Consider the following 143,632-nt stretch of genomic DNA (forward strand, 5'->3'; position numbering starts at 1 on the left):
TTGGACTATTTATAATACACTTAAGAGAGCCCGGTGTTATTGTACAAAGACAAATATTATGGAGACACAGCCCTGATGTTATGCTGGGTACTGCTCAGTGTTTCAGGTTAACTGCTGAGCCTGGCCGCCTTGCTGATGTTTTGAGAGCTGATGTCAATCCACTGTTTATGTCCATTCCGTGGCAGGGGATACATTTTTACCTAAGACTGAAGTCTGGTTCTTTGAGCAAGCGCAGAGAGGCAACTGTCTAGTAGCCTCAGGGTGAATCAACAGCTGCAAGGCCACCCACGCACAAGGACGCGGCTCTCAGCTGTCTCCCCATTCAGAGCCCCAGTTGATCTTGACCCCATACAAATTTGGTGTTCTTGCTTTGATGTTTATGAACCGATTGCATTAAAAATGCAAGCTAATGATTCAGGGGTTAGAGAAACTGTTATTTATACAAATGTGGTTAACACCTCATCATTTTAAACTGGCTGTGCTAATAATGCTCATCGTGCTTCTTTGTTTTCTGGGGTTTTTTGAGTTTTTTTTTTCCCCCAAATCTGCAACCTCCATTTGCTCTGGCAGGATGTCAACTGTGTGCTGGAATAGATCGGAGCTGCTGGACAAGTTGGGAGCTCTGCAACTGAAGACACTTCCTCAGGAAACCTCCCAAATGAGGAGGCTCCAACGGAAGCCCACAGCGCTGGAATTCACTGGCTGAGGCGGCATCAGCTATTTGCTCTGACAGCTCACAGTATGTCTTTTCTCCTGCATCACAAACTTCTTTCAGAGGACAGTAATGAGACTTAGAGTTCAGTATGCTCATTCTGAAAGCTGAAGATAACCATACTACAAAATTAAATGCTGCATGTTATGAACAGTGGCCTAAAATGGAAGGACAATTTGCCACTGGAAATAACTATAAAGCAACTTATTATATCTTTTTAAAAACACAAATTGTGAAAAGGAAATCGGCAAAAATTTAATCAATAAAGTCACACCAGTATATTTGTATATAATTGTACCCATAGAAGTTTATGGGAGAAATTCAAGCTAGACTTATGATTACTGATGTTGCAATAGACTAAAAATATGCTCTGTAACTTTTATTTTCCTCATTGGTAGACAGACCACCACCAGCCATATGCAGCTTTTAAAACTTAGTAACTACGTAGAATCAAAACTTCCGTTTCTCTGTATCCCTAGCCACATCTGAAACGCTTTCAACAGCCACATGTGCAACCATATGGAACCGCGGAGGTAGCGAGTATCTCCACTATCACAGAAAGTCCTGTCGGACAGTGCTGATGTAGAGACCAAAATTCTAAGGAATTAGGCCCACTGCGCCAACATACATCCTTATGCAACTACTCGGATGAAAACCAAAGGGCATTTAACAGAAAGCTAAATATGTAACTCCTGCTACGGGGCGGGGTGGGGTGGGCGTCGGACCAGATATCCTTAGAGTAAAACATATTCTGTAACGGTCTCTGAAGACAGCTTTTCTGGGCACCGAAGTTTCCTTACACGCTTAGATAAAAAGCACTGTATCATAACCCCGTGCAATTATGCTTAGAAAACCAGACGAACAGTATTAATGTGGTTCGAAGCTAGAAAACACCCGTTAGAGAATCTAAAATTATTTAAGAATTGTTGGAAGGTGGCTTCAATCTATAAAATTCTGGATTCACTGCAACTCTTAGTATGTTGTTAACCACCAGTCTCTATCCTGAATGTCGTCGCCTATCCCAAACAGTATTTTACTTCCAAATCTGTTCATAGGCCCTCCTGATTGATACATTTAATCAAGTTTCAGAAAAGCTCACGCAGAGGAAAAATTCGCCAGGCCTACCTTTGCTGCAAGAGTAAGATTCATCTGTCCAGCTGGCCAAAATTCAGACTCCTGCTTTCTTGGGGAAGGAATGAGAGAGCTTTTTGTAGGCACGGAGTAGTTCTCTCTCCCCTTTCCAAAATTTGTTCTAACTGCCAATTTACCTCAAATAGTCTTCGTACTCATAATATCTGCAGGGCTTAACAGACTCACTACCTATCACTAATATTCTGAGCAGAGACAGGGATCAGTGACTTTGATTCTAACAGATGAATTTAAGGGAAGAGCAGAATGAACTCTGCTTCTCTCAACTGAAAATGGTTTCCAAAGAAAAATGAAGTCACCATCGACACAGTACAGACGAACCGACCTCTTCACAGCCTGGGACAAGCGTGGTTACTCTAGGACCCCTATTACCGTACAGCTTAGAGTTTATTATGATAGTTTTTTCAAAGGTTATCTTTTAACAAATATTTTTAAAGTCATGGTAGAGAACTGATTTATTTCAAGTCACCACTGGTAATCCAAACTGTTACACAATTCAGATCACACAGTGGGCACTTACTGCAGGAAGTCAACTTTAAAAAGGAAGAGAAAATTCAATTTTTTTACTTTTACAGGAGTAAGATGACCCCTTATTTTGCCATAAACAATATCATCACTCAGATAATTCCAGCACGATTCCTGGTACAGGTGCTCAATTAACGCTAAATGTTTCACTTAACTTTTTTTAATTCTATTAGGAAGTATTCGTGAAGAAACAATAGTAGCTGAAGTTATTTCACATCTACGTTAAAAATGCACCATTTGCTATTTTATACATTGCTATGGACTGACTTTCTGTCCCCTCGCCAATTCACATGTAGAAGTCCTATTCCCCAAGAAGACAGTATCGGAGGTGGAGCCCTTTAGGAGGTAATTAGGTCATGAGGGTGGAGCCTTCACAAACGGGATTAGTGCCCGTAGAAGAGAGACACTGAGAAAGATGACCCCTCTCTGCCCCAGGTAAAGACAGCAAGAAGTCAGCTATCTACAAACCAGGAAGAGGGTGCTTATCAGACATCAAATCTGCTAGCACCTCGGACTCCCCAGCCTCCAGAACCATGAGAAATAAATGTTTGCTGTTTTAGCCACACAGTCTAAGGTACCTGGATTGCAGCCTGGACCAAGACACACACACACACACGCACACACTTCCTTAAGAAACTACAAATGTTAAAAAATATATCTACTGATATTTCAAACGTTTGTTTTAAAGTGAAGTTCGTGTGGCACGAATATATCAATCTACTAAGCACAGTAAGGGTACTCTGTGGTCATTAAACAGACTGAAAAAAATAAAACGTCTATCCCATTTCACTTACAACTCTTTCAACACATATATTAATAAAAATCTATAATAAAATAACAAAAAAGTAAACACACAGGGAGGAAAAAAGTTATCCAAAAGACACAAAACTATCAACTTACTTATTGGACCTCCTCCTCTCTCTTCTAAAGAAGATTTTCATGCTCTATAAAGAGTCCTCTACAGCCATTTTTTAGGCTTTACCATTCCTTTAACTCCTTAACAACACACTGCACGCCTTCAGTTTATCCATGTTTCTGTGCACACTTCCACCTTACAACTTCTCTGCTGTTACATGTTGAACTAGGACACCTTGAGGCATTTATAAACTGTAATTAGATGGCTTTATAGTTACAATACTGTATGCACATTTCCTGAAGACCATCTTGGGTGGCAGGATTAGTTTGGTTGGTGGCCACTGAATATTAAGTATGTTCATATGTGCAACAGCACATTGCTTAAAAAGCCCTAAGAGGTTTTCCAAAATTTACTTGATTTACATACAAGTCCAGGTAACCTGAAAATAAATTCAGTCCTCTAAGTTAAAGTGCAAAGACTACTGTGGTGGTTCTAAGTTACTGTCAGTCTACAACAGGTATTATCTTTGTGACATTTTGATGCCTAAAAACAAGAAACAAGCAACACTCAACTATGCTAATACTAAGAACCTTCACCCCAGCCACCTGGATACCCAGCTAAGGGAGTAAGATCACACCTAGTTACTAGTTACCTGGTTACTATTTTCCACAGTTCTTTTTAAACAAATAAAAATAAATCATTTCTATTACTCTGTTACCCTAAATAGTTACCAAAAGTGCAATCCAAATATTGTTATGTTTACATCACTCGAGGAGGGGCAGATACAGCAGTGCTGGTCTTTCTCTTTTCCCTCGTTAAAGAACTCGAGACAGTATCGAAAGATAAGACAGATGCAGAATTATTTACCTGACTGATGTCAGAAGAATTTACATGTTGTAGGTAAAATACTGTAGGGTAGTGATGACAGAGCCAGACTATTTCAAATATTCATCTAAAGAGACACATTTAATTTCTAAAATAATATGCTCATCCTTAGATTCATATGTGGTGGTATTTTGCTTAAATATTTGATAGCCAATATGCAGAAATACTAATACATATAAAAATCCATCTTTATGATTAAAAATTATCTCATGTAATTTACGTATGCTTTAAAAGCCTCCTAACATAAGTGATACGGTTTTTTTTTTTCCTACTGGGGCAACTCAATTTTATTTTGGAATAAACTAATTCCTAAAAGAAGAAAATCTAACAATATTCTCTTATTTTCAGTTTGAAAAATCTTGCTCAATTTTTCTAAATTAAACCAAGGGCTACACAATGAGTATATGTTTCAAAAATAACTTTTTTACTAAGCATTATTTACCCATTTCTATCACCTGACTGTCCTATTCAGAAGAATTTTTGCAAAGCTTCATTATGATTCAGAAACAGATTAATAGCAAAAAAATTAAGTAAAATCTTTAATTCTGAGAAGAAAAAAGTTTTTAGGTCCTGCAAGTATTTTTCTTCAAAATGATCTTCGTGTTAGGTTATACTGAAATAGTTATGTGTGTTAAGGTACACTGAGATGTTTAGCACGCTTGTGTTACTAATGAGGTATATCTGATTACATTTACTTATTACACTGACAAAACCAGTTCTCTAATTTAAGAAGACACTAAATTTCAAAAGTTTGGATAAATACAAAAATGTATTTTGAGCTTTGCTGGTTGAACTACTTGATACCTTAGATGTTTACCTTCCTTTAGGATAACAAATACCAGGCCATGGACTAACTTAATTTTAGTTACATAACACGTGTAACACTCAAATGGGTTTGCAGGCTCTTCTCTAGCAGTTTGGAGGGGAGGGTTACCCTTCGATACGTAACAGATGCAAACATGTGCAAATGGGTAGGGGGAGGGGAATTATTTTTATCATGGAAAGACGGAGAAAAGGATGGATCCTTTTAAAAAAGAACAGATCACTTTTATTAAGTAACTCCCTGACAAGCTCTGGATCTTACACCAAGTTTCACAGAAATTCTGTAATGATACTAACAGTCTTGCTTTCTTTTTTCTTTTTGTTTAACAGCTAGATACTAACAGTCACCCAACTAGAAGACGTCAAATATGCTTCCCAAGAAATGATGCGTCATTGCATAAGTTAAACTCGAGAATTTCCACCTCGGTCAGTCAGTCCATAAAAGAGTTTTAGCTAACTCAAATATTTAGGTGGGAAAAAAAAGGAGGGAGAGAGAGAGAAACTAGAAGATGTCAAATATGCTTCCTAAGAAATGATGCCTCATTGCATAAGTTAAACATGAGACCTTCCACCTTGGTAAATCTTATATGAAAATAACCTAACACTTAAAATAAGTCTGTCATTATTATATACATATTAATTAGCATATAAAAGTAGAGATTTGATGTTTCCTAAATCATATTTGCCAGAGTATCTAAAAACAAAATCACCATAAATCAGAAATACTATAAAGTTTTTGCTACATAGGTTTTCTCAAAAGCTCACCAAAACAAGTAACAACCTTTCTCCTCCAAAACTCTACATATATAGGTCTGAAGTTGGAAGGCTGAAAAATATTAACTTCAAGGAGTTCATTTTAATTATGAATTGGTATTGCACTGCCATAAACATCGGTGATAGTGAAATAAAACACCAGTATCCATGGCCAATATGTAAACCAAAACGAACCTGAAAAAATGTATATCTCAAGTAGAAACACTTCTTTTTACAAATGTTCTGAGGAACAATGCTTAAAATTATACAAGGTTTGAAATATATGCTTAACAAAGTTTACAAGAAAAAGGAAAACACCAAAGTTGGCAATAGTGAAAGTCTTTCGGCTTTCCTACAAATGGTATCTTTGTAATCCCCCAACTTTTGGAGCATGAAGTGTTTTTCTAAGAAAAATAAAATGACTGCAAACTGTGCTTCTTATACAGCTTTATGTGTCAGAATCACTTTCAGATCCTGGCCTGCTGTCATCTGGTCCATCGCTTTCTTTGTCCCAGTCTTTCATGGACGCTCCCATCATGAAATCGTCACGTAGGATAGTCCATCCTGGGCTCTCTTCTGATTTTGCTTCAGTCTGAGGAAAATCACACAATCAAGATAGTCGAAAGTCAATTTAATCATAAGGAAATGAAAAAAAAATCCAAGCTACAAAATAAACTTGTCAATACTTAGTTTTACAACAGGAGTGAAACCAAGACAAATTATAGATTAACTTGTAGTGTGGTAACAAAATATTTTAACCTCATACAAGAAGCAAAATTAAAAATTTATTTTTTGCAGTAGGGGGAAAATATAGTAAAATCTAGATTTGGTATCAGTTTTTAAAATCTTCTGACAATCAAAACAGACTTACAAAATATTGCTTAACATTCAGTGATAACTTATTAGAAAATGTTTGGCAAAATATTTTAACACCAATAGAAATTTAACAAAGGCTTTTAACCCAAAATAAATTAAAGGAGAGAAAAATGAAACTCACCTGACACTCTGCTAGGTTTTTATAGATGCTCTCATTTAACATTTGATAAAAATTTGAACCAAATGTTCTTTGTTTAGGTTATGACCTCATTGCCTGCCCAAATCATGTAATCAAAAGACTAATCACATGCTAAAGCTATAAATAACTGAAACAAGCAATAAACATAAAAGTAGTCAACTCATTTTGTTTATTCATAGGGTTTATATAAATCTATGTATGAGAGTCTAAGAATTACACACTGCTTATTTCATGGTACAACAGTACCACCTTGTGGTATTAATAAGGTAATGCAGGATGCTGAATTTTTTATTCCCCCTTCATTCCATATATATTTACTGTGAGCTGCAAATCAAATACTGTTCTCAGTGTTGGAAATAAGCTGATGAGCAAAACAAAGCCCCTGTCTTCATGGACGTAACAGTCTGTGCTCTTCTTATTCCATTCACAGAAATGTGGGAAAAATCTCTCTAAATATGTAAGAACCTATGACATTTGGTTAGAAAATACTATCTTACGCGAGCCATTAATCATTAAAAGCAATTACTAAGAGAAAAGATATTAAAGACATTTGCTGGGTTAAAAGACTGTCTAATTCTGCTGAAGCTACCTTTTATTAAAAAAAAAGTATATATATATATATATACATATATATATATATATGGCCCTGAAACAGTCATACCATTAAAAAAACTAAACAAAACAAAAGGACACTATTACGAACAAGAAAAAATGTCTCATTGGCTGCAGTACTCCTGTCTTCCTGGGATCAAAGAAGCAAGCAGGGCTCGTTCCTAAACAGAACATGAAGACCGGACAGCACATAAATGTGAGCAAAGAGTTCAGCACTGACTTAGTAAATCAAATAGTACACTTTGTACTATAATTTAACCAACATAAAGAAACAAAAAACATCTGTGCTAGTTAAAAACCAACGGTTCCAGGGCTTTTCATGCCACACTGATAGAAACTGCCTTTCTCCTTCACTGCTCCCGAAGGCTGCTGGTGGAGCACGCGAACACCTCTCCACCCCATTTCTGCAGTATCAAGCCTACATTCCCACAACGATTTCTGCTTCTATTAGATTAGGTTACCTAACCGGATAAAAGGTCATTTGCCCTAATTCCACCCACGTTTTCTTTGCCAATCTCCTCACCCTACTTAAGAGAGCTGTTCCCAATGAACAGAGATCCACTTACAACCAGTAACACCTCTCTGGCCTGCCAAATTAACTATTCAAAGGTTTCAATTCAGTTCTAACAAGTGTATGCTTCCTGATGGAGGCAGACACAAATTACTGTCTAGTAAAGACTCAGCCTGATGGTGGTGTTTGTGTTTACACGCGAGCGTGCACAACCTCACTGAGAAGCCTCCGTGTTTAAGTAACTACACCGACATGCTCTCAACATGTTCCCCAGCGACAGCCGGCAGACCTGCCTCCACGTGAGCTCGCCCAGAGAGCCGACTTCTGCTGCACCGCAACACTGCAGGCACCACAGAAAAGGAGGGAAGGAAGGGGGGAGGACGAGGACAAAACTTCCATAGGCAGTTCAGAAAGAAAGGGCAACAGTGGACCATAGGAAGGGATTCAGTAATTAAAGTGTTAGACCTCTGCCTCCCACACTTGCCTTGAAAGATAATTAAGTAAAGGGACAGCTGAGGCAGAGAGTGACAGCAGGATAAATTCCAAGCCTCGCTCAACTGTCCAGTTTTAAGGTAACAATGAAGTAAAGCTTTATTGGGGGGTTTGGATGGTGGTGTTTTTGGTTTTCAAGTAATCAACACAGCCTATATCAGGGAGGTCCCAAAGTGAGGCCCCCAGACCAGCGTCAGAATCACTTGTTAGGAATTCAAAATCTCAGGCCCTGCTCCGGACCAACTGAATCAGAAACTCGGGTTTAATCTGTTTTTATTAAGACAATCAGTGCTCCTGATGCTTGCTAAAGCCTGAGAATCACCAAATAAAAGGACAAATACTTCTTAGTGACCGTTTTTGTTCACTGCTGTAAGATCAAGTACACTTTGTGGCTGAGAGAGAAAAGATTTCAGATTTTGGAATCCAATCTCACACAGCCTTGGATGTCTTACAGACTGCCATCATTCAAGCTACGTTATGGTCGCATTTCTACATGACGGAGCAACAAGATGGAGAAGAGACAACAGAAAATTTAGTATTAAGACGTATGGACTGATCGGTTTTAAAAACAGATATTTTTCTATAGTATCTCGCAAGATGGCAGCTCAAGAAAGAAAACTGTTTTAAAGGCAACAGAATGACCCTTTAACTGTAGTGCCTCCACGTGGCGAAGGAACAGACAGCAAGGAAAAAGGCAGTCTGCATTAAGGTGACTGTTCGAACGTAAACAACCCGTCCTGCTCAACTGCAAACTTGAGCACAACAAAACGGACCTGTTGTTTTAAAAGATACAATTCACAAGGACAAGATCCAAGGAGGAAAACAGCAATACAAGTTTAGGCGGTGGAAGCAGATGGACTAGAGCAAACTGCTTTGGCAAACCCAAGGGAGCTGAATCCTGCAACTGCAACTGTCAGGCCGACAACTAACCCACTTTACACTGCAGAACCTTCGGGGAGGAAGAAACGAAAAACAAAAACCCTAGGAACTGGCAGTTCTGGGTACTTCTGAAGGCGAGGGTAGGAATGGAAGGACCAAACTAAAGAGCACTAGGTAAAAGTTATGTTGAGAACAGACTTCAAGATTCCAACCTCACCGACCCCTAAACACACACACACACACACACACACACTCTCTCTCTCTCACTCTCTGTCTCCCCTCATCCCCAGTAACGAGTCCCAGCCCTCTCCTCACATTGGGTTCCCAAAATGCTGGTAGGCAGATTTTCTCCAGGCAGGAGATCAGGAATACGCTATAGAAAATCTAACCAGTGGTTAATCAATAACTCACCGAGAGAAGGCTACATTTAAGCTCGCATGTCATGTGGACAACTTCCACAAGCTTCCAATCACCTGTTTAGGATTAATTGTTCTAATCATGAACAGACAACTAAAGTTCATCAAAAGGAAGACTGAGAATAACATAAACACAAAATTTTTTAAAGCAACGTGTAGGAAAAAGAAACTATTCAAATAAAGAAAACTGAGGCTAAAATACCATTAATATCCCTGAAGAGTTAGCGGAGATTACATCACACTCACAAAATGAGAACAGTTGCTATTTTCAAAAAGAGACTAACAGAATAACAAAGAGCTTGTAATTAAAACCATGATAGCAGAAACAAAAAAAGGGTGAGGAGATAAAGCTGAGGAAATCATGCAAAAAAAAAAAAAAAGAGTAAAAAGAAAAAAGTGATGGGAAACAGAAGAAAAAGTAAGATAGCTGGAGGACCAGTCAGGAGGTTTAATATACAAATAACAGGTCTACAGACAGCTGTGCAAAAATGAAGGAGAAAAATTCATGAAATACCTCAAGAAAATTTCCCAAAAGTTAAGGACACACACTTCTAGGATGAAAAGAGCCCTCTTGAATGTCTAAAACACCAAAGAAAAACAGAGCCACATCAAAGACATCATGTAAAATTTCAGAATAGGTCTAAAAGATCCAATAAGCTTCCAGAAAGAAAACAACACATCACATACATACAGAAGATCAGGAATTAGAATAGATTCAGATTCTCCTACAGCAACACTGGAAGCAAAAAAGCAATAGATGCAAGCTTTCAAAAATTTAAAGGAAAAGAATTTCCAATTTAACATTTAATACCCAGACACACTGTTATTCAAGTGTAAGGACAAGTAGAGTATCCAAAACTTTACTTTCAATTAAACTGAGAATGTCCTCCACAAAAAGATGGAGTAAACCAAAAGATACAGGAAGGAAAAAAAAAGGAAATCCAACACAGGAAAGAGGGCGTGTTCAGGATGAGAGGGAATGGAGACTCTGGCACGGGGACGACAGGTCAGACAGGGAGGGAAGCCTGGAGCAGTGATTTCAGGGAAGGATGCTGAGCGCTGTCGTCAGCACCAGGCCATCTGCCACAGTCCCATCATTTCAACTTGACAAAACCCTCCAAGGGTATGTTTTACCTAATCAGTGGGAGTACATCAAGAAAGGAGATATAAGATCTAGGAAATAGGGAATCCAATCCAGGAACATCCCAAGGATCACAGGAAATTTAAGTCCCAGGGTGACAACTGTGAAGCGGCCCAAGAGAGCAATCAGCCCGGAAAAAGGAAAACGCAGGATTCTAGGAGAGGGTGTCTCAAAGCAAGCTATTACAATAGATATATTACCTGAGGTAATCTGATTTGGAAAAACTAAACAAACTAAGAAAGTTAAATATAAAATCAAGGCAATTACTAATTTCAGGAAAAACAGGAAGGAAACCTAAGTAAAAAATATTATAGCTTTCAGCTGTAAATAATACTTACAAAGGCATAACAATAAATGTTGAATACTGAATTAACAAAAAGTAACTATGTGGAGAGGAAAGAGACTGTGTAAGAGAATGAAATCTTCGCCTACAATAATAGAAAGCTAACAGATAGCACTGCACATTGACGAATCAGAAGACATCATTGTGACAGCTGGAAATACAGCGACATACAAACGCCGGCAGAACTAACTAAAGGAGCCTGGCTGCCCAGGTCGCCCTGGGGTCAGAGCCGCGCAGAGCAGACAGAATGGGGCAGAAAATTGCTTTATGTAATGAACTTTTTGGCAAAATGTGGTCTTTTAAACTACATGCATAAGTAAAAATTAATTTTAAAAGGAAAAAACAGGACAAGAAATGAGAAAACAAACTATTCCTCAACCATTTCCACAGAACCTAAGTTTTATAAGCCTCCTCCAACATCTTCCTAGAAAACTTCCCTCAAGAAACCTTTCTGGTTTTATTAACCATAATGATTCTGCTTTCCTTTCCAACTTACTCAATGAAAAAAAAATTATACTATAAATTAGACCATGAAGATATTATGTGCCAGACACTTTACATAATATTGCCTTACTTCTAATTCTCTTAAGATTCTTAGCCAGATAGCTATCATCTTTCTCATCTTTTACGAAGAAACTAAGGCTCACAGAAGTGAAGCAAATTACTTAAGTTCACAGTTAATAAATGACTGAGTCAATACTTCAACCCCAATCCATTTGATTCCAAAGTCCAAGTTCTTTCCACAATATTACACTGCTCCAAAACTTATTAAATATATATTACTAAATTGTCTGTTATAACCTAAAAATTACACAGGAGAATGAGCACTAAAATGCACTGAAAACAACTGAATATGCTTTAGGTTAATTTCTATGGAAGTCAGATCTTGGGCAAATTATCTCATACAATAGATTTATATAATTTCAACTTACGGGATCTTTTCTATAAAGATGATTTACCGTTAAGTATAAAAACTTCCTAAATATTTGGAGCACCTACAAAGAAAAGGATCAGAGGTAAATTCCAAACGTGTCATTCACTGGAAAAATTTGCCTAGAGGGATCCCTAAATAGATTTCATTAAATGCTAAGACATCATGAGAATTAAAGGTTTCTGTTTGTAAAATAGAAGTAGTGGCAACTTGATGTATTATGTTGACAATAGGAATAAAAACCAAGAGAGTTCTGGATTTGAATCACTGTTAACCACTGACTACAACACTACACGTGAGAAAGTTTAGGACTTCAAAGAAATTAAAGGTACTTCCCATTCTTAACCTTGGTATAAATATAATGTTAAGAGACAGCCATACTGTACATGTGAGGCACAGATCACCACCACTAGCTGGAAGTTGTGCCGACATCGAAGTATAGACTAGAATGATCAAAATTTAGCAGCTTATGAAATCTGTCAGGGTTATTCCAAGGCAGCAATGATTCAATGACCTAAAGCAACCTACAAGACAACTTTCTGTGCCTACATCAACTGAAAAATAAAACTGACTTAAACACAAAACTGTAATGAAAACCATATGATGCAAGGAAACAAAGTAGTCCCCTCCTTCATTGGCCTGGTTTTATACAAATATTTAATCAAGATCATACAGAAGCAGTTCTGTGTTGATTTTGAAGATGAAGACAACCCTTAAAAATGTTAATCAGCTTCCATTTCAAGGTTCAAACATACATGGGCAGCTACTGAAAAGAGAACTGAAAACAGAGGTTTGGAATTACTCATCAGTCTAATACCAAATAATTAAGAGCTTAACCTCATTTCAAGCATTTGAAGGGGGAAAATTAAAGACAAATCCTAAAAAAATAAACATCATAATCATATCTATATTTAGCAATCAGCAACAGTTGATTTCATTGTTTTGCCTAAGAAGGATGTTCTGTTTTACATTTTAATTTAGTTTCACCTAAATTAAAAAAGGTTCGTATCACTGGCTAAATTTATCTTAATACCTTTGCTGCTGCAAATTTTTGTAAGCTACTTACAACTGTAGTTAGTAATCTCCCCTACATTTGTGGAAGGAAAATCAAAATGGAGTCAGCAGCGATAAGAGTTCTCTCTAAAACGCAGCTGAGAGGCCATTCACATCTAAACAAACTCAATTTTTCTGATTCTCAAAGAACGCTTAATAAGCAATTCCTAACTGTCTTTATCAATTTTGCCTTCTCCATTCCTTCACAAACTTGTTTTAGTTCGTTTAACTATTCCGCTAGGATGGTATTCCAGGTAACAAGCCCACTTGGGCTTCATTTTTGTTAACTATTTGTTTAGTTTCTAGATTCTTGTATAGTTTATAAATTCAGATGGGTAATTTCTAAGATCCAAGCAAACTAGAAAAGTATTTAGTAGGATATCCTAGGAAGAAAGACCAAGATGTTGAAATTATGTCACCTTTAATTATAGCCCAAGAACATATTAAATGTATAGAGCTCTCTGAAAAAATAAATAAATAAATAAATAAATAAATAACGAATTCTGCCTGGCTTTCCAAGAATTCCGGCCTAATACTCCATAAAACACACTTCTCTGATGCGTTTTTTTCATCCACTACACTGTTGTTTTGTTATTTCATCTGCTGCCATGAAGCAGCTGTACAACGCGAGTAAGTTATACCTAGCAGAGAATATGCACACTATCGATCAATCTACCGAAGTCAACAAAAGACTTTCAAAATAAATGAATTGTCTCACTGGAGCTCCTTGGACAAATGGATGATTCCAAGTCTGGGGCACAGGAAGTTCAAGGTTCGGTCTGGGACAGCTTGTTGTCCCAGGAAGCAAGGAGGTACTCAAAGAAAAATGGGGTCATGGCAAAAGGGCACAAGAGCCAGTTTGCACTGGTTCCCATTGCCTCATTTGTGAATTTAAGCACCAAAAAGCAAAAGCATAATGATTGTAAGATATTGAACACATAAAAATTCCTACGTCCATGATATTTAAAACAAAACAAAACAAAACAAAACAAAACAAAACAAAACAACCACAAAGACAAAAGGAAGAGGGAAAGCAGGCTCAGCCAGCCAGCACTGGAGATGACTGTTAAACCAACTCCTCACTCCAGAAAGCAGTAATTAAAGGGAAAGGGACATTAGCCCACATCTTTAGGAACTTAAATTCATCCCTAGAAAAATAAATAAATAAGTAAATAGAAAATAAATGAAAAAAAATCACCATTCTGTAAATTCCAAACGACATAACTGTTTTAGGCAAGGCTTACTGATGGATGCTGAAAGGCGAGAGACAGATGGGGAAAGGTGTATTTGCTCCTTTCCTAGTCAGCCCCACTTCTTTGTAGTTCATCTGGGTGAGAAAACAGAGAGAGCTCTGCTTCTAACAAAAGCATCTCAGTATTGTAAGCAGGAGACATTGATGGCTGAAACAGGATTTTGGAGCAATACAGACTGGGTTTTAATCCAGATTCTGTCAATTATTATCAGTGTTACCAGAGAAATGTCATTTAACTTGACCTTGGGTTTTTCACCTCTAAAATGGGAGTTTTAGTATTTCTTAAAGTGATAATTATGTGAAAACACCTTCCATAGTACCTGGGGCAAAGGAAACAATAAGGCCCCTCCCAGATCCTCCACTGCTGTCACCATATTATCCACAGAATCCCCAACTCGGGACATCTGTAATCATCTACTGGTGTTTTGCACACTATTCACAAAGATCAGGACATTCAAATAATATGAAAGCATCCATTTAGAAACCACACTTCTCTTGGTAAGGAAAATCTTTTAAGTAACATAGTTCAACCACAGCTTGAGAAGACAAAGCAAGAGAAAGTGGACACATTTCTAGGCCCCCCCATTTATTATTTTGTAAGAACTATACATTACTAGACCAGACAAACCTAAAACGAGAGAGAACTTTCCAAATCTAAACACAATTTTCATTCAATTATTGGACAATTTTTGGATTATCCAGTAAGTCAGTAGTAGTAACAGTTTCCTTTCAAACTAGTTTCATCTTTGACTACTACCTGTTAGGAAAAATAAGAACTGAATGTAAGAAACTCACTCTACTAATGACATGCAACACAAAATTTTTAAAATTGCAAACATTTATATAGTGCTATGTGCTGAGCATTGTTGTAATTCTAAGCACTTAATACATACACTAACTCATTTGACTCTCAGAGTATCTCTATTACTACTAGAATGGTTATCTTAAATGGAGAAGAAACCTGAGGTTTGGTGTGGGTAAGCAATCCACCTGCAGTAAATGGCAGGCCACGTGTCCTGAAGCCAGGCCGTCCGCTTTCTAGTCTGTGGTCCCTGACACTATGTATAATACATCATACATCCCCAAACACATTCTCAACTACCTACAACAAGAAAATGATGATTTTCAGCAAGAAACGGTAAGATATTCTTTTGATTTTTAAAAAACGTACGTAAGTGCAAACACATGGTATAAGACACAATTTGTGCAGGACACTTAAAAAAAAAAAAGGCCTCTACCTCACTGATGAAAATCCTGCAGAGCAGCCACTTCAGCAAGTTCAAACAGAACGTTTCAAAGACAGCCAGAAGATGTATGGCACCATTATTAATTTTTATTTTAACAGTAACTAAAGATTTCCACAGCAGCTCGGTAATTATATTCTTCACTCATACCCGTATTTCCCCCAAGTCAAATGCTCCCCGTTACCACACTGACAAACATAAGTTCACTCTGATTACAATGGCTCTTCAAATCAGAAACCACCCTACGTTAAAATTAAACAGCGTATTCTAAAAGAAGTTGAGTGCAAAGAGAAGCTGGCTTTAAACTGTTCCCATCAAAAGCAATGTGTACAATCACCCTCATTCTCATTTCAAACTCTCTTTTGTCTAAACTCTAATCTATTTAGGCATTTTCAGTAAACAAACATTAAGCCGAATTATTTACAAAGTTAGCATTCCACACATTCCTGTTAGAGCCGCTTTTGTGTGAGAGTAAAACACAGTGGCCCCGTGATGCAGGGGCAACTTGAGGACAGCATCTTTCTCCACCCCACTGCCTGCCTTCCATAGCCCCAATTTTTAAAATTGAGCCCTGAGAGTTGCTGCAACACCACGTAGGGACCTGCGTGAGGAGTCCCTCCATTCCTAGCTTCCTCCTTTGAGAGCAGGCGTTCAGTAGGTCTATGAACCAGGAGGAACATACAGCTTTAAAAGCATACAGCCATTCAGAGTCTAGGTCTAAGTTACCAAGAGACCAAATAAGCCAGGTATTTCCAAGGTATTCCCACCACTGAAGACCGAGCTGTGAAGACATTACATGGCTGCCAACTATGAGAAATACAGGAGAAATAGAGCCCCCTAACTTAACTCTACGTTTGACACTTAAAGTGCTCACATTACAAACTCAGAAAAAAAATTAATTGAAAAAAATTTTTTTCTCTAGTCTCTTTCAGTTACTTTTCCCCTTGATTTTGATTGAAATTTGCCCTGCAATCACTAAAGAAATGACTTTCTAACGGAAACTAGCTAGCACTTTGCCTTACTAGAAAATTATTATGTGGTTTCATTATAACAGAACAAAAGCTGAAACTGATACACTGGCAAATTCAAATAAATGAAAATCTTGTAGAAAGTCTGTGATTCAAGAGTTACGTAACATACAGTCTCAAAGGTCTCCTAACAGCAGCCAATATACCCTCCTTAGAGACGTACAGACTCAAAATGCATCGCCTTTGCTTCAGTACCACCTTTAAGAAAATAGGCACTTAAATTTCCAAGAAATCTGAACTTTTCAAGAAAAGAGCAAAAGGAATAATCACAACTTTGAAAGGTACGGGAAAAAAAATTAACAGCTCTACATTATTAAAATCTTGATTATTCAACAGATTGGGCAAACAGGTCACTCCAGACAGGTATGTGTTCTAAATGGGGGAAGGAAGCTACTATTCCCTTAGAAATTAAAACAAATTTCTAATGAAAACTTTTCTTATACAAAATGTAAGTGTTTGCTGCTTCCTTAAAAACAGTATCCTAAATACCATTTAACCTTCAAAACCAAATCCCCATCACTCAGGGTCCGCCCCAGGGAGTCAGTCCGGGTGCCCTGCCCCGTGCTGGTCCGTGATTGGTACAGAGCTTCACTCATCTGGTGCAAGGCAGGGATTTACAGGTTCTGGATTGGAGATCTTCCTCCAAATAGCTGACAATTAATTCTTTAAACCTAAAAATGTTTCTATTTCTAAAATACATCAAGCACCTTCCCTGATGGGATAAACAGGCAAACACGTCCCTAGGGTGTCGGGACCGAGACTGCAGGGCTCATCGGCCCCTGCACCAGGTGGCCTCCGTCCACACACACAGCTTCTCTGCTGCCTGCTCCCTTGCGCCTTGTTTCCCGCATTAACCCGCTGCCTCTCCCCACACCTATATCTAACCTGATCTTTACTGTCATCCATCTCATTTCTGATTACAACCTGGAGCAGACACTGCCTCCAAAAATTTTTACCTCTCAAACATGTTCCATGTTTTCCAGTGTCGATTTCGTGAAAGCCATCACCATTTCTGAGTCTCCCAAGACTTCAAGCTCACCGTCACCCACCACTCCTCCCTCTCTTTTATGCCTCGGAGTCATGTCAGTCCCAGACCAAGTAAACCTCAAAACTGCCTCTCAAATCTGGTTCTTCTTTTCTCTTCACCCTCCACCCACTGACCCCACACAGCCTTAGTTTGATTTCTCCCTCTTGCTTTGACTATGCCCACAGCCTCCCATCAGCTGGTCCTCTGACACTGGCTTTCCAGCATTCAGCCTGCTTCTTCTTAAAAATAATCAAATCTGATCAGATCACTAACCTAATAGAAAATTACAACTGGCTTCCAAATGCCTAAGGAATAAAGTCCAAATTCCTTCAGAGGGTATAAGACTTAAAAACATCTGATTCCAAATTCCTCAGAATCCCTTTTTCCACCTTCCCACCCATCGGTAAACACCCTTTATTCTAACCTCTATTGAAGAAGAAAAAAGAAAGAAAATTATAAAGAATGTGAAAAATTGGAAAAGTGCTAGGCGTTTTTCCCCCTGTAGTAGTACAATGATTGGCAGTTCTTTTTTTCCTTTTCAACTGCTTAGGTAGGCTTTGAAAAGAAGTAAAAACGAGGGGCACCGCCTCCATTTCCCTAAATTATTACTAGTGAAAATGTCTACTGATTATGGCTTTATTCTCTGATGCTTATTTCATTTCTTTTAAGTATTTTCAAAGACTGTGTTTCAACAGAGGCTGGTTTCAGTAACACTGAACACTTGCTCCAATTTGTGACCTTCGTGAAATTCTTTAGCTTGACAGCAAACACTTCAAAAGAAGTATCGCTCACTGGTGCCTCTTCCCCCGTTATCATCTGAATTCACTGTTAATGAAAAATGTTCCTTCTGATACTCAGAGCACCTTTACCCGTGGACTAGGCTGGTCCAGTGGATGAACTAGTGCCTTCACTACGTTTGCTTCATGGCATTTAAAAATCAAAGCTAAGGTTCTTCTAGTCTTCCAAAGCACATTCCTCTCAAGAGTCACATTTTCCATGAACATTCTCACAGCATAATTTCTCCAACTTTAAGCATGAGCTATCATCTATACTACCTAGAACACAAACTAAAACAATTTTTCAAATGGTTTTTCTCTCCTTGTTTCTGTATGAAATATTTGGTGGACTGATTCATTCAAAGAACCAAACTTCTACTGAATTTGACATTCAATATTCTATGCCAAATTTCTATCTTTTTGGCTAAGAATCCTTCTCTTCTTAGGCTTTCTCATTTCCACTGACAGTGTTCCTTTTCACAGCCCTACCTCACAAGAATACAAAAAACAAAACAAAACAAAACAAAACAAAAACTAAGTCCCCTATGTTGATTTCATAAGATTTACTGTGACATGATATGACGGTGGACAGAGGAAACAATGGGCATTATTGAGACGTGAATACTGGGTAATGAACACACCAATAAGTGACATACTTCTGCACAAAAGCTTTGCAATACGAGGAATTTTAAAAAAGAAAAAAAAGAGTGTTAAATTTGTGAATGCCAAGGTGTAATGTGTTTACATTTATTACAGTGATGTACATCCTCTGCACAAATGACCTGGCTTAACATGATTATACACAATTATTAAAAAAAAAATTAAACCTTACTTACATAACTGAAAGAATAGGTCATCTTTCAGAGATGAAAAATACTTAGAATAATAACTGCCCTAAGCACTAGTGAAACCTTTTCTGACTGACAAATATTAGCTATTATCTCTTCTGAAATGAGCCCACCAAGTACCTCTCTGTTTCACTTTGCAGTACCCAGGCTCAGCTCCAAGGAATAAAGTGCAGTAATTAATGACTCAGATAAAATTTAATATATCAGTGTGACATCTTTTAAAATACTTGTAAGTCATTTCAAAATCTCTTTCCCTAAAAATAATCTTTAAAAAACAATCACATCTTTTTTTTTTGGCCCTAAGGAAGGCTTCCTAACATATGAGTTCCCAAGTACTTTACTCCAGAAATAATGACTACATATAACAAAATTAGGAAAGAAAAAGGTAAAAAAAAGTTCTGAAGGCAACAATATTATCCAAGTCAGCAGGATGAAAGGATTAAAAATGTCTTGATAAACAGCTAACGATAAAAGGGCAGCCTTTGGAATATATCAAAAATTACTCCCATCTAGGCACCAAAAGCCTTGAAGGTGACAGTTTTAAACGAAATAAGCAGCCTTTAAACAGCTGAAGCTGCAGCTCACAAAAACAGTAAATACAAAAGCATGAAATAAGCCAAATGCAGACACATAGCACACAGATACACACCACCCTTCAAATACTTACAAAGCATAGCTATGTGACTTGAAACGAATCAGTCGTTCTATTTATCTGATTAAAAAACAAAATCAACACACTAATCAAATATTTTAAAAAGCATATACTCTCTTTCCTCCTTTATTTTCTAAGAAACAATGCTAAACACACATGTGCCAGAGCATGAATCCAAATACCTAAAGACCCTCAAAGGAACAGAGATAATCATAAGGATTATTTTCAAAGAAGATGCAAACCCAGAGAAACAGAGGTGCTTGTATCTGCTTAATGTAGACATTTTCCTCTTTATAAAGCTACATTTTAGGAATTATGCTTATACATTATTTAATAATTCACTTCAAACCATTAAAAATGTCTACTACCAAAGATTTAAAGGTTTATTGTTTGTGAAATACTTTATAATCAACTTAAGACTACCAGTAATTCTATCTAAGTAATAGGAAGCTATAAGATTAATTTCCTTTTAAAATAAAAGGGAAGTCTTCCAACTGAACATCAGACATGCATTTATCTCCAAGTCTTAAAAGCCTAATAAAATTAAAATAAAGGTTAAAAAGCTATAAACATATGAGAAAACAAAACACAAGAGAAAACAATAGTAGACACAATATGCCAACAAATTTGGGGGGAATGAAAACTAGACAGAATAGCAGTAACCAATTACAGAGCAAAGAAAGCTGATGTTTAAGTGAAAAACAGTGGATCCATGCTCAGGAACCGGGGGCAGTGGGTGGAGGTGAGGGTAAAGGGTGGGATAAAAACAGAAGATTGGCTGAGAGTCTGTACAAGAAGCAGTTAGACCTCCCGGTCCCCTCCCCAGCTTATGGAGACAGGTGACTGACCCTAACAGGGACAGGTAGTGCACTCCCTGAGGATATTAAACCAAAGAGGACTTGGACTCGGAAACACTGGTTGACACAAAGAGCTTGTATTGAATACGTCTACATACTGAATGCTGAAGCCCCAAAGACAATCCCTGTATTCTGCTCCAAGAATACTGGCAGCAAGTTCTCACCCCAGACACAGGCAGCAGATTGTTAGGAGTCTTCTTCAGAAAAGACACAAGGTCCCAAAAGAAAGACCTATAGAAACTGACATCCGGACACCCCAATGGAAGAACCAACTCTACTTGGTTCTTCTATAGCTGAGCTCACGAACCAGCAGACTCTGGGCACTCACACTGGAATGTTCAAACAACTCTCTAGTACTTTCTTCTTAAATATGAACGGACAGTGAAGATCACCATGTACTTAAGAAAGTCATCCAACTGAAAAAACAGGCCAAAACGGCAAAAAATTAATTCAGAAGAGATTAAAACAACTCCTAGTAAAAGAAAAATTTAAGATGCCTACAATCAATTCCCCAAAGAGAACAGACAGTGCTTTCATGAAATAGCAATAGGATCCCAAGAACAAAACAAAGCTCTTCAAAATTTAAAAATACAAAGTCACACATTTTTACAATTCCAGTTAAGGAGCAGAAATCAAAGAACTTCCCCAGAAAGGCAACAGAGAAAGAGAGAAGTTTAGAGGGGAAAAAATAATGCAAATAAGAGGATCGATCCAGATCTAACAACCAATTAGCTGGAATTCCAGAAAGAGAAAACAGAAAAAAAGGGATAAAAAGAATCAAAGACATTAAATCAAACAAAACGAGCCGTCTAGACGTGCTGGAGCACGAGCTTCTCCCTGGACTGACAGCGCCTCCCATGGTCTAGCACAGGAGGGAACAAGCAGCCCGGGGCATTTCACTGCAAAGTTTGAGAACAGCAGAGATAAGGAGACGGCCCCCAGGGTTCCAGGGTAAAGAATCAGAAATCAGAACAGCACTGGACCTCGCACTGGCAAAAAAGAAATAGGAAAATGAAACAGTAACTTCGAATTTCTGAGGGAAAATCATTTCTAACATGGACATCTAGATTGTATTTGCTTCCCACGGCTGCTGTAGTATTATTACCACCAACTGGGTGGCTTAAAACAACAGCTGTTTATCCTCCCACAGCTCCTACCTGGCAAGACCTCACCTCCTGAGGGCTGGAGGGGGGAACTGGCTCTCCGCCTCCTCCAGCTTCTAGTTGTGGTCGGCATTCTTCCACCTGCATCTACCACCCCAACCTCTGCCTCTGTGGTCACCTGCCTCTTCTGCTTCTGTCTGTCAAATCTCTCATGTGCCTCTTATCAGGATATCTGTCACTGGATTTAGGGCTCATGTAGATAATTCAGCACAGTCTCTTCATCTCAAGATCTGTAAGTCAATTACACCTGCAAAGACTCTTTCCAAACAAGGTACATTCACAGCTTCTGAGAATTAGGACATGGACTTAGCATTTTGGGGGCCACCACTCAACCCACTACATATATCCAGCCAACACATCAGTTAAAGTATGAGTTAAAATAAAGCATGCCCTTTCCCAGAAAGCTACTGGTAAATGTAACCTCATCAAAGTGAGGGAGAGAGCCGAGAGAAAGTAAGACATTTAGTCCAAGAAACAGAGGTTACTGCACAGGAAAGAGGCAAAGGGAATTCCCAGGAGAGTAATAAAGCCAAGCTGAAAACAGTGTATACCAGGTAAAAAACAATCAGTCTAGCTTGCACCAGGATGACCAAAGCAGGCAGTACTGAGCAGGGTTTACAGTTCCTCTGAAGAGTACTGGAAGACTCTGATGCATAAAACTGAGCAAACGAAAAAAAGAGGCAACTGTTAATTCCAGGAAAACAAAAACTGTAAGAAATTATGTTAAAGAAAGAAAATATCATTGTCCATTACTTTGCTCAGCAGTGAACAATGCTGACACTGAATACTGATTTAGCCAAAAACATGACCATACTATACTGGAAGGACTACGTATGAGATGGATGGGAGGGAAGGGATGCTAAGAATGTCAACTCCCTATCTGCCACAAAAGATGATATCTAATACTGATAATGAAATAGTATAAACATTATTTGATACATGGAGGTAAATACTAGGAGAAAGATCTTTTACCTTAAGGTGAGGGGACAAGACAAGGGGTGGGGGGTGGGGAAGGGTACTGGCTATTTTATTTAGTCATAGTTCACTTCTGAGACTGTGCTCCTATTGCTTTGAAAATAAAATTTTAAAAAATTTAATTCAGAAAAAAAGAAAAAAGGCTTGGAGAAAAGTAACTTGTTTAGGGCCATAAGGAAACATTTGTCAAAATGTCAAAGTTCCTGTATCTTGCAGGAGTATGCAAATTCTTGAAAAGGGGTTCTTAAGAATAAATTCCCAAGTCATAAGTGTTCCTAAGGAGTCAAAAACAAATGAACAAACAAGCAAACAAACAAAAAAGCAAACCACACACAGCACCAATAGCACTCCTAAGGCATGTTGACTATAACGGATCCAACCTCTATGTTACAACTCTTCTCAGCTTTGCTTATTATAAAACTGCTGACTCTTTTCCTGTTTTTGAACTTTAACGTCACAGCCATGAATAACAGGTATAATCAGGTAAATGGGCTGAAGAAATAGTGAAGGCATTTCCAGACTGGTATCCTCAGACAGCTGCCAGTGAATCCAGCTGGACTCTAATTTTAAAGATTTCACAGTATTAGGAATACAAGATTAAAAGCCTGTGTTCTGAATACAATTTGCCCAGAAAAGAGAAAATGAGCAACGTCCATAAAAGCTCTTCTGTCAGATTGTAGGAGAAGAGAAAGAGCATCTTTTAGGAAAATGCAGGGAAGTAATGGTGCCAGGACAAGGTAAAATAAGAGAAAAAAGGGAAACCTTATTCTCTACTTAATTAATATCATCCTTTATCCAGTTCATTGATGTCTGACTAGTGTTTTGGCACACCAAATCTATTCCCACCTTGGCCTTCCCTCCCTCTCTTCAATTCAAGTAACCTACATAGACCTACTCATCTATGTCTTAAATGAATAATTCAGTTACTTCGAAATTCTCTGCACAAACAGGGACAGACACTTAACTTATAGTCTGTTGTACCAAGTGTCACTGATGATAACCAACAGTCTGGACATACTAATCTGGACTTTGTATGTTGCCATGGTAATCTCGTTTACTTATCTACTTGAAGTCATGTGTCTATCCAAATTTTAACACTTTAAATGATACAAAGGTAGCACCTGGTACAAACAGGTACTTAATATTTCTCCATAGATATAAAATCAAAATGAAAACAAACATCTTTAAAAGGAAGAAATGTGCCAGGGTATGGCTGGCATGGGGTAGATAGTTCTACAAACAAATTACTTTCAAAGCAAAGCCACTTCGGTTTAAATCTCAAGCAATTTTTGACCTTGTTGCAGATTAATACTATGCCTGTGATGACAGAAGTAGAAGAAAAGAAAGTAAAGGGCAAAAGAGCAAATGGTAAGAAAGAAAACGCAATGATGCCATTGAAAAGAGCCTTTCATGCATTTTCATAAGTCATGGAAAAAAAAAATCCCAAAGCAAAATCAAAAGCTTCTATTAAAAGTTACTTTGAAACCAACAAGAGGAAAAAAAAAAGTCTTTCTTTTCCCATTTTCCCATTAGCTCTTTCTAATCCAATGCTGCTGGATCTTTCTCCAATTCTTACAGTCAAGTATCCTTAGTGAGAACACAGCCTGTTAGACTTCTAACCAAAAAGTGTAAATCCCCAAACATGGCGTTCATGTGTTTATAATTACTTCTTTTTTTTTAAGACTATAATTACTTCTGACAACACTTTAAAATGGCAGCATCAGTGAGCACCGCTATTACATAAACATACAAAATTTAAGTCCTTTGATTTTCAAGAGAGAGACAAAGCATAAACAGCTTAGAAAACTTTTGTCAAAATCAGGTAAAATGGCAACTTAATCAAGGAACTTGAAAAATACTTCAATCCTAGGCTAGCAAGAAATTCCTAGCTGCTCTTCTTGCCAGAGTTTCTACTGTTTTCCTAAAGCACAAACAAAAAACTTATGACAGAAACTCTTACTTCCTGACTGAAGTACTCTTTGTTGGCAACAGAAACCAAGCCATCAAATACAACTATGTACTTTGCTTTAATTTAAAAAAAACCGCAGCCCTTTTGAGAGTAAAGCACATTTCAGAACCGTCAGCTGGTACATTAAAAAGAAAGCTATTGGGGTTCACAGGTCAAAGGGCTGGAGGAGTAAAGTTTCATGCCGAAGATGGTGAAAAGTATTTACGTTCTTCACATCCCAGCCAGCCAAGTAACACCAAAGCTGCCTCAGCACGAGGATGGATTCTCACAGTATTTCCCAAAGCTGCAATTCTTCATTTTAGAAGTTACACACCATTACAGTTCCCGCTGTGGGTTAAAGTCTCAACTGAAGCTGCATCCCTCCCTCAGGCTGCTAGTTCACAAGATGCACAAAAGGCAAGATATCAGACGGGAGGCAAGCGGCTCTACCTCTAAGAACGTTATCTGAATCCACTGGTCCCTGAGTTCTAACAGCAAGGCCATGACATCTGTAATTGGCAACTTTCATACTAAATAAACTATCATGAAAGGGAAGAAAACAAACTTTTAAATTAGGCGTGAGCATGTAGAAATTTTAAGAAAATCTGAAAAAAAAAATCCTGTAACTCCATGGTATGCTTTTTCACCTCAAAACCCTAAAAGCTAAAGTCTGATAAATCCTATATAAAAGTCTTACCTGTTTGGCTTTTGAGTTCTTTCCAGTTGAACTTTTCTCATTTGTACTTCCATCCATCCCTCTCAGGACACTGATGAAATCTTTCTTGGAAACAGTTGATATTAACTTAGCACGCTTTCTAATAGAGCCTCCAGCTTCTTTAACCTTTTCATCAACGTTCTTCTGATGCTTCTGAACAGCGTTGAATAACTGCACCACACCCCTACGCAGCATAAAATGACCAGAACGACGTAGTTAAACAACATTACACTAGGACACAAACTCTGAGGATAGGAGTGATGTATTTTTACCGCTCAGAAAAGAGGCAGTCATTTACCAGGCACTCCAGTGAAAGGCACTGAATAAATCTGAAAAGCGTACACTTCAATGCGTGAATATAAATTTCTGAATAGAGAATAAATATACATGGATTGACTTGTGATTTTTCCCCCCAGCTTTGGTCTTTCTAAATCAACTTCAGTACAATTAGAACTAAGATGTTTTAACACAAATAAAATATACAGTGGTTGAAGGCTGCACGGTATAAATGGAACGAGCAGTTAGCTGTCTAATCATCTGATTCTCTTAAAGATTTTCTGATCTCGGTTTTATCTGGAAATGGGAAAAACAATACGAAAGAAGCCTAAAAAGTATCCAGCTATATTATCTGCAACTCTTATGATATAAAACTAATTAATAAAATAATTTATTTGAAGTACTTTGTCCTATAGTTAAGTTGTTCAGAGAGGGATAAATTCTGAAGACTAGGACCCGTGATGTCCATTACAGTAGCTACGAGCCACACATAACCAGCGAACACAAGAAAGAGGGCCACGAAGAACGGCGGTGTGCTCCACGTTGAAAATACACACTGGATTTTGAAAACTTAGTATGAAAAAGGGAATTTTAAAATCCCATTAGTAATTATTTTATAGTGATTACATGCTGAAATAATAATTTGAACATACTGCGTTAAATAAGATTTATTACTGAAATTAATCTCACCTCTTTAACTTTTTTCAATGTGGCTACAAGAAAATTTTAAATTACATGGATGGCTCACATTATATTTCTACTGGACAGCACTGTTTAGACCATTGACATCCCTTCCAGCTCTAAAATTCTACAACCTATTAATTTTCCTGCTATAGTAATCATTGTCAGAGGCAATCTGCCACAGAGCATCCCTGCATACCCTTGGGGGGGTTTTCAAAAATGCGAGGCCCCAACTGCTCCTTACCCAGGCCATGTCTCAGGCTTGTGTTTGCAGCATGCAACCTTGAGGGATGAGGTAATGTCTCCCCCAAGACAAAGAGCAGGCTTGTTACCTTTCACCAGAAAAGCAATAGATTCCCGGGTACAGTGTCTCTCCTGTAACACAAACCACTGCACGCAAGGCATCCACTGAGGGCACCTGTGCGTCCCCAGGGGACAAAGGGAACCAGTGGGAACGTGAAGCCCTGGCTACCGCTGCCGCCCTGAGTAACAAAGTCCTTTGTCTCTGACCCAGAAGTCTCTTGTCTTGTGCCAGCATCCGAGAAACTTTAACAAGCTAGCTTATTAGTTTATGAGGGTAAAATTCCATCCCCTTCACAGAGGGCTGGGACCAAGGTGAGGAAAGTGAGATGCCCAGAGTATAATATTTAAGGAGGCACTTACTCTCTGGCACCACTCCTGCACTCTTCTAAGTTCTGCATGGGTATTAATTTATTTACTTCTGAGAGAAATCCTACAGGGTGGGTATAATATTCCCCGGGTTTTATGGATAAATATACGGAGACAGAGAGAAATTAAGTAAGCGCCCAGGGACACAGCTAATACCTCAGTGCCGGGATAGGTCAGCAACCTGGCTCTGCTGCTCACTCTGACCCAACCAACCTGTCTCACCGAACAACACCCAGATAGATTAGAAGATGATCAAAATAACGCAGGGAACTAGGAAGTTAACGGTAATGCACTAACTGTAACTGCTATATTCTTTACAGAGCAAGCCAAACGTCATCTCCTCTGGGGAGCCTTCCTCGACTCCCCTACACAATCTCCCATTGTATGTTCCCAACACACAGGACTTACCTTTATTCTCAGAGTGACTGCTGCAGGTCAGTGGGCAAGGCCCATGCAGCAGCCACCAGATCCTCTTTATCTCTGGACACAGAGGGCATCAAACATTTGGTGCCAACGATAAAAAAAATGCAGAGTGACAGGACAGTGTGAAGCTGCTATACCAGGAATATAATGCAAGGCAACAACAATAATCACCTAGTGCCATAAATACGACAACCATCGTAAGAGAAAGGCAGTAAGAGGTCTGACTGTACTGTTCTCCTGATGATAAAACACAAGATGATCTGAAAAAGGTTCATACCAAATATACACTTAGCACATTATACTCTGGCCTCAGGAGACCCCCGCAATCTGTGGCTGAATCCAGTATTAAATAGGCAGGCTTAGAAAGAAATCACTTGGCTCTGAGAAGGCAAAGCTTAAGAAGCAAATCTAGCCAGGAACGGATGGACCGCTATCAAAGCTTTAGTGTACTTAAAGGGCAAACACACTGTCTTACCTCGTTGCAATCCTCTGGAGATTTCTCTCTGTTTCTTTGTCTTTGACAACATCTGGCTTTACTCTGCACATCATTTCCCATTCCCGCTTCTTATCAAGCTGTGTTATAAATATTGTTATGCGAAAGAATATTAGGCATTTTTGAAAGTGCAGCATACTTTGACACGATCCTCTGTGAGAGGACAAAGGTAATAAATCATTCCAGCTTAGTCTGTCACGGGGACTTTCAAACACCCACACTTTTAGGGGCTCGGCTCAGGGAGCCTGTGGTTAGCACTCCGCGTGTCATGTGAGAGGCGCCAAGTGAGTTTCTGTCAGGCTCTCTGACAGCAGGGGCCTGGAGCGCCGCCAGCACAGAGCAGGCGGGTCAGGGCGGGGAGTGAGACAGCCACGTTCCTGACCTCCCATCACCAGATCCGCAGAGGAAGCGGCAGCAAGACTCCACACTACCCTCTTTCACAACCGCAAGTTTAGACAGTGTTTCTCTTTACTTTTAGAAACCGACTTCCTCAGCAGTCAGAATTATTAAGAATTTATATCAGCTTTTAAAAGAATGGCATCATTTCCAGATATATGCTATTTCTACAGCGACTACCTTTCTTTTCTCTCTGGCACACCTGACCAATGTCCTCACCACACATGGCCTATCAGTCACAACTACCGCAAGCTGACTCTGCTCTACTGCAGAAACAGAAGGGGGTCAGGAAATAAGAAAGTCCCACAGACAATATAATCTAATTCAAAATTGTTTTCAGGGAGTTTCATGGTCTCAGGTATTTGATCTGATGCATTGCTTCTCCAGGTCCCCTTTCTCAGGATACACTGAATATGGTGAGCTAATCAACAGGAAGCTGGTGGGCATCAGAGCCCGTAATAAGAACCAGGGGGAAAAAGCCTCCTTTTATCTCCTCTTTTTCCCCATCCATCTAATCTCTTATTTCGTATTAATGAAAATGTCTAATCATGGTAAAACCAAATCTTTGCTCTTCCTATAAAGATTACTCCGATTCCTTTTTAAAGGAATAGATTCTTCTCCAAATCAGATCATTTAACTATCATGAAATTCACTATCAGATTATGCCAGAAATAAAAAGTCTCACTTTTAAAACAGTCGATTCTTAATGATCTATTATACCCAGGGGATAATAGGCATGCACGATTCCAAAATATTTTTTAACTGTGAAATGTATTTTTATACTTAGGATTAGAAATGAGTAGTCATTATGCTGGAAACCAATAATATTTAACATTAAGAAACAAGGAGATTTGACACAGACCCTCCCCAGAAATGTATACTAAGAGGAGCTGCAGCTGCTGCGTCGGATGTCTGGTGTCTACACACGGGTTTCGTGCACAGTGTGGATGGCACCACCTCCAGCGCTCAAAGCTCTGGCCTAGAGCGGAGTCAGAGACTCACTTCTGTTGGCTTCAAGATGCTGTTCTCCCAGTGGAACACTGGGACTAGGGGTCATTAAGGATTATGGTATTTTTACAGCCTCTTCTAGCTTTTGCCAGGTGGAAAATAAAGATTCAAATTTTCAGTTGAAAGGCTACCAGTAAGATTTAGAGACAACATTTATCTTAAATAAGGTACAATGAGAATACTGAATTAATGATAGAATACGTTCTGTTTCTAGAACATTCTGTTCAAGAGCAAGATTTGAGAAGTTTCGTCTTTGTATAACCTTTTGCACAGAGCAACCAGTATTAGCAACAACGAAAACATTCATCTTGAAACAAGATAAAGGGATGATGAAGTTAAAAGGAAATAAATGCCAACTCAAACCTATTTTTTTTCATTTTTACCTATAAAGTACCTTTTGGAAATTAGCACTTTTATATTGTCAGTATGATTGTGGAAAGTTATTTGTCTTTCATTAAAAAATAATACTTATTTCAGTAACCAAATATTTTAGATGTAGAAATACTTCATCAAGGGATATAAAATCTTATTATCTCTGTAATTATTTATATATTTATACAACAGCAAACCTAAGGCCAACTTTTGGCCTTTAATTAGCAGATTGCATGAGTCTAACTTATTCTAATTTGATGGTTTAACAAAAGGTATAACGAATTCAAGTTTATCCAGCAGTGAACTACAACCACCCCCGACAATGACATCTCTGTAAATTTATATTATAAAATAGGTTTTAAGCAAAAAAGTGACTAATATGATTCTACTAGTTTAGAACTAATAAACAAAGTTAGTGTCTGAACAGTTAGACTGAATAAAATATTCAGACCCAGGAGTCACTGCCATATGTTAACTACTTATTCTAAAAGGATACATTACCTTAGAGTTTACACTTCTATCACTTTGCCTGGATGAACAGAAAGTGAACATGTGCAATGGAATGATTCAGACTCGGTTTCTTACCAGAACCTTGATTACCTACCCCCATATAAAAAGCAAGCTACAAACTGGAACATTAGCTGGACAAACACCATAAGGAGCAATTTGGTACAGATAAGAATGAGACCAGACAATCGAATCAACAGAAAGACTGGTAGGACGCACCTGTTTTCTCTTCTCCAGTCTCTCTTGCTTTAACTTTTCTTTTTCCTTTTCCAGCTCTTTGTTTTTGACCAGAATGGTGGGTTTACTTTGAGGAGTTTTCTTGTTCAGGATTTTAGCCATGGCATCTGCCCAGCCCACATTAGTTCCAACACCAGCTTCTGCAGCATTTTCACTGTTATTGTCACAGGGGTCAACTTCATCTTCATTGTCAGCTTCTACTGCTTCATCACCAGAAGAAAAGTGATCCTTTTCCGATCCACAGCTTTCTACAGAACCTAACGGTAGAAACAAATTAAACTTTAATACCAGAGGCGGAGCTTGGCAAGGCCACGGCAAGACCCCAGGACCGTTCCTAAGGCTAACGATTCTCCATCTGTCTCCATTCTAGCAAAAGGAGACTTTTCCAAGTCGCACAGCTGCAGTAACAGTGGAGAATGGCAGGACCCTCCGTCTTACTGCCATCCGCCCCCAAAGACCTGGCCAAGCCATGTGGACAGGAGAGGCTGCAGGAGCTTCAGCACCCAGGACCCAGGGAGCAGAAATAACCCAACAACCCCCTCTCATCCTGTTGTCAAGGTGGTGACAGATGCTGATGTGGGGCCAATGCAGGGTGTGTTCCCAACCACAGGCTTTAATTGTGTCATTAAACTACTTTAAGGGACTAATGATTATTTTGAAAACAAATAACAAAAACTTCATCAAGAGAACAGTACAATGTTTCTATGGGATAGAGCAGGCAGAGGAAGTTCTCTGAGGGCTTTGGTCCAGATGTTTAAAATTCTGAATCTGAGTGCAGAAAAATCTAAAAGCCAGCTTCCTTTCATAGAATTTGCATAGAACATGATCAAATTGGGTGTTTCAACATTTTTGAAAAATAATCTAACAAAGGGATGTGTGCCCAAAATTTGACTGCACTTCTAGATGACTGAATGAAAATACCAAGTTCTGAGTTGAGGATAAGTTGTAAACTGGTGAATTTTATCATGTAGAACCACCAAAAAAAAAAACAAAAAGCATATACAGGTTATCAGCAAACTACCTCATCATGCAAGATTCAAATGCCTGGGGTCAGAGGATTGACTGAAACAACAATCCGGTTGGTGGTCCTGCTTGAAAATTAACTTGTCAAGAAGCTCTGGGCACTTGTAAGTTTTGCAGCCTTTCTTAACTTCTGAAGTTCACTGAACTCTAGCAACAAGAGCTCAAGTGCCAGCAGTCTGTGTGCATCGGTAAGATCCAGAGCTTTCTGAAGAGCTTCTGCTTTGCACTTTAGAAACCAATGGAACTTACTAGGAATAGTTCAAACAAGAAAATCGTCCAACAGCTTAGTAACTTGGAATATTTCTTAATACACAGAAAACGAGCTAACAAACAAGGATAAGAAGTGACCAAAGAAGAGGGAAACTCAGGGATATACCAACAGCTGCTGCTTCGCGGCATCTTTGGGTAATAAACGCGCGTTCTTTGGTCAACTCCAGAATTAGCTGAATCTCCAAGATTAACACAGAAAATGCCATTACCTTCAGCCTTTTCCTTCTACTAAATAACACTGTTAGTAACATAGATAAAAATTTATATGCTGACTTGTATTGAGATAAAATACTATTTAAAGTAACCCTAAAAGAGAAGAAGAAAACAGGCCTAGACATACACAGGTTTCCTGCCGCTCTTCACTTAATTCAATTCTGATGTCTTCCTACCCAAAGCAAAAACTAAACTTAGAAATTTAGAGGACTGACAGGCAACCCACAGCCCAGAAGCACCACATTTCAAGAAGTCTGCCCTGGGCCCACTTAGCCTTTGCCAAAGCTACACACCGTAACCAGGACCTCTGGTTCTACCTACGGAAAGTCCACTGACTGTATCTTTTTGTTACTTCAAAATTATCTATCTATTCTTCAACTCTAAGCCCCCATTTCTTCTTTAAATTATTTTTTAAAATGTGCATATTTTGCTTTTAAATATCCTTTGAGCCTTTTTCGTTTTGTTTTTTTTACATCAGATTATGGCTATGACCAAAGTGAAAGGAACTGAATGTACAGTCAGCTTTTTAATTCTGAGTGATTCTCTCTAATCTCTTGATTTCAAGCCATGACTTAAGAGAGAACTGCTGAAGACCTGACTTTTAGCTAGTCATCATCATACTTGCAGTCTTGGTATTACTTCTGCATAATACTTTTATTTTTTCAGGGCTGAGAATTCATGAAATAAAAGGATGAAAAACTAAGTATTTAACACATTTCAAACAAAGACTTGTTAACATATTAGAAAATAACAAATAAAAGTACATAGAACTTTATACATATACAAAAATGAGCCTCAAGAACAGGAGTAAGGATGAAGTACCTTCAAAAAATTAACAGAATACATAAAATTAGAGTTGAACACAGATAGCAAAATAATACTTCACATTTTTAAAAAGCATGATCTTAAAACAAAGTATATTAATGGTATCAAAAACTATTAAAGAAAATGATAAAGAAGTAAGAAATCACTAATAATTCTACTGCTCTGATTGCTACATACTTCTTAATAAAGAGAAAGAATTTTTTAAAGAGAAATTAATTTGCCACTTACTTAATTTGAAGCCTTCTCTGCATTCTGTATACCAGACAAATTTAAGAAATCTTAGAAAATGAGTAGAATCTGACATGCAAATCTAGGTGATGTAAGAATTCTATCACTGCCCACAGTACAAAAAGAAAGCACCTAAATTTTGGCAATAAACGCTGAAAGCACTGTCACTCAACCCAACGAAAATCTGAATGTCTATTATATACCAGATTCCACAGTCACACAGCTTTTCCCAAGAAGTATCTCCTAGAATCAGTGTTCCCAGGAAAGTACTTTGAGAAACACAGCTCGGAGAATGTAGTTAGCTGAAAAATAAATATGTTAATATTGCGTATGTTTTATTCCTCAGAGTCAGAAGCACTACACAGGTACTGATAAAAAAATAAACAATTCTCTGAAAAGCACCTCTACTAAGTAAGCATTTATCCAAATGCAAAGAGGCATGCAGGCTTAAAAGCTTATGTCACTGAAGAATATCTGGGTGATTAAAAGCAGAGGTCTTTACTAGCTACCGGTAAAATGTCAAAACTGCAACACTGACATCTAGTGTTTTGTCCTGATGAATTCACACACAAATTGCTGTGAATTTCACATTTTTCACCTGCACTGTAAACGCAGGCAAGGGCTTTATAGTTGGATAAGCCACTCCAATTCCCCATTTCTAAACCTTGGCTATTTTTCTTTGGTGTGTGTCTTACCTAGTATGAATACCACAACATGCATAAACCCGTGAGGTTTTAGATAATACCATTTCATACAACATGCCCTTTCCCCACCAATTAAAAAAAAAAATTCCCGAAGAATTTGCTGAAGTCACAGTTCTTATTATTTTTTAAGCTCTAGCTCAGAAGTTTTTAGTCACACGTTCACTGCCAATGGAAATGTTATTTTATATAAATAAATTTTAAATGTCAATATAATGAGGTCTTCTAGCATACTACAAAAGATTTACTTCCAGGAGACCAAAGATAATTACTATGCAAATCAGAAAACAGAACTGGTCCTTAAAAATTTACTATAGCCCATGAACAGGAGATTTTTTTGAATTTACCACTGATATTTAACAGAACTTAAGTGAATATATCCAGGGAACCAGGTAAGCACAAAATTCCTCTGGAATCCTGTGTGCTATTTTAAACATTAACGCTAATTCTGCATTGTTTTAAAAATCTAGAAATTAAGGGCTACAACAAATGCTTAATGTAAGTAATAACTAAAGGTTTCAACAGAACTCTATGCATTCACAGAAATGTTCTATTATCAGAGCTGCCCACCAGCCACCAGCCACATGAACCTACGAGTACTTCAAGTGTGGCAGGTACCACAGCTACTGAATTTTTAACTTTATTTAATTTCAATTAAATTAAAGTGGCTAGGGCATGGTCAGACCTCTGAGGTAATGAGGGAGACGCAGGAATCTCCCATCTCTTGCTGCCTTCCCCCAGACTTCCACCAGCCTTTCAAACTTGCCATCTGTCCCTGATCCCAGACATGGTTCGCTGCTGGCAGGAAAGTGAGCCATTTTCCTTAGCCTTTGGAACTGGGATAAAGTGTTTTAAGAAGACTCACGGTCCCTCAATATTTACCGAGTACTCAAGAATGATGACAAAGGAAGGGCAAAATAAAAATTCAAATTCTAGGTCTCCTTGAAGAAGTCAAATGTTTAGTAGGACAGATAAATCAGTTAACCAACTGTAAAATCCGATTTTACAATTTATATAATTTGTAAGCATTCTTCTAAAAGAAAAACAATGAAAAAAGGATGACCGCTTCGGGGTATCTTTTACAAAGATGATATTCAAGTTGTTTCTTAAAGGTAAAGCAAGAGTATGAATGACAAGAGAAGGGAACAGATTCTACAACCTAGGCCAATTGAAAGAGGCAGCGGCAAGATCACTGAATCTAGAACCAAAAGCATCCAAGACTTGAGTCAATGCTCTGTATTAAAATGAAAATTATTAGTGTTATCAACATTACTATTGACGTCCCAGGGAGAGGAAACCAGCATGCCCAAAGGTAGGGGAATGAAGAAGGTAAGATATTTACAAAATAACAGGAAGCTCACACTGGCTGAAACTGGAGATTTGGGGATTGGACGGGAAGAAATGGGTACGAAGAAGCTGTTGGTTTATATTAAAAAGCCAGTCTGATTTATGATCCAAGAAATAACATACATCAAGTTCCAAACTAAAATAAAAGCAGTTTAAAACTTCTGCACTCCAGGTGTGTGTGTCCAGTAAGCGGCCAAACCGCTAGTGCCTTTTTCTCCTGCCACTTACCTAAGGTCCTTTTTTTTTTTTAAGTTTCTCTATTGGGTTGAGAAGGCTTTTTCTTTTTTTTTAAGTACAATTATCATCTGGGAGCAACAACGCTACTGATTAACTGTGAATTTACTTCACATCTTTAGGATTTACTCTAAATCAAATAGGATTCTCAAGAAAGCTTGACTGAGATCCATTAGTAGTGGTTAATGAGTAAGGACACATAATAGCTGCCTGATTCAATCTTAACTCCAGACACAAATCCACACGAACTTTCTGAAAGTTTTAAAGTTCTCCACCCTAGTTTCCTCCTCTGTAACAATGGCAATAAAATAGTATCACTTCACTGGGGTTTTGTGATACTTAAATGAATTACTGTATACAAATTTCTTAAAATGAGTGCCTAGCCCACAGTAAGCATCAATCAGATACCACACACAAACACACCCATGATGTACACACAGGACACACACAGTGAGAATTTAAATGTGGTTGTGGAGGAGAGGATAGGAACAAGGACAAGGAAGCAATGCGCCGAGGGCTGGAATCCACAGGACATGTGCCATGTTGATGGGAAGCTCTGGATGACCAGACAGTTACAGCACAGGGGCTGAGACCTCAGATGATAAAAGCAGAGAGACCTGGCATTATGTCCTGCTTCCATTACTTTCTACCAGTGGAATCGTGGGCAAGTTACCTAATTCCTCTGTGTCTCAGTTTCTTTTCAGTAAAGTTGGGATAAAAATAATACCTACCTCACTGGCTGTTACGACAGTTCAATGAGGTAATGCGTGACAAGCACTTAGCACACCCCTGGCACACAGTGGGCACTAAGCAGATGATGGTAACCAGAGCACATGGGCACCTGAAGGCCCGAGCTGATGAATTTGAAAAGCAAAAAGGATGCCAAAGTACAGAGAGGGTAAAATGAATTTTACTTTCATTACAACTCTACCCACAGTCTTGCTTATAGTCTATAACCCACCTGCCAGAGATTCATCGTGAGCAACCCACCTTTGCCTTTATTTTGGAAGTGGTCAATGTCTCTGCCCCACAGCTTTCAGAGCACTCTAAAATACGGATTAATACCAAGTAACCAACATGTATTTAGGGCAGAGTACTATTTAAAACACTTTTTATGTATAATCATTTTATCGTCACAACACCCTCTGAGTTGCTCTTATTATTTACAAAAGGAATGATTCTGACACTTAGAAAAGCTGAAAAAAAAAAAAAGCCCAAAGTCACAAAGTTAACAGGGTAGGGGTGATGGGGCTGCTGACTTCTAAGGTACTACAAAGCTGGGCACCAGACGTTCAAGTCAGACTAATGTATACTGAACTAAAGCAGAAAATATTCATAAAAGTTTAATAAAGCTTGAATTAAAAAGGAATTTCTATCTAAGCCTCAGTTAACCAGAGCAGCCATTCCTTAGGCCCATTCTCATTCTGCCCAAGAACACACACACACATACACATACACATACACACACACACACACACACACACACCACCACCACCACCAGTTATTCAGAGCTCTGTGAAACTATCGTTCCCACTTTAGGAGTCAATCATCTGCTCTGCTCATGCCACGCGATCTTCCCTGTCTTTCTTACTATATTTAGAATATTCAAAATTGATGCTTGAAAACTTTTTAAAAAGCATTTACCTTTGAGAAAAATGAAGTCACCCCAGGTCTCCATAAAAATAACCAAAAATAAAATTAAAGTTTAACCATGGGACAAACTGTCCGATGTGATTACTATGTGCTATCTGGGCAAGCCAGAGCAGCCAGAGCCTGGAAGTAGTCTGCTTCCTGAGTCTGTCGTATAAATTGCTAAACCACTCAAGGAGGACTATGACATACTTCATTTCTGAAGCATGTTCCTTTGCTATTTTAAGTAACTCAAACGATTAAGGAGACTATAAGCGACAGTTTGATGAAAAGCACATTTATCTGCTAGGTTATTATATCCTAAATACAGCTTTGTAGTTTATCAAAAATGAAGGGATAGCTCCTAGATCTTCTAAACTGGATTGTTGTAACTCTGGTGTTAGAAGTACATGGCCATTTTTCATGTATGTGGCCAGAACAATTCAGAAAACATGAAATTACCATTCCTTCCTCTAGTTTATGGGTCTATGGGCACATTCTATGAGGGAGGGGTCAACACATCATGGCACTGACCAAGGCTTTTTTCACTTGAATTGATTTACTGACTACAGAGCTTTTCTTCTTCTTCTTTTTTATTTTAAAGACTACAAGCTTAAGAAGCAAGTAAGCCTTGCGTCTAAACTTCCAACCACGCATAAATTCAATAAATCCAAGTAGTTCAATGATAACTTAGAGATAGAGGTTATCATTTTCCTCTTTATAATACTTGATATCATCAGTCAGTGGTTTTATTTTTTCACCTGAGTTGATTTACCGACTGGGAAAACTGTGTGCTTGTATTTTCTGTTTAGACTACAAACTTAAGAGCCAACAATCCATTGTATCTAAACCTCCAACAAGGTCTCAGTTCAATAAATCTGAGTAGTTCGAGGTTAACTCACTAGGGATGTCATCCTCTCCTTTAAAATGCTTGACATTTACCTGTTACTAAAATGCTGACTGTTGCATTTTACCCTCCACATTTCTCTGATTCATGATCACCTGCAATTTTACTATGACCAAATTTCAGTCCCTAATGAAGAGTACTACAATTTACCACAACCTCAGTCTGAATCATTCTGCTATCATTCAAGTTTACGTCACAATTAAGTAAAAGTGATAACTGATTTCTAGAGATAACACATGGATGTTAGGAGGAAAACAAGAGAGAGAAAGGAAGGAAGGACAGAAGGGAGGAAGGATGAGAGAAGAGAGGAAGGAAAGAAGACCACAGTTAATTAACAGTGGAAGGAGTGCTACAGAAATCTGATCACAAAAACATCCCACAGTGATGGAACCTTCTTGAGGGGAAGAAATATTTGTCTAAATACTAAGGCCTCCTCATACCCAATCCTTTCTTAAGATTCCATGCCCCTGGCCTTTTACTTTCTGGATAGGCTTTTTTTTTTTTTTTATCATCTATATCTCCCTGGTTCCTCAACCCTATCAGGGGAGTTATTGGTCGTAGTCCAGAGCAAACTTCAGTAACGGCTGTGTCATTTATCAACTTGTTTATCAGCTTACGTATTAGAGGAGCAACTTATAACCTCTGTGTCCCAGTTCCTTGTGAGTAAACTGAGGATAAGAATAGTATCTATTTCATGAGGTTGTTATTTAATTAAAGTGATTTGTAGAAGAAGCTTTGAACAGTACCTAGTACAAAGTAAAGCTCAATTATCATTACCTAATTATTATCATTACCTAATTCTTCTAACATTACAGTACACCCAAAATTTACGGTGCTGCAAGTTTATTTGGAAGTTGGCTGTGAGGAAAATTCAATGCTTTCCTTCCAAAGAACACTTCAAGTGGGGATCTTCCCTCTGTCTTCACTGTCCAATCCTAGTGCAACCCCTAACAGAGTTTTGCAATTGCCTACTTGTTCTGACACTCCATGGCAGTCTTATATAGTCAGCAGTGACGCTTGTAAGTGTCACTCTCTTGCTTGAAAGGTCTCAACAGCTCCCTATTGCCTACAAAGTGGGAATCCGACCTCCTTCATACGATACACAAGGCCCTTTACAATGTGGCTTTGTCTTCTGTTTTGAGTTTCAGCAACTCCTGTGAGAGCTAGAATCAAAGACAAGAGTTCATTCTGCCCTAACTAGCCCATGCATTTTAAGAGACTGCATGCCACTGTATGGGCTTTTCCCTACATCTGAGAAAACTGTCCTCTCCACCCCTAGGCTTGGAAAACTATTCATCCTTCTAAGGCCTAGATGAAATGACACCTTATTTACCTACTCCACAAGAAAATTTAGTACCAAAATGTGCAAGGAAGGCCCTATGAAAATTAAGGTAAATGAGACATAGTTCCAGCACCTGAGAAACTTCTATATATAAGGGGAGAGACATGTTAAAATAAAATAAGTGCTATGTATAAGATAGAAGGAAGTAATGCTAAGCTGGGCTCATGTATACCATCCGTTTTCCTCTTTTGGCCTTTTGCTCTTCCCTCCCTATGAGACCTATCTCATTCTGGGCAATTTCAAATATCCCCCTTCCTTTCGCCCTTCGCTACTGTAAGTTTCTTTTTTGCTGCTGTAAGAAATAGCAGTTTCATCTGTTTTAAATTAGTTACAGTGATGACGAAAATGTCTAGTAAAAGAATGTGGAAGCTTTAACACTCGACTGCATCCTTCCCCTGAACATCACTTCCCCAAGCCTTCTCACGAAGCTAAAGCAGCCCCTTCGACACCCTGAGAAGATCAAATTCGGGCGGCCAGCGGCAAATGCACTGGCATCCCCTGCTTCCCACAAACTCAGCCCGGCCTTTCCTCTGAGAAGTCAAAACTCAGCCCTTAGTCGGTTACCTCCATTATCCGAAGCGTCTTTGTCCTTATCGTCCAGCTCCGGTGCTACAGCCCTGGCTACCATTTTCATTTTCTTCTTCTTTTTCAGTGAATTTTTCAGCTTTTTCCCCGCACTCACACGTGAATCCTCAACGGCCGCCGCCATGTTTCTTCACCGGAAGCGTCCCGCGAGAGTTGTGTCCGGGGGTAATAAATGTAGCTGCCGAATCTAGTTCCGGGAATACAAGGTTCCGGGGCGGGGCCATCCAGCTGGAAACTGGCGGGCTGGAGCCTCAGAATGTGGATTGGAAAGAGGGCTGGGTGGTGGTAAGTGCTGTCTGCTAAAGTTAAAAAAAGAAAAAGAAAAAAAAAAGTCAGTGAATAAACGTTCTCCATCGACTCTGCCAGCTCGCCCTTGTCCTGGTACGCCGCCCCACTCCGGCCCCAACCCGGCCCGGTCCACTTTCATTTCCTCCTCAGGGCCGTCTCCTTATCTGCTGTTTTATTTCATGTTTTGTTTGTTTGTTTCTTTTTTTAGCGTGTTCGACGAAGCTCCTTTACGTGCCTACCAAACACGCTAGAACGTAGAACGCGAGGAAAAATGCACTGGGGATTGATAATAAGAATATGAGAATGTCATCCCCTCTCCCTGGACCACCACCAGCAAAGATTCACAACACAACACGCGAGATTTTTCTTAAAATTCTGATCAGGTAACCGCCGTCTGATTAACCCTTTGGGTGGTTTTCAATTGCAAACCGAATAGAATCTCGTTTTCTTCCCCTGGGTCGCGGGTGTTAAGCGTTCCAGCCCCATCCTCCTTCCTCCGACCTAGCTGTGACCCCGGAGGCTTGCAGCGCCCGAGGCACGGTGTCCACCGAGAATGCAAAAAGCTTTGCCCTCGGCGAGCTGCCCCTGCCTTCCCCCGGGGGCCCCCTTCTCCCTGCGGTCAGCCTTTGTCACTGCTTTCGCATCCCGCCTTCCCTCGAAGCTGCTACCACAGCCTGCCCCTATTTTCTTCCCCTAACTTGGCTCCTTGGCAGTAAGGACCATATTTCATTCACCATTCTACCCCCCAAGGCTAGCAGTGGGGCCTGGCCCGTGGTAAGAACTCAAAAATATATTTTTGGAAGGGATGAATGAATGATAGAGTGCAACCATTCACAAGTCCCCCGGATAATGTAGCAAACCCTTCCCTCGTGTTCCATGGGCCAGGCATAATCTAGAGGCTTTCTCTAAGCTTAGCGTTTTCCTGGAAGGGCACTTCTTGGTTTTTAATACTCAGAATTTCTAAAGGAGTTCGAACCTTTCAGTTGGACATGTTCTAGTTGATGATTATGTAGGGCAAAGTTGTATTTACATCCTCCAAATTCAATACATTGTAAATAAAGCTGTACAGGAAAAGTTACATTCCAATTATAATTGGCAAAAGATCAAATTCCAGCATAATAGTTGAACCTTTTGAAAAGCACAGCTATTGTCCACAGGAGAGGTGCATCTCAGGGTGCCTCTTTGGATACTGCTGGTGCCCAGAAGTTCTCACCATCCTGTGTAAGCCTTTCACTGCCCCTGTGTGTTGGTCTGGAACCTGTGTCCTGCTAACATTCATATTTAGCCCTTGTTTTTGCCTAGTGTTATACAATGAGTTAAAAACAAAATTGGGAAAGCATTGAAGAAGTTGTAGAGAAGGAAACTAAAGTAAGAGAGAAAAATGATTACAGCGGAAAGGGAGATGTCTAGCAAAAGAGGTACCATTTGTTAATATTAATCGGTAATCAGGAGTGAGTGATGTTTTCAGCATTTTATGTCTTTATATGGTTTATTTATATACAGGGATTTACTACATTCAGTTGCAGTTTAAGAAATTGCTTGGGAAGTTGGTTGATCTATTATACAGGTTTTCCTGCAAAAGCCTGATTTTCAGAAAGGGATTGCTACTATTAAATGAGAGATTCCTGTATTAACTACTTAATCTTCACACTAAGCCAGTAAGTTAGGTACTCTTGTTCCCATTATACAGATGAGGCACAAAAAAAGCTTAAATAGTTGCTCAAGTTCATAAAACCAGTAAGTGGCAGAATCACATCCAAACCTAAGTAGCCTGCTCCAAGGTCTGTTCAGCTGCCTAGCTATATTGCCTTCTCAGATTGTTGCGTTTTAGCATTTTGTAAGTATGTACTGAAAATAGATCATGGAAATTTCTGGCACCACTAGAATTCATAAATTTAAAAAATAAAAAACAGAAAACAAAAAAACCACCTCTGCCCTTAAAATGAACTAAAATAATTGACAGGATGCTAATAGAATGTCCACTGTATGATGGAAATAACTGAAGTTATGTATGTACTAGGATGAGAATTTGTGCATACTTGTGATGATTATCAGTTTATTGCCTGTCAGCTCTGCATTCACCCTTTTTGGCTGCTCTGGGAAAATGTAGTTGAATCCTTTAAATATTTCTCTTTTTTGCCTACTAGCAAGCTGTTAACCTTTGTCAGTAGAGGGCACTAGAGTGACATTGTAAGAAAAAAATTGTTCCTGGAATATCATTGGCCCTAAGGAAACCTTAGTGTCTTTGTTGGAGAAGAGTTTTCCTCTCAGTATCAGTATTTTCTGAGCTTGCTGTTGAATAAGGGTCACAGCTGTAAAACTAGATGTTTAGGATGGCTTTGGATCAGAAGTAGGTCCCAGATGGCTACCTGTCCATTAAGGTTCTTTAATGTGGAAATATTAATAAAATCCCTGGAACTGCAATCTCACATTTAGTAAACCCATCAGTAATATTCTTGCTACACTTGGCACATCCACTGATGATCTGTGTCTCACTCACAGGAAAACCAACAAGAATGAAATTGTATATTTTTTACTTTGTAATGGGATTAGGTAATGGCCCAATTATGTTCAGCCTCACCTAGTAAAGGGTCTGTCTAATTAGTGGATAGAAGTTGCAGGGAAGCTATGACCTTTTGTTCCTTCTTTTACTAATGGAAAAGGCATTCCACTGTGTGAGAGTGGTCATAATGAGACTGTTACTGAAATCCACTAAATAGGGTAATAAATATATTCTGACGCCTGTTGATTTTTCTGTGAGATAACCAGGAGATCATTCTGTGGACCTCAGCAAGTGCTCAGACTGTGGCATACTCATCAATGATATATATATATATATATTTTTTTTTCCTTTGTACTTGGGGTTCTTCCTTGAGTCTCCTTGTAAAATAGGGATCAGTGGAAGGATGGGAGCCACTGTGACAAGCTTCTAGTAATCCTGCCCCCCAGAAAAACAGATAGATGATCAAAAGGCACATGTGTGGCCTGAGTTTCACTTCAAAAGGAAATACAACCAGTGTCCTTCACAGACAGTTCCAAGGTCAACCTTAATAAAAATTGCAGAGTTAGAAATCATAATGATGAGCAATAAGTAATAAGCAAAGAAGGCTCCTGCATCAGAAGAAGGATGTAACCAGTTGGAATCAGATGAGTAATAACAGGGAGGCCTGCTCTGCTGGTTCATCCCCAGGCCTTGAGCAGGGTCAAACAGAATAGTGACAACAGTCAAAAAAAGGTACATGGCAAGATTACTAATGCTACTTGCATTCTGCTTCCTAATGCCTCTTGAATCTATCAGGTTCTTTCCATGCTGCTGCCACCGTCTTGGTCAAAACCCCCATTTTCCCTCCAGTGGACTTCTTGCAGTGGCCTTCCAGATGGTCTCCCTGCATGGATTCAGCAGGTAATGATTTTGTCAAAATACAAGTCAGGTCACAGTGATCTCCTGTTCTTCATGATGTGACCTTCAAGGCCCTGCAATGGCCAGTGGCCGAGTGGTTCTCAATCCCAGAAGTTTGTCCCCCAAGGGGCTTTTTGGCAGTATCTGGAGACCTTTTCAGTCCTCACATTGGAGTGTATTGTTGGCATCTAGCCATTGTGCTGCCAAACAGCCACAAAGCACAGGACCAAATTTCACATCAAAGAATCTTCTGGCCCCAAATGTCAATAGTGCCAAAGGTGAAAACCCAACCCTAGTCCCTGTCCACCCCTTAACCCTCCTCTTGGACCTCCCTCCTCCTGACTTAACGTTTCAGTCATGCTGGATTTTTTAAAAATATATTTTATTTTATTTTTTTGCAGGGGAGAGGTAATTAGGTTTACTTATTCATTTTATTTTTAGAGGAGGTTCTAAACCCAGGACTTTGTGTATGCTAAGCATGAGCTCTTCCACTTAAGCTATACCCTCCCCACCCCATGCTGGATTTCTTTGTTCACAAATTTTCGATCTTATCTCCCATTTTCAGTCCTTTGTGTATGTTATTTTCCCTGGAGGATAGGTTCTGTCCCCTACAACTCTTCCCACTCATCATCTAAATGTTACTCTATGAGTCCCTTCCACAGGGACACCTTGTCCAACGTCCACCCAGACTCTTACATACTCACAAGCATAGTTAGGATCATCTCCAAACCTGGGCAGGGCTGATACTAAAATCTCCAGGCTTGGCCGCTGGCCAGGGAGCGGGCTGTGGTGGACAGCGGTTCTGGAGGGGTGCAAGCAGACGTGGCTGAGTGCAGACCCGTCCTACCTGGAGTTTTCTCATTGAAATTGCTCCTAGCAGCATTATTTACAGTTGCTAAGGTCTGGCAAGGAGAACTCACCATAACAGAAGCTGTGGACATGAGTAACTATGCCAGTCCCACAAATCCTATGCCTTTTTGAATTAATTTAATTTAATAAAACCATAATTTACAGTTTACTTTGTAATCTGAACTTGTTTTTTTAGAATAATAAAGAAAGTCCAGATATTGAAGGAAAAAGGTTTTTTTTTTCTGCTGAGATTGGAATGGTAAGAACTAAAAGAGAAGAAAATTATGTCCCCGAAATTATATCTAAATAGCAAGAAGCAGATCAAATGCTTTCTGCATTTTTAGCATCTTCTTATTGTTTCTGCAGCTAAAATATTTTTTAAAGAGAGGGTTATTGATAAGAAAAAAAAATTAACCCCAAATAAAGTTCTAGTCATTGGAAAGGTCTTCTTCAACTGTCTTTGCTAAAATAGAGAACTTAAGTGGAAAAAAAACAGGAAAACGACATTAAAGTTGACATGGGAAGCACCAGTTTCCATGAAAATGCTCCCATCTCATCTGCCTCCTTCCTTGTACTGTTACGTTTCCTGCAGGGCAGTGTTGCTATTGTTTTAATGGCATATAAATCTATTTACATGAGCAAGTTCAAATACTAATGCCAATCAGTAGGAAGGACTTAACAACTTCCTGTCCCTGGAGGCCATTCCAGGACACCAGGAAATGCACAACCACGTCTGGATTCTGGAGAAGTGTTCTGTGTCCCCGCTGTGGTCAGCTCTGCTTGGGAAAGAGGTCTTTCCTCCCTCTCTCGAGGGAGGCCATCCCCAGGCCTCACTCTCCCATTCTTTATTTGCATGCGCTAGCCTTTTTATTGCAAATAGGGCTCTAAATCTTACTTTAGAATGGATACGGCAGGGTATGCGGGCGCCTGTGAGAGAGAAGCTATCAATAATGTTAGTTATGAAAACCTGATCATAAGTGTTTTTAGTCCATTAGCCATTTCACTTTATTTATGTCCCCTTTCAGGCAGGATTTGAAGCCAATATTCAAAAGATGAAGTTTGGATGAAGAGCAACACAAGAGGGTATAAAGCACTGTCACATTTTTTCATGCTAGAAAATATTTCTTCCTTATGTTATTTTTTTAAACAGCTCCTAACAATAAGTAACCTCTGGGGGAATAAGGAATGCAGAAAGAGGAGCTGGGCCAAGCGTCACAGGTGTTAATATCTATCTGTCTGTCTGTCTATCTATCTATTATCTGTCTGTCCCTTTTCTATCATTTCATTTAATTACCTTTAACGAACATTACCAAATTCGAAAAAATTACTTATTATGCCCCCAATAAATGTCTCTACAGGCACTTTTGACACATCTTGCTCCGTTTCAACTCCTAACAGAAATTTAGCTCACGACTTATTAATACGTCCTCTTTGCTCTTATTTGCTGCTTTATCTTGTAGACAGCATGCAGTCTGCACAGTTGAACCTGCAAGGAGAAGGTCTCCGTGCCTTTTCCTGGTGTACAGTGGCCGCCAACTGCTGAGATTGCTAGTGTGTGGTTACCAATTTAATGTATCCCCGAAGCCACTGCCCGATCCTGCTGCAGTGAGAAGCACGTGGGAATGTCAGCTCAGGGACTTCCCTCCAAGCTTCCCGGCCCCCGAGCTGGAGGTAGCAAGGCTGTGGCGATCATGTCCAGAGATCTGTTCCCATTTCGCAATGCCCAGAGAGAGCAAGAAGAGAAAACAAGACGAGCAAGGAAAAGGGTGTCTTGAGTAATCTAACTTTCTTTTGTATTAAAACACATGATAATATAAATGCAAGGGAGAATGCATTTCCTTCAGGCGGTTAATAGGCATTTGGGGGTCTTCTAAGAAAAGAATCAAGTGTTCAAAACCAGTAAGCAATGTTGTAGCTCAGTGTTGGGCCCGATGCCTCATTTGAGCTCGGCACACTTAAGAGTTAATTTCCATTAATGACAATGCAGATACGATTTTAAATCCTCGTGCAGACCCAAGTGAAGGCAAACACCAGCTCCCTGAGTCACCTAGTCCTTCTCTGTGGAATCATTTCTAATTGAATGTTCAGATCAAAGTTTAAGTTTATAAGAAAGAAAAACAAGTGCAGATAAATAGTTATTATCCAACATCCTTATGAAAATTCATGACCTGCCGCTTTATCGGGGACCTTATAAGAAATCTAACTGTGTAGTGTGCAGAGCTATTAAGTGGCTAGTACACTTCAGTCTCTTGATAAGAAGTGAGTTAAATAATTGTCCTGTTTAACTTGTGCTTGTTAACCTTTAAGGTCAACTAGTTTGAACATACGTTTAATGAAATCCTGGAGCCAGAATTTATGATACTGCTGCTGAATGTTAAATTGGACAATTTACATAAGCAGGACATTAACCTTCTGAGCACTAAATAGCATTTTAGCACTTAGCCGCTGGGGACAATAAGGGACATGTTCTATATATTTGTGATTAGCTTGCCTGGAAACTCTCATGATGACCAATTGGCCTACCAAGTTTAGCAGCATAATTAAATGAATGGACTCAGCCTAAGTAAATTATCAGTGCTGTGTACAGTATATCATTATAGTCCGAAGGAGAAAAAAAAGATATGAATAATTTAATAATACATTACTAATTTATCAATGCTAAGTGATTTTGAGGAGGCTCTTTGTAGTTCATTGCTTTAAATTTGATATTTGATTTACTGCTCAGATGATGAAAATTGAACCTATTTCATTTCTTACCAGAAATATATAGAAGCAGTAGATGTTATTCTTTTTTTGAGGTGAGAGGTGTGGTGTTTTCAGCTTTGGTGTTATTACAAAATAGCCACTACTGTGCACTGATTAGCAGGTAAGCTAGTAATTTGTCACAATCAGATGTCTGCAGTCCCTACTCCTTGGTAGCCTCCCCGGGGGAGGGCACTAACCCCTGAGTTGTTCATGAGCCCAGCTTGCTGCCTAGCAGCAATTATCATTAGAAGCTCAGAAGGGTCAGGCACCAGGGAATGCAATTTGCACTTCACCTAGGACTGTTCCTGCTGATTGTGGACAATCAGTCCACTGGGCTGGCTGTCCGGGAGTTGCCTTCAGTACATGCAGTCTAATATTTGGGTGTATTGAACTTTAATGGCCGAGTACCTGTTTGAAGAAAGAGTATGTTACCCTGAAGTCAGGTGGGGCCCCTGCCCGTTAGACTTCTAAGGTACACCTGGCCCAGATCTCAGTCCACGTCTGTGATGGTCCAAGACTCTACCTTTTATTCCGGAGAGGTTCTAGGTTTGTACTTCCTGTGCTTCTCGTTCTTACTCTCACTCTCATTTTCTCGTCCCTTATGTCTCCTGAGACCCCATGAATGTTGTATTGAGCCCTTTTACTGGCTTCTCCTCAATCTACTCACCTCTGCCCTCTTGTGGTTCTAATGACCGGAGGGATGGTGGGGTCCCGCTGCTGAGCCCCAGTCTTTCCCTAACCTCAGCCTTCATCCACTGCCCTCGCCTCTTCACCTTCTTCAAAGACACAAGACTGTTTCTCTCTGTCTTGCCAAGGTCCCTGTCACATTTCCCTTCTATCCCAAAGGAGCACCCAAGTCTTTCTCCGAACAAATATTTCCCCCTTTCTAAAGGGGGAATCATAAATGTTTTCACATCACAAAACAATAGGAATACGGTACAGAGAATGGATATTTGGCAAATGTCTGGTTGATCTCCTTGATGGAGGAAGTCAGACTGTGTATGTGAGGTCTTCTCTTTCTGACTGCGTGGCTTCCTAATCTGAACCAGAGCCTGCTTCACCAGTGAGCAACAACAACAAAAACAATAATTACTTGCATTTTTACACTTCAGAGCATGCTTTGCTCTATGTATATTATCTCATCTCAACCTCAGGAACCTGGGAGATGCCATCATACCAATTTCTCGTAAATGAAATTGTAACTAAAAGATGAAGTACCTTACACAAACTCTGCCCTGCTAGCGTGTGATGGGCCAAATTTAAATTATCTGTTTCCAAGTTCAGTGCTTCTAGATTGACATGGCTCGTGTATTCCAAACGTTGTTCAGGTCCACAAACATTAATTGCACACTTGTTATTATTCATTAATGCTAAGATGTTTTTAAGTAATTTATGTACATGATAAAAAATGAGAAATTATAAATATTTACATAGTAGAATGTAGTCTTTCTCTTTTCTCTGAATCACAGTTAACCTTCTCCACAGACAACACCAGGATCTTGTAGAGTTTTCCAATGATAATCTATTTTGCATAAATTTTTATGTCTGTCCTTTAAAATCCATTTGGTAACATACTGGTCATACTAGTCAGAATTTTTTCATTTAACAGTATGTCCTGATGACTGATCTGTATTAGCACACATTAATCTGTTTAATTTCTTTTCATGATTATACAGTACTCTACTGTATGTATTTGTCATAATTTATTTATTCTTTTGGTTCCATTGAAACTTACTATCTTTTCCCATTACAAATAATTTTAAAAACCTTCAAAATACATTTTTATGTATGAATTCAAGTATATCCAGAAGATTAATTTCTCATTTGAAAAGAAGCACTTCTGCTACTGTTCCTGGCCGTGCACTGGTTACTCAGCTTGGTGCCAAGCTTCTTCATTAGCTGGCTTTCCTATTAATATGTATTCCATTTTGCTCCCAGCTGATTCAACTTCATTCCGCCTTTTCCAAACTACCTTTGGGTTTGATATTCAGAATTAGGAATATAGTAGAACATTAGGAAGTTAACTGAGAAAGAGGATCTGGCCAAGATAGAGTTAAATGGGCATAGGAAAGGGTCTGGACCCTGCAGTAATACGGACCTGGATTCAAGTGATAACTCTGCTGATTACTAGCTGTACAATGTGGGAACTTACCTAGACTCTCAGTCTGCTTTTGCTTCTTCTCTTTGTGGCTAATGACAGCACTGACATTCATATAACTGTGAGGGATGAAATGACATAATGCTTGTAAATGTACTGTTTCTGGCTCACTGTAAGCAGACAAAAGATCTTAACTGTCACTGGTTACTAAACTTTACAAGATAATTGACTAAAGAGCTGAGTCAATGCTAGACAAAATTTGGTAGCTTATTTTTAATTAAACTGTTTACATCGAGCTATTACTTCACAGTTGAGTGTTACTTGGTCAGAATAACAGCCAGACAATCCTTTTGACAATCCTTGGGGCAAGGAATAGCAGCTTTATTCAGAAAACCAGCAGACCAAGAAGATGGTGGACTAGTGTCCCAAAGAACCATCTTCCCTAAGTTAGAATTCAGGCTTCTTTTATACTAAGGGGTGGGGGGGAGTGTGGCTGATTGTTGCAAACTTCTTGGTTTCAAAATCCTTTGTTCTTGCAGCTGTCCACATGGGTCAAGTCATGGTGTCCCTGTAAACCTCCAACAAGACAAACGTTATTCTCTGTTCTGCAACTTCTTACCTCTGTAGTAATGGAAAGGTATTGCGCCTTGAAAAGTCAGGGTCTTGCGAACGGGCTTTCCTATTTCAGGCTTTAGGCAACATTCTTAACTTGTAGCAAAAGCAATAGAATCCGAAGGTCGAAGGGAGAGAAACAGATCCCACATGGAGTCGGATTTGTTTTTTCCTATTACAATGAGACCTTATACTGAAATATTTTGTAGGTGTGAATTCTTAATTGCTTTCTCTGTGGCTACTTTGCTTTTGTTATTAGTTTTGTATTGTTCTGTAATGTGAAAGAATTCAAAAATAACGTTTGGCCTTCCCTACTTTGGAAACCCCCATGGCCCCCATTTTTTACAAAGTTGGAGAAAAGCAAAGGAAAGATAGACTCAACTTGCTTGCCTCTCTGATGCCTAGTCTGTCTGTGGAAAGCTGGAATCCTTCCTCTAGAATTCTCTATGAGGACCACTCAGCTCAAAAGCCCTCTGGGATATTTAATTCCCACATGGCTTGTACCAGCCCTCCTCAGAATCTGCAACTTTGCCTCTAGACATTCCAACAATTGACATTTTGGGAGAGTTTAGCACAGTGAGAAAAAACACTTGCATGTGGAGTCAGAGGACCTGACTCTGCATCTTTTTCGGCTGCTTTTGTACCCTGAGTAGGCGGTTGCTGATGTTGACTTCTTCATCTGTCAAGTATTATAAAAATATTGACCCTGCTTATCTCACAGGAGCCAATGTGGTGATGAAAGTTTTTGTGAATAACAAAACATGAGGAAAATTGTAGCAATTATTGTGATTATTATTGAGACTGGAAGTAATGTTCAGAGAGTCAGGGATGGTATCTGAGGCCAGTAAAAGAAGTCATCTCGGTTGTGATCCTTTCGGCCCTTTGCTAATATTTCCCATTCTGTTCAGCGAATCCTTCACCAGTGCATTCAGCCCTCCTAGAGCTTTTCTATTGGCAGAGCTGTGTGTGTGTGTGTGTGTGGTGTGACAATATCGCTGAATGATTTTCTCACCTTTGTTACCACTTGGCTGAAGCTGTAAAAATTCAGTTTCTTCTTTTTAAATCTTTCCCCCATCTCCCTCCTAGCCTGTCTCCCAGGGTCTCTACAAATCACTGTCTCTTTTTTTTTTTTGTAAATTGAACTACAGTCAGTTTATAATGTTGTGCCCATTTCTGGTATACAGCATAATGTTTCAGTCATACATATACATACATATATTCCTTTTCCTATTCTTTTTCATTATAAGTTACTACAAGATATTGAATATAGTTCCCTATGCTATATGGTAGAAACTTGTTGTATGTATATTTTACATATAGTAGTTAGCATCTGCAAATCTCGAACTCTCAATTTATCTCTCCCCACCCCTTTGCCCCCCTGGTAACCATAAGTTTGTTTTCTATGTCTGTGATTCTGTTTCTGTTTTGTAAATAAGTTCATTTGTGCCTCTTTTTTTTTTTTAGCAACAAATCACTCTATTCTGGAAATGCAAAATCACTAGAACAATTGTCATATGAAGAATGAAATGAGAAAAGTTTGCCGTGAAGGAACTCTATAAACTTTGTTCTTCAAAGCTTGATGGATGTGGTTTATGGATTAGCTGAGAGTCTGGGCTAGCTAAACTGACAATCCTCTCTCATATGTTTGATACTCAAGAGCTTCACTTGTCACTGATTTTTTTTTCCCTCTTAATTCATCTACAGTGCTTAGCGGTTTTGAGTAATTTCTCGCCAACAGGTGTAATAAGAAAGTATTTCTATCTTTGCTTCCTCCTCTCCTTTGTGACACAGCTTCTCTTGAGAATAAAATGCATTGATACATGAACATTTTAGGATGATTGACTGGGTATGGAGAATAAGTATTGAAACAGATAATACTTTAGTGCCTAAATATCTAGTTTGGAATCTATAGCATCCTCTAATAGTTGCCACATTCATCCATTGAGATAGAGTTAATTTGCTTTTTCTCTTCAAGCAAGTTGCTTGCCAGACACTAGGGGAACGTTAGTTTCAGGAGATTTTTCAAAGGATGCAAATGATTTTATGGCCTTCTTTTTGGCCAGTCTAATCTTAGCTGGAACTTCTTTTCAGTAAGCATTTGATACCTTCACAAGCAGATTTGCTTGTCTCCTATTTACTGCTCTTTCATGTTTCCTACGTATTCTTTCTTTCCTTGGCTTGAAATAAATTATTTAGTTGGACAAGGATAACCTTACATTATTCCCAGTCAACACCTGGCTAGAAGTGTATACAGACAGATTTTTTTCATCTCTAAGGACAAACTCAAAGATGTTGAAAAATGAAAGTGTTGATGTAGCCATCCGAGAAGATTTGAAACATCCTTTCAATTTTAGTACAACCGTCAGCCCACTTTGCAAGGAAGATGTTTCCTTTTAGCGGGAAGGAAAAGAAATTTCTCTGACACATTTTCCACCAGCTCTCTTCCAGATAATTCCTTTCATTGCTTTGGTAAGTCAATCACACTAACAGGTACCAGTTATTCTTTGCCTGCCTTGGGCTAAACAGAGCAGGTGACAAAAATCCTTTCAGGTTGTCAGATATTAATGTAAAATACCCTTAGACCTCACTGCTTATTCATCTTCATCTAGTTGACTAATGCTTTCCCCGTGTTGTTACATGTTGGTAAATTAAAGAAACCTTCCAGACAGTTCTGTCCACAGTTTACTGAAACGTACCTCATTAGTGAAGTTGAGCTGTCACATGAGTGTAATTTAATCCTATTGAATTATCACTCAAAAATGCCTCAGTGCTCCATTTTCATACACCGGATAGAACATTTGCTACTAACACTGTCACGTTTCCAGTTGATGAGAGAGGAAACAAGCAAAAAACATGCAGGGTCCCCTCTGTCCCCACCTGCTCTCCCCAGCTTCTGCAGTATAATGATACTTATGTCAGCTCCTGAACAGATTATGTTTCACTGTAGATCAGAAACATCCCCGTGGATCATTTTCTTTTCAAATCTGAAAAATAAAGCGTGACTGCTACCTTCTTGATTTCCTCATCTACTCACAAAAGGACTCATTGATGCAGAGCTTAATCTGAAGGAGGTGTTCAGTTTTCAGAGTCCACGTACAGCATTTCCTGAACGTTATGGGAGCTCTTCATAGAAAGACGTTATTTGTGACCTGCTGTAGGCGGTATCGTGTTTCATCCGTGGCAAAACAGCACATGGAATGAATGATTTTGCTTTAGTTGTATCTTTATTGTGATTTTCACATTATTCCGAGGCAAGTTGTGTCAAAGGTTGTGAACAGAAACAAATGTAGGGTGTGAGGTGCACTGTAGGAGCCTTTTCTTAAGCTTTCCTTTTCAGAACACGTTTGTGATTATTTCCTTGGTTATTCGAGTAATTCTGACCATAGGGTCAAGGTGTGGGTTTTTAATTGTTGTGACTTGGCAAGTGGATCAGCATAACCCGTAGAAATTGAGGCAAGTCTCTTTATTTATTTTTTTTTACATTTTTATTGATTCATAATCATTTTACAGTGTTGTGTCAAATTCGAGTGTTCAGTACAATTTTTCAGTCATACATGGACATATACACACTCATTGTCACATTTTTTTCTCTGTGATTTATCATAACATTTTGTGTATATTTCCCTGTGCTATACAGTGTAATCTTGTTTATCTGTTCTACAATTTTGAAATCCCAAGTCTCTTTAATAGCTAAAGACAAACAACCCCGAAGTGTTAAGCAGGTCCCAAAAAATCAGCCTCACGTATCACAGATACACTGGCGGGGTATCTGTCGTAATCATACACGCTAATATTTAGTGTGTGCTTCCTATGGGACCTGTCATTTCCTCTGCATTTTACATGGTCTTGTATTTTTCATTTCTCTTAACAACCCTAAGTGGCTCTATTCTGAGCACCATCTTATAGTTAAGGAAGATGCAGTTCATTGAAGTTGAAGGTAAGGGGTATCTAGCTCACAAATGGAAGAATCAAAATTTGAACCCCAGGGAGAGGATATAGCTCAGGGGTAGAGCGCGTACTTAGTCTGCACCAAGTCTTGGGTTCCATCCCAGTACCTCCATTAAAACAAACAAACAAATAGACAAACTTAATTACCTCCCCCCAAAATAAAAAACCAAAAAAAAAAGATAAAAAATTTTTTAAAAAATTGAATCCAGAACCCACACACTTAACATCTGTGCAGCCCTGTGGTAGCAGCGGTAATGTCAGAGTCAGAGCCTGATCCTAAACTCTGGACGTTCTAACTTGTCCCTGTGGTTCTCCGAAAGAATGTAGCTCTGCCATCTGCATTCAGCCTCCCAGTGACGGGGAAGGGAAGCTGCACAGTTCTGAGCTGTCTTCCTATTCTGTCACAGTAGATTAGCTGTGGCCCTGGAGTGGGGCTTCCGTGCTCTGTGATGCAGGTCATGGGGTAATGAAATGAGATCCTGTAGCTTGTGGAGGCTGGGCCAGTGCCCCTGTGACAGCACCGCTCGACCTTACCTGCTTGCTGTGCTGTTACGGACCGCAGGATTGTAAATTACACGGCTGCTTTCTTAGCCCTCTTGCCTTCCTCCAACCTCCCTCCCCTGACCCTCCATGTACCTGTCAGGCTTCACCAAAGATGCACTAAATTCTAAATGGTGGAAAACTGACCCTGCATAACGGTGGGTGAGAACGGCCAGAGAGCCTTATATTCCTATTCAAATGGCAGCCAACTTTGCCTGAGAAATAAAAAGGGAGGAAAACAGCAGAATGAACACATATTTTCATGCTGATTTTTTCTTCTAAAAGTAGAGCAAGGGGACCAAAATCAGACTAATGCACGGGTATTTTTTTTCCTGTTATTTTTATTGATGGAATAAAACCCATAATCAACCTCTGAGATTGCTATAGACAGAACTCTTACTGATTTCCACAGCTATTTTATATGTGAGGCACAAAGGCAAGACACCTTTCGGTGATTTTACTAAATCTGAGAAACCTCATTTGTGAAGCAGAAAAGATGGTGGAGAGAAATTGGGTCAAGAGTATGGAGTTTGAGTCCCACCACTGTTGACCTGTGTTTCATACTGTTTGGGAGATTAAATTAGAAGATCTCAGAATTCCCTTTCATTTCTAAACTTGTGAGTCAGCTCCACCATCTTATGATTATTTGGGAATAAATATAAGCTCACCTTTCCACTCTCGATACCATATTTTATTTAGTCTTCTCAAAGTGTGGTCCCCAGTCTAGCAGCGTCAGCGTCACTCATTAAAAATGCAAGGGCTTAGCCTCACCCCACACCTACTGGATTAGAAACTCTGGTGAAGGGCGCCAGGAATATGTGGATTAACACACCTTCCAGAGGATTCTCATGTGTGGCCAAGTTTGAGACCCACTGATGTAATACTTTGCATTATGCTTCATTTCTGCATGTTTCTCCATGTATTCTGTGATAAACTTCTTGAAGCAGGAACTGTATTGGTTTTTCTCTAACTTTACCTCATAGATAATGAGTGAGGCATGATCTTTGCTTTCCTGGAGGGTATAATCAAGTTAGAAACATAAAACTACTGACTCTTGATGTATCAAAGAGATCGGGACCTCTGTACTCATCATTCTGAGAATCATGGGGGTGGCAGTGACAGACAGACCTTTGATGTCCTGCCTCTCGCCGTCCACAGAGATGCAAATGAGCTGCTCACTTTTGCTTGACAAGCTTAAATATCTCGTTGTAAATTAAAAATCCTAAGTGGTCATTTTCGATAAAAAAGTAAAAAAAATGCAGCTTAAAGTTCATTTGTCCTGATCAACTGACACAGAAATATATTTGATTCGCTAGAAAATCATCAGCGTGCTAATGTCACCTTTGTGGACACATCAGCACATGATGTGATACAGGGAAAAGGGCCGAATGTGATGCAGTAAGCTTTTTGATAAAAATCATCATGAACTCCACAAGAGAAGGACGAGTTGCTAATCGTCTCCAAGGAAGAACTCGGAGGGGAGAGTCCACACAGAGAGAGAGGATGTTTCGTTGTCATGTCTTGCTTCAAGCCACATAGAGCCAAGCCACAATTAGTTTGAAAATGGTTGCAATTTTCAGATTTTGCTTTCTCCCCACCCTTTTAATAAAAGGGCCTTTCTTTTCTATGAACTCGTTAACAAAAAGTAAGAAATAATGAATGACACCATGTGTTTTTAGATGACGTGAGAGTTAGGACATCAATGTTGTTCCCTTCAATGTCTCTTCTTTGTCTTAATATTTTTCTTAATAGACGACACACACACAAGTCACATGCATGCAGCCAGTGATCTGTTCATTCATCCCTTCGTCCATTCACCAAGTGGTCGTGCCTATTTTCCTTCCCAAAGCCTTGTATCCTCTCATGCCTGGTCAGTCGTAACAGTCCTTTGCCTGTTTTCCCACCTTCTGTTTCTCCATTTTCAGTGCTCATCTCTTTTCCAATCCCATTTTTCTAATTTGCCTCAGGGTCCTCCACGTTACTGCATTAGAAAAGGAGGGAATGGTCGCGCACTTACATGGGTAAGAAATGTTGGAAGAGATTGTGATTAGAAGGTGAGTAGAAAAGAAGATTTGGACTTACTGTATTTGAGGTGCCTGTGGGACAAACATCTGGTAATTATTTCCAATATGCAATTATAAGCAGAGATCTAGGGCTTGCAAGGGAGATTTTTGGGTGATGAATTACGGACTCTCATGGTCGTTTAAAGCCCAGATGTAGATGAGATCACTAAAGAGATCAAGTAAAGGGAAATGAGATCTGAGCATAGAGCAGGTACTCAGTAAATGTTTGCTGTTTGTGGGCTCTTTCCTGGGAAATGATTATTAGTGTGTGTGTGATGATCCTTTTGGGTTGTCATGACCCGATCCTTTCAGGTTGTGAAACTGGCTCATTCCTGGTGTTCATTACAGATTCTAGCTTTCCACTTCAAAAGTTACTTTAAAGAGAGAGCTTCCTGGAAACTTTTGGATAACTGAGTGGCAGCTCAGTGGATGGAAGACTTCCAAAATACTTAAAACAGGTTTTAACTCTCACCCATCTTGAGGCTAAGAAAAGAAGGCTGATTTTTGTAGAAGGAAAAGCCAACAGGAGCTATCATCGGAGAAGATACGCTAGCAGGGACCGCGAAGATCACAGCTGAAGCACTGATTTCCTGTGAGGGGAGGCAGGCTGAAAAAGCTGAAGAGGCTAACACAAGGCCTCCTGCTGAAAACTGGCAGAAATCTCAACCCACGTCATGTGAACAACAGACCTAGAGAAAGAATCTTTACTAGGAGTTCTGACAGCGCCGGCATTGCTCCCTGGAGCTAAAAGGTCAAAATAAAGACCTCTTTCACCGTTTCAAATCAGACCTTTAAAATTTCAATTATATTTTTACTTAACTGAAAAAGGAAGGCAGGGTCTGATATAAGCTAACTTTTTGACTGACTTCCATTTTTTTTTTTGTTTTTTCTTCATTTTTTTTAAAGGGGGGATGGTGGTTTGGAATAGATAATATTAGGTCACTTTTAGCTTCAAAGGGATGTGGTTTGGAACAGATAACACTGGATCACTTTTAGCTTAAAAAATGTGCATTCTATAATTTTTAAGAATCATAATATACCCAAAAAGGATGGGAATGCTGGTAAATCAAATACTAACCCCCATGTGACATTTCATAATTATAAAAAGATTCAAAATTCTTGATCAGCACAATCTGTTGTAAAGTGAAGATTTTGCTTGCTTTGTGCTATTTTGTCTCATAATCTGTATATACAGCTTCTTTTTTTAAAAAAATTGAATTATCATAGATATGGGTGATTTCTACAGTCTGCAGAATCATACTATAACATTCAAAGGAAAACTTCAGACTACTTTTATTTCAGAAGAACAGGCAAAAGTCATAGTTTATTCATACTCTGTGCTTTTTTCCCTCCACGTTAATGAACGTTTGAAGTGTGAAAGCCCGAACTTCTCAAGTACCTAAGTCTTCCTTTTTTTTTTTTTTAATGGAGGCACTGGGGATTGAACCCGGGACTTTGCATATGCTTTGTATGCGCTGTACCACTAAGCTAACCACCCCCCTCCGCCCCCCACCTAATTCTTCCTTTTAAAACAGCTGATTCTGTCTTTACCTTTTTCTTCCTTCCACATAAACTGGCTGTGGTGGGGGTGGGGCAGGGAAGGAGTGAGTTTTAGAAATTACAGAAATGATCATCTGTAATATTCTCTCCCAGTTCTGCCGGTGAGTCATTGCGTCTAATATCAGTGAAAATGTCTTTTATGTGTAGCTGAAACTCAAGAATATGCCGATTATTTATTCATCTGACATTGGTTCATTATTTATTATTCACTTAACAGAGATTTTTGAGGCTCGATTTCTGTGCTAGGTAATCAGGTAACAACAACAACAAAAAAATATATGATGTGACACCAATCAGTTGCTTTTGGGGAAGTGGAGGGAAAAACTCTTCTATTAGGCAGAACTTTTCAAAGGCAACTTAGAGCATGATATGAAGTAACCATGGAAGTGGATCACAAAAGAAGTAAAGAGATAACACAGTTCCTTCATCATTTCCCTGGGCAATTCAGCTTGTAAAATTGAATCCCTAAGTCTTTTGACAGATTCACAAATACACAAACAGATTCACAATGACAAGATTTGAGAGAGTTTTGTTGTTCAATATGAACATCAAACAATATTTTTACAAATTACAGAGATTTATTTGAGTCACTTCCCTTTCCCCCATAAAATGCACACAAAACACTTCTGAAAATCAGCAAGTAATCAGGTCAACCAAAGGTTTTGATTTCTTTGCTTGCCATCCAAAAATGATCCCGAGGCTGTGTCAAAATAGAGCATAGATTAGGAGCAGGCTCAGTAGGTAGGACAGAGTAACCCCCAAAGAAAATCTTGAACCACATATTCGATGTGGTTGAGTATGTTAAGGACAGTCAATTCTAGACTTGCATCATGAGGATGTTTCTGGAATTAATGTTAAATCTGTAAGAAAATTCAGACTACTAAATCTTTAAAGGTGAAGATAATATAGAAAACAGTGTGGAGAATAATGATTATGGTTAAAAGACCCAGGTTTAAATCCTTCTATAAATCTTAATGTTCTCATTTTTAAAATAGGCATGATAATTCCTACCATGCAGGGTAGTTATGAGAAGAAACAGGTAATAAGTGAATGGCCGTATATACCAGTGGTTCTCAACAGGAGACCATTTTGTGTCCCCTCCCTTCTCCCCCACACCAGGGACATTTGGCAAAGTCTAGTGACATTTTTGGTTATCACAACTAGAGAGGAGGTATTACTGGTATCTAGGGTTTAGAGGCCAAGGATGTTGCTGGACCCCCTATAAAGCACAAGACAGGTCCCACGACCAAGAATTATCTGGCCCAAGTATCCATAGTGTGAAGGTTGAACATTCTAGTAAGTACAGAGCACACAGCAGGTCAGTAGGAAATTACGGTATTCCTCTTACCTACCCCATTTCAATACTAGATCTTACTTAAAACAAAAACATTGTGTGTGGGGGGTGAATAGACTAAATATTTTTCTAGCCTTTATGAATTGACTTCAAGATCTCCTTGGAGTGGGGAGTATAGCTTAGTAGTAGAGCATGTGCTTAGCATGCATGAGGTCTTGGGTTCAATCCCCAGTCCCTCCATTAACAACAACTATAACAACAAAGATCTCCTTGGAGATGTTCATAATTTATTACACAGTTTGAATACTCTTCTCAGTAGCTCCAGTGGCTTTCAGAGAGGATCTAGGCTGAAATAGACATCTATGAATGTATAAAGGAAATTTTCTGTCAGTATTATTGCTTGTCACATAACAAACATCTTGACAGGCTGAACAACTAAAACTTAAGATAGACATAGGCTGAAAATACAATTTTAAATTGTTTGTCAAGGTTGATTTTCCAGTGTACTGCCTTGGATCTACCTCCGTTGTGATGACCTGGTTATTCATCCCCACTCTTTCCTCCCTTGTGTTAACATGAACTGAGCTTTAGACCTCTTCACAGCTTCCTCCCCAGGACAATTAGGCTTTGAGATCTTTGGGGTGAGTGGAACATGGCATGCTGTCTGTCTGCAAAATACAGACACATGGTTCGTGAAAGTCTTACCTTTTTATTTCTGTGCTTTCCTGTAAACATAACAACATTCTTTTGTCTGCAGTATTAACGGGAATGTCCTATCATGTTCCTTGGTAGGAATTGTTCCCATGGTAACTTTGAAAAATCACACAGTACTTGGAATGCATTATGATTGGAATATTTTTTGACATACCAATAAAACAACCTAAACAATACACTCCATTATGTGATATTCTGACATTTTTGAGGAAGGATCTTTATCAAATCTAATTTCTCACACATTGTTTTGATGGTATTTTTTTTTAGATTTGACATCCTCATGTACAAGTTTTCATCTTCATTTTGTCACATAACAGTTTTGAACATCTTTTCTTTTCAAACTTCTTTTCCAGCTTGCCTCCAGAATCCACAAGAGAGTTCACTGTTTCTGTCTTACTACAGCCATTGCATGGTGTACACATTTCTAATTTTGCTCACGTACATTTTTGATTACTCTTTCATATTCAGTGTTGGTTATTTATTTACACGGGTTGTTTGGTTAATCTCTGTATTTCTACAAAGTGTCTAGTACAGTACAGACACATTGTAAAAGTCCCCAATGAATGTTGATTCAACAAATAAAGGCTGACTCACATTCAACCAAGTTATGATGTAAGTACTGCTGACTCCCAAAGAGTGATTTGTTTCCACATTCTTATCAATGCTGCCTTGGTTCTTTTTGCTTAATGTTTGAGACATCATGAACTTATCAGAGGAGGAATTTATCTGTAAATAGTACCAGATCTTATAATAGATCTAAGCTTTATGGCCACAAGGATTCTAAGAAATGTTGTTAAGAGTTTATATTGATTTTGAACCTCTTCAAGTCCATGAATAGGATACAATGCTGTATCCTCTATATGTATGAAATGAAATGAAATTAAGCAAAATCTTAATAATAAATAAAGGGGGCCCCCACACTGATGTAGTTCATTTATTACTAAATTGCATATCAAATGGCACTGGACTAAAAATTCCTTGCCAAATATTTAATTTTATAACATGCTGTCAAAGTAAGGGTTTCAGTATGTCAGTATGACTTTTAAATAAGTGTTCTTAACTAAAACTGGGGAAAATTCAGGTTTGCCTTCAGTCCAACAAATATTTATGGAATACCGATTTTATGTTAGTTGCTTCTTTAGGTACTTGGCACGCGGCAGTGACCACACCCTCTGTCCTTAAAACTTACTTGCAGTCTGTATTCATTAGCTGCTGGAGATTTATGAAGGGAATAGTAATTTGCTTCTTAAATAAGTTAATGTATATACTGTTTGCATTTTTCTGACACATCTAACTACTTGATGATCCAGATTTCCTATGAAAGCATTGACATTGTAAGGAAAGAAGGCATGAATTTTTTTTTCGGTAGTCTTTCCAAACATTTGCAACTGAATAATTTGAAGGCCGTTTCCTAGAATGTTTCGACAATGGTTTGGTGGATCCCCAATTAAGATGATTTTCTGTTCTACTTTCTACTTTACTGTTTTACTTACACGTAATCACTGTTCATTACCTTATAGAAATATAGTTACAGACAGCTATCTAGCTACGTATTTAGGTGATATGTTCAAGTTTTAATCCTTTATTTTAAAGTAAACAGAGAATTTGTCTGAGGATAGAGAGGAAAAAAAACTTACGTCTGGTCATTAGTGTAAATCCAGTTGTCTGTACATTATAGGGAATTAGTCGCTTTTTAGAAAGAGCTTTTAATTGCTTAATCTAAGTAATGTGGGCAATGGCATACGTGTTTTATTTTAGGGTCTATCTAGCCCACTCAGAAAATGTAATGGACCTAATTTTCATTTAGTATAGGTCTGTGCAGTTCCTAAAACATCTAAATGGCTATTAATTTAATCAGGTAATTTAACTATAGCTCTAGAAAAGGCCACCAGCTAGTTGTCACGCCATGATTATGAGGATGACATTTCTATCCCATGATGCCAGAGGCAGACTTTGATACATCATTTTCTTTTTGAAGGTTAAACTCAGATAACCTGCCTTTGGCATTTAATTAGCTACATATTAAACACTCTTTTAATAATAAAATGATTAAAAATTTTATTGCTTCTCAAATGAGGCCCTTTTAGATAGATTTAATGACTTGGTTAGAGCTCTCCAGTTTGTGAACCAAGCCTTTCTTAGGCCAGTATATAGTAATGATATGCTTTACCGCTTGCAAAATCTGTATTTTATTCAAATGATGGCCATAATCATTTTGGATAAAACTTCTAATGCTTTCTTCTGTATTTTTAAGTCTGACTGTTAAATGTCATTGGGAAGTAACCAGAAACCCCTCGACTGAAAATTCCCAGAAATTATCAAGTTCAAAATTAATAAAGAGACCATGAAATCTGTTTAATGTGCTGAATCTTATACACTAATTGTTTACCCTTTGAAAAGTCATTTGTCACCATTGAAGACCTGCACAAAAGAATGAAACGATTGTAGAAATGATGGAGAAGTGTGAGTGGACCACAAATCCGCATCTATATTTTTACTTAATATTAGCTCTTCGGTGAAAATGATCATCAGGAGACTCTTCACTGTTCATCCTTAGCATGAATTGGGAAGGAGAGAGGGGAGCTAAAACATCCATAAGACAGGTTGAGGAGACTGAAAGCTATCACACAGGAACGTGGCGTAACTATAGTCTGAATAAAGTTGACCATTGTACTTTTACTCTCTTTTCAATTTTTTATTATATTTGAATTGATTTTCTTATTTATACATGCACAGGTTTTAAGTGCTCAGTCCAATGAAATCTGACAAAAGTATACAGCAATATAACCACCACCTCAATCAAACTATGAAACAATTCAGTTATCACTCACACTTCCTCACGCCTCTTTCTAGCCAGTTTCCCACAGCTGCCCAAGTGTTTTGAACTGTGTCACCGTAACTCGGTTTTGATTGTTTGAGGGCATCATGTAGATGTCATCATCCCGGGGACCTACTTCCTTTGCTCATCACCCTTTTTTTTTTTTTTTGAGATTTATTCAAATCTTTGCTCCTAGCATTAGCTTATTCCTTTTTGTGGCTGTGTCCACTGCGTGAGGACATCACAATGACTTAGCCATTTGCTTGCTGGTGGATGTTGGGGTTGTTTCCTGCTTATTATTATTAATTAAGCTATGAACATTTAAAAATAATTTTCTGAACACTTTTTTATTTTTTTTTTTTACTATTGAGTAAACATCTAAGAGCAGTGCCTCTGGGTCATTATAATACTTGTGTCTTTAACTTGAGGAGAATCTGTCAATATGTTCACCTTTGGTGTAATTGTCAATGAACCTGCATCTTCTTCCTTTAGCTTAAAATGGTAAAAGGATTCAATGAATACTATTGAATATGGTGTATGATGCAAGAGTGTTTGGAATTTTAATGGTGATTTTCTTTTGTCTGTAGGGGTAGAAATGTTCTCTTTGGTGGTCTGCCAGGAACCCCCCCTACCTTATTCCATATCAACAGATTAAACCAGATTACTGCTTTTAGTCCAAGTTTAAGTAAATATGGATCTTGTTTTGGGATTTTGGTTGTTAGAGGAGCTAAGGGAAAAAAAACCCATAAACACACAAATTATTAATCAAATTAAAATGAGTAATGCATGAAACCACCTGTTACTTGATCAAATGTATATGTCTTTTTACGTCAATGAAACTCATATGTAATCAAGCTATATAGATGGCAATAATTTTAGTCATTAGAACCTGTAGGCAGCAACAAGTTACCAAATAACATAAGGAAATCTTTTATTTTTCAGCTTTAGAATCCAAGATCACTGGCCCCAATTCTGAAGATACCAGGTCCCTCTTTCTCTTCTTCAGTAGAGTTGATTGAAATAACTGAGCTCTCAGGAAGTTTTTTTGTTTTTTTTTTCTCCAGTAGTACTGTTATCGTAAACCTCCCTTGACTTGTAGGCTCGGCTTCCTGACGTCCATGAGTCTAGGGAGGGTATTTTTCCCCAAACAGTTGAACTAGTGTGTAGTCATTCCATCTAAATTTTGTGCTAGTTTCTTCCTGGGTTGTACATTTGGGTTTCTCAGAACAGGCAAGAATGACTTTTTAAAAAAATAATCAATAGACAAGCATACATTTTTATTTTAAAAAAATGCTCATTTTGTTTTTATCAAAGAATAGCTATTTATTGGAGAAAATTTTAAATGCAAATATGCAAATAGGAAAAACTAGCTGTAATTCTATGACACAGAGTCATCATTAACGTAACAGCAAATATTTTCAGCTTTTTTGCTTTTATATATATGTATACTTTAAAAAAATAGAAACCTACCTTATTCACCAAGCAAATGATAAAAATACCTGAAGTCAATAAATCTTATCTACAAAATAATTTTGAATATTTGAATTGTACTGGATTGTATCATACTTTATGTAATCATTCTCTTATTGTTGGACATTTATATTGTTCACAATTTTATTTTCTTATACACAGTGCTGAAGTAAACATCTTTGTAGACAAAGAATTTCACATGGACATTTAAAATTTTTTCCTTAAGATGCATTTCTATAAATAGAATTGTACAATTAATAGATAACCATAATAACTATTTTCGTTTGGCAAATGATTTTTCTAGGAAGAACACTCAGACCCGAACAAAGCTATTCTACTGCCAATCACCCTTTCTCATTTTTACCTTTTTAGGGAGCGTTTTGTTAACTGTAATACAAACATCTTGAGAACTTTCGTGATCTATAGAAATATCCTTGATCTTTGATCTTGTGAAAAGAAATTCATTCTAGTTTGACTATCAGCTAAGGATAGATTCCTGTTTACACAGAACCTTTATCTTCAGGGTAATTATAGTTAAGGGATCTCAGTAGAAAATAAACAATTTTGAATCAGATGAAATTGGTCTGTGTTCTGGAGACCCTTTACTTGAACTTTACTCACTGGTTTGCAGTGCCTTTTTGGTGAGCTAGAGCTTCGCTGTCCAGGAGGGTTTGCATTGGCCACGTGTGGCAATTGAGCACTTGAAATGTGGCTAGTCAGAATGGAGACTATAGATATAAAATACCTCATTAGTCAGCTTTATATTGATTACATAGTGAAATGATAATACTTGGGATATATGGGTTAAGTAAAATATGATATTAAAATGAATTTTGGGGAGAAGGTTATAGCTCAGTGGTAGAGCGCATGCTTAGCATGCACAAAGTCCTGTGTTGAACCCTCAGTACTTCCATTTAAGAAAAAAAAAAGAATTTAACCTGCTTCTTTTTACTCCTCTCAACATGGCTATTGGAAAATTTTAAACTATATATGTGGTTCCCATTTTATTTCTGTTGGACAGAGTTGATCTAGATGTATATCCTCCTGCTATAGAAAATATAAAGCAAATATTGCTATACGCTAATTATGTTTCCATGGTTATGAACTGAGAGTGGTTTCAATAGGTAACTGATCCATGAAGGTCCCCTCAAATCGGGCTCTGATGAGTGAGAAAATGACTGAGAGGAGAACTCTGAAGCTTGCCTGAAGTACCAAGTTCTGTAGATGGCTGAAAGCCAATTCTCCCCAGCAGTGTGATAGACCCTCTCCTTGCTGAAATTCCAAATTGTTGGAAAGGATTTATACCAGTTTCCACAAGGATGAACTGAGGGTGAGTGGTTAAAGTAGACGGCATTCCCTTCTAGATCCTCTTTTCTCATTTCAAACCTTGCTGATCACCATTCTGCATACACATTATTTGCATTTATCCTCAAGCAGTCTCAACTCCGAAGACAAGGATGAACTCAAGTGAAGAACTAACCTACCCTGAGGGAACTAGAGACTTAAAGTTTGGAAGTAGAACTCCCCATGAATTTTCATTCCTGTACTGTGCATAACTTGAGAATGCAGTAGAGAATGGACGCCTAGATCCTTTCCCCCAAAAGAATAAACAACAAAAATATATAGACAAATGATTGGATTAGACAAATTAGGTATCTGATGTGATACATTGATAGAATTTCCCCTTGTGTGTGTAGATGCTGCCAAAAGGCAGGCTGTCTGGAAGAATTGCAACATGCATGTTTGGTGAGAAGAGCAAGGAAGGTTCTCTGACGTCTAGGAAAATTCCCATCTGCCTTAGGGGAACTTGGGGCACGGTGCTCACTGATAAAGTCTAACAGTGAGTCTATAGAGGGTGTAATTGCAGGAGTTACAGAAAGCAGAAGTGAAACAACTTCACCTTATCTCCATAGGACTTAAGCCTTAATTTGCTCACTTACATATAGGATGCTATGTCAAATGGGAATCTACCTCCCACCTCCCTAAGTTACTCTGTTTAGAGAAACCTCTGCTTACTTAGACTTCCTTCTGTAAATGTAATACTTGCTGAAAATGTCAGGTTGAGACTTAGACATGCCTACATGGCTTCATAACATGAAACAATTCACTGATGTGTGAAAAGACCAGTAAGTCAACGAGTTGCTTATTCTGTGTGAACCCAGCAAGCGGATGTGATTGAGTAATTGGACTGGGTGGTGCAGCCTTTTGGTGCCATGAAGTCTCTAGCCCTAGGTGGGACAGTGGTCCAGGAACTGTTATTTCTTATTGAAGAGATGCTTGTGAATATGACAGCCAAATTTCTGAACTGGGCCACCCAGAGCTCTTTGTACGTCCTCATCAATCATAGTTTCTATGAATAACCATTTAATTGTCAGAATCTTAGGCAGTCTCCTTAGTTATAAAAAGGCACTATGGTATGACATTTGACAGCAAAGATGCCAGAGCCAAATTGGGCTCTAATACCTACAAGTTGTATGACCCTGGGTACTCACCATTCTGTGCCTATTTCATCATCCAAAGATTTTTGAAAATGGAATAATAACAGTATTTAACTCATGGAGTGGTTCTGAAAATTAATGAATTAATAATTTTAAGATGCCTTGAAAAGTTCTTGGTATCCATAAGCTGTTAATAGTTTATTAACATATTTCATATTGCAATTTAGAAAGTCCCACCAGTTCAGTGGAAGTTACGGTTGCGTCCGTTTAGGAAGACATCACCTGAGTGTATAGCCTCGGGTGGACTTAGTCACAAAGAACTGCAGCTCATTCCTACAACCCTTCCACAAACTGCTAAAGATGACTTCTATCTCTTCTTGTTGGGAAAGCATTTTGAAACAGGGACAAGGCAATGGGGGCCTGTTGCCTTACAACTGCACATTTTTCTCTTACATGGGAGAATAATGTAAGAAATTGTGCAAGCTGGCCATCCATTTGTATCCATTTCTGCAACCCAAACTTCTAGCCTAGTCTGGAGCAAAGAGCTGAAACACCTAATAAGTAATCATAATCATATTCACACTTGCTATGGACTCTATGTTTTCTTTCCCAAAATTCATGTATTGAAGCTCTAATCCCCAGTTGATGGTATTTGGAGGTGAGACCTTTGGGAGTAATTAGCTTTAGGTGAAGTCTTGAAGGTAGGATGAAATTATAAGAAGAAAAAGAAAACAGAGCCCTCTCCTCTCCAGTAAGGATACAGCAAGGAGTCTGCAAACCGGGAAGAAAGCACTCACTAAACACTGAATCTGTCTGCACCTTGACCTTGGACTTCCCAGACTCCAGAACTGTGAGAAATAAATGTTTGCACTCTTGAGCATATATCCAGAGGGAACTGTAATTCAAAAATATACATGCACCCCAATGTTCACAGCAGCACTATTTACAATAGCCAAGACATGGAAACAACCTAAATGTCCATCAACAGATGACTGGATAAGGAGGTTGTGGTATATTTATACAATGGAATACTTCTCAGCCATAAAAAAGAATAAAATTATGCCATTTGCAGCAACATAGATGTACCTGGAGATTGTCATTCTAAGTGAAGTAAGCCAGAAAAAGAAAGAAAAATAACATATGAGATCACTCATATGTGGAATTAAAAACAAACAAACAAACAGACTTATTTACAAAACAGAAACAGGCTCACAGACATAGAAAACAAACATGGTTATTATGGAGGGCGGGGGGGAAAGGGGTTGGGAAGGATAAATTGGGAGTTCAAGATTTGCAGATACTAACTACTATATATAAAATAGTTAAATAACAAATTTCTTCTGTATAGCACAGGGAACTATATTCAATATCTTGTAGTCACCTATAATGAAGAAGAATATGAAAACAAATATATGTATGTATATGTATGACTGAAACATTATGCTGTATACCAGAAATTGACACAACATTGTAAACTGACTCTACTTCAATTAAAAAAAAATTTGATAACCCAGATGAAATGGACCAATTTCTTGAAAAACACTAAAGAAGTGTCAGAGTGTTGCCGAGTCCAAACTCCGCACGACAGGCCAGTAAATCGGGAGACGAGGTGTCGGGGCAAGGAATAGCGACTTTATTCGGAAATCCAGCAGACTGAGAGGATGGCAGACTAATGTCTTGGAGAACTATCCTGCTCTAGTCAGAATACAGGCTCCTTTTATACAAAAAATAAGGGAGGGTCAAGGAAAATGAGGGGGTGTGGTTGATTGTTGTAATCTTGCTGCAGGCTTTCTTTGTTCTTTCAGCCATCCCCGTGGGCGAGGTCATGGTGTCCCTGTAAACCTCCAACCAAACAAAGGTTACTCTACTACAAGAGAAAAGTAATTTAAATGATTTAGGAAATGAAATGGGAAAAAATTATCTGTTACAAGAAAATTGTTCAAATGTCACCTCTGAAAAGGAACATGAAGACAGTAATATAGATAAATAAATATGAACATTTTTAAATCAAAGCCCGTAGAGTAACTTTGATTTTTGTGGAGTATTTTTTTTATATCAAATACTGTAGAGAGGCCACCATTTGAAACTAAATCTAAATATATTTCAAGAAAATATTTTAAAATTATGATTTACAGCTTCACTTATCTAATAATTGTTTGGGGTTCAGTATTTTATGAGAAAGCACTGATATTAAATAAAAATTAGAATATAAACAAATTTATTTATGTTAGAACTACAAATGGGATTTGGGATAAGCAATGATTTTCAAAAAATCGTCAAAATCACTTTGGGGAACCTTGAAGTGGACATGTCTTGGGCTCCTTCCCCGGGATTTTACTGTCTAAGTGGAGAGAATGCTTTTTCTCAAAAGATGGTCTTGTGCTAAAAAGCCTCAAATTCCTTCCTCCTCTAAATTTCTAAAATGCCATAATTCTTCAAAAGGAAACTAGGCCCTCAATACTGTAGAAAAGCATCAAACTTTGTCATAAGAGGGACCTGGTTTCATATCCTGGTTTATCTGCCTACTAGCTCTGTAAACTCTGGACAAAGTAATGCATTCTTTTCAAGCAACTCCCCATTGTATCTCTGTTCTTCATCTGGAAATGGGGATTAAAAATGCCAATTTCATAGGGGGTTTGTAAGGTTTTGTGAAAGATTAAAGGAAAAAAATCTAGAATAAATCCTTAGCATGAGCCTTATATATAGTAAGAACTCAATGAATGGTAACAATTATCATTGTTACTAACAATTTGTCTTTGGTATTCATGTTGGTGACAGTCACTTGAATGGTTTTGGCTAAGGATGACACATCCTGTTCCTATGATTTTGCAGTTTTGAAATTGATAAGGAAACAGGATGACTTACCATAGAGGTAATATACTCTCTTCTCTTGTGCTTAGTAACATCATCCAAGTAGGACTATCTGTACACAATTGGAAGGTAGCTAACAGCGCACCAGGAAATAGTGATGGTAAAGATAATAATAATGTCTGGTTACCATTTTTTCAGATCCCTCTATGTTCCAAGCACCATTCCAGGTGTTTTATGGACAACATCCTATTAGGAATCTGTTAGTATTTTCATTTTACAGATGAAGAAATTGAAGCTTAAGAAGTTTACTTGCCCAAGGCTGGCTTATAAGAGGAGCCAGTATTCCACCCTTCTGCTTAGTCAGATATGGACTCGGTAAATCTAGTTAAAGGTAGGAATCCTATGTTAATTATTACTTCAGTCTGCTCACGCACGTTTTTATTGAGAGAATGAGAGAGTAAGTGAATGAATGAATGAATAATAATGAAGATAATAGGGTAGAAAATGTTTAGGACATGAGGCAGTAAGACTTCTAACCTGTTATTAAATTACTAACAGAAACACACACACACAAAAATCTTTCCAAGCAAAATTACTGATCTTCAGAAGGAAGAAATGAGATAATCAAAACGGTTCAATTTTGAAACTGCCAGCACTAAGAGATTTTCTTTCATCCTTTTTCTCTCAAATGGGTATACTTTCCTAAGGGCTTGCTTATTCTTGCAGCTAATTGGTCAACATGAATCATGTAGCATGTGGGGAAGATTTGGGCAGCACAGGAAAAGACATGATAAAGGGGTTTATGGTGGAGAGGAGGAGACTGTCATTTCTGGTAATTTCTCTAGACTTCTGCTGTGTCATTAGCTTTGTCCAAGGAGGCAACTGCTATTTGCAGCCCAGCTTTGTCAACGAAACCTGTTCTACTAAAGCCTTCAAACTTACCTTCAACTGAAAAGCAAAAGTGCAGCATTTTCCTTCTTTAATACTGCTGTAGAGCCTCCCTGATTTTCTTGCCTCTGGCTGTTTCTGTTGCTAGATCCTCACCTAATACATTTCTTTGGGTTGAATATTCACTCTACTCTTGCCTGAACTGACTTTCTTCCCTCTTCTTTGCTTCCCTGCTATAGAGGCATTCTGTTTATGCCAGTTCTATGACTGGGGAGGGGTTTTAATTCTTTGTAAGTTTGTGTACGCTCTGAGGGTCTGCAGAGGGTAGAGGGAGCAGACTCCTGATGCAGGCCATCTATCTCAGTTGGAGGGAAGAGCATCTGGGAGATTTTCTGCTGGTCTGTGATCTCATGGGACCCATTTCTGTACTTTGCTGAACAGGAAGGGAGCCTCCAAATGCTATCAGATCAACAGATACACGTTTTGTTTTTTTCCAGACCCGATACTCACTACAGGAGAGTGACATCCTGGCCAAAGACGTCCCCAAACGCAAAGCTCTCTCGTGCTGGGATCATAGTGCCAGTGGCTATTTTCCTTCCTGCAGTCTCCAGTGCTCCCAGCCCTGAAGCAAGTGGCCCCTCTGCACCAGGGTTGAGATTGCTTCCTGGCTGTGGCCATAACAGGGGCATCGATCCTCATCTGTTCCCCACCACTGAGTCCTCCACTGCACATTTAAAACAAGCAGTGTGCCCTCCGACACCAGCAACACCGGTGGGACCTGGCTTTTAGAAGTAAGATTGAGCAGCTATTAGAAGGGGTGACGGCTATAACCTAACACTGTACAGAGAAACCATGGCAATGAAATAGTACAGACTCGTAGATGGCACCTGGAAGGCTCCTTAGACATCACCCTGGCCAACCCCTTCGCTTTACAGGTGAAGAAACCCAGGTCCAAGGAGGTTAATTGACCTATCCAAGGTCATATTGTGAATTATTGTCCTTCTGTGGTAGAGGTCAAACAAAATTTTTTCCCCAAGGTTTCTAAGAGTTCAGAGTTCATAGTCCATCAGCTTTAATAGCTGGAAATGCTTCCCTTTAGAACTTATTCATTCAGCAGTGCCTGCTGGGAACCTATAGTGAACGTGTTCCAAGTTATTGGTGATTAACAAAAGGGGAAAGAGGTTTCTGCACTCAATAGTTTACAATTTAATTGAGGATTTAAGACATAGAGCAAGAGAAAGAATGAAATGCTTGATGTGTGCCTGTAAAGGCTCTGTATAAAGAGAATTCTGTGGAGCAGGTGTCTTATGCGTTATCTTAAAGAAACTGAGGTCTTAAAGGTCATGTATGTGTATTAATAGAGAGGACCATTAATTTATTAGGGTATAAAGTAAAAGTTATGAATAGCAGTTTATACTTTGCATTCTATCCTCTCCACATACAAAGTTTACCGGGTGTTTCAACAGCCATCAAGCCACTGAAAATGTGTTTATGGCTCACGAAAAAGTTCCATTTGAAGCTTGGTTCTTCGAAGCACAGCTTCATCTCTTGACCGTCTTTTTGTGTGTCTAATATACAGTGGTCAGGTTAGATGATCTTTAAGACTCCTACAGATTTCCACCTTCCGTGTTCGCTTGATTTGTGAATGACAAAAACCAAAAAGCGACACACTCCAGATGTGCTAGGAGGCCTACATGTGGATCTGAGAGAAGTCCTGAAGCATCTTAATAGTTTTAAATTACTTTTTGAGTGGTGAAATCCCACAGAGAATTTTCTGACATTCTCTCGGTAGAATAACTGGTTTTTAGAGCTGCGAACTGTTGATTTTGTGTTTCCAGGACAGATTTGGGATGATTATCATGAATTCCGGGGAGTAGAACCACACTGTAGGATCAGAACAAACTCAAGTTGCACAGGGACAACAATGGAACGGCTGTAAGACGTGTTTGACAGTTCTATCACAGCGATGGGTTCTTTCGTCTACCCATCAAAACCACTGTCACAGGTAAATAAGCACTCGTTGTCCACATGAACTTTTCCATGGTGCTGCTACAAAACTGTTTCTAAGGGTACAGTAGCATTAGCTACTGAAAACCCTGAGCCAATAGAACTCGTATTTACAGGTGCTGAGCACGAGGGTCTCAAATGCATTGAAACGACCCTTGCCAATGAGGCTTTAGCCAGTAATTATAGCTAATACTCACTGAGCGCTAACTACGGACCAGGAACTAGTCTAAATGTTTTGCATATATATGTATATATTTTTTTTAATTGAAGTAAAGTCAGTTTACAATGTGTTAATTTCTAGTGTACAGCATAATGTTTCAGTCATACACATACATACATATATTCGTTTTCATATTCTTTTCCATTATGGATTTCTACAAGATATTGAATATATTTCCCTGTGCAATACAGAAGAAACTTGATATTTACCTATTTGATATGTAGTAGTTAGTATCTGCAAACCTGGAACTCCCAATTTATCCCTTCCCACCCCCTCTCTGGTAACCATAAGTTTGTTTCCTAAAAAGTACAGAACACTTCATGAATTTACGTGCCATCCTTGTGTAAGATGCTAATCTTCTCTGTATCGTTCCGATTTTAGTAGATGTGCTGCCGAAGCCAGCACTGCATGTGTTACTTAACACTCCCAATGCTCTTATGAGGTAGGCACTGTTATTTTCCCCATTATTCAGATAAAGGAACTGAATGTTGGAAGGTTAGACAGTTTGCCTAAGTTACAACTAGAAACCAGTGAAGCTGAGATTTGAAACCTGTTATTTTTACCTCATGGGCAATACACGATCTAGCATTACTTCCTGGCTTGCAATATTCTAGAAGACAGATGATTTTTTAAGTTGCTCTGGTATATATACTTTCTGTAGGAAGATGATGAGAGTGCAGACTGAATAGTGTGTGTGATGGTGGTGGGGGTTGGGGGTAAGGGGGATTGTTAATTTTTATTGACTTTAGCTAATTGCATTTAATACAAATCTTTCCATGACTTTGGCCACTGCACATTGCGCTGGTCTGCAGTATCACTGAAAGTAGAGATGCCGTATGAGGCTTAATAGGCATCCTTCCTTTGGAACCTTCACTTGAGGACACAAGCATGCATCATCCGACCAGGTCTGAACAGTGAGTTCAGAAGCCATTTCATTATTTAAATTTCTGATCTGCAGTATTGTATGAAATACTGTTAAGAACCCCATGCTTTAGGATCTGTGGAATATCAACACACTCCCAAGCCTAAATATAAAGCAATGTGCTTAATAATTTATACGACCGCGTTTCCCCCCTATTCCGTGTGGTTAAAAATAATGAAATAGAGAACTGTCCTCTCTGAGAATGTTACAGGCCAATTTATGATTCTAATTCTCTGTTTGGTCATCTGAAATATACTATTTTAGCAGCTTTATGCCTTTAACAAGTATTTCTTAACAGCAATTCCTACTTGCATGGCTGTTCCGTAAATGTTTTGGCTTGAAAGAAAAAAAAATATGTCCTTCAAACAAGTTTGTTTCTTTCAGGGCTACTTCTGTATGTGAATTCCTCGGTGGTGACTTCCCAGGGCTTTCTGTTATCATCTTCTCAGCGTTCAATTCATTACCCCTGTTCATTATTCAATTTGTTGGGCTTTGAGCACCTGAATAATTGAAAGCTATGCAAGTATTATAAATTATAGTGTCCACGTTCATAATCCCCATTTTCAAGTTTATAGCTTCACTCTAAAAATTCACTGTGTTGGAACCTTACATACAAGGTCTTATATTGAAAACAAATTAGTTTATAAATACATTTTTTTCTTCCTGAAACTCAATATTTATCAAATCTTGCATTTTTTCCAGTTGTGGTTTTTAGGGCTTTTACTGCCACAGCAAGACCAATGAAAAGAATGTCTGACATGTTCACTTATTCATTCTTCTTTGCAACAAATATTTATGGAGTGACTATTCGTTTGCCTGGTAGGAGGCTGGGGCTGGGTCAGCCTATTCTCTTTGAGAAGAATGAGAGGGTAAACAGGCTTTGTAGCCCTTTAAGTTATGGCCTCCACCTCCTGATGGTGTTCCCAAACCAAAGCAAACACCCCCCCATCCCATCTAGCCCCACCCCAAACCAAGTCCTCAGCAGCCCTGCCTCTGTAACCTTAACCTCTTGGTGCTTTTCTGGTCCCTGAGGCATGGATGATTCTCTTGCCTCCTTGAGGCAGCTAGCCCAGTTCTTTGCTTTGCAAATAAATATTGGAATAATTTTTTTTTATGAAAGTAGCAGAGCTATGCTTTAAAACTTAGAGAAGGAAAGAAGAGAGCCTGTGGGTGAGGTTTAAGAGACTGATGTCCCCAACTAGTAAGTGCCTGAGCTGGAGGGCAGACTGCAGACTCAAGTCTGGTGGAGGCAAATCTAGTGTGGTTTTTAATTCCGTCAGCATTGCCTCTGCATGGGTAGATTGATTCATTGATTGATTTTTTTTTACCACAATAAAGATACCTTTACTGTTTTTTTTTTTCCCCTCCATAATTATACCAGCAATGCCCACCATCCTTGTAAAAGCTGAAACAATGGCTGAAGGTAGAAAGTAGAAAGTGAAAAATCCCCTGGAAACAAATTTGTTTGACTTAGTTCAACAAGTACTTCTGCAGCACATATTCTCCACTACTTAGGCCTGAATAAATAGGGGTAATTAATACAGATGGGATTCCTGCATTTCCCTGGAAGTATCGCAGGGAAGAGCCTCCCACCTGTTTTCTCTGACTGTGTTTATATACTTTTTATTTTTTACAAAAACAAGATCATATGCATACTGTTTTGCAACTTGCCTGTTCAATATAGCAGTGTTAATCTTCCATTTAAATAAGTATAGACTGGGAGTATTACATTGTATGAATATATCATAATTTTAAAAAAATCAATCCTCCACTGATGGATATTCATTTTTTTTTGCCTTCGTATGCATTGCATACTCCTTTGAATACCCCTTGGGGTGTACTTAACAGTTATTTCTCAGCATAAATATATAGGAATAGAGTTTCTGAGTCAAAGAGTGTACACACTAAACGTTCTGATTCACGTTGTCAAAATACTACATGAAAACTTACACCAATTTCTACTCCCTGCAACATCGTGTTCAAGTAGGAGACGGAATGGTTTGAGAGGGCATCTTGGGGGCTAGATTGCCTGGATACATGTCTCAGGTCCTGCGCTTATGAGCGATGTGTAACTTTGGACAAGCTGTGTTACCCTCCTCCAATGTCTCAGTTTCCTCTTCTAGAATGTGGGCATCGCCACTCATGGGATTGTTGTGAAGATTAAATGCGATAACTCATATTAAGCATTTAACAGAGAACATGGCGTATATTAAATGCTCAATAAAAATATTAGATATTACTATTATTAACCCCATATACTTGTGAGTACTGGATATTATCTTTTATATAAACTTCAGACATATTTTAATTATAAAAAAATGCACAGTTATGGTAAAGAATGTCTCCAACCACAGAGATGGATTTTGACACAATTACTCCTCTATCTGCTATTCCACTTGCCAGCAATAACCGCTTAAAACTTTAAAAATTGCCCCTATCACTCTAAATTAAACGCCAACATCTGATATTCACAAATGTTGATTTTAGGCAAAATCTCCAGAAAGACCACTGTAAAAGAAGACAAATTTCACTTCTCTCCTATGTCAACCCAATTTTTGTTAGTTTATTTTCCAGTTCTTTGATTCTCCAATTCATCTAAAAATAGTATTTCAAATAGAGTGCCTAAGTTATAAAGTTTTATTGTTTTACTTTTTAAACTGGATATCGAGAACGTGAGATTTTTCATTGTTATTCTTCTTGTCACCTTCTGTAAATCTGAAATCGTTTTTAAGGGACCTAGACTAGATACCCAGTCTAATGACATTTACCCTATTCATATTTGCCTAATCCCAAATATTCCCTATTCATATTTGCCTCCATAAAGTCCACTACATTAGATAAACCTGTTCCTGCCCTGGACATCTACCAGTTGTGGTCTGTACGCAGTGTGCCCCTTCAGTCTGGTTTCCTGGGACAGTCCTAGTTTACGTGTTTTGCCCCAGTGTAGTTTTTAACAGTTTGCTTTTAAAACTATGTTATTTGGATGACAACTTAGATGTTTACCCAATTTATAGAAATACTCTGAGCAGGGGAGGGCCTTTCTTAAGACTGAGACAATGGGCAGTGGCTTCCTGGTCACTGTGTCTCTGTTCACATTTTATTGAGTGGCTAAATACAATGTGTTTCCTTTGCTTTTTAAGATTTCATATCTGTTCTTGTGGGCTCCCATATTTGGGGTTCATGTCCCTTCTCCATGTTTGGTATAAAGGGTGCCCCTCATGTTGACATACCATTCTATTCAAGGTGGCATTTTCCTTAACAATGTTGAGAGAAGAAGAATCTAATTAGGATATTTATCCCACAATAGGTTAACTATGACCTGGTTAATGTTATATTCTTATTCCTTTAAAAAGTAGTTCAGATTTGCAGAAAGGTAAAGAGAAAAATAATAATTAAAAAATCTCATGTTCTCAACATCCAGTTTAAAAAGTAAAACATTACCAGTTCATTTGGATTCCCCAGTGTTCCCTGTTCCTGGGTACTCTTCTTGACTGCAATATCCCTTTCTAACCCCAAGGCAACCACTCTGCTAAATGTAATGCTTCACATTTTGATGCATTTAAAAAAATAATTGCAATGTGTAGTAGATAATAAAATAGATAGTATGGCTTTCGTGTCTTGACACTTTATATAAATGATGTGCAATGTAGTTTTTTTTTTTTCCTCAGCATCCATTTGGGAGAGTATCCATTGATAATCTGTGTAAGGACAGTTGATGCTTTTCCACTAGGCTGCACCATTGCCTCATGTGACTATACCACTGTTTATCCGTTCTTCTCTTTTTTGTTCTTACAAACTACATTCTGCAATTTGTCATTGAACATTCTTGACTATAAGGGTAAAAAAGTGATGGGCATCCAAATGGTTGTAACCATTCACAGTCCCACCCACAGTGAAGAAAAGATTTTATATCATTGTCAAACTATTTATCTAACTCAGGAAATTAGGCAGCACTCTAAATATAATGTATTGTAGATGAGGTACCTGTCCGAGGCATAGACGATAGATACAAAGAAAAATAAGAGTCTGAGTAGAATATATATGCACTGTGAAATTCTCTGCAGACAAATGCATTTACTACCTTCTCCATGCCATGTACTGTCCTAGGCAGTGGGAATACCAAAGTGATCAAGAAGGTAAGATTTGGCCAGAAAGGTGAGGACAGAAATGGGGAGGAATTGGACAACATCCCAGGAAGAAATGTTGTGAGTGACCTGAGCATTCCCTTTTCCTTTTCTCCTTTTGTACCTTCTGTACGATGGTGATTATATACCACATTGATGAATTTTCCAATTTACTAAGGAGGACAACTCAGAAATGAAAATATTTCATAAATGCTAATAGATGGCTTGATTATGCAAAGATTTTCTTGTTGTTGGTGGTAAGTCCCAATACCTGAAACTAAATATATATTTAAGGCAATAGGCTTTTCACGATTCGAAATGCACTTTTGAAGATTACAGCTTTCTGTATGCAGACTTTGGTTGGCTAGAGAACAAGAATTGTTATAAGAAGATATAAAAGCTACTTATTTTTTATGGGACTTCTGCATCAATCTTATATCTATAACATGATCTAGTGACATAAATTTTAGCTGCTTGTTTCTGTTTCACCTGCTGTGGAACCAGTGCTGTCCTACAGCAATATCCAGGAGTGAATTGAGCCATTGGCTGGTGTCATAAATAAGGAAGGATGTCACGGCTGTTTTCATTTGACTGAGCAGTAATGGAGTTAATTATACTTTCCGTCTCTTTGTTTTTGATCTGTGTTTCCAAAGTCATCTAAGCTTTTGGGACTCCTCATATTTTAACTCTTCCCTTGTCCGGTTGTATTTCAAAGCTGTTGGGATTTCACAGCTGTCCATTACTACTACTGTCTTTGAATTTTCACCTTTCACTCACAGTGGTGCCCATGGTGTTTCACATGAACTCTTCTTCAAAGTAATATGAAAACTGGTATTATTTTGTACTTGATGTATAATTTTTTTTTAATTTGAGCATTTTATACAAATTATCTCTGGAGAGGGAAGGATTTTAGCCTGTTTTTCTAGCTGAGATAGAAACCACAGAAGTAAGTAATATCTGAAGTGTGAACTAGCAATCCAGCGAGATAGTCAGGAGTGGATTTAGAATTTTCTTGAGTATTTTTGCTGAGATTAGGAACCGTTGTTGAAATGGAAAAGGGTTTCCATGATTTTTCTGCCAGATCATTGTTTATCAAGTTGAGAGATAGAAAGTAGATAAATACACAGATATATACACACATATAAATATCTGGAGATATCAGATTAATTTTTCATCTTTACTGATATTCTTTGTATCTATATATTCTGAAATACTTGGATTATTAAATCAATGTAGATACTTTAGCTCTAATTAATTATCCTTTAATTTTTTGTTTATTTACATATTCTCTCACTTAATTGGCAGCCGAGCTCCTAAAGAAGAAAACTGAGGGAAAAATTTATTTGCATATTTTATTCAATACATATTAAAATATTTGAAAATAAGGAGATTTAAAATTTTTGTATTTATCAATTGCTGGATAATTTGGATATCTGATACACAGAAAAGCTATTCTCATATATACATACACACATATACGTACATCGTACACACTATAATAAAATAAATTTATAATTTTATGGTTTAATTTTATTTGAAATGTGATTTTGCTTTTTAATAGGTACAGATCTTCTTCAGTGATGTTCCTTTGATAATGAACAGCTTCACACAATAGCTTTCTGATCCATCTTACAAGTTTGAGTTTGTTTTCTAAAGGATTTAGACAATTCCCAAGGTGCTTATTTTTACTCAGATTAAAAGTAGTTAAGAAATCCTGATTATTTTATCTTGTCTTTTATCTCCCACACAAATGACTTCTACTACTAATCACAGTATTTCAATGATTGCCATCATTATTTTGAAGAACTTTTTTGATGAAGTTATTTTTTCATCATGAGAAGAAATAGGTTAAATGCCAGAGAAGTACACTAAACGTGGGGCTGGGAGACGTGGAGGGGCATTGTTGAAATCTAGGTGAGAAGCTGAGTAGGAGTCCTTTCTGAGGTATATAAGGTCTTTTGATTTGTGGCCTGAGATTTTCCATAAGGAATTCATATAATTCTTTTTTGTTGGCAGGAGTATGGAAAGGTTGGTTGGGATGATGTTAGTTGTCAAGGACTTTCTACAGACCTGCAGAGGATACATTCTCTATCCCTGGGTACTGGTATGACCCCGATGGAATTCTTTCATCTTTCAGGGTTTGGGTAGGAATTTTGGTTGGTGACTGTTTACTCGAACCTCATCACACAGACCCACGTGCTGCTTTGGCAAAATCACTTCACAAACTGATAAACAAGTAACCTGGGTGAGGTTCTGTACTTTGTCATAGGACAGACTGTTCAATGAAAATCTTCCAATATTAAAAAAAACAAGAAAAAGGTGGGAGGGGCAGATCAAATCTGCATTTTGCATTCATTGAATGGCTTGATTTTAATGCTATCACGGCTAAATTGGATCTGCGGTTCAAAAGGGAAAAAAAAACACTGATCTTGACACCTCCAAAAAAGTGGAATTGAAAAGAAATAAAGCCATCCAACCACCCTCAGGCCCTTTAGCAGCTGCTGTTTCAATCTCAGCATTCTGTGCCCTAATGTGGAGGAGAGGTGTGTGTCCCCTACTCTTTAAAAAGCACACGTTTCAACCATGAGTCACTATGAAGTCTGACACATCTTTGGCGTTTAGGAAAAAAGCTAACAAACTCAGATCCCAGCTTGTTTTTTCCTGAGTTATTTAGGAAGTAACTTACAAGGGATGTATATTTTCTTTGGCGGGGGTCTTATGAAGGCTACAAAACGTTCATACTTAAAAGCGAATTTAACAGAGCAACAGCCTTTTATTAAGGAAGGTCAAATTTTCTTCTCTTTGAAATCTTTCAGGCTCCCCATCCAGTTTGCATATTGCGTTTCCCAGAACTATTTTCAACTACCTGGAGCAGTTGAGCATGAAGAACACCATTCTCAATGTCTTTAGCTACAAATTGGTAAGCAAATGAGCTCCAGAGCCCCGGCGAGGAGGGAGGGGCACACTCCTTGCATCCAGTCTGTTTATTACTGAGGAAGTTCTGATCAAGTTTATAGTGTTAAAGACTCCAACATATCAACTCCATTGAAGAGCAGGACAAGCCATTGTAAATATGAACCATCAAAGCATTAGCCATTTCAATGAAATGAAGCAAATCAATTGTTTTTTAGAAAGGTGCCTTTCAGATCTCCTCTCTCAGCTTCTGAGTGGCTGTATCAAGTTCACATGAAAACAAGTTGTGCTAAAGGGATTTTAGCTCAGGATCTGGGAAGGTCATCGCCTTGACCAATAAACCATGATTCCCTTAATCTGTGGCCAAACAATCACCTCGCTGCTTTAAAAATATTTCAAACAATTCAGTGACATTTTAGCATTAGGATAAAAACGAAATAGCTAACATAATTGCAGTGACTCAAGTTGTGAATTTGTTTCTATCAATCAGTTGCCTTTTATTTAATAGGCATTGGTTGTTTTTCCCCCAAGTGTGTTATGGTTTATTCAAATTGATATATGTGTCAGATGTATGCAGATATAGAGATATTTTTTGAAATGAAAATATCTTTGGTTAATCAATTGAGCTTTGTGTTCTGGAAAATTATTCCAGCTATAAAGAGGATGCTGAATATAATTTCTGTGTAAACCAGTATGATAATAATTACTGTACCATATTCTGATTTTTTTAACATATTAACTGAATGCCTTCTATGCAGCAAACACTGAACTAGATAATCCCACATGCTTGCTCGTTGAATGTACGCTATGGGCTTTTAAAGATCAGGGATCTTGTTTGATAAATCTTTGGTTATCCTTAGGACCTAGCAACATGCCTGACATATAATAATAGGTCTTGAAAATCTCCCTGTTAGATAGGCAAAAATATATGTACTTGACTTTAAAGAAAATTAACTTCTGGCTAAGAACTTGAATTCAAGATGTTTAATCCTTTGAGCAGAAGGCAAAAACAAAGGGGTATACTACAGAATTTTTTCCCAGTGTGGTCACACCAAAATTCTATGGTATTGTGGAAGTAATTGCTACTTTTAAATTGAAAAGAGACTGAAATGAGAGGATCATATTTTACCCAAATATGCTATTTGTATTTAAAAAGTTACTCAGTATAAAAATTAACCAGCATTTAGGTAGAAGGTTTGAGGTATTTTTTGAAGTGAGCTCTATATTAATTAAAACTAAATAATGAAAAATAGGACACTTTACTCATAGTCAAGGAATTAACTCTTTAAATTGGTTAGATGTTAGTTTTGTGCACAGTCTACCAATTTAGATAGGTAGGTGGGTAGCTAAGTAGGTAGATAGATATTTAGGTACCTACATACAAACACACATACACAGACAGATTTTTTTCATGTGGAACCAGGCACCAGGCTAGATGACACATAGCATAAGGTAGAATTTGAAGAAAACTCTGCCATCAGTGCATTCACAATCTTCTTAACCTGGAAATAGACAGTAAGCATAATTTTGATACATGTCAAGTAGACGAGGAAGGCCTGAGGTGCTGGGGGTGGTGGCACAATCCAGGCAGAAATATTTCCAAGGACAAAAAACCCCAGTCATTCAGTGTGGCTGGAGGACAGCGGGGCTGTCAGCCAGCTTCAGGTGGGGTGGGTAGGAGAGAGCTCTGTTGAGGACCATAAAATTTGCTAAAAGATTTGCTCCCCCCAAGTCCACAGCTCAAGGCAAAGAAAAGTTTTCAAAAATTTCCCCAAAGGAGTAGCTTGATCTAAAGAGTATTTTGGAAAGAGCCCTTGGCCACAGTGTACAGAACAGATGGGAGACCAGGTGTGTCCATTATTTGGTAGCAAAGATGGGAAGGAGAAGAAACAGAGGGATTAGAGAAGATAGTTATGAAAGAAAGGGTTGAAGCAGGATTTCCATATATCTGATTTGGGCAATTAAGAGGGGACGGAGTTGTGGTCCACAGATTTAGTAACACAGAAAAAGAAATTGCTTAGTAGAGAGGAAGCTAGTATAAAAGTTGTGGTAGGAAAAAAAAAAGATGGATTCATTTAATTTTGGAGCTGTTGAGTTTAAAAGTCTCTGAGACATTCAAGTGAAAATATTCAGGAGTTAGTAGTAGAATCAAAATTTGGAGTAGAGAGAGTGATTGGAAGTCACTTCACATTCTCTAAATCCTCACCCTACTGGTACCTGCTCTTTTTCGGCTCCAAAATATTCTGTGAAACTTAAGTCATCTAGGAAGTCTGTTGTTGTTTTTTTTATTGTTTCTCCCCAAATCTTTATCTATTTAGTGTCTGTGTTTTAGAATACAGCTTTCTTATTGTAATTTGTAATTTTTTAAGATACTGCTTTATAGAAAAATGTTATACTGTCTGAGAGCAGGAAATACAGTCAGGAATTTCTGAATTGAAATGCCGGCTTTCCGACTTCCTAGCTGAATGGCCGTGGGCAACGCATTCCACCTCTCTGAATCTTTCTTCATCTGTAAAGTGAGGATATCGTTGCTGAATTAAAGCACTGTCATGTTTTCTTTTCTGTTGTTCGGTTTTCTTATTTGTAAAATAAGGTTGTTGTAAAATTCAAGTGTTAGAAAGAGATAGTGTAATAGTAAAGGCTTGGTCTCTGTAGTAAACCTGCCAGAGCTTGAGTCCTAAATCTATTGTGTGCTAACTGTGTGACTTTAAGAAAGTTACCTAACTTTTCTGGGCTTCAGTTTCCTCAGTTGTAAAATGAGGATAGTGATAACCCATTTCATGACGCCAGTACAATTTAGTCAGCAGTTTGCCAGTTTGGTATGATTCAAAATACCACTTTTATTATATATTAAATTATTTCACAAAGTAGATAGATTTGGGGCTTTCTAATGTGTTCATTGTTCAGTCTCTCTAACATTGAACTAGTATATTTTGTTGTTTTAGTTTTATAAGATATAGCCTTAAAGACATAAAAATTCAACTCTATCTCATCATTATCGACACACACATACACACGTGCACACACAGTACACACACACAGAGGTTTTGCTAGCTCATTCTTTGTAGTGAACTTAGAATCATTTTGTAAAGACACAAAATGAAATCCCATTGAAGTTTGATAGAAATTATATTAACCCACAAATTAATTCAAGAAATATTGACTATTAGATCTCGCCAGCAAGAAATAAGTCAGTTGTGTTCAAGTCCTCTTTTATATCCCATGGGAAAGTTTTGTGGTTTTCTTCACAAAAACCTTTGTCTTTCTTGTTATATTCATTTCTTACTCTGTTATGTGTTTGTTGTTAATGTGAACTGAAGAATAATTTTTCCATTATTTTTCTGACTAGTGCTCTTCTATGGAAATATTACTGGTTTTGATATTTATTTTGCAACCAGTCACCTTTCTGAATTATCTTGTTATGTCTAATAGTCTTTTGGTGGAGCTTATCTGACAACTGGATTTTACACTACAATTTTTTTCAAGAAAGAACTGAAATCATGTTTATAATGTTTATAGATTGTTGCCTTAAATGCATACAGATTTAAAAAATAAAAACAAAGGAATATTCTATTATAAAAAGCATCAAGAATTTATATTAAAGTATTGAAATAAAACAATTTGTAGTTAACATTCAGTGGAAAATTTAATTCTACTCTTGCTTATAATTGAATGTTTCACACTTCAGAATGCATTTTTCCCCTACATTCTGGAATACTACAATTCTTTATCTTCCATTTTTTTATTCCTTCTAATTCCCTAAAATATGAGGAAATTAAAAGCCCACTGAATGGTGTCCATTACCACCTACTATTGTAGGGTTAGCTCTGGACAGTGAGTGGCCACAGAACTTGTCGAGTTTGATTGCTCTGAAGTCTGAACACAAGATTCATTTAATGGCACTTATTTATTTGTATGAAGAAACCACGTTGACCCAGGAAACAATTTGTTTTGAAACAGGTTAATAGCAGGAGTGTTAAATTTTTTTCCCTAAAAGTCTGGGAAAAAAAATCTCTAAGTAGAAGGGAAAATTCATTTAATCTGAAAACAACATTTTTATTAGCTAAGAGAAAAAAAACTGAACACCATTTTTCTAAATCATTGATATAGTCATTCTAAACATTACTTTGCTAGCAGACTAAATTGGACTTTCTCACATAGTTCTCTTTGGAAAACTTTCTCATTTGGGGATTTTTTTTTAAGTCAAATTATGACTGACTTAACATTAACAAAAAGTACAAGTAACGTTATTCTTGTAGGCTTTGACTATAAAGTATCAATGAAGCATCCACTGAATATGTAAGTTCTACAATGGTGAGATTTTGAATTGTGTACACAAGTGGCTGAGCCCAGCAATCTTTTGTTTATATATATATCAGGAGAGGGGCTATTTTATTTCTGCTGGCAGGTTCCAAAGAACCGAGTAAACTTCCATTATGTGAAAAAAGGACAAAGCGGGAAAGATTTTGAATGCCAAAGCCATTATGAAGCCGGGAAAGGCGGGCTAAAGGAATAGAAAGAAAAAGCCAAAAGAGGCAGTGGAAAAGATCTCTACTATTGAGGCCTCCAGAAAGTCATTTGTCATTGAATCACAAAAAGACACTTAGGAATTAAATCAGCTGAAGTAACTGAATTTTATTTACTAAGGTACTTTCTTGGTTTTTACATTTCTTCATTTATATGGTCTATGTATCTTAGTTTTATATTTCTTGGTATTTATATTTATTTTATATTTCTTTTTAGATTTTATGTTTCATACCTTCAAAATCATAATATCATAGAATATCAACATAGCAAGTTCTTACATGGAGTGAACTGGTGTTTTTTAAGTCATAAGTATATTTGATAATGGACTGCATAAGAAATTAATTATAAGACAATACGTAATGAAATAAACCTCATGCAACAAGCTTTATTATTCCACTAGAGAAACTGTATGGTTCATTGATTTTTTTTAATTAAAAAAAATTTTTAATGTGTTTTTATTGAAGTATAGTCATTTTACAACATTGTGTCAATTTCTGATGTACAGCACAATACTTCAGTCATACAGGAGCAGACATATATTCGTTTTCATATTCTTTTTAACCATAAGTTACTACAAGATATTGAATATAGTTCCCTGTGTTATACAGCATAAACTTGTCATTTATCTGTTTTATATATAGTAGTTAGTATCTGCAAATCTCAAACTCCCAATTTATCCCTTCCTACCCCCTTTTCCCCCTGGTAATGATAAGTTTGTTTTCTATGTCTATGAGTCTGTTTCTGTTTTATAAATAAGTTTGTTTGTCTTTTTTTTTTCTAGATTACACATATAAGTGATCTCATATGGTATTTTTCTTTCTCTTTCTGGCTTACTTCACTTAGAATGACATTCTTCAGGTCCATCCATGTTGCTGCAAATCACATTATTTTATTCTTTTTATGGCTGAGTAGTATTCCATTATGTAAATATACCACAACTTCTTTAGCTAGTCATCTGTCAATGGACATGGGTCATTGTTATTTTTGGTTTGACATATCCCATTCAGATTGTTGTCTCCAAATTAGATAATAAGTAATTTGAGGAGGCTCCTGTATATTCAATTACCTTGCATAGTATTTTATGTATAGTAGGCACCAAATAAATATTTTTTGATTCAAAGAATTATACTTCCACTGGATACTTCCAAGATCTTGGACATTTGTTAAAATTAAAAATCTAGTTTGCAACTTAAATCACATGGATTGAGGCCAATATTATCCATGTACTCTAATTAAAAATATTTTGTTACAAATGTTATAGCATTCCATGAAATTCTTTACTAAATGAGATATATGTATATGTGTGTGTGTATATATACATATATATACATACATACACACGAGCTGCCATTATCTCAAATGCATATGCTACTTAATATTATTTCTAAGACATGGAGATGTTTTAAAAATGTGTTTTTGAATGAGAATATAATACTTTTATACCTTATTATATTCTAACATCATATTTAAAATGAGTATCATTTTGTGATAAAATTTAAATAAACTGTCTGTAAAAAATAAAGTCCTAGGAAAAAGGACTTTGTAATCCTAAGATCCGTTAAATATTTTGGCTTTTGACAAATCCTCTGAAACTATAGTAGAATTCATGAAACAAATGTTTACTGAATTTAAATGATCTCTCGGTCATTCCTATTTTGCTGAATGAAAGATTCTTTAAATTCTGTATATATGCTATACAAGTATATAGTCTATATATTCTTTATAACTTTCAAAAGTTTCACATGTGTGATTTCACATAATCCCATAATAACCCTTTTTCTCTCCTCCATGCCTAGATTACCCCTCCCCCTCCCCATTGGTAACCGTTAGTTTGTTTTCTGTATCTTTCACACTTATTCTTGATCCCTCACTCCTCCTCAATCTTTTTAATCTATTCTAAACTCGAATTGTGTTGATTGCAAGGTGAGTCACTCTGTCCATTTGTACAGCACATCTGTGTCGCAAAGACAGCCCTTCAGTGTTTGAGGTTGGTGGGGCTACAGGAAGCCAGTGAAACCTACAGAAATAGTCACGCTTAGGGACGTGTGCAGCTATTGTCAACCAGGGACATAGGGATAATATCACAGCATCTTGGATGACTTATTAAAACTAAATCCCAGTTCTCGTCTTGTTTGCTTATACACACACAAGTCAATAATTCAGCCCATCTTAAATTATTTCCTTATCTAGATGATAGGACTGACAAATTATAACAGGAGGAACACATGAAAAATGACTTTAAAAATCACGTTGCATATGTAACTCCCACTGGTACTTGGATCTGCACAAATGAAATCTTAGTGGCTGGTATAAAAGATTGAAGGTCTTTACATCTACATCTATTCTTTTTTAAAAAGTCCATGCCTTAAAAAGGAAAACAAAACTATTCTCTCTTTATGAAAAGATATCTAAGTAATTTCAGTCTATATGACTGTAAAAGAAAAAAAAGGACTGAGACTTGGCTCTTTGCCAATAAATCATTCCTCTCCATTATTGGCTACTGTCTATTTTATGGGCTTTGACTAAGCCACAAATACTCTAACAGCATAAAACCCTAATTTAGTAGAAGACGCTAATGAGAGAAATGTCTCCAGCATTCTACAGGTAATGGAATACCGTTTCAGGTAACATTATGGTGTTTGCATTTTTTTATTTTCACTAATATCCAATCATCTTGAATGAATTAATTGAGATCCCAGAGTAGTAAATGTACAATTATCTGACATACACACACAGCTAACAAGTATAAAATATTTGCATTATGCGCCATCCATCAGATTTATGTTATTTTCCATGTTCATTATGACTGTAGGCTCAAATGACAATGGTCATTAAACTGGTGAAGATACTGGCATGCAAGCAGTTGTGCGGTAATGAAAGCTTTTAGAGTCTTCTGGTTTGAACATAGTATTAAAAGAGATTTTAAAATATTATTTGTCACTTTAAAAATACATGAACAATTCTTATCATTCAGAATATAAGAATAAATGAACATAACAGATGAATTACTTTTATCAAGGGAAGAGGGTTGGATGAGAACATGCTGTCTGCAGTTCTAGCTGACTGGTCCTTTCTCCCAGAAAGACCTTCCTGAACATCTCTGCTTTGCTGATGGGTCCTCCTCTGTCTTTTATAACCTATAAAGTTTTATGCTTTGTAAACCTTTTCATAACTCTGATTAATTTTATGTGATTATAGTCAAGGAATTTAAGGCTTCTGGGATTACGGATCTGGTGGGAGAACAAAACAAGATAACTCCATGGTGTGGCCATAGGAAAGTATAGTTAAAGAGGAGGTGAGGTCAAAGTCACTGGCATTAAGAGGTTAACGGTGGATGAATCAGTATGTAGGACGAGGGAATGACTTGGTGGCAGGTTGAGATGATGATGATCAGGGTTGGTGTGTAGTTCATAGGGTGATGGAAACCTAAAGTAGTTTCGGCTTAGATAAATCCTGAAGGATACCTGAAGGCACTCTTACTGTGGTGTCACAAAAACGGTAGTCAGCATTCAGTCAAAATGACTGGATCTGCGCTCTAGATGGGGAGTCCCCTCCTCCTCTGCCCCTCAAAACTACAAACACCCCAGACTACAGACAGTCATGCCTCCCAGTCTTCGCATTAGCAGACTGGTGTAACCCCAGCCTAGAAGTGGATGAGGGAAAACGTGTCTGGTCTGATCTTACATGAATCGTCTTCCCACTCCCAGCCATCGTCTTCTGTATTCTCTGTCGATCTGTCCCCTCTGTAACCTGTTGTGGGACATGCTTTTTCTCACATCAGGAATCTCACTAATGTGCCAGGAATTCTCGTTCTCTGTGTGTAATGTCCTTTAAACCGAGACTGTGAGTTGTCCTTTTCGATCATTTATCTCGGGTTTTTAATGGCACAGACCTGAGGGGATGACGGCTGCGAAAGGCTGGCTGCAGTTTTTATTAGGTGAAGACCAGCATCCCCATCAATAGAATAGTTCTGTGATTCTCTAATCTGGGGCTTCTTAACCTGGGGTTCACAGAGGAACTCTGAGAATCCATGAAATTGTATGCAGAGCTGAATCTAAGCATTTTTCCAGGTGGAGGGCCCCTAGCTTTCTCCAGCACTCAGCAGGGTCAGTGCAAACCAAAATGACCTAGAGCCATTATATCCTGGCCTGAGCTGCCCTTCAGGGGGGGCTTCTATGTAACTCTCTTTTAATTGGAATAGAGCAGCTTCCTATTGTGTGTGGCTTGACTTAAGTCCGTCTCTCACTACAGAGAAGTATGGACATTTATTTGGTAGCATCTGGAAACTTCTCTTATATGCAGCAATTCAGGGCTCTGAATCTAATGATTTTGTCCTTACCTTTAAGTAGAGTAAAAAGACGTCATTCTCTGGATGCACCAGTGAGTGAGAAGTCAGAGTCCTCAGTGAGCTTGCTGTTCAGAATAGAAACTGCAGGCTAGATAAGAGAAGAAAGATCAAATCAAGAAATTAGTAAAATTAGGACTTTGTAAGTATATGCATATATATATTTGGCTATCTCCCGTTTGGTATTTGACGGGCTTTTTCAATCTGAGACTCATGTTGTTCTTCAGCTCCTGGAAAATTTTACTTGCTTATTCACTTGTTTGTTATTTAGTTTTTATTCTATCTCTCCTATTTTTCTCTGTTTGCCTTGTTTGAACCTCGACTTCCTTAGTTGCTTCTCCATAGCTCCTAGCTTTTATTTCCATCATTTTCACCTCATCAGCTCTAGGAGCACAGATATTGTGTTGTGTTTACTGCAACGTCCCCAGCCGTTGCCTGACTCAGTGTGGTTACACAATGAACACTTGTTCCATGAGTGAGTGAATGAAAGAATCTTTCTCTCCCTTGTCTTTATGCTTACTTTCTGGAAATTTCTTAGCCGTAACCTCCAGGTTTTTAATTGTATTTTGATTTCAGTAACCATATTTTTAATTCACAAGAGCCCATTCATTTTCTTTCGTTGGTCCTTTCTCAGAGAAGCTTGTTTTTTTATAAATTGCAGTGTTGCCTCATCTCTCCCTGAAGATGCTAATTGGAAATTTGAAAACGTTCTCTTGTATTCCTTGAATTACATGTTTCCTTCAGCATCTATTTATGCTGTTAGGTTTCCTCAAATCATTGAGTTGTTCTGTCTCTCAATATTTTTGAATAAAGGAGTGGTTTTATAATTATAGAGGGTTTGAATGGATTTCCTCTGATTCTTTGTGGTTGTTTTCTCTCCAAATATGTTTTATTTGAGAAAGATTTGGCTGAGTGCAAAGTTACTTAGATGGTCAATGATGATAGAAATCTAAAACCAGTTGTGCACGAGAACAGCGCTTCTCAAACTTCAGCGTGCATGCATAATACCTGGGGGGTCTTGTTAAAATGCAGACTTGACTTCTGTAGGTCTGCAGGGAACCTGAGGTTCTGCATTTCTAAAAAGCTCCCAGGTGCCTGTGGTGTTGCTCCGTAGGCTCCGCTTTGAGGAGTATGGCCCAACCAATCCTCTAGCTTCTTTCCCACCTTGGAGGATTTTTTTTAAAACAATTATGCCCAGGCATATAGATCGTGGGATCTACTTAGTTTTAATTCATTTTAAAATGTGGGGATTATTTTCGATTATACTTGGATATGTTCCACATGAATAGCCTAATGATGGTCATGGCATAACACAGGAGGCACCGGTGGGAAAGCAAAGTTGTTTTAGATCAGCAAGTGTGGATTATGAAAATATTTGCTCCCTGGATGTCAAATAGGATCAGTCCCCTCAACAAATCCTTGTCTCTGAAGCTGGAAAAACTGGTTGACATTGTGAATGAAAAATATTACCTGCCATATCAGTAAACAAAGGATGCTGTAGCCATCAAGTCACCAGCGGCTACTGCCAACCCCAACAGTGAGTGGAGGGCACTCTGGATGCAGATAAGCAGGCAGCCTGGCCTCTGCTGCCACCCCCAAGGTGCCCCCTGAGGGAAGTCAAGATGGGAAAGAACCGGATACTGGCCCTGCTTAGCTAGGTGCATATCCGAGGAACGATTTCAATGAGTCCAGATCTTTGCACCTTCCCATACGTAGAAAAGCGCTAAATTCTTTGACTTGAGATATCTGGTTTTCTTTAATTAACAGTAATTTTTTTTGTAAAATGCAGTATAGTCAGTTTACTATGTTGTGTCAATTTCTGGCATACAGCATAATGTTTCAGTCATACATATACATACATATATTGGTTTTCATATTCTTTTTCCATTATAGGTTACTACAAGATATTGAATATAGTTCCCTGTGCTAGTCAAAAGGAACTTGTTGTTTATCTATTTAATACATAGTAGTTAGTATCTGCAAATCTCAAACTCCCAATTTATCCCTTCCCACCCCCTTCCCCCTGGTAACCGTAAGTTTGTTTTCTGTCTGTGAGTTTGTTTCTGTTTTGTGAATAAGTTCATTTGTGACTTTTTAAAAAATTCCACATGAATGATATTATATGGTATTTTTCTTTCTCTTTCTGGCTTACTGCACTTAGAATAATGATCTTCAGGTCCATCCATGTTGATGCTAATTGCATTATTTTATTCTTTTTTATGGCTGAGTAGTATTCCATATAAATATAGGACAACTTCTTTATCAAGTCATCCATCAATGGTCATTTAGGTTGCTTCCATATCTTGGCTATTGTATATAGTGCTGCTGTGAACATTGGGGTGCGTGTATTTTTTCAAATTAGAGTTCCCTCTGGATATATGCATAGGAGTGGGATTGCTGGATGTATGGTAAGTCTATTTTTAGTTTTTTGAGGAATCTCCATACTGTTTTCCATGATGGCTGCACCAAACTACAACAGTGATGCACCAACAGTGCAGGAGGGCTCCCTTTTCTGCACACCGTCTCCAGCATTTATCATTTGTGGACTTTTGAATGATGGCCATTCTGACTGGTGTGAGGTGATAATGTTGATGTTCCGACTACCAGGTCTTTGTGGCAAAACTCCTTTATGTCCTGGCTCCTCCCCTGCCTCTTTGAAACAGTCTCTTAGAGCGATCTGAGAGGCTGCCTCATGGATTCAGATTCTCTCAAAGTCTGCCAAATAAAACATCACTCAATTTTTAGGTTGTACATCTTTTAGTCGACAACAGAATGAAGGAAAGCAGCTTCTGTTTTAGTGAAAACCAACAATCTCTACATTCATTTGGAGACTCACCATTTTATGCAAGAGGAATACAAGTACACACAACACACACATATGGAAAAAATCACAGGGTTAAAACTGAGTATGTGGGCAGCTAAAGTACATGCCACTTTGGAGAATAAAAATAATGTGCACCTTATTAAAAGCCGCCTGACAGGGTCAGCAGCCCAGTCACGGAATACCTACCAAGAACAATTTCAATTTTAATAGGTTTCACTATGTATTTCATAAGCATGCCCATTGAAATTGAGTCATCAAAGCCTCCCCGTTCCTCCAAGACAGATTTTAGCCTGAGAGCTTGGAGTAATTATCCCACTGGATGTTAGCCTGTGTAGCTGTTTCAGCCTCGTTCATCATTTCAAACAGCTACATACTCTGCCTGCTAATTTCTTCCGATGGATTAGCTGCTCTCACTTGTCTATCTTTTTTTTTTATTTCTGGGGGGTGAAATATTGCCTTCTTCCCATGTTTTAATAAGCTGAGCAGGCATGCACCACTGCACAGCTCCTGACTCCTATTTCTTTCAGCTCAAAGAATGATCTTCTGGGGGAAGAGCCGGGTGTAAATGTGAAGGTGAAAACTTGGCTGTGACTACCTGCAGCCTGAGAGCGGCTGCTTTAAACAAGGACTGAAAGCCCCATTCGGAGCTGAGCTGGTCTGCATTGATCTGTGCAGAGTACGTTCCAGGCTGCTCTCCCATCACAGTATTTCTTATCTTCTGCTTCTTTGGGTCTCTGATCTTTATTCCCATCCCCAACTCCTGTATTTCACCTCTGCTCTGCCTGTGTGCCTCCCATTAAAAAACCACAATGCACAGAACTATTCATTGCAGGATATAACTTCCTCCGTTCTTTATAATAATGACCCTGTTTGAGCTTTTGAATTCAGGGGTTCAGTGATTTCTTTATTCTCTGACCTCCCAGTGAGAACACACAATTTCACATGCTGGGCTATCACTCCTTCTTAGATAGGTGGTTAAAAAAAAAAAAAAAAGGCAGGGGTCTTGGTAACAAATTGACCCAGGTTTTAATCCTGTCTCTGCTGCTCAGAAGCTTTGTGACCTAGGGTAAGTTTTTGAACCTCTCTGAGCTTTAATTTTCTCATCGTCATCATACAGATAAATACAGTTTTCATTCTAGGATCGCAGTGAAAATTAGCAAGTGAGACTGTGTGTACCTACCATAGAGGAGGCACCTCTGCACGTGGAACTTTTATGTTTTCTTTACCCTAGTAATTTAACAAATGGGTTTTCCACCCCCTGCACCTGCTGCTATTAGCAATTAGCTGTTAGGGCTTCGGCAGTTTTACAGTGGATCCTAAAACACCAGATGGAATGAAAGCAGAAGCAGAGGAGGCTTGCTCATTCAATCCGCAAGCCTACTCTAATGTTCACCCCCATCTTCACTGAAAAGGCATCTGAAGCTTTGCAGGATGTAGAGTCTAGAACACCCTACTTCACGCCCTCTCATGATCCCATCTGAGTACCTTGACATCAACTTGAAAGACACAGATTTTCCCTGGATTGAAAACAGTTAACTGACCCTGTCACGCAAGGTAAAGAGGACAGCAGATGGACTGCTGCTTCAGATAAAGTCTTCAAACTGATGAAGACCGAGGTAATGGGGCTCAATCTTCCAACCGTTAGAAAAGGCCAGTCTTCCGAGAGCTGCCAATTTAAGGAAAAGCTTCTTTTACTCTTGGCCCCAGAACTATAATGTATTTGCTGATAAATTGGAGGTGGATAATTTTTATCCAGCTCAGGAGGAAGTGTGAACTACAGTAATTGGTAATTCTTAGAGTGGTGCAGCTCTCCAGTCCCTCTCAAGAGATTTTTTTGGAAATGTGATATCATTTGGAATTATATTAATAAGAGCACTGCCTGGGACCAGAAACTTGGAATTGGTAGAAGTTTTTTTTTTTTCCCCCTTCAGAAACATAAAGCATCCATTTTCTTCATTTACACATAAATTATTTAACTGGATAAAATCCTCATCATCAGAGAGTGACCTTGATGTTAGGACACATTGATATTATAGGCGATATTCTTCTTTGAAATTTTGCAAATTTTTGACATTAGTTATGGTTCAGTGCCAGTATCAAGATCATTAGTGTTGAGTCAGATACATCTGTATTCGCAAGGCAGTAATTAAAATGACGTTTCCAACTCTTTATATATATTTCACCCAATGAGGTTTTATATATGTATATATATGTATATTTTATCTTCAATTTGTCATTCTTCATGTTCTCTTTTTTCCTTTCCCACTTTTTGATATTGGTTGAAGTGAAATGGAGAATATGCACTAACACTGGCAAGGGAAGAGCGTAGTCCAAAGACTAGGCTAAAGAAACCCACCCACCCCATGAAGACTTTGTTCCCCTCAATGAGGAAAATCCCCATCATATGTGTTGCTTTCTTTACTTTTATTTTCTTTCTTGACCTACCCACCCACTCCCCACCAATGGAACAGTTTCAAAAACAATTTTATTATCTTAAGCGAAGAAATGAAACTTATTGTCAGACAAAAATCTTCTTTCCAAAAGGAGGTAACTTTGCTTATTCTATAAAGTCTGAATTTTATAGCAGAGGAAAATGCTAGTGCATACATTTACCGTCATTGGGAAGGCTGATGGTTAGATAACTTACATGAGAACCTATCCATAGAATAAACTATCTCATAAATTATGGAAACTGTAGCTCATCATGTTAACATATATGAAGCATTCTTATAAAAGATTCTGATTTTTAAAGCAAATTAATCTGATCCTGTATAAGCAAATGTGTGTCATCCTTACAAATGGTCTCTGACCCTGAAGATACCTACAAAAGTCATGCCTTACAGACATTCAGAGCACCAGCATCCCTGACCTGAAAGGACAAGTAGACATTGGAAGGATGCTAGTCATGCATATATCCTTAAATGTGAAGTCAATGAGTCACGTTAATTCAATACTTTATAAACTCAGTAATAAAGCCAATAATGCTTCACTGACAAACACTAATGTCTAAAATGAGGCTGAGGACACGAGTTCACACAAATGGCTAGAAATTAAGAAAGAAGGACAAATAGAATTGAAATGAGTGAGTGTACTAGGTGTTCTCTCCTGATTCAGTTTTGAAGAAATTATGATTTTCTTCTAAATAGGTCTTATCATAAAGGAAATAGGCATATTACACAAATGTTTGAAAAGAAGGTAGATAAGTAAAAAGTTCGTGCACCATGGAAGCCAGAAATAACCTAACAATTATTAGTGTTTGCAAGTTTTCTTCTAGTATTTTATGTGCACGTACATTTATTTTATTGAACAGTTTAAACCAAACTTTGCATGCCATTTGATGACTTCCTTGTTTTTACGTAATCATCCTAGTCATTGGTGTAAATTAATGTGATACACTTTTTGTAGATATGCTGTACAAATTAGTTATTCTTTCTATTAATGGGCATTACAGGTTTTTTTCCTTCAATTTTTAAGGTTATGAATAATTCTGTGATAAATTTCTTTGTGCATAATTAGTTCTCCAAGTTGAGTGCTGATTGTTAGGATAAATTTTGAGGTGGGATATTACTTTCCTAAATGATAAAATAAATATTAATCTTTAAGAGAGATTTTTAATCTATTCTAGTTGTAAAAAAATCTTGAAAATACAGAAAGGTTTGATGATAAAAATAATAATGTACAATCCTACAAACTAAAAGCATAAACACTAGTAGCACTGTGGTATGTTTACTCCAATGGTCTTTTTCCTATGTGTGCCTTCCCCTCCTCCCCACTCCCCACAATGCATGATTTGTGAAATTGAAACCTCATTGTGTATAAGATTTGAATTCTGCTTTTCTTCATTTCACATGAAATAATAAGCATTTTTTCAGGTCATTAGTTTCCTAAATATGATTTTTAATGGATATACCATTATGCATTAGTCATTTCCTTATTGTTGAATTTTTGACTGTTTCCAAAATTTTTCTGTTATAAATAGTACATCTTTGTATCTTTGTATGTGTTTCTGATTTTTTCTTTTCTGTAGGATAGGGTACCAAAAGCCATATTGCTGGGTCAAAGGCTGTGCCCTTTTAGAAATTCATATCGCCCACTTGCTTTTCAGATAAGTCATAGCAATGTACACTGTTACTGGCAGTGTATAAAGATACCTATCACATCGAACCCTCAGTAACATTTAATAATATTGTCAGACTTTATGATTTTTAATTATATAAGTGAAGAATGACAGCTCGTTTAAAAAGTTTTCACTCATTTTATTACTAGTGCAGCTTTCTTTCACCATGTACGTAGTTTCCCAAATTATTTTGCAGAATAACGATTTTTCATAAAAATGTACGAGCCTATTATAAGAAATTCAGTTACAAAGATAAAAGTAATTTTTGGTAAAAAGTATCTCACTGCTTAGATATAATAATCAGATTATATTAAGTTAATCATCATTCCAGACAACCCAATGAAGTATACATCTCTTTTCTAAAAAACCATTTTATAAAGGTATGATTGACATTTAAAAATATATAATGTCTAAACTCGATGGTTACACCCAAGAAACCCTCACCACCATCAAGGCTGTAGACATATTCATCACCTCCCAAAGCTTCCTCCTAACCTTTGTTATTTGTTGGGGGGGGTGTGGGGGTGTGGGGGTGTGTGTTGTAAGATCACTTAATGTAAAATTTACCCTCTTAGTAAGTTTTAAATAAAGAACACAGTATTATTAGCTGTATAGATCCTATGCTTTGTAGTAGATCTCCAGAACTTATTTATTGCATAACTAGAACTTTGTACTCTTTGACCATCGCCTTCCTTTGTCTCCCTTTATCCCCTGGTAACTGCCATTTTACTCTCTGCTCCTATGAGTTTGATTATTTTAGATTCTACATCTTGATTGACTAAATATCATTGTCCAAAAGTGTTTGTTTGTTTATTTTAAAGTCATAGGCAAGGGTGGCCCCAGAAACTAGAGAAATAAGGCAGCAAACACTTCGATAACAAACCACCATCTCACCTTCATAAACATGATTTCCCTCATTTCCAAGATACCAGTTTCCTCTGTGATTGTTCCTTCTATTCCCATTCTGGAGACTTTGCCCTGAAAGCATGAGATATTCCTAAGCACACACATTAAGCATGGACGTTAAGCGTGTAATTTACTCGTCTAAAGTGTTGTAATGTCACTCAGTGAAAACTGTTCCACCTGTGATAGAGTTGCATCATTTCCTTTGGCCCATCTTTTTGAAGCACAGAGTAGTTCAACATATTTTTTTCTGTGTTCATGTCGATTTATATAATTACAATAACATCTGCCATTTGTATAGAAGTTTAAAACTATTTCACTTACATTCTCATTTTTAATTCCTAGTATACTGTCATTGCCTTAAGATGGCTGAGTCAATTTTCCAAGGTCATATATACATACATCCTTTGCCCTAATTTTGATCTTTACATCAACTTATTTAGATTCTAATAGTGTTTTATTTTCTGTACAAGTTTAATATAGATTGCAAGCTCCTTATAGATTTTGTCTACTGTGTTAGTTTTATATTGTACCGTGGACAGTATATAAAAGTTTATACATAAAATATTGTGTTATATTGACAGTGGTTATGGAATTTCTTTGAGTCTGATAAGGTGGGCAGTTAATCAATCATTTATTGATTATGAAATGTTTTCTAAATTAATTCTTAAAATACCAGAATATGGAAGAAATTAAGGCAAATATGTTGCCTTAAATAGGAAGATAATTTGTTTTCAGGATCACCTCACAATTAATCTATGTTTGGGCAGGAAATGGAAAAGAAAAGGAAGAGGAGAGACAGATTGTCACTGACATTGAAATTAAAAGAGGGTTTTTTTCCTTTATTTTCTCTTCAAAATATGACCTATAATAGTGCCTGAAGAAAAGCACAGTAAAAATTCATGGATATGCTCTTTCTACTTTTTTGGCAAATTCATTCCTTTTTATTTCAGTACTCCTGAGGTCCTTTCGTTGCTACAGATGTTAGGAATGAAACAGTAGTGTGACTCAAATGAATTCCATATAAAATACGTCGTATTTGAAAATGTTAATAGTATTTTCAGAGAAGTTTAGTAAGTACAATAATTCAATTGTAGTTTTTCAAGAGCTTTGCTCTTGGGTTAAGAATACAAAATTGCTACTTAATTATAGTGAAATAAGTTTCAGAAGACTAAGACTACTATTCTGAGTATTTCTAAAGCATGTTCCGTGATATGAGACTATCCTAAAAGAAAGTGATCTCCATTAGAAAAGAGCAGGTGACTATCCTTTACATTTGTTTGTCTAACAGTGAAGCTACTTCAGAGCATCTCATATGACTAATAATATGAAAAACAGAGCATCATACTCCATTTTATGTATTTATATCTATTTGAAATCACACGGGAGCCAGTGTTAAAAGAATTTCATCATATTATGTTCACTCAAATTTGCCTGTTTTTAGTGAACAAGTAGATATATTTCAGTATATATTCTGAACATTTGCATAAATACCTTCTTTAGCCAAGTAATCTTGGTAACAGCTGGTAGGTCCAGTCCATGTCATATTGTTTCAAGTTCAATGATACTTACTGATAGGGGATGGAATAAAAAAGGAAAATAAGATTGATGGCACCATGAAGAATAAAAACATGATAATATAGGGTTTAGGATTTTCATATTTTTTGGTCTTCAAAGTCTTTTGCCAAAGCTGATTAATTAGTATTCATAGCACCTAAGGAGGTAAATAATATCATCTCAATTTTAAATAAAATTGAAGAGTAAAGGTTAAGTGGTTTCCTTCAGGCTCCAGAGGGATTAGAATTTATTTTTTTACAAGGAAAATAAAAATGACTATTTAATAACGATATTAAATAAGATAGAGGACATGGAAGTCCATATTTACAACACTGGGCTCATAGTAGCCTTGCCATAAGTGTGTGTTGAGTTTTTTAATTATTATACTAGAGGAGAAAAAAAGTTCAACATGTCTGCTTCCCTTAACCTGAAATTTATATGATTTATATGGTTTTTACATCTATATATGCTTAGTTACTGATTAGAAGAACTAGAAAAAATCTTGAATGCATGAACTTGTGTATTCTTTTCTCTTTAGAAAGAGTTCGTCTCTTTCGTTGAGACAGGAAGGCAGTTATTTTTTCAGCATCTCCATGGAATGAGATTATAGATAATCTTTAGTCCCTAATGACATCCATATTGATAGCAAACTGTGTGGTAAATTTAATCAAGTCAATAAAGAACTCAATCACTCATTAATAGGCTTTGTAGATCTAATACTGCCCCATACATGTCCCAGTTGGATTTTTTTTTCTTCTCAATCTGATTGGTTGAAATTTGATCTAAATTTATTCGAGATTTTAGTGACATGGTAAAATATCCTCCACGTCAGGTTGTTCTACCTTATGTCTAACCTACATTCTTTATGATACTCTTCTTTTTTTTTTTGAATCTTTTTTTTTTTTTGCAGGGGTAGTTAATTATGTTTGTTTGTTTGTTTAACAGAGGTACTAGGAATTGAACCCAGGACTTTGTGCATGATAAGTATGTACGACTGAGCTCACCCGCCCCCACGATACACTTCTTGATTTCTAGAATGCCTTTGTTCTGCTCTCTGTTGAGTTCCTGCCCAGGAACAGGGCTCAGTGGATCCTGAGTGGATCAGCAAAGAGTCATCAGTCTAACTCTGGCATTCAGATACCTTTCATTCTCACCCTCCTTTGAGCTGAACAGTGTGGTACTCGCCTGAATCTTTTCTGCCTCCTTTCATAGTGAGCAAAGATTGCTTTCAGCTGTGTAATGACATGAAAGAAAGAAAAACATATCATTTCTTTGGATCATTTCAGTACCCCCCCCAAACTCCTCCTCTTGCCTTCCATGTACAAGCATGCTTTTTGTTTAACATAATTATACAGTTTACAAATTCTCCTTAGGATACTTAGATCCAGGTTTGCATGGACATATGATATCAGCAGGAAGCAACCAGATGAATGAATGATGGAGATGCAAGGTTTAAGCCATTGCTCTGGGATGGTCCTGGAACCTTCCCTGGAGCAGTCAGTCAAGTATCAAAACAGTCATCAGGAAGTGGGGCAATCAAGCTGGGTGACGCAGCTCCCTGGGGCCGGGAGGAAGGGAGGCTGCAGAGCGGGCCCTCCCCTCTGGGGCAGAGAGGCAGCAGAGACAGTGAGGCTACACTGAAGGCAAGAAGCATATCCTTCACTTTTCCCCCCAGATTTCTCATTTTATTATTGTTGGTGCCCTCAAAAAACTCAGTTAGGAATCCCAAGTTGAATATTTTCCAATATTTAGTAAATAATTCTGGCAAGCTATTTAATCTTTCTGTGCCTCAGTTTCCTCAATTGAAAATAATAAATAATAATGCCAATCCCACAGTTGTCATGAAGGAGACATGACGTAAAACATCTAAAGAGCTAAGCATAGTACCTGGCACATTTATTCTCTCAATACATGTTAGCTAATTAGAATTATAATAACGGTGATTTATAAAAATAGATGAGTGACTTAAAAGAGATTTTTGCATGCTAAGGAGTAGTAAAAAAATGGTATATAAATACTAAAACTAAGAATAATATCAAAGCTTCGTTATCAGACTCCAGTACAAATATTGAATATTGAATATTTATTTGCTGGATCAGGTGAATCTGTGATCATAGCCCTTTCACCCAAGGAGCTTTCTTGAAAAGATGTATAATGATGGATTTTATAAAATTAGATTTGATTGCATGAATGATCAATGGAAGGCACGTTTATATGTTGTCAGAGGGTAGCATAAAAGCACCACTGTTCTTTTGTTTCCTCCCAGCAATGCCCCCCACCAAAGAAACCTTTTCCATATAAATATATGTGGGCTGTGGAGGGGAAGGTGCCCTCTATGAGACTTTGGAAAAAATTCTTCATGACACCACTGATATCATTAAAGTTTTTCCTGTGATTTCAAGTGACCTACTCAAATAGTTCATTACCATGAAATGTACAGCATCTTGAATTGCCTGAATTTATTACGTTAGGGCTGAACTCTTACAGTTTCTATAGGCAACCCAAACAGTATGGAAAATGGGTCCAATGTCAAGATTTTAATTCTTTTCCAACATTGATTTTTGTTTCCTAGGAGAGAAAGAAATTAATGATATATTGTTGAATTTATTTTCAACATTTTATCACAGAAACAATTTATATGAAAAAAAATTTGTGTGTATTCAAATATACAGATAAGCCTAAAGAAATGTGTAGTGAAAAATATCACATATCTACCATCTAGATTCTACATTTAACACTTTACTGTACCTGCATTTTCTCATTTGGATGCATTTCAAAGTAAGTTGTAGGTGCTTGTACCTGTTGCCGTTTGGAATTTATTTTAAATGCATATGTAGGTGCTGGAGCAAACTATGAAAATAAATTTTCCAGACCTGAATGCAACCAAAAGGAGGTTTAATAATTTACTGGCTGATATCTCTCAAGCTGAAACATTACCTTTCCAGGTTTTTAATGCAATATGCATGTTCACTTAGTATCTGACACAGTATCAAAAATAATTTACATTAAGAATTAACTGCATAATTTGCTAGTTCACAGTTAATGTAATATCCATATCTATCTGATAGAGTCATTTGTTTCAATTTCCACGGACTATAATTTTTAGATAAAAATGTCTACTTTAGAAAAAAATAGTAAACAAAAGTTTAAATTACGGAATGAAAACAACTGGATGTAATATCTGACCTGTGGTACAAGCCTCTGTTGCATCCCGGGAGAGAGACGACTCGCCAAAGACTGCAAACAATATTATAGTTCCAAGTGATGTAAAACTTTATCCAATTTTAAGTATGCTTTTTAGGTTTTTATATTTTAATACTTGTAATGAATTTTTAAATAAATTCCTTGAAAATAGTGAGGTGTGTGCCAAATGTTCATAAGTCCTTAGATATAGCTGGCATTAATCTAAGGCCTTAAAGAATAAACATTTGATATGATTGTTTGGGTTAGTAATTTACGAAAGTGATAGAAAAGTGGTACCACTGATATGTGGGCTCGAATTCCATGTTTGCAATTGTACGTATCAGGGTATCTTATCAGCACACAACTAGATTTAAGGAATAATGTAGACTTGCAAATGTGAACATTTGCTTCTTTATTTTACACTTTCAAAGGAGAATATTTACAGAAATTAAAGAGAAATCAAATGCCTCTCTCTCTCCTCCCACCCCCAATTATAAAAAGTAGGTCCCATAGATTTACCTACCATATTGGTTGAATGGAGTAATAAAACCAATTACTCAGCTACCTAAGGACCCCAAATGCCCTTGGTAAGAGTATATATATTTAAATTCTTAGTTAATAGTCTGACCACATTGACAAAATGGTCTGTTATACAGTCTAGGTTAAAAAAATTGAGAGTATATTGTACACATGTAAGTCCTATACATTTACAGAGATAATATTTAATCTATATATAGAGAGAGATCTGTGTGCGTATATACACAAACATACGTATCTTTTAAAGTCAATAATATATTCAGAATAATTGATTGAGACATAGTTTTGGTCTTTTCTGTAATATGAGTAGTTGTTTCAATTTATTGCTTCATTTTGCGTGAGAAGACTTGGCTATATGATTAAGTTACTAAACTCTTCGTGGGTGACCCTGGCAGATGCACTTACATGATTGTTTTAACAAAATAAACATTTTTACCAAATGGAAGAAGAATAACGGAGCCAGAAGAGAGGACATAAAAGATAAAGGAAACTTTTAATTTGCTATGGGTAAAGCTTGTTTACATAAGCATTCATGTCATTTCTAAAGAGCTATCTAAATTTCACCCTCATTGCCATTTCTTAATCAATATGGATCACAGACAAACTGGGAAACACTCTCGTCATATTTTTCTCTTCCTTAAAAAAAAGCTCACCTTCTGTCTTCTAGTGCAAGCACATAGATATCTTAACCATAAAGTCATCATATTCTGCCAATACTTAATTTCATTTTAGAATGTGGTGTATCAGTTCTAGCATAAAAGAATGATGTTACATAATATAAATATATTAATATATGTATAAAGAAAACTATTCAATGGGAACTATAGTCTTTGCATAAAAAGTATTTAAAGGGTTAAATCAATAGTGGCTTCAAATCCTTGCTGAAAATATGCCCCTTCTTTGGAAAAAAAAAAAAGAAGAAAAATGATGGGTATTCACATGATTGACAACCTTCCCAAATAGAAGTGTTGCTATAATTAAGCAATAATGTATGAGTGAGTGTACATTATGACAAATTGGAAGCTTGGTTGATTAGATTGAGCATATAAGCTGTCAGTATAATTATCATATTTTAATCATTTTTCTCCATTTTTTATAACAGCATTGTCTTCAGCCTCATTTGGTGCTTATTAGATTGATATTCTAAGAGGAATTGTACAACATAAAACATGTCCTTAAACAGGATGAACTTTAGATAAGGCTTTACTTATGTCTATAAACATTTATAATGATTGCTGTTACGTTTCTACTTCCTTCTATGTACTGTTTCACTTTGTGTAAAAATGAAAAAAAATTCAGAATAAAATGGATAAACTTGAGCATATGTGTCTCTGTGAAATACCACTGTATTTCAACAGAAACATAAGATATTCATTAAAACAGCCTTCAAAATGTAGGGGTTTTTCCCTTCCCTTGCCTGAGATATCTGTAGACAAATTATTTAAATAGATAACTCAATCCTTTAGGGCGAATACTTGGCTTCTGTTCCTGGGTTTGGCTCTCATTAATGACAAATGTTGAATCTGCTAGCCACGCAGGAAAGGAATTTGGGGGGTGGGGAGAGTTGGAAGTGATGGTCTAGCGTCTGCTTACCAAGGGCCGCTCGTGTAAACAAAGGGGAGGGGATACTAAGGGAAAAGCGGGACACCAATTAGTCCCCAAGTTTTAATACAAAGCTTGTATTATTCTGATGCTGTGATGTGGAAATTTAGGGAACACATCTAGGGATTTGAATATTACAGTTAATTTCTCATCCCCACATCAGGATGCTAGCCTCAGAGGCCCAGCAATCCATCCGTTCTCCCAGCATGGAGAGGAAGGACTCACCAGGCTTGCTGCTCTCCCTTTTTGTCTTCAGGAGCCTCAACAAGTTAAGAGTCTGAAACACTGGGCGTGGATTGTATGAGAATCCGCACACCTAGCTGATGGATGAGATGGCCTAAAGTCAAAAAGAAAAAAAGAAGCAATAAGGTCACGATTCTAGTTTAAACTCCTGTATTGTCTAGATGACTTCAGAGTTCTTTACTCTTTGTTTTTCGACAAATCTTCCTCCTCTTAAATAAAAGTCACTAGTCCCAGGAAAATAAAGCTATGGATAGATTAGAAAAATAATTCAGAGAGCACAGCTGTGCTCTGATTCTTTTGGGGATTTTTTTTTTTTGGATTAAAAAACAGAAATGTATTTTCTCACAGTTCTGAAGTCCAGAGCTCCGAGATCAAGGCATCGGTAGGACTGGTTCTTTCTGAAGTTCATGGGTAGGGATCCTCTCCAGCCTCTCTCTTCAACTTTTAGATGAATGTCTTCTCCCAGCGTCTTCACATGTTCTTCTCTCTATGTCTCTGTTCACATTTTCTCTTCTCATAAGGATGCTAGTCCTGCTCTGATTCTTTTCATGTAGTTGTGAAAAATTATCTATCGGTTTTGTCAATGAATAGCTTATATCATTTGTAGGATATGAGGTGACCAGAGACAAAAATGGATAATATTGGGGGCTTTATCTATAAAGAATGTGTATCCTGTGTTGCTCACAGTGACAACAGGATTCGATTCATCTTGGTTTAAGATCATATGGCTTATTGTGCTTGTGTTTGCAAAACTGTATTAAATAGTGGAATTAACATATAATCTTTAATGGTCAACAGTTTGATGTTGTGATTAATTAAAGGATTAAAAAATTCCAATAAGTCCAAAAAATTGTTAACATGAATGTCATGTTAATATGAATGTCATCAAACTACTTTCATAATCATTGGAATATCAGAATTTACTGATAATTTACTTTGTGGTTTGTGGCTTAAATCATGTCTACACAGAATAGTGTACTGAGTAAGAACCTGGGGTATGGGTTCATCTTCCAGCTCCACCATACACTTCATCCAGGTTGCTTAGCTTCTCCGTATTTCAGTTTTCTAATCTGTAAAATAGGAATAATAATATCACCTCATAGGATTTTTGAGAAGATTAAATGAGATGATCCTTATAAAGCACTTCTCTGACTTATTTTATGAATTTAATAAATGTTTACTAGTAATGCGCACCATTTACCCTGGGAGAACCTAAACAATTCTGTCCCAAAATGTTTCATGTTTTACATAATCAAACATCATGAATATTATTAGCTTATTTTGAAGATGTTCCATGTTGCTATTTCATGTTGTGCAAACACTAAATTAGGGTAAACTTGAGGCAGTATTTTTGGGTGGATCTGCTTAAGATCTGTCCTTGAATTTTGAACTGTCGCAAAGTATCATATTGCTGATGGGACTCAGCAGATTTCAAAGCATGTTTGCATTAACATAAATCGAAATTATTTTTATTACAGGCCAACATGAATACTTTTTCATCTTACAGATTTAAGCAGTGTTTTACATTTTGTCCAGAATGAGTGAAGACTTGGTCACTCATGTATATGTTCTATCTCTGTTGACTTCACTATTTCTTTTTTTTTTTAATTATATTTGTGGCTCACTTTATATTTCTATTAGACAGCACTAACTGATCAATTGATTTCTCTTTTTTTTTCAACTTTTCTAGGGGTAATTAGGTTTACTTATTTATTTTTTAATGGAGGTACTAAGGATTGAACCCAGGACCTCGTGCATCTAGGCATGAGCTCCACCACTTAGCTATACACTCCCTCCTCACTATTTCTTAATTTTATATTTACATCTAACATTTTTCTCCTAGTTGTATAAAATAGTGGTATTGTACTAAAACAGGAAGGGTTATAATGTATAGTTACTTTGTGGTTCTAAGGTATGAAATCAACATTTTAAATTCATAAACAATTTGAAGTGTTCACAGAAAGATGGATATTACAACTCACTCTTGGCAAATCTTCATGTTAAGTGACCAGAATCTAGCCTCCTCTTGCTGTTAAAATGGCATTTTAACTTTCTTGACTGAGACCATTCGGTAAGGAGTGTCATTGTGTCCTTGAAACACCTAAAAGGATCTTCTCTTTCCCACCTGGATTTTCCCACTCAGATTTTTCCAGAATATGGATACAGGTTCTCTTTTCAAGCAATTTCCTATGTCCTCCTGAAACATTATTCCACAGAATTTGCTAGTGAAATGAAATACTGCAGTGACCTTTTTAATTCCCCGGACTTTTTACAATCTTGGAAATTTAGCACAACAGCGGGAGTTTAATCATATTCACTGATGGAAAAGGCAAAGTAAGGCACCTTTAAATGCAGAGGGAGATGTGACCTCCAAGGTGTCAGAGTCTTCAGAGACCCCCTGGCTGTCCCTGGGACCAGCAGAAACTCTGCTACGTGTGTTTCTCATGAGCATCACTACATCTTGGGCTGACACACCCTCCCACTGCTTATACTTGAACCTGTAGGCTACAAACTCCTGCACGTGGTCCACGTTCTAAAACTCACTTACCAGAAGCTTTATATTGGTATTCATTTTTTTTCTAACAATGTCCTTTTTGATTTATTCAAAATAGCATTTATTCAAAGATTTCAATGCCTTTAATTTTGTCTAGTTTCATTGAGAGAAAACTGACATACAGCACTGTCTTCAGTTTAAGGTGCACAGCATAGTTATTCGACTCACATACACCATAAAATCATTACCGCAGTAAGCTTAGTGAACGTCCATCAACTTATAGAGATGCAAACTAAAGGAATAGGAAAAAATTTTTTCCCTTGTGATGAGAACTCCTAAAATTTACTCTCAACAACTTTCATGTATCATATACAATGGTTAATTATATTTGTCATGTTGTGCATTGCATCCCTAGTACTTATTTATCTTATAACTGGAAATTTGTACCTTTTAACTACCTTCATCCAATTCCCACTCTCTCCACCCCCTGCCCGCTGGCAACCACAAATCTGACGTCTTTGATTTTATTCTGAAAATATATTCATTCCACTGGATATTTAATGTCTTTGCAATACCGGAGACTCTAGCTACACAGGATACGTGATGCCAAATACTCATTTGTTTGCATGAGTATCTCACAACTGGCGGACTGATTCTTTAAATCATTCAGAATGGTCAGTCCGATTCCTTGTGGGTCTAGCAGTGCCCAATCACTTAACCTAGTGTCATTACATGTAGTTTTAGTTTTTGGTCCCAGTTGTAGTGCAGTTCAGTTGATGGATGAGATGGCCTAAAGAAAAGTAAGAAAGAAAAAAAAAAAGAACAAATTGTAGCCCAACGTGACAGAGCAGATCAGCTCTCCTAAATTCCCTGTCCATACAGCCATTGTGATCAAGGTGATGGATGAAGAATCCTACCAGCTCTGAGCTGTTTGGATGTCAAACTGATAGGGAAAAGCAGTGCTCACCACGCTCTTGCAAACAGTTTTGAAAGATCCACAGTTAACACATCTCTACAACTAGATACGGGCTTCTGTCTTTAGATGCGTGCAAGAGATGATCAACTTACATTTGCTATCGAGACTTTGCTTTATAGGTAGTCACCTTTAAGAAGCAAATTACTGAATGTTTCACCTTCCATCACTACTTTTTCTAGGTCTTAAATTGAGCCCTGCTAATGAGATAATGAGTGTGTTAGTGCTACTCAGATATTATGATACTCATTTTTTTTAATCCTGCAAACACTTCTGAGTGTATTTTGTGGATTATTCTGATCACAGTGGTAGAAAGAAGCACTGCTACCTTTCAGCCTCATAGTTTGTCTTCCCAAGAGAATGTGTGTCCCCCAGCAGCTTGCATGGTCGTAATTAATGCCTCATACAACCAAAGAGTAATGAGAAGGAGAGATGGATGAACTATATGCAGTTTATTTTTGGCTTGGACTTATTAGGCTCCAGGCATATGGATGCTTAAAGGAAAGGTTTTTATTTCTCTTTATACTATAAAATAGATTTTCTGGTAAATCATAATTAATTCAAACAGAAGATATTAGTGAAAACCTAATATAGTTGTAAGAATATGTATTTAGTGAATTTATAATCATCCCAATCTTTGATAAATATTTAAACTCTAAAATATCATATATTCCTGATCAGTGACCTGAGGATTCTTGGCAAGGGAGTTCTTTTCCTTTATTGAAAATTGCTTGTCTCTTGGCTGAGCTGTAAGTACTGAAAGAAAAAAAAAAAAGCTGTCATTGCTATGATCTGAGACTGGGAAACTTCAGGCTCCATAAATTTGTTTTATTTGATTTAGATTAGGCAGTAGATAATGTAACTGGACACAGCTGACAAGAAATTATTTTTTATTTAAAGAACTATTTGAAGAAGCTCATTAAAGAAAATTTAAAGGGAAAGTGGAAACAAACAGAACATACAAATACACAAATAGTTCTACCACTGAAAGTACACAGGCCGTCTGTTACTAGCATTTTAGTATTACTGTTTGGTCTTTTTGACTATGCCAAGGTTTTAAAATATTTACTTGTGATCATTTTATATGTACTTAAAAAAAATCCTGTTTTTTTTGACTTAACATTATGTACCAAGACATATCTATGTTATTATATAGTCTTCATAAATTGAATAACAAAGTATTCTTATAAGTTCTGCATACAGAGACTTCTAAGTTATCTACTGAACATCCTTTTCTCATGGAATCCTTGCTAGAAAAGCCCCAGTTTGTTCAAGTGACTATGTCTCTCCTACATGCTTTAGGTAAGAGTGAACCTTTTCCCTGGAATATCTTGGATTGGGTCTTAATCAATCATAGGCCCTCTAACTCTTCCCATCGAATGGTTACAGGGTGCCATGTGACCTATTTATGACCAATGACATATATATGGAGGTATATAATTTTGCTCAGGATCACTTGGATTCCATATCAAGGATCAAATTTCGGAAAGTGAGAGAATGGAAGAGAATCATGGTGTAAAAGAGCACGAGTTTGTGTTGGGAGAATTTGAAGACAGTGGTGTGTTTCAGTGTGCGTGATAAGAAGTGGCAGGCATATTTGAAAAAATTATTAAGATCAAAGGTAAGCAACAAACGTGGGGAAAATCTTTTAAGAGCCAACCTTTATAAGAGCAGTTAATTTTCACCCTGCAAACTGATCAAATCTAGTTATAAGTATATATCATAACACTGAAGCATCTCCACTCAAAATTTTTTGATCAACAACTTTGTGTGATATGGCTGATAACACACATTATTTAAAGAAGATACTTATTTGATTAGTGATCTAAATGTTTACAAAGAAAACCTTTGTAATGGGAAATTAAAAGTACATATTAGAAATAAGCAAGTTTTAGAAACAGAAGACTTTATGAAAATCATGCATTTTTTTAATTAGGAAAAAATATGAAGCCATATTTAGAAAGCCAGTTCAATCTTTCAAGAGAGCACAAAAAATTAGAACAAAATGGGATTCCAGCAGATGATGGTAGCATTTAATCTTATGTATAAGTAAGCCAAACGCAATGTGCTCTCTTTGGTAGACTTTCCTCTTGCCTTGTGACTCTGCTGAGGCCATACTCACTGTGTTATCATATCTAGAAAAAACCCCATAAATCCAATTTCAGAAGTGTTTCTTCTGCAATGTACATCTTGTGGGGGGGGGGTGCAGGAGGGTATGTATTGTACATATGTTTGAGTCATCAGAACTTGGGGCTGCCTCTCTTCTGGACCAGACTTCACTTTGGTTCTTTTTGATCTCGTACTTCTTATTCAAGCATTGTGCTTAACATGTGTTATGAATATAATGTGTTTAATTATCTGTCTCTCCCATTTGACTATGTGGACATGAAAACGGGAACTATTCCTGTCTAGCACACCTTACAGAGTGATGTTTTATTCAAAGAGGAAAATAACTGTGTGTGTGTGTGCGTGTGCACGTGTGTGTGAACATGGTGGGAGAGTAATTATGTAGAAATCGACCTGTTTTTGTAGTTCTATAGAGCAAAACTAGACCTGGTGTGAATGTATCAGCAAGATAGTTTTCAAGTCATTGTAAGGAAGATCTTTTTAAAAACAAGAGCTGTCCAACAATGGCTCTGATGGCCTCCATATGTGATGAGCTTTCTGTCATGAAAACACAAGCAGAAGTCACATGAGCATCTCTCAGAGATGTTACACGGTGAAATTAAACAGACTCTAAATTTCCCTCTAACACTGTGACTCTAATCCTAGTAAGCTATCAATTCTAAATTGAATGTACTGGGAAAAATGAACACTTCCTAAGCACCTGTTACAGGCAGACATAGTTCTAGCCATTGAGGACAGGCAGAAAGGTCCCTGTCCTCATGGAGCTTAGATTCTAGTGAAGGAGACAGATGATAAAAAAAAGTGAAAAAATAACCCAAACAAGTTAATTTTAAATAGTGATTAGCGCCACGGGGGGAAAAATAGGCTAATGGACAGAGATTAACTGGTGTTGGGTCCAGATACCATTAGGTGAATCAGCTAACAAAATACGTTTTATATTGCAGATAGTCTGAATAAAATATGTATTTCATATATTTTAATAGCATTCCTATAAAAACAAAGATCCAGGGTACATTTAGTACTGTCACTTCAGAACTTAACATCATCTCTGGAAACCCTGGTTCTGTGAAGTATGTGGTTACCAAAGAAGGGAGACACATATTCTGATCTGGAGAAGTTAACCAACCGTTCAGGAAAGACAACCATGTTATTAGTGAAATAGTTAAATAGGGTTGTTAATTGCACATGAGAAGCACAGAGAGTAAATATTATAGAACACAATCAAATGGAAAAAATAACGTGGTCAGCAGTGACCAGGGAAGATGGGGAAATTAAGAGAGTTCTAAAAATATATAATTTTATTGTAAAATCATCAGGAAACCAAATGCTCAGATTATGGTTAACATGATAATGGAATGCCTATTACGGGCCCACATATTTGATCTGTTACAAATTTCTGACATGCTTCTGCATGTAAAATATATCACTGCAAGCTCAGGGCCCATTAATGTGTGCAAATGTTCACGTAGCAGATGGCATCTTACTGTATAAACATTATCAGTGCAGATATTAGCTGCTAGAACATTACCTCCTTCATGTACCTACTTCTATAACATGGACCCCAAGGATTGCTTAATTGTGAAGGTTCTCATCTCTTTCTTTCTTTTTTTTTTTTTGTCCAAAGAAAAGAATTTTCAAAGCCTTCGCACATAATGTGACTGTGTGCGTGTTGTAATAACTTATCTTGCTGTTTTCTCTCAAGCATGGATAGATGATATTGGAATTTTATGTTCTCTTTGAGAAGAAAATGACTGATATTGGAGGGGGAAAAAAGCACTTTTGCATTTGTTCACTATTTACTTAAATTTAAAAAATCATTGAAATCTTACTTTATGCCAGGCACTGAGAAATCGAAGGCCAGCAAAAACTGATAATCATCTTTTTTCTCAGACCAATAAAAATAGCATACCATGGGGAGCCAGAGTGTTTATGAGGGAAGAACAAGGGCTCCCCATCCAAAGAGCTCTCAAAAAAGTATATTCTGGAACAAAATTATATTCATTCTTATGAAAAAAAATTAGGTACTTTTATGGGGAAAATGAACAGCAACATTTATTAGTGGATATATAGAGTTGTTTTTATTCTAAAATGCTTTGAAATTTCCTTGCATTACTTATTCACAAGTCTCTGCTAAGAAAGATTTCCTATCTTCAAAGCACTTGGAGAGAGAGTTTTCATACATAATATAATTGCACCAAAAACTATATAAGAATAAAATGAATTATCTCCAAAGGAAAAAAAAAACCCACTATGGTTTCTATTATTTGACAAGCATTCCTAAAAATCACCAGGGCTTTACAGAGAAATGTTTTATTGGTAATGGTAAAAGTGTTTTTCACTTTTAAAAATTCTTTCCAGATTCTCGTTAATTTGTGGGGATATCAACTTTTCATGAATAAATTAATAGAAACGTTTTTATGTCCTTGATTACAGTGGTACAGGGGAATGCCTCCCACTCAAACTACTGAGTGTTTCCGAGTATCTCAAATACCCTCCTGGCAAGTTCATTCAGCAAATTCACAATAGACAATGAATTCCTTCTCCTGCTCGATACTAATGGCATCAATGAGGGAGACCAATAACCAACCCATCCAATGACCATCCACCCCAGGCACTAATTCAGTTTAAAGCTGTCGGGGGGAAATGAGGACAAATCAGATGTTGATCTTAGGATTCTATTGTTTATCTGCCACTACAGAAGGATTTTTGAGATGCTACAATGACAGGAAACTTTTCGTAGATCAACAGCATTCTCTGTTCTAAGTGTCACACGCACAGCCTCTTAGATGAAGACGTCAAAGAGCCACACCAGAAACAGCTAATGTCAAATTAAGACTGACTACGTACACTGAGCAAAATGGAGATTTGAGGCAATTAATGCGATAGATTTTTTTAATTACCAACAATTTTCACATTGTTTGGTCAGATTTTTAAGGAAAATAAAATTATGAAGACGCTTTCCTCTCTGGCTACTTCATTTATTTGAATATGCAGATAATGATGCCAAAATTCTGTGTAAATTTCCAGCTTTGTATTTTGATATTTAAGGGTTAAAAAAAAAAGCCTATTGTTATTCTGGTACAGCAAAGCTTTTAAAAATTATTTGAAGGACATGTTAAAATTATAAAATGAAATAACACAAAAATCTACTTTATGAAACATTAATATTACTAATTTTATTTTTACTTGTCATTTTAATTTACTTAGTGCATAATTTAAGCAAGATTAATTTCATATAATATAAACATATTCCACTGTAATAAGTTGTTAGCCTTAGAATATAGTTTGCTGTACCAACTTTATGATTCTTTTGGATAATTTTAATAAAAAATAGTATTATGGGCTAAGAGTGTATTACCTATCAATAGTTTTATTCTTTTATCTTTTTAATATTTAATGTTTAAACAACTGAATGTTTAAAATCTTTTTATTGTCACTCTTGTTCTTTGTTAAAAATGAGTTAAATTTTTTTGTGAATTTTTAATTTTTTTATTATTTGCTGGGAAGATTTAGGAAAGGTTCATTTTGATTCCAAAGATGTAATATAAAACTAACTTTCTATGAATTGATTTAATAAGTATCAAACTATTTCTAAGTGCATATTTATTATTATTTTAAAGATAACTGCTGACTATTATTTTTATCATACTGGAAAACATCGTTAACACAAGTGATATTTAGGAAATGTAAATATAAAATAGGACTTACAGTAGATTCATTGGGAAGAGGCAAAAATGTTATGAAAATGTCTAAGAAAAAAGATAAAAAATTCCTAGAATTTTTAATTTATTTTTTGTTGTATAAAATGCAGAAGATGCTTTACAATAGCCTCCTTCTTGTTGATGCTCCTCCCTCTTACCACCAGATGTCAGACTCTCACTGCAAATTTAAACTCCTTTCCTTGCCCGGTTAGACACCGTTCTCTTTTTATTTGTAAATGTTCACTATTTTGAAATCATTCTCTTTTCAAATCCAAGCAAACGGCTTAAAACCTTGCCTTTGAATATGAATTTGTAGACATTGATTTTAGCTGTTTCAAGCACACACAGTTTCCATGTAAGTATTCTCTTTCAGTTCACTCTTGTGAGTTTTGTATTTATTTTGAGATTCTTGTTTATGTTCACACATGCGCATCAATAATAAATCTCTTAGTCTTAAAAATGGTACACACACGCTAGGACAATAGGAATATATCTGAAACAAAATAGAGGAAAATAAAAAATTAACATTTAAGAATAGCAAGATACAGTTTACTTTTGATGAAAAATGTGGCAGGAAAATACTATTTAGGTATTATATTTTTACTGTTACATAGGTGTTATTTTTTCACAAATATCTACATCTATGCCAAAATTTCTAATTTTCTCATTAGCGAAATAAGCATAATTTGATTTAGCATACTTAATATAACATAATTTTATCCGGCAAAAATTAGACTACTTTCTTTGTATTTTGTATATACTAGGGCCCAAATAAATTTATTAAAATATACAGTTATCCTTTCACTGAGTTATAAAGTGTTGAGAATACTGAATTAATTTAGTGTAAGACTTTATTCCATGTTTTTAAAGAACCATGCTTTTAATTTCTTGCATAATGCCTGAAATGCTTAAATAGAAATATAGTAAAAGAAACAATTTGTAAAAACAATCAAAGAACATTCAAGTTAACTGTTTTCCTGTTTATTAAGATTTTAAGTTTAATGTTTGATAGTTTAATTTGTGATTCTATGTGATGCAGAACCTAAAAAATTTCAAGAAGTGTGTAGTTGGGACAGGATAAACCAGGAGAAAATGTATCTTGTTGCCATCATTCACAATGTTAAAAAAAAACAAAACACATAAACCCTATCATAAGCATAAGCATTCAAGTATGGTAGTAAATCGCTAAAGACACACATATATGCCGCTGATGCTTCTGACTTGCCGTTTCCAATAGTGAGTTATAAAGTTACTAGACAGCTAGTTATAGTGAATTAACAGAAGGCAGTTATCTAAAAGGAATGGAAAGGAAAAGAAAGGAAAGCGAAGAGACTCAGCTAGGACATGGGCACGAGGGAACTATTTTATTTAAACCAAATCTCCCTACCCTGTTAGAATCAATGTATCAAAAATAATGAAATTAGTATCTTCCTCTGTCTTTAGTTCTGCTAAAACTTTACATTCTATTGTCCTTCCCAGTTGAAAAATATCAAATTCCACGAATTACTAAGACTGACAAGTGGATAGTCCTGATTTCTTTTATGACAATCCCTTGATTTTTTTTTTATTGTTAAAGAGTTTGATTAAAATAAAAATATTTTTTAAACTATGTTACTATTTTTCATTGTTAACATAGTTATTTCTCAATCACAGCTATATTGCCATTTCATGTACTATGCTTCTGGGATTTTTTTAAAAACATAAACTAGACTGATTTATCATGGATTTTTACCTTCACTGCTGCTTTAAAACTTCCTTCAATCTGACTTCTTTTAATGAATATGCACATATGCCTTCGTAAGTGAATAAAACTTTGCTTTCACTGGATAGTAAGTACTTAATCCTCATTATGGAGACTATGCTGAAACCTTGAATACTTGTCAAAGATTCATTTTATAATCCTGAGGTTGGTTTGGCATTCGGTGATTTACACAGGGGCTCTGCTTACAATAATTGATTCATTTCATACTTAAAACCCACTGATCTCATTACAATTATGGGAAGGCATTTTAGCTGTTGCAATTTAGACTTACATCAAAGAGAGAAAAAAAAAAGAGGCACACTCTACCCCCTTTGGATTTCTGCAACACATAAAAGAATTAGGTCATATCATGCATCAAAATAAAATCCTAGTACTGACCTTTCCAGACTCAAAAGGTTGCCCTGGAAATATAAAATAATAAAACATATTTCACTTGAGCAACATTTGCATAGTTGAGAATGAAAATATTATCGACTTTATTATCCTAATGTACCTATTTTCCCCTTAATTTTACAGCATTAAAGTGACAAAAACACAGTTTTGAACTGTGAATTCTAACATTTAAGTCAGCGTCTCTACAGAGAAGCCCTCAGTTCTAAGAACACAAAATACGAAATGTAGCATTTGAAATGTATTTGCTGAATATTACAGACATTCTGGCTTCTCTTTAAAGCTATATGCCATATTTCTTTATTCCAAGTACTATTTTATTAAAAACAAATAAAATATATTTTAGAAACAATTAGCAATTGATTATGCTAGCTATGCATCAGAACACTTTCCATTTTGGGGAGGCTTTGATAAAAACGCGGTAGATCCTAAAGAGAGCTTCTTTTATATCCTAATATTTTGAATATTTAAGAAGATAGAGACTAATTGGTGAAGAAAGCCCTGGTTATTAAAGGCACACTGAAGGAGCATTTTTATTTCATAAATCATTTAAAGGCAGTTAAAGAAAATAGGGGAGTGTGGTACATCTTTTCTAGCTTTGTTCATTTCATTGAACTTTATTGTTGCAAAGAGAAAAAACCCAATAATTATGGTTTGTTAACATTGTAATTTTATTACAGCAGAAAGCATTTTTTATTAAGTGAAAGGGACATTTTTACAAAAAGCATTGCCGGGCACTTACAAAGGGCTACGTGAAATAAATATTACCACCTCTAGCTATGGGAGGACGTTCCTCCGGTGGGGGGGGGGGGTGGGGGTGGGGAAGAAACTTGGAGCGTTCCTGCCACCTGTGAATATTCTTGATTTGGCTGGTGGGAGTCTTGATCTCCCAACCCTAATATCGTCAAGTGCACGGGAAATCTAATTCATTAACTTTTCCAAACGTTTTTAGAAGTTTCCTTTCATCGGGGACCATTTTGACCTTCTTTATCCATACCACTCTCGAGACCAGAAATACAAATGATAATAATTGATGCCCGTTAGTTAGCAGCTCAGAAGCCCACTGTCTGACTGTACACTCTGAAGGCAAATCATCTTTGTACAAAAATATTCATATTTTAACTGAACTGTTAAACATACGATGCCGTGATGACAAATATTCTAAGATCAGTACGACGTGATTTTAAGATGTTTTGATATTAAAAGTGTGAGACAAAATTTTTCCTAAATTGTGTTTATAGCAAATGCACTTTTAAATACTCTCAGAGAATCTACTTGTCTCTTTTCTCTCATTTATGTGTTTAAGTCTAATCCTAATAAATGACCACTCTTCAGCACAAATGATAATTGTTTTCCTTCAATGTTACTTTAAAATTGTATGAGAAATAAGTCTGTTTAAATCTGTATTTACCTGAACAATAATAAATTAATGTTGTTTTACTGAATAATCCCTTAATAATTAGAATATAAGTATAAAATGCATTCTAAATAATTCAATGGACAGTATCAGATGCATTTATTAAGAATTTTTAGTCATTACCCAGAACTATCTTAAGTGATGATTTTATTTCCAATATTAAATAAAAAGGTTTACAGTTCATTTGTTACAAAATAATCATATTGTAAACCAAATAATGCTATATATAGTATTGATAGAGCAAAAGGGAATTTTTGTGGTTTATATTTCGAATATATTAAAGTTTGGAGAGACAGTAAACAAATAAAGATTTTTACAGATTAAGACAAATGAAGATGATTTTCAAGGTTATCTATGCTTTTGGGTGTTCTTATTGAATTTTCCAGACATCGAATTTACATTTTTTTCCACAAAGCTATATTACATTCACCAAAGGAGAGATATACATAAATCGGAAGTTTTTGGACCTTTGAAAGAGAAATAATGTAAGTGATTACTGTTACTCTCCTTAGTCAATTGTAAATAACTTCATTAAGGTGAGAGAAATTAATGTCAACACTAAGTTTTTAAAATAAAAATGTTAGCATTACCTAGAAGATCAATTTTGAAGGACAATATAAAAAGAATAACTATAAAAATCTATCAATTTTTTTAAGAATTGAATCCATAAAAGGTGACTATTATGGTGAGATAAATATTCTTAAAAGTTATCGAATTTTCTATTAGTGATGCCTGTCCCTTGTCTTATATAGAGTTTAGGTTTTATGTACTCTAATATATTATATATTTCACAGAAATTATAAAATATACAACACTGCCCTTAAATACATAATGGACTAGATAAGCAAACATTTCAAACTGCACTAATACTTAAAATGTCTCTAGAAAAAAATTAGAAAAGATTTAAAAATCACTCTTCAAAGATTGCATTTCCGGAAGCCTTTCATTGACTAAAATATTTACTCATTACACATTTTTACTTTCAATATTTTGCTGAAATAGGAGATATTTATCCATGGACTTTTGTTACTCTTGTAGAAAGGATTTCCCCCTTTTGAAGAATAGCTAATATCCTGAAATCAGTCTCCCTTCACTTCTATAATTGCAACCATTAATAAACATTTGTGTGACAATATCACCGAGCAGCACCCAAAGTAAATACTGCTTTACAAATTCTGGATTATGTTCTCAATTTGCACTACATGTCCTCTTTCCACTTGGTTATATGTCTCCCTCTTCTCCTGTTAAAATTCTTAATCACACCTTCAGGGACCTGTCCAAGAGCCACAGCGATTATGATTGCAAACACTGGGTACAGAAATATTTTCTGTAGCCAATTTATAAGAATATTCTTTGATTTGTGGTGCTTTTATTCAGGTCACTCCACTGTTTTTCTCACATTTGTTCCTTTCTCAGGGGACTTACATAACTCCCCTCCTCTCTCAGTTAGCTTTTGATTTCATCCCAGCCCTCCCCCAAATCAAACATTAAGCCCCTTGAAAGAATACCCCCAAATCTCATTCTGTAGATGGATACATTAACTTTAATTTAAAAATTGGCTTTCTTGTGAGAGTTGGCTTTGATTGGATGTCTTAAAAATTTCTTTGCTTTGGGAACTGGAGTAGGTCTTAATTTTCTTTTTCGCTCCTCATCATAAGGCCAAAGTGGGACCGAATATTCTTGACAAGTCCAAATGAGGCTTCATGTTCTAAATCCCATTTCCTGAACAGAATCTTAAAGAAAAATAATATGCAGATAGGAACCCCTAAAGATGCTTTAAATTTTTTTCTCATTTGCATAGTAAGATTTAATTTCCATCCCTTAAATATGACGAATTGCTGAGATTTTCTCCAGTTAATGTTTTTAACAGCTCCCAATAAACTTCATTAATCAGGCAAGCTCGAGGCCCAATGTGTAGCCTGGAAGCAGCTAATTTGCTTGATGAGACCCCGACTTTAGTGAATAAACAGGTGGATAATCTGAGGGCTTTATGAACTTAATTACAGTCTAATCAGTTCAGCGGTTGGCGGCAAAAAAGAAAGAAAAAAAGTGTGTTGGGGGGGCAGCTCAAAGACACTTTTCCTAAAATAGGAGACATGCACCTTTTAAAGACACCTCAGTTACTATCTTCAATTTATCTCCCCGTCTATTGCCTCTCCCCACCCACCCCCCTTTTTTCTCTCTATTCGGCTTTCCTTTCCCGGCACCTCTGTTTCCCTCTTCTTTTCCGCAGTCTTGGCGGAACCACCCCGCTTTCCCCGGCTCTGGCTCCGCACCTCCGCGGATACTGAATTCTTCTTTTCCTCGGGCGGTGGGGTCAATTTGCTCCCCCCTCCTCGGCTTCTCCCTCTCCCCCCCCACTCCTTTCCCTCCCTCCCCTCTCCCCCCGGCGCCTCCCGCCCCCCGCTCCCCGCCGAACATCCTCCCTGTCACCCGTGGGCCGCCTGACAAATCACTTCAAGGGCAGCCGAACTTTGAAGGACGAGACAAAGCTTCAGCATATGGTCCAATCCCCAGATGTTTGTCTTTCCTCCTCCCCCGCCCCCTCCCCCTTCTCGGGGTTCGTCTGGAAACCCTGCTCGCGGCCGCCTTCTCCGCGCGCCCGGCGCCGCTCCCCCACCTCCAAGTTCAGCGCCGAGTGAGAAGTAGCTTAATTTTCCTTTACGTCTTTTGTTTCCCCGACCTCCCTTTCCGGCTGATGAGTGGGAGGAAGGCGAGGTTTCTTTGAACCTAGTGATTTATGTTGAACTCTGCAATTAGAGTAAGGCTTCTGGTCAGTTACACGACACGGGGTGCGGAGGAGGGACCCCGAGAGGCTGCCGGGGGCGGCGGGTGCCGCGCCGGGAGAGGAAGCGGCGGGACACTGGAGGGCCCCGCAGCCCCGGGCCGGGCGCCGTCCCCAGACGCCTTCGCCTTCGGTGTCCCGGCAGGGCCGCGGGCTGGGGGGCACCTCAGGGTCTCCGCGCCGCCGAGATCGGGGAGCCCCCGAAGAAGGAGGGGAGGGCGCACGACCTCTTCCCCCACTCCGCATCCCGGGGCACCCTGGCTTCTCCAGGCCCCAGCAGCCGGGGAAGCGAGCCTCCGTCCCCCCGCAGACCAACTTCTGCAGCGAGGCTGGGACGCGGGGGATGGAGGAGACACCCCCAGTTGGGGCGCACGGAAGCGGGCGCGCTTTGGGCAGCGGGGGAGGGGCCCTGGCCGGCGAGCCGGGAGAAGCAGGGCTCGGCCCGGGCCCCCTGCCGGGGACAGTGCGCCACGAGGTGGGGAGGAGGGAGCCACCCGCCGCCCGGCCGGAACCAGCGGGGCTTACGCGGGAGCGCCCCAAAGGCTTTAGGGTGTTCCCCGAACAGCGGCTCGTTGATCATCCCGAAATTTCTGCCCCATTTCGGACCTGCCAGGTCTCCCACCCAGTTTCCTGCGTTTGGCGAGGACCCCTGGCTGACGGAAAAAAGGCTTCGGGTCTAGAGAGTCGCGCACATCTGGCCACTAGAGCTCTGGGGCGAAGGAATTGTGTTTCAGAGCCCAAGTGCCCCGCAGTTCACTTTATTCCACCCTCTCAACCTCTGCCCTCTTGGAGGGGATCGATCCGATCCGTAGGTACCCAGAGAAGATCCGTTTTCCCCCAGTTCTTAATCCGCTGCTTCTGTCTATTTATAGCCACGCAACTTTACTGGCGTTGGGTCAACAAAGGCGTGGAGAGTGGCGAGAAAGGTTCCCCGCGGTAGAAACAATGAAATAAACGGGACGTGTGTGTTTGAATGTACGTTACCCAGTGAGATCCGATTGTCCTAGAACAAGCCAGCCCTCTCAACTCTGCGGTCATGTCATTTCTCTGTAATTTCATTTGCCCATATTTAAGGAAAGCGGAAGATAATGACGCTGAATAGGAAAAATAAAAGGGCGCCCGGCAAACAATCTGCCCTCTCACACTTTTTGTTTTTTAATAGAAGTCTGCGCTTGTGACGGGGCCCTGTAGCACAGAGAATGGCAGCTCAAACAAAAATGTGGATTCTAACCCAAGAAACAGTTTACATATCCAGATTTGTTGTATTGTTACTGTTTTCCCCCCTCCCCCCTGGTGAGGAGAGTTTCCAATCAGTGTAGTGAGTTTTTTACTTTTTTTTTTTATTCCCTGCCCTCCAGGATTTTTCTAATAGGTAATATTATTTTAATAAAAGTATTCATTTAGTCACTTAAGAAGCTCACACTTGAACTATGTGAGCAATGTACACAATAAAATACAGTATGAATATTTTAGTCTTCTGTCATAGAAAAACACACATGGTTCCACACAGAAGAATCAACTGAAATGAAATATTGAATGCTGTAAAAGAGGCACTTTAAAAAGTATTTTTACCACATATATTTTCGCTAAATGCCTGAATTAGCAGAAAATGATTTAAGTTGTGTATACTGTAATTTCAGCTTCTTAACTGACTATGGCACTTAAACCATTTAAATAACTGGACTGTGATATAAAATCAGAGGCTTCCGAAGAAAACTGCAGGAAGAGCTTAAAAGATGAAAAAAGAATTTTTTGCCCTGCTATCTTAAACTAAGTTAGATGGTACAGTCTTTTTGGACAATAGGTGAGCATTGACTTTTTGTTCTTTTTCTTTTGTGGGATCATAAAGGAAGAAATGTCTGTTTTGCGACTGAGTGAGTGCGACATCTCCCTTTAAAAGAATGGCCACGGTCAGCATCCTCTACTTATCTAAACTAAATTACAGCTTAATAATATTGTATCCCGCACTGCCCCGGTGCGCTCACACACCTGAGCAGACCGACCAGGGCGTTTTGCTGCCTAATTTCTCTTTTGTGTTACATCTTCATAATCAAAATGCATTATTATTTCTTTTTCAACATACAATGGGAATCCCTCCTTCCCCACCCCCAAGTTCTGAAAATTCTCAAACCGGCCCTGGAGAAATACAAATGCACAAAGCGACAGGCGAAGCAGGCCCTGTGTTCAGCACTCAATCATTTGCTGTCACAGGTGCAACCACTATGCATTATCCTGCCATGATTGATAGAGTGGGTTTGTGCAGACTGGGGGAGCTGGGAGGGCTCAGGTGGGGTCCTGTCATTTGGGTTCCATTTCATACTACCTGTAGGGAAAAGGAGATTCTTCGCAGGGATTGGCTGTTTCGTGAGTTTTAAATTTTAGTTCCTCGTCAATAATAGAAAGGTCATATTTTCTAAAAGTTAAATATAGCTTTAAGCTTATTTTAGCATAAACTTTATGTGGGGGAAAAAAACAAAACAAAACAAAACAAAAGTGCTAATCATAATACAAGAGATTTCATTTCATTTCAAGTTGACATGTTACAGAGTACAGTGCATAATTCCGCCTAATTACATTAAGTATGTAAAGTTATTTTTTTCAAATCTTAGTCTTTAAATAGAAAAAAAAACCCATCAAAATATGTTTGGTTTATACTCTCAGTGGTTAAGTACACAACCACCTAACACTGAGGTTAATGTCTATACAGTAAGGTTAAAAATGTCCTTATCATGAATCACTTTAGACATAGACAATGAATTGTGTTGTTACATGCTGTTCAATAATACACTAAACATAGAGAATATAATATAAGATAAAGCAGATATTTTTATCATTAGAGATTGTGGCTGTACCTCATTTTAGCTGGGGACCAGATTTTTGAGTTTGCTTTTGCTATGATCAGTCAAGATCTTAACTAATTAATGCAAGATCAAAGTTGACAACCATCTCACCAGTGCTTGTAAAACTGTAAAATCCTCTAGGTCCTTCAATTCTTTTTGAAATGGCTAAAGGCAAAATGATTTGCATAAGGAGGTCTCAGATTTTAAAATGTAAAACTTCTTTCATTGGGATTATTAAGTGGCTTTCAATGATGTCCACAGATGTTCATGCATCCACTGCGATGCTTTAATATTTTTTCATGGGCTTTTTACATACAGCCTGATAGATAGACTGATGAGACTGATAGAACAGGAGTAGGGGAAAAACAGCCTTTAAAATGTTTCCACCTTTTTTTGGATACCAGAGTATTCTTTTATATCAATACGTCTGAATTCTGTAATTATAGCAAACATTATGAAATTTCTTCTAAAATTGGCCAACTAAATTATGTTACCAAACATTAATTTGTGCTTTGTGTATTTGCCTTATACTGGGAAATTATATATATAAACCCATGCTTTATATATGGATTGAACATTTCAGCTCATAAATGCCTCTCTAGAAAATGTTTTTTGTTTTATATATCACCTGTTTTAGCAACTATCTGGTATAATACAACAGTCTAAAATCTGATGGCCCAAATAATCCATCACCTAGGGAAAATGTTTATATAAGAACATTTATGAAGCTAGATTAATAAAAATTAATTTATATCAACATTTTCTCTTTTTTATAGGGTGGGGTGAAAGGAAGGGGGCACAAAATCTCTTAATTTTTTCTAATAAACTTAAAGTGACTAGAAAATTAATAGTTATTATTTATATAAGCATTATGCTATATTTGTGGGTATATCACATGTAAATACAAACAATGTCAACCACTGTCTTTTTAAAAAAAAATTGTGCATTAGTTACATGTGGAGCAGTGTTAAAAAACAGCCCCCTCCCAAAACATTTAAGTATTATTTAGATGGGCTTTAAGTATTGTAGCTATTAGAATAGTCCACTTTAAGATGTTCAAATACAAAGAAGCAAGTTTAAAATGCACACTATTTTACTGCAATTAGCATTAGGCTGTGGGAGCTTCTTAGTTGATTCTGCCCATTTCATTTCATGTTAACCGTCATGCAAGACCAACAGTGATAAAGTGTTCGTGATCCAGGATGCTCCTTTAGCAGGTCATTTTTTATTATTATCAAATGAAAAACGTCCTCTTCCTTATGTTACAATATCACTATCTTAGGTTCTCATTCAAAAAGAAATGTTTTCTGTACACGTGGAGAAAAACCTATTGTTTTCTTGAATACTCGCAAGCTTCAGTTTTGCTTTGAATTACACTTGCGACTTTAAAATAAAATGGATCCAGATTGAAAGACAATGATGTTTAAATGAAACAGAAACTTTGTGAGAGGGTGAAAGAAACTTTGATTGGCGTTAGGTCTGAGTGTGTGTTGGTCCTTTACACACTGGCTTTTGGATAATGTTGTTTAAGGCTAGAGATAGACCCCCAGATTGAATGAGAAGTCAAAATGTGATACCACACAGGCAGCAAGTTAACACGTTTTTGCTTTTATACATACACACATGTTGTTCTCAAAAGCAGACCAGAAGCTGCCAATGTGGCCGCTAGGTGAGTCAGCCAAAGAGCCAGAGTCTGCCTTGTGGAATTTTGCATGGTCTTTTTGCAGTTTGCTTGTGCTGAGACCACCTCAGAAGGAGGAGATGTGGAGAGGGTTTACTTCTAAATGATAGAGGATATTATTCAGTGAATAAAAACATCTATAGATTTCTATTTTTCAAAACACACACACAGAGGCAGTCTTCAAAGAATAATACTGTCGTGTCACATTGGTGAAAGTGAAGAAAAAAAAAGAACACAAAAAATATCAAAAGCTAGAGCTTCAAAATGTTTTTGATTAGCATGAATAATGTCACACCATTTTTTTGTTTGTTTGAATTTTTTCTTCTTGAGGGCTGCAGAAACTGGTTATCACTTTTTGGTTGAAAGCGAGGACAACACCTTTAAAAATGTATCTCTTCTGCAGATCCACTGCCTCTGAGGACCAAAAGCAAAAAAGAAAGAAAAGGAAAAAACAAATCTCAAACTGAGCTAGTGAGTTGAGTTAGCTAGCTAAGGAAACCAGACCACAACTGAGATCTCTGTAGGAAAGCCATAGTTCTGACTTTTCTGCATCGCCCCCTTCCTCCAGGAGATCTCATCTCAAGCTTTTGTTGTTGTTGTTTAATGTCTTATAGCTTTTAATTTTTCGTGGCTTATAAGGCAAGTTTTTTTTTTCCCCCTGTAAAGTACTGTGCTCATAGCTTAATGCAATTTTTTGAGGTAGACTGGCATAGTGTTTTGTTAGTAAGAGGATTAATAATAATATATGTAGAATATTCCTCAGGTGACAGCAATATAATTAGTAACATAGAAAAGTACAAGAAAGATAGAAGCAAGGGTATGTGTGAGAAGAAGACATGTAACCAAGTCAGCTTACAGGTTTCAATTCAACTCACTGCGTAAGCTCAGAATTTCTGTCTGGTAATTTTCTTTTTAGCTAAAAAGTGACTTAGAAATTTTAGTAGCGGTACACTTAATTGCAGAGAAAAACTGAATAAAATCAAAGGCATTTTGGCGGAAGTGGGATTTTCCAGTTGCATGAGTGCAACTTACTTGCCTCAACAGTAACTGAGGTGGGCGGAAAGACGGAGAAAATGTGAACTCAAGGCTACTGGGAGGCAGAGTGCTGCTCAGAGCGGTGCCACTCAAAGTGCTGAATGTGGCTCAGCCATTTCAGCATCACAGCAGTTCCCATCACCCGGAGCCCCAGTGCAGTCCTACTGAGTCAGATTCTCCAAGGGTAGGGCCCAGGGATCTGTACTTTAACAAGCTCGCAGTAATTCCTATGCATACTAAAATTTGAGAGCCCTGTCTTGGAGCAGGGCAAGATGTCTTAGTGTTTCTCAGAAATGTATTTTCTCAAAATAGTTTATACCTGAAATATGCTTTGTATCAGAAGGTATTTCCTATACAGAAAATGAGACTAATAAGAAAGTCTTAGACATTTGGGTCCTCTGTCTACATTAAGTTGATAGACTTCATTTAGAATTTGCTTAAGTTGAGGTCTTTAAAGTTGAGATACTACACAAACTTTCCCATATGTATAACGTGTAAACTTTCCGATACTAGTTTTAGTAGCATAAAGTATAGGTGTGTTAAGTAGTTACAGCTAAATGCAGTAGTTGTCTGGTGGTTCTGTTTTTAATGATCTGTGTAGCCCTCAAGGGTCGGACTGAGCAGCCGGGGTTTCTGAGGCTCTGGTACAAGCCTGGGTCTCTTGGGTGTAACACTTCCCACCCTGGATTGCAAAGGAGGCCGGAGAACAGCAGAAATAAAAATTATCTGGGCAGTGATGGCCGTTTGCTTGAGAAAAATAACAAGTGACATTTTGGGGGAAACACCGTAGCTAATCAGTCAAGACTGAGATCTCCTAAGAGAGTAGCTAACGTGACTGAGATCTGGTCAATAGATGTTTGTTGAATGGACTATGGTGAAAACCTGCTTAGAGAGCTCTGAATCACTTCTTTTGTTTGTGAATCTCCTTGACACAGGAGATGACAGAGACTCTTAGACTGCAGTCCAGAGGCACACTCCCTGCCCGTGGAGCCAGCAAGTTGTAAATCATGAGGCACCACGGCCTGAGGAGAGGATGGGTCAGTCAATGAGGAATGCAACCATGAGCGTCTTCTCTGTTCCAGCACAGTGCCAGTTAACAAGCAGAGAAACAGAAGAGTCACAGCAGTCTTTGTACCCTCAAGAAGCTTTCAGCTTTGTGGAAGAGAGGTTGCTTGCTTATTCAAAAAATCAGAAAGCCGAAACAAGCAACGTCTATTCATCATAAATGCAAATTGAGTTCAAAGAAGATGGCGGTGTTCTTAGCTGCAAGTTACAGAATCCTTGAGAAACTGGCTGAAACCCAAAGGCTGCTTAGTTTATAAGACTGCTCGCTAGCATCAGAAAGGCCTAATTGAGGATCTCAGTGATTCGCCAAATGTCTTCTTTCTTTCTATCTCATCTTCAGCAGCATTAACTTTGGCCTAAGCCTAGCTTGCTTATAGTCCCAAGATGTTTTCCAAAAGCTCCTAGACCTACATGCTTGTTTGTGCAGTAAGAAAAGAGAACATTGTTGTCCCAGCATTTTAGCAGAACCTTAATAAATTATGTATGCCAAGTCCTTAAAAAATTCTGCCATCAAAGCAACTCAATGCACTAATTAAATTTCCAGGTCTCAGGTCCTCTTTTTAGACTTGAAGATGGAGTTAGCATCCTTGGAACCACAAGCCTTGCCAAATAGAATGTGGGACTTAAGAAGGGGGAAATGGAGAATGAGGAGGCAGACAACAAACATCTCATATGAAAGGTAAATAAAGGCTGGAGTAATCAAAGAAGACTTCTTGTAAGAGGTGGCACTAGGCTGGCTCTAGAAGAGCTGGTAAACAGAGGGGGAAAAAAGAAAATATTCCAAGTAGGGGAAAAGAAAAAGCAAGCATAAAGTAAAAAATGAGCATGAATAATGGGAGCAATGAATGGGTCCTGAATAAACCAATGCGCTCATATTAGAGAGGACTGGAATTAAGTTTGGTTTTTGGCGTCACCTTGTACAGGAGAGACCAGTTTAGATTTAGTGAGATAAGTAATAGGAAGTTATCACAGATGGCTTAAGTGAAAGTGTCACAGGATAAAAGTATTCACTTATATTACTTCATTTTTTCTCAAACCAATGGCACGTCTTTTTTTTTTTTTTTTTCTTTAGCAAACAGTTAAATGTGAGATGCTGGGTATATAAAGGAAAAAGAGCCTGCGCTTAAGGAGTTGCTAGCCTAACAATGCGGGTCCAGGTAACACCATGCCAAACGACCTCACTAACGCATTTGTTAAAAACAGAAAAATATGATTTTATATTTTTCTACAAAATAGTTACATTCCCTGAATTTTAAATCTTTAGGGACTATCTTTTCAGATTGCCAGGGCTTGCTTAGCCTTCTGTTTGGCCGCATGAAAACAAACCCTAATGAGCTGTGGGTGTGAGGATGAAGCCTTAGCTGTTGGGGGCTCAAGTTATTCTGAAAAAACAAAAAAGACATAAACCAAAACTTAAAAGGGCATGTCCTAGAAAGGAAGGTGCGGGGTGGAGAGAGAACCCCGCGTGCTCTTCTGCGGGGGCCCCCGGTGTCCCCCAGGGGGCGGGGCAGCCTGGCCGCCAGGTTCAGCGGAGATTGGGGACCGGTGTCAGGCGGTGCGGTGGCAGTGACGGCCGGTGAGTGATTGCACCATCAGCTTCCTGCCGCGATCCATCATGCGGCCCCAGCCGGTGAAGAATCACAGCCTCAGCAAGGTGCTGAGCCCAGCAACATATCATTAAACAAGGTTACCACCGGCAGATTTGTTCCCATGATCAATCTGGTCAATAACCGTTCCACCTCACTGTACGGTTTCTCCCCCACCCCCCACCTTGAAACATAAACAAGTATTATGAAAGCACTTGCAGAACAATGTAAAGCTTTCCGAAGTCTTCATTGCTCCTGTGGCATTCCGCAGGCTTCTTTAAAAACCCTTATAAATCATGAAAAATAACCTTTACTACAGGATATATCCTCCGGCAAGCGCTCTACCCTAATTCCATATTTTATTACCTGATACTGACTGATTTTTTTTTCTCCAATTGATTACTGAATAGCATTGGGACAATTTCTTTTTTTATTTCCCCTCAAGTCTGCATAGCTCACTAGTTCCTTCCCTTAGGAGGTCCCAAATGAGATAGAAGTAAAACACTTACTGCTTTTACCGCTCAACTTTAATTCTCCTGTTTTGCATTTAACTCTACACACACCCTGGCAGACAAATGGCTCAGTGGTGTTGGATCATTGCTTAACAAAGTATCTTGCCTTCTTTACAGTGTTATTGAGACTGGTATATGTTTTGACCATTAGAATTTAGAAGATTGAACGGGGAATCTCATGAGAAATACCTCTTTCAGACTCTCTGCGGCTGGGTTTGAAACAAAAGATCCTAGTACATAAGGGAATTTTAAAAAAGGAAAAAAATTCACCATTATGAATGCTTATTCTGGGGAAAAAAAACACCAACAACAAGGCTTTCCAAATATAATCCTTCCTTTCTGAGCCCCTTTGATTATTTCAGGAACTTATAGTTGTAAGTTTATACCCATATAATTACATATAATATATAATATTTATATAGTTACATATAATGTGTATTAAAAATAGAGATACACTGGTGATCTTGGCCTTCCTAAAAACCATGAGATTTTAGTTACATAACCTAACCGATTCACTGATTGTGGAGAATACTCACAAATCCAAATGCAAAGTGCATTCCAATTTACAAAACTTTCATTACACGAAAAATAAACTTTGTTCTCATCCCTACTTTCAGACAAGACCCCCTTACTGTAGTCTCATGGAGATAGAACAGACTTTTCATTTTTTAAATTCTTCCAGAGAAGGGTTTCTGAAAAGTGCCTCTTAAGTAATTAAAATAGAAGAATGATCCATAAAGAGACTCAAGTTGCCTAACCTAGTTTTCTTTATTCGTTTATTGAAATCCATTTCCTTCCCTCCTTCTTTGTCTTCTGGGTGGAGATGAAATGCAGCTGGGCATTTATCTCTGCATAGGACACTTTTAAATTAAATGGTTAGGTCTATCTTAAGTTAAGCATTCATAGATGGAAGTGAATTCCCCTAGATGCTCGTGGTACAAAACATACTACTGGTTTGATTCATTCGAGACTTCTTGCCAAGTAAACATTTAGACATTTAGAGAAAGTAGAGCTCATTGTTTAGACTTCAAAATATATTATTATTTCTCCTTTAAATGTATGATATATTGGGGGGGAGGGTGTAGTTCAAGTGGTAGAGTAGAGTGTATGCTTAGCATGCACGCGGTCCTGGGTTCAGTCCTCAGTATCCCCCTAAAAATAAATAAGTAAATAAACCTAATTACTTCTCCCCCTCAAAAAAGAAAGCAAAACAAATTTAAATGTATGATATATTTTCTAAACACTAATGGAATTCACTCTTTACCTTATTGTTTAAAAATACTTATTCTTGAGCCTATTTGTGAATATTCTTGGAGTAATCCTTGCCAGTGATGTTGGCTTTAAGAAGAATGTCTAACCCATATTGATTACCATTAAGAAACTGATTACCTGCTGGTGTAGGTTAAAAGCATGCGTTGTTCTTTCAGAAGATGTGTGTTAGTCTATCCTATTCTGTCTGGTGTGAGTTCTAAATTCTCCTTAGGAGTGTCGTTTCCTATATCGAGGCTGATGACATGATAAAAGTATTATAGGTTTGTAGCTCTTAATTCATTCATAAGAGAAAAATAGGAGAGATTTGTAGTAGTTCCAGGTCCTATCTTCAGTTCAACAAATATTTATTGAACTCCCATTGTGTATAAGGCACTGTGTTTTAGGTTTTTTTCTTATAATAATTCTGTGGTTACAGATTACATTGCTGTATTCAGAAGATACTAAATCTGAGTCATGTAGTGGGGACTTAATTTGGTTAAAACCTAGATGACTTATAGTCCAGATGCAATATTCATGGCAGCTTTGTAATGGGCTTAGGTAGCTCTTATAGTACAATAATGCAAAAAATTGAAGGAAGCTATTGCTTCCATAATACACTATAATTTGACTTAGGCTCTGTGTAGATACAGTCATCAATAACTCAGTAAAAACAATTTCACATCTAAGCATCGGCTCTAACGACAAAAATGCCTTGACTCTTGAAAGGAAGGTGATGGAAATACAAAGCATTCTTTCTATTATCCACTATCGTTCTTTTGCCATTGATTTAACTAATGACTTAACCTCAAGTTTAGCAGGGCAAAAATGAAAAAAAGTATATAAATGAAAATATATTAGTTATAGGTGGCTTTAAAGAGTATTTTCATAGCATTTTTGATATTGCTCACAACCTTATTTTCAAGCATTAGAAAATATCCAAGTAGTGTCAAATAATAGCATTTTATTTTTAATTCAATACAATTTGTCTCTAAGTCACCCTGGATATTTGTCCCTCTTTATAGATCCTGGAAAACACCCTCCCTTGTGTGCATGTATGTGTGTATGTACGTGCATGTATTATTTTATGTTTCCCTGGGTCCCCCGTTTAAGCCCCCATGTGTGCCTCTCACAAATTAGATAATTTTCAAAACCCCTCCAACTCCACCTTACATAAATTTTATCCTCCGTGGAAATACTGTAGGAGAGTCAATCAAATGTCTATTGTGACATTCTACATTTAATTCTCTGTCTTTGGTATATATATATATATTTTATTGAAGTATAGTCAGTTTACAATGTTGTGTCAATTTCTGGCGTACAGCATAATGCTTCAGTCATTCATGAACATACATATATTCATTTTCATATTCTTTTTCACCATAAGTTACTATAAGATATTGAATATAGTTCCCTGTGCTATACCGTATAAACTTATTGTTTATCTATTTTATATATATTAGTACATTTAATTCTTAATTCACAAATCTTTGCTAGGAATCCCATTCACTTCAAATCAAATGTGTTGGTGGAAATGCTTTGTGGATCCTGATGGCAGTAGCCATCTTACTTTGCTTCCACATTTGTTTTTTTCTGGATCATTCCCTTTAGTCACTGTATGGTCAACACAACATATCAAGTAAGCCTCAAGCCTTTACCTTAATTGGGATTGACCCCCCTTTCTCATATCTGATACATTACCAAGTGGCATGGTGCAGCTGGCATGAGATTCAATAATAATTGTCATGTATTTTAGATCATTCTACTGATTCTGAGTTCCGATTTCTTCTCAGTAGTAAAATTTCACATGTGTCCTTAGGTGCCACAAAACAAGCCCCCTTTCTTAGAAAAAGAGAAATCGGCTTTAGCCAAGCAATGATGAAGTTCTGGGGTGGGGAACAGACGTGATATGGAAGACAGGAAGTTTGTTTTCATTTGTTTGATTTTAAATTTCCTTCAGAACTGAAGGTGAGCTCACCAAAGCATTGCAAGTGGATAACTCAGCGCTATGCAGAATGGGATTTTCTAAGCTTTTTGACTAATGCTAAAAGAGAGGTCAACGTGGTTTTCTAAGGTTTTTCTTGAGTTTCCCATTTTGGCCCTTTAACTTCTGGCCACCATAGCTTGGATACTCCTTCCTAGTTTCTACCTGCTGAAGCATCATTACAAGTAGTCAGCACACAGAGACCTAACCCCCTCTGACAGGAGCTATTGGAGGATTCCCAAAAGAAATATATCAGGCTTAGAGTCCTTCAAATGGTAACAGTCTTCCATATGTTGAGATTACAGGGTTAGATATGGTACTTCTCCCTCTACAATATCAGGCAGCTGTGTGGTGTTTTTGTTGTAATTTCTGGATAGAGCTGTGTGCACCATGGCAAAACAAGACTATTTGAGAGTTTCTCTGTGTCCAATCAGCCATGATGCATTAAGATGGCTAAACAGGAACAGCAGGAACCTGTAAGTTCAGGCTCTTGCAATTCATCTCACTAGAGTAGACAAGTTGCAGGAAATCACATCTACTAAAACACTAAAGAAGTACACTTGATTTTGCCACATTCTTGATGTCTTTCCTGCTTGCTTGCTTCATTCAACAGACACGACAGGGGCTTTCTGCAGGCTCTGTGATAACTGGGGATTTAAAAACACTGCTCCAGAAGCTCAAGGTCTAAAGCAGTAACCAGAGAAGTAATGAGACCATCCCAGGATTAGGTGATGAATACAGTAACATGAGTAAGCACAGGGTGTTCTGAGAGTAGGAGTCAGGGAGCTATACTTTACCAGCATATCATGAAGGGCTTTTGTGAAGGAGTTGATACTCTAAAGTAGGAGACTGCTGTCCAGAGAAGCAGGCAAAAGGAACAGCATGCAAAGAGGCAAAGATGTGTGAAAAGCCACTTCCTCGTCGCCAGCCACAGAGGAACACAACAATCCTGGTAGACTGCAGGGGGACCAGGCTGTATCAATGGGCAGGACCCACCTCCTGAAGAGATGTCTGCAGAAATCTGGATATCATGCTGAAAACGAGCGAAGTAACTCATCAGTGGTCTTAGAAAAGCATTTCCTCTCTTATATGGAAGGCTTTAGCCCAGGGTACCAACAATTTTTTAAAAAGTGTATTCCTCATTATATCACTGTAAAAGCAATTAACTCTCACTTTTGGTACAAGGCCCACAGATCTCTGCTCTACTGAGGTTTATAACCAGTGAGCCCATTAAAGAAGGCATCAACCCATTATGTCTGAAAGCCATCAACAGAACTAGAAGTAAAATCATTATAGAAACAGACAATTATCTAAAGAAGTAGGAAAGTATCATGTGAAATGAAAGGGGGCCCCACACCTGTTGAAATTAGACTAAAGGGGAGAATGGCACATCAAGTTTGCACAGATTTCTTCTCCCTTTGGGAGATATGACTTTCAAAAGGATTTGAAAGGATACACCAAAAATGGGGAAGGGCTCTAAGTTTTAAAAGTGGGTATCGGTCAAGGACTGTTCCAGATGGAGAGCTTGTGATGAAGAATTCATATGATTCTTTGTCAGTTTTTCCTCCAGTAACCCTCGTGAGGCATGAGAATGCTCAAATCATGGTGCTTTTGCTATAAAGGAGAAGCAACTCTACTTGGGAGCCTTTAATGAGGGGACACAGGTGCTCATTCAAAGGTTAGCAAGGTAGATGTGGATTTGGTCGAAGATGATCTCCAAGTCAACAATAGCAAAAATCTTTTGCCTATTCTTTGTCACTGAGTTAATTGGGGAGTTCTTCTAAAGGGAAGATGTTAGAATCATATCTGAAAGATCAAGCATATCATAAAGAACACAAAAGAATAAATAAAATTATAACATTATTTGGCCTCAGACACAAAATCCAAAGTGGAAATACACATGGTACAAAAGGATAAACAGAGGACATTCAAGAGCTGACTTCCTGTTTATATTTCAGTTTCATAGATAATACTATTTTAGGGCAACTTCTGTGCCTTTATCAATGTGTAAACATTTGGAGGGATCAGAATAGAATCCATTAAAAATATAAGCCCTAACTTACTACATTCAAATAATGCAAGTATATTATCATTCATTCACAGACGCTTAATGACCCTATTCAAGATTGACACGTTCAAAAAGGTAAATAATTCGAGTTGATGACAGAAGGTGAACAGAGCCTTAAAACGTTTCCTGATTGGTTTTCTCTGCTGAAAATATGAATTTATTGTCAGAGTTAAGTCAACTTCAAAGCACAACACGTACCTAACACATGCATTTATGTTTATTCATTAATATAGTCCAATACTCTTGAGCTCCTACAATATTCCAAATAAAGGCCATGTTTATAGGAGTTGAATATAGTAATTCCTGTCCTCATGGAGTATACATTAGGGAAGACGGATATAAATAAACAAAGAGAGAAAAAGTGATTCCAGATTGTAAGAAGGGCTGTGAAGGAAAATAGTAGATTGTTATGAGGGAAAATAATCCCGGCAGACTGGCTGTTTTAGGTTGGAGGATTGGAAAATAACAGTGTTATCATTGTCCTTTATGTTTGCTAAAGATCACTTATGGACATAGAAAGTACTGAAATATTAAACTATGCCAAATAAATCTATTTAAAAATGCATATGTCCAAATGGTTTTATTAAATCCCTCCTAAAGTCTATGATTTCTGAGCTCCATATAATCATATTTTTCTTTAAAAAATTGTTTTTATTGAAGTATAGTGGATTTACAATTTTGTATTAATTTCTGGTGTACAGAATGGTGATTTGGTTATATGTATACATATATATACACATACGTATTCTCTTTCATGTTCTTTTTTATTACAGGTTACTGCAAGCCATTGAATATAGTTCCCTGTGCTATACAGTAGGACCCTGTTTTTCATCTGTTCTGTACATTCTGTACATAGTAGTTTGTATCTGCCAACCCCAAATTCCAATGTAAATAGTATTTTTCAAATTTCTAACTTCCAGTTGTTCATTGCTGGCATAAACTTTCCTTTTTGAAAGATACTTTTAGTGGATATAAAATTCTAGGTTGATAGTTTTTCTTTCAGGATATGGCTGTGTAGTTTGAGACAAGAGGCTCACTGTCATTCCTATTTTAGTTCTATATGTAATGGGTCTTTTTTTCCTATTAATATTTTCTTTTTGTCACAAAATTTTAGCAATTTGCTTATGATTTGTCTTGGTGTGGTTTCTTTGCATTTAACCTATTTAGGGTTTATTGAGGTTCTTGAATCAGTAAGTTTATATAGTTCTCATAAAATTTGGAAAGTTGCAACCAAATTTCATTACCTATTTTTTTCTCCCCACTCTTCTTTTCTGGGATTCTAATTATACATATATTCATCCATTTTATGTTGTTCCATAAGCCATGCAAGCTCTGTTTGTGTTTTCAGACTATTTTTTATTTTGTGCTTCAGTTTGGGTAACTTCTATTGATATGTACACAAATTCACCAATCTTTCATTCTGCTGAATCTAATCTACTATGAATCCCGTAAGTAAATTTCTCATTTAGGATATTGTATTTTTCATCTCTAGAAGTTCTATTCGGTTCATTTATATATCCCTTTATTTTATCCTCTTTACATTATTGGTCTCTTAAATCTAGAACATATTTATTATGGCTGCTTAAAATCCCTGTCTACTTTTTCCATCATCTCTATCACTTCCAAGTCAGCTTCTGTTTAGTGATATTTCTCCTGATCTTGAGTAGCATTCTTCTGCTCCTTTGCATGTCTAATAATTTTAAGTGGATGCTGAGGATTGTGAATTTTATGCTGTTAGGTGCTAGATTTTATTGTATCTACTTAAAGTATGTTAGACTTCGATCTAGTTGAATGTTTAATTAATTGAGTATCAGTTTGATTATTTCAGGAATTGCTTTTTAGACTTTTTAATGTAGGTCTAGAGCAGGGTCATTAAACTCTTCCTATGAAGAGCCAGGTAGCAAATATTATAAGCTTTGCAGATCACATCCAATCGCTGTTATATATTCTATATCCTCTTCCTCTCCATCGTCTTCCTTCCTCTTCTGAATTGTCATCTTTCTCTATATTTGTAATCTTGAGAAGATACTTGCTACTTCTTATCTCAGGGAAGCCTAGACTTTCATTTTTTGATATGTACTTTTTTCCCCATACATTGGGATATCAAAACATCAAACACCTGAATTTTGAAAGAAAAGAGATGAGGTTAAAACAATGCAAAACCAAACCAAACCAGGTGAGGTACTATGAAGACAATATTTATAATAAAAATGAGAGGTAATATTTTTTGAACCAGGCACTGTGCTAAGCATGTTATATACCTTATCTCATTTAATCTTCAAAATATTTTATGGTATAAAATGTATTTTAGCTTCCATTTTATAGATGAGGAGATTATGAGACTGTTGGACTCTGTCTCCCCTAAATATCAATGAGCTTGGTAGATTTCAACTTCACAACTTTTGATTTCGTTAACCAAAGCAGGAGAAGTCCATGATGATTTTGCAGACAGTACAGCTTGATGAGCAAAAGCACTAGCTAAATCCTAGGTCCAATCATGCACTAAACACATGACCCCTGTAACTTATCATCTCAATACTCCAGTGTCCAAGGCAAATGAAAAGTAATGATGGAAGTGCTCTTCTCAGTGCTCATGTGTTCATGGCGGCAGATTCACATTCTCACATGGAAGAATCAGTTCCAGTGACAGGAGTGGCAGCTCTGAGAGGATGTCGAATTATGTAAAACTCTGGCAAAATAACATGAAAACATTCTGGGAAACCAGCCTAGCTTGCCTAACGACTTATCCTCTTGGGCTTCTAGCCTCCTGGTCTCAGTGTCTTTCCAATTGAAAATAAAACAAATTTAGTAAACTCTACCTTGCCCCCCGTGGATTGTTTATCGTGAAATACTTTCCAATTCAGTCTGATTGCCAGTCTTGGAGGAGAGCTGTGCTCTGAAAATGGGAGCCTCTGTCAGGACTGAGGTCCTGCACTATGGGCCGAGGAAAGGAAACACCAACAGGATGCCTGTTACCCTCCAGCTCACTTAGAGTCATTGTCTTAAATGCTCAGCATCTGGGAATATAATAATTCAGCCTACTCCAGCTTTAAAGGTGAATTTTGCAATTTTTGAAAAGGTCCTTAGACTCACATTGCAGAATTAAAGGGTGTATTATAATTATCAATATCAATAGTAATAAAAGTTTATTAAAGGTCATTAAAATGAAAGGGGATGGCTCTAGGTCCCATCAATCTGAATTGACTCCCTCCTCTTGTGTTAATTAGAAAACTCAGATAATGGTTCTATGGGGGAGTACAGGGAAAATTTAATTACGAAAGTTTAATGGGCCACTATCTACTTCCTGCCAGATTAAAAACTGATGATTTACACAATTTTAGATACTACCACAGGCTTTTCTAACAAAACATGTTGCAGAATAATGTAAAAGTTTACTGAGAGCTTTCTATTCCCTTTAAAACAATGCCTGCAAAAGCCACATTTGCATGCTCCTTAAAAAAAAAACAAAATCAGCCACCATAGAAAGTATGTTTTCTGTGTTAACTCAATGCCTACAATCTTAAAATAAGTAGCAATCAGAAAATGCAGATTTTCACAAATATCAGTTAAAAATGAAATTATATCTGTTATCCTCTTGGAATTGGAGAAAGGATTACAAATTGGGAGCAATAGATTTTAAGTCACCAAGGAAAGAAGATGTCTTATTGTTTCTGACATATGTTTGTCACTGAGAGCTCTCTTCCTTGAGTTTTAGTGACTCATTCATTTCCCTTGATCCAGGGTTGCCTGTTACCAGCACAAAGTGATAGGATTATGGAAAGCATGGAATATAAAGGACATGGACGCAGAGAAAAGAAATGGATCGCACAGAAGAGGAGATGAGAAAAAGAAACAAGCAGCCACTCATTCTTCCTCTGACTTACTTTTTAAATGGCATAGCATGGGGTCACTGAGGAGTTAGCTTTTCCATGTGGCTTGAAAAATGTAGGCTATCCAGAACACTTACGTGAAACATACGGCTGCTGGTGAGTTTCATGATGAATTTAGGATTGTTTGCAAGCCCTTTAGATCTGCCTCGTTCAGTACAGCAGCCATTAGCCATATGTGGTGCTCCAGCACATGAAACATGGCCCGTCCAAATGGAGATGTGCTGCAAGTGTCACATACACACCAGATTTTGAGGACTTAGTGATTTTAAAAGGTTGTAAAATATCTCATTAATAATTTTCATGTTACTTACAGGTTGAGATGACTGATCTTCTGGGTTAAATAAGATATATTATTTAATTTTACTTGTTTCTTTTTATTTTACAAAATGTGCCTAGTAGGAAATTTGAAATTGAATATATGGCTTGTATGATATTTCCTTTGGACAGTGCTTCTCCAGGTACCGGACAGTGACACTAAAGGAAAGTCATGGGTTTGAGGATGGAATTCTGTGGTTTGGAGGATAATTTGAAGGACCACTAGGGCTTATCTTTGAGAAAGGGGAGAGTAAGGTCCAACTCAGGAACAGTGAAAGAAGGCAGAGAAGTGTGACAGCATGAAGGGTTAGGCTAGCCCACAGCTCGAGGGACGAGAACAGATGGCTGGGAAGATACAGCAGCATTACATCATATGCAGCTTTAACTTACACTGGAGGGAGAGAAACAGAAACACAGAGACTGAACTGGAGCGGGAATACAGTTTACGTAGATCAGCTGATGCTCCCTGTCTTTCATTCCACTCTTTGACCACGTGCTCTAGACTCAGTGAGCCTGGAAGAGACCCCTCAGTCTTGGGTCCTCTTCAGTCTTGGGTCCTTTGAGCTTCCAGTATCTGTAGTATGAGAGTCTCTCACACTGTGTGTTATTCAAGAGCTTAAAGAACACCAGCCTGACAAATACATTCACATTGTGCCACATGTTAGAAAATATCAGTTGTTCCCACACTGGAGAAGACAGTGTGTGCTGAACTTACATAGAGGCTATTTCTTGGCATGTAATATTTTGGGGGCTACATAAGGGATTTTTCAAGAGTAATTTTGGCTTTACATGAGTTCCACCATATGTAATAACTCCCCTGTATGAAAGAAATTTCCCAAACAAAACAAAAATAAGAGAAGTTGGCTATTTGAAAAAAAATTACTATACTCCAAAACAAGTTTTACATAAATTAAATAGTTCAATGTAAAATACAAAACAACTAAAAAAAAATACTGGGTGGGACAGTGTTGAATATTTATCTGAGCTTGAATTGAAAAAGACTTTTTTTTAATGTATAAAAGCAATAAACACAGTCTCAAATGAAAGCATGGATAAAACTGACCAAATAAAAATACAGAGCTTTTGCATGTCAAATAAATGGAAATAAAACAGCCAAAATGGGAAAATTATGTGTTATAAATATAACTGAGAAGGGGGTAATATCTTTAAAAAAACTGTTATGGATAAGTAAAAAAAAAAAAAAATTCCAGTTAGAAGGTGAGAAAAGGGATACAAACCGAAACTCCATTGACGTGGAAGTAGAGCAGCCGGTAAGCGTCATGAAATTCAGTTTTATCTGTAATCAAATAAACGCCAATTAAAAAACAAGAAAATCCCATTATTTGTAATTAAAGATCATAACTAGATGTTTAACAAAATAGTAATGCTTAAATAAATTATTGTATATTCAATGGATAGGAAGTTATGTAACTATTGAAAGTAACATTTTCAAATTATTTTTAAGAAAAGAAAAAATGCTGCAAATGAAAAGGTGTCTGAATTATGTATGTCACATGATCCAAATCTACATTAAATGTATGTAGATAAATTCTCATTGGAGTAAGAGCCGAACAATAAAAAGCAATGTGACTGTGTAAGTGAATAAATGTGTGTGAGGTGGAAATGGACGGTGACTTTGGCTCAGAGGCTGTCAGTACAGCATGGCTACTTCCAGGAATTCAGCTTAAGAACTCAAATTGAAATTTGAATTCAGGATTGTTAGCAAAGATTCATTGCACCAAGATGCTCATTAGATACAATTAGAGCCTAACACTCTATTTGTATCTAATAACCCAAACATCCAACAGTGGTGGGAGAGATAAATAAGGTTCAACTATAATGATCTATTAAGTACTTATTAAAAAGGTACTTTGAAAGTGCTTTTAATGGTGTGGGAAATATTCGTGGCATTCCACAGAGAGCAAAAGTAGAATACAAAACTGTATATGCTATATAATCCCATTCTACAAAATACTGTATTTTATATTGAGAAAAGACTGGAAAGAATCATGATAAAAGCGATATTGCAAATTAATTTACTATAGCATTGCAATATTATAGTAAATTAATTTTTTCCACTGTGGTTAATTTTAATTTTTTCTTCTTATTTTGCATTTCCCTAATGACTAATGATGTTTGAGCATCTTCAATGTTCTTGTTCGCCTTCTATCTATTTATCTATTTTTTTTTTCTTAAAGGAGGCACTGGAGATTGAACCCAGGTCCTCATGTATGCCAAGCGTGTGCTCTACCATTGAGCTATACCCACCACTCTCCCAATCTTAAGTTTGTCTTTACTATTGTCTGTGTTTTCCAAGTTTTAAAAATCAGGAGAAATATTTTTAAATAGCTGTGACCATAAAGAGCTGCTCTTAGTGGTTAGTTCTCTAAGATGCTCTCCAGAGGCCGTGCTTAGGTGTCCAGGATCTGAGGCATCCATCAGCTGTTCTAGAGGAGACACTAGTTTCTGGTAGGAGCTGTGGTCAGGAGCCACTGCCAGGAGGGGAAACATTTGCTGCTGGGAAGGCAGCCTTGGCCAGAGCCACAGCCTCCAGGAGCAGCTACTGGAAGGCTTCCTCATCGTTTCAGAGAAATGCCTGCTGTGGGATCAGTGCATGAAGTCTTCATGCAGGAAGATCATCAAATTTCTCCATCCTCCTCATGAATGGAATCATTCAAATGAAGAGGGTTTGTCCTCATTTCTCTCCTCGACTTGTCACCTTAGGGAAGACTGAAGGCTGTAGATTTTTTCTTATACTACTCTCTGAAAAGAGAAAAAGTGTTTTTCTTCTGGAAATCTAGTGCTACTTGAAGTGCCCTCTGGGTGGGGCCTGACAGATCATAACAGATTGGCGCTCAGATTCCCAGCCAGAATTATGTTGCCAGGGGAAAGAGCTTAAACAGGAAAGCGTTACATGTTTTAAATGCTTGTTAATTTTACATTTTCTTTACTTGATGAGCATCAGATTATATAGACCAGTCAGTGGTCTCTAAAATCCCAGATCCCACGAGCAAAAAATTATTAGGTAACCTCATATGTAAACATTTTTACTCAAAAATTATGCAATACTATGATATGCTAATAGTATTTCTATTACAAACATATATATACACATATCTATTGTGTGTGCACATATAGCCTATTTTAGAAGGCTTAAAATAAAGAAGAAATCAACAGTATTAAAAATACTTTTATTTTATTTATCGATGATATAAAAAGCACCATGTAATCTGAACTGTGGTTGAATATGCTTCATTAGGTTTGAAATTTTTCGGTTAATGCTTTGTAATATAGTGATTGAAGGTCTGGTTTTAAGGTCTTTATTTTAGCACAGAGTTTTAAAGAATGCCATTGCTTGGAAAGAGACACCTTACAAAGAAAGATCCAAATGGAAGAAGTTCATTCTTGGCTCATCTTACTGAATCATGATAGTCATTTTTCAATCCCAAGCCCCAATTATGCAAAGGTATTTATTGTTGGCAGGACCGTGGGGGAACAGGCAGTCTCGTACATTGCTGGTGGGAGTGTAAATTGGTACAACAGTTATGAAGTTAATTTGGCAGTACCTTTCAAAATCACAAATGCACGCACTTTTTGATTTAGATATCCAACCTCTTAAAAATGTATCTGATAGAACATTTGGCTGGAACTTAGTATTTTTTTAATAAATGAATCATATGTTTAGTTCACTTTAATGGGTCCTAGCATGTGTTTAAAATGGCAAACAAGAAAGGTTATCCAGTGCAGCACTGTTTGCAAGAGCAAAGGACTGGAAACCATATAAATATCTATCACTTGGGGACTGGTACATCAATCATGGTATATCTATAAAAAGGCATATTGTGTAGCCATAAAAAAAGAACAGGAAAACTCTTCGTGAACTATATGGAAGTATTTCCATGACCTAGCAAGTAAAAACACCTAAGGGACAAAATGTGTGTGGGTTACCTGGGTTACCGCAATTTCTACTGTAAAAGAGAGGGGATAGGAAGGGGAATACAGAAGCGAGCCAGGTTGCTGTATCAGCACGATGTGTCTCTGGAAGGATTCGTGAGAATTTGGTACCTCTGTACTACCCAAGATGAATAATGAAGATGAAAAGCAAGACTGATTGGATGACTTTTCATACTTCATGCTCCCAAGTGTTTTGACTTTTGTACAATATGAAGGTATTACCTGTTTAAAATTTTTTTAAGTTATTAAAAGGACTCATTTTGGTAAAATCAACTACATATCCTATCACATGTAAATTTCAATATATTACAGCTGAAAAGTAAAGATGTAAGGAATACATTGTCGACTCCTCCATTGTATAGCTCTTAGACTTTTCTTTCAGGCTATGTTAGGTTCTGCATGTCAAGGGCCAAAGATGTAGGCAGTCTGAATCCTTATACTAAAGATCAGTAAAGCTTACAACCTAGTACAGCTTAGACAGAAAATAAATATGAATACAAGTTGTATTATTATTATTATATGCTCTGCCTAAAGGATTTTCACAAACCCTCCAGATACAGGCACCATTCTCTGGAGACTACCTACCTGTCATAGAGCTGTCAAAAGTAATGGTACCAAGATAAAACAGCCAACCATCAGCATAAACTAAGAGAGAGCAATTTATAAATGTGTCTTATATGATAATAGCCAACTTTTAAAATTTGATTATTAGATGTTATTTATTTTTTATTTTTATTTTTTATTGAAGTGTAGTCAATTTACAATATTAGTTTCGGGTATATAGCAAAGTAATTCAGTTACACATATATGTACATACGTATTTTTTTTTCAGTTTCTTTTCCATTATGGTTCATTACAAGAAATTGAATATAGTTCCCTGTGCTATGTGGTAGGTCCTTGCTGTTTATCTATTTTATATATTGTAATGTGTATCTGTTAATCCAAAACTCCTAATCCACCCCTCCCCACCTTGGTAACTGCCATTTGTTTTCTGTCTGTGAATCTATTTCTGGTTTGTAAATAAAATTTGTATTTTTTTTTTTTTAGATTCCATATATAAGTGACATCATATGATATTTGTCTTTATCATTTTAAGTGAAGTAAGTCAGACAGAGCTAGCCAAATTTTTTCTGCAACATAAATTCTACACAGCAAAAGCTGTATACCAAGTCAGTGGGAGGGTAATTTATAATTCAGAAGTCTTTGCACTATTCTACTTCTACACACATACACTAACCATGGGCTACATTCAGGTCACTTTGGACATTACAACAGAGTAACTACTTTTGATTAATCATT

General features: G+C 37.5%; 1 protein-coding gene, 1 long non-coding RNA gene and 1 other non-coding gene across 3 annotated transcripts; 1 reads left to right on the plus strand and 2 right to left on the minus strand.

The window, feature by feature from the left end:
- Positions 1-5,149: 5,149 nt before the first annotated feature.
- On the minus strand, positions 5,150-40,109 carry RRP15 (ribosomal RNA processing 15 homolog). Its single transcript, XM_031690122.2, has 5 exons — positions 39,926-40,109; positions 30,625-30,899; positions 28,105-28,202; positions 25,563-25,764; positions 5,150-6,294 (listed from the first exon to the last, which is right to left on the minus strand). The coding sequence occupies exons 1-5, from the start codon at positions 40,068-40,070 to the stop codon at positions 6,151-6,153; spliced, it is 864 nt and encodes a 287-aa protein (XP_031545982.2). The 5' UTR covers positions 40,071-40,109; the 3' UTR covers positions 5,150-6,150.
- Positions 40,110-40,158: 49 nt separating this feature from the next.
- LOC116285257 (uncharacterized) lies at positions 40,159-71,047 on the plus strand. Its single transcript, XR_012063579.1, has 5 exons — positions 40,159-40,231; positions 40,443-40,617; positions 43,533-43,637; positions 45,509-45,566; positions 70,980-71,047. It is a non-coding gene; the product is annotated as an uncharacterized lncRNA (long non-coding RNA).
- A 1,964-nt stretch (positions 71,048-73,011) lies between these two features.
- LOC116285284 (U6 spliceosomal RNA) lies at positions 73,012-73,114 on the minus strand. The gene has a single exon (XR_004194948.1). It is a non-coding gene; the product is annotated as a U6 spliceosomal RNA (small nuclear RNA).
- Positions 73,115-143,632: the final 70,518 nt, after the last annotated feature.

Source organism: Vicugna pacos, chromosome 23 (genome assembly GCF_048564905.1).
Source record: "Vicugna pacos chromosome 23, VicPac4, whole genome shotgun sequence".
Lineage (NCBI taxonomy): Eukaryota > Metazoa > Chordata > Mammalia > Artiodactyla > Camelidae > Vicugna > Vicugna pacos.

Excerpts from the sequence above, each read along its gene's own strand:
- RRP15 (XM_031690122.2), bottom strand. The coding sequence starts at position 40,070 with ATGGCGGCGGCCGTTGAGGATTCACGTGTGAGTGCGGGGAAAAAGCTG. Across the intron at positions 30,900-39,925 it reads AGACGCTTCGGATAATGGAG|GTTCTGTAGAAAGCTGTGGA; the intron begins GTAACCGACTAA and ends TTCTACCGTTAG. Across the intron at positions 28,203-30,624 it reads GACTGGAGAAGAGAAAACAG|CTTGATAAGAAGCGGGAATG; the intron begins GTGCGTCCTACC and ends TTTATAACACAG.